Source organism: Lethenteron reissneri, chromosome 72 (genome assembly GCF_015708825.2).
Source record: "Lethenteron reissneri isolate LAM-NWPU_2019-01 chromosome 72, ASM1570882v1, whole genome shotgun sequence".
Lineage (NCBI taxonomy): Eukaryota > Metazoa > Chordata > Hyperoartia > Petromyzontiformes > Petromyzontidae > Lethenteron > Lethenteron reissneri.
In genome coordinates this window covers 4998650-5142828 of record NC_083850.1, presented here as the reverse complement: position 1 = coordinate 5142828, position 144179 = coordinate 4998650, and the positions used below count along the sequence as shown (strand labels likewise).

The window sequence follows — 144179 nt, the reverse complement described above, 5'->3', positions numbered from 1 at the left end:
AAACACACACAGCTACAAACATAGATATGTAACCTGACACAGACATAGATAACAGACACACACAAATAAACAATATCATTAACAACTAAATTATAAAAAGCCCTAATTACCACTGCCAGGATAGTTGCACACAGACAAATCCTTTACACAATTATAATTTACATGGAACTCAAATTCACACTTAGTACAACCACCTCACTTAAATATAACTACAGATCAATAACTATAATACAAACCTGAATTTAAAAGTAAATAAACCAATGGGATGGTGTTTATACGCTTGAAATGTAATGAATGAAATGCAAGTTAATAATTCCAATTAAACAAAAAATAACTACGAACAAATATGAAGCCTGAGGCCTAGGTATATGCCAGGCCTGATGGCCAGGCATCGCTTCAGTCCTCGCCGCAGTAACGGCGACATCAAAGAAAGCACAAAGCGAGGGGGCAAATGTTTAATGTTGAATCGAGGACTCTGCTGTTTCCGGTGACGCACACCACCCGCACTGCACCACGTGGTGCGCCCGCCAAGCGCGTGGGGGCGGAGCCTCGCTGTAGTGACGTCACCTCTGTTACGTCATAGCCACGCCTCCACCCGCAGTTGAGAGGAATGCGCACGAGTGAGCAGCAGCAGAAGAAGCCTTTGCAGAGCGAATCCTCAACGAGGTGAGCGTCCCTGTTGACGATGTGTGTTGTTTATTTTTATTGCACGTTTTGACTACAAACTAAAGCTTCATTATTTTTGAATATGTTGATATTTGGATTTTCTGCAACCAAATTATGACTATTAGTTTACTTGGCATGCTCTGATATGTTACTGTTACTGTCATTGTTTAGACTCAAAGCAAGTCAACATTTAAAACATTCATAACTAACCTGTTTAAATCTCATATAATATAATTAACATGTCTATAATTATTGTGTTCTGATTGCCTGCATAATTGTGCCCTGCATTACATGTATTGAATGTTTTCCAACACGGGGGAGGAGTCAGCCTTTTAGTTCAGACCCTAGCTGCTGCCATAGACGTCTCCTATCTGTGATGTCACAGCCACATGGGCGGTACCTCTGACATCACGTGACCTACGACGTCATTCTCGGGTTATAACAAATGATTTAAGTATGGTCATTTGACCCCAATGACCTACAAGACATAGGGGGGCCTTTATCAAGCAGTCGATTTATACAAATGGGCTGTGCATCAACATGCTTGTCTGGATTAGAGGTTAAACATCACGGTTATGTCTGGCGATTATGTTTAATGCAATAGGCAGTTGGAATAAACATGTTCGCGTGGGTGGACGAGTGAGTGATCTGACGCACGCGTGAGTGGGCAAACAAGCGAGTGAGTGGACTTGTAAAGCAAACGGCACGAAAGTGATATGATTGGTACAGCGAGTGGTCAAATTTGTGATAATTGAGAGGATGAGTGATTCGAAAGGTTGCTAAATCTGAGCATTTTTACAACCTCTCCAGCCCCTCCAACATCAAACAGAAACGACTCCTTCACCACAAAACATGGACAGACAACGCAAGTGGGCTGACATCTTGGAGGACTATGATGGTAAGTCCCAGTTACCTGCATCACGTGGCTTTTATGCAGAGGAGGCAGCTCCCTGATTAATTATTTTTCTTGGTGGTGATGGGAAGAGGTAAACGGTCAAGTGTGGCAGACAGCAAGGATTTAGAGCTGCGTTTCAGCCATATTGGGTTAAATTGGGGTCTCAACTTTATGAAATTGATGATCTCAACATGCTTACAAAAATATGACTTGTAATGTTTTACTGCCATGTGACTAATGTTTCTCAACAGTAGGTCATGTTATGTGTTAAGAGGTAATTACAAGAATCTCAGAATTAGTTGTGTGAATATCCACGTGCTTCGTTCTCTAATACATTACTCGTCCTTTGAATTAATTTTGTTTTCCGTAGCCAGGGAGTCATGGCGCCAGTCGACCACGTGGGGGGACATTATGGATGAAGTGGACCCTTTCCCAGGCCAAAGCTATGAAAATCGTTCCCCAAAGGTGTGTATGGGGTCTATGGGAGTCAAACACCACATTCTCTCCACACTCCCACACCATTGCACCAAAACATCACTACACCTCACATCACCACACAATCTCTTCACATCACCACCAACTCGATACAATATACTCTTAGTTTTTTCGGTAAAGTCACGTACGTGACTCTTTCTTAGGTTTTTTCGGTAAAGTCGCATACGTGAGTATGAATGCTTGCAGTCACGAAAGATTCAATTCGAGAATCAATACAATAGCATAGAGCCTCATAAAGCGCCAATACCATCACAAGGCACCGTCTCTCCAGAACATTCCACAATTTCACCTCTCCGTATCACAACACCATCTCCCAACACCATCACTCCATCCCTCCATCATCACCTCATGCCATGAGTTAATGTGCATGTTTGCATCCGTACATAGATGTGCCAGTATGCATTTTTGTTTGTCTATGTGCCCGTCTATGTTTGTGTGCCTGCGAGAATAGATTTTGTCCTGAGTGCGCATGTCTGAATGATCATGTGCTTATCGTCGCGTGAACAGAGGAGCATTGGGGAGGTGAAGAACGTCAGCGGAGTGAAGCGTCTCCAGGAGGACAAGCGCCTTGCGAAGGAGAAATGCCCAATGGAAGAGAAGCGCCCCAATGAGGTGAAGCGCCTCGCCAAGGTGAAGCACCAAACGGAGCAGAAGTGCCTTCGAAATAATATCCTCAAAGACGTGAAACGGGTCATGGAAAAGCGCCTCCTTGAAGAAACGCGCTTCAAGCGCCTTGGCGAGGTGAAGCGTCTCAAGGAGAAGCATCTGGAGGAAGAGAAGCGCCTCATAGATGTGAAGCGGGTCGAGGAAGAGAAGCGCCTCATGGAGGAGAAGCGGGTGGAAGAAGAGAAGCGCCTTGTCGAGGAGCAGCACCTCATTGAGGTGCAGCGAGTCGAGGAAGAGAATCGCCTCATGGAGGAGAATCGCCTCTTTGAGGTGAAGCGTCTCATAGAGCTGAAGCGTCTTGAGAAAAAAAATAAGCGACTTGAGGAGAGGCGCTTTCGCAAGGTGAAGCTCCTCGAGGAGAAACGTCTCATGCAGGAGAAGCGCCTCGTTGAGGTGAAGCGTCAAGAGGAGGAGGAGCACTTGATGGAGGAGAAGCGTCTTGTGGAGCAAAAGCGCCTCGAGGAAGAGCAGCGCCTCGACAAGATCGAGCGACAATGGCTCCAGACCGATACCACCAGCAGCAGCACCACTACCACTGACACCACCTCCACCACCGCCGCCATCGCCGCCGCCACGTCCTCCAATCCTGTGTGGGGCCCAATAGCTCCGAGCTTTGAAGAAGAGGGCTTCCAAGAAGATAAAGCAAACTCCGGAGTCGCTGAGCCACGGTAAACCACTCTGCGTGTGCGCCCTGTGTGTTTATTTTTGTTATTTATTGCCATGCTTCTCACGCAGCATCAGCCTTACTCGGTCTCAAGACTTTTTTTCAGGAGGATCCTGCCAAGTTTGCTCGCATTTTTCAAGAAAGTTGCTACTGTTTGCGATCCAAATTGAACAATTTGCATTGCTTGTGTGGGTTTAGTAACAGGGAGAAAGCTGCAGAACATTCCCAGAACAGGTGGCTGCACAATCCACACGGAGAATGTGGCCAAACGTGGAAATCAAACCCAGGTCAATGTTGCTGTGACGCACAGGTGCTCAAGCCCTGTCGCGCTCTCAAAATTCACAGACACTGCAAACTCCACGTGTACATTCCGCTATACTGTGGACAGATTTATTTTTCATAATTGGTTTCTGGGTTAGACCACATAACGAAGTGGGCATATCTTCACCATGTAACCCTCCATCCACCGTGAGATTTTCGCTGTTTATCGCCTGTTGACAGGCCAGCTGCCTAGTCGCTTTGTAATGTACAGCGACAGTTACCACTGAGAGGGGTGTCCAATTTAAAACGCGATGAGATGAGAGATGCGAGAGGCCCATCGCATGCAATGCACTCTGAGATGCCTTCGACGTCAAGGGAGGTGGCTTTCTCGACCACAAATCACTGACGGACACTTTTTTTAAATCGTGGATGTGTTGAAGCGACCAAATTTTCGTGCACTCATTCTTCACCATTACAGTTCAGATCTTGCATCCCGCCCTGGCTATTATTGCTGCTGCATTGACCACACAGATCCACACCCATTCCGTCACAGTGGACGTTCAGGATCTCTATCGATGCCATTTGAAATGCTTAGGACATTATGTGCAAGGGGTCAATTAGAATATACATATAGAATATGTTCAATCTAGATTTGAAGTTTTAGTGACTACAGGGATCCATATTCTTTGGTTATATCGGTAAATTCACGTAGGTATGAAATAAAATAAATTAAATTAAATCACGACGTTTCGATGGCCATGTCGTTATTGCAAGAACGTTTCTTGCTGTGGTTTTCCCACCTGATGATGATTGCTTGTGTTACAATCGAAACGTTGTGATTTAATTTATTTTATTTTATACCTACATGACTTTACCGAAAGAACCAAAAAAATGTCACTTCAAATAATTCAGCTAAATTTGCACAGCAACGCCACCCACTACTGTGAAACTACAGCAGTCTGTGTGAGACACAGCTGCATCTATCTCAAGGATAGCCTGGCGCCATGAGAATGACAGCACCAATACTAAGCACACTCACTAGCCATGTCGTTATTGCTGTTTCTATTCAGCTCGAATTAATCCGCCACACATTCCACCCACGGACGATGCCTTCATATCCGCCTGCCCGCCGTACCTTTCTTCATTATTGACAACTTGCAGCTCAGCACACGGCAGATGCCTGCGCAGCGCGACTCACGACCTCCTCTCGATACCAAGATCCAGGATGGTCATCGTGTCTATGCGCCGCTTCTCGGTGGCAGCCCCAACAGTCTGGAACGATATCCCTCTGCACATTCGCAGCATCACCTCAATCGCCTCCTTCAAGAGACACTTAAAAACTCACCTCTACCTTAATTATGGAGCTTTCGTGACTGCAGGAATTATTCTTTGGTTCTTTCGGTTAAGTCACGTCTAAAGATAAAATAATAAATTAAAATAAAAGCATATTACGACGTTTCGATTGCAACACAAGCAATCATCATCAGGCAAAAGCAAAAAAAAGAAATAGCAACAAAAAATCTAACTAGAAAACTATAGACAGACATACAAGCAGACAGACATCACACGGACACACAGAGAGAGGACACATATCTATTTGTGCCGATATGTGTCCTCTCTCTGTGTGTCCGTGTGATGTCTGTCTGCTTGTATGTCTGTCTATAGTTTTCTAGTTAGATTTTTTGTTGCTATTCTTTTTTTTTGCCTGATGATGATTGCTTGTGTTGCAATCGAAACGTCGAAATATGCTTTTATTTAAATTTATTATTTTATCTTTAGACGTGACTTAACCGAAAGAACCAAAGAATAACTCACCTCTACAATCATGCTTTTGAGCGACTCTGAGCTTGGCTCCGCGCCTCTGAGTTGCGGCCACTACGTCTGCAAATTTTCGCGCGTTACAAATTGAACTATTATTATTATTAGATGGCGATGTCTGCCGTAGCAACAAGGTGGAACGGTGTCGTGTTGTCTCTTCACAGATCTGTGCCAGTGCAGCCCTCCTCCTCACTCGTCCAGGCCTTTGAAGTGAAGACAGAGGTTGTGGAGAAAGAGACGAAGGAAGAGGTGAAGGAGATGATGGAGGATGAGGTAGAGACAGAGGAGGAGGAGAAATCGGAGGAAGAGAAGGCAAAGGAGGACGAGATTGTGATGGTGACAATGGAGGAGAACACGGAGGGAGAGGAGAAAGACAATACAGAGATGGAGGACAAGGAGACAACAAAGGATGAACAGATGGTCGTGGTGGAGGACATGGAGACGACGGTAAAAGGGGAAACAATGGTGGTAGAGGAGGAAGAGAAAACGGTGGTGGAGATGGTGGTGCCGGAAGTTGAGGAGGAGATGAAGGAGGAAGTGATGGTGCTAGCGGAGGAGAAGAAGATGGAGAAGATGGAGGTGGCACAGGAAGAGGAGGAGGTAGAGGAGAAGATGGTGGTGGAGGATGAAGAAGAGGGGATGGAGGAGGATGAGAAAGAGGAGAAAACGGAAGAGGTGCAGGTGGAGATGCACGAAAAGAAGAGGAAGCGAGGGGGCCTCGCTCGCGTGGCGACAGCGATCGCCTCACTCCTCCGCCGCGTGCTGCTTTGTGGTGGCAGGTCCACCGCCCAGTAGGGGTGGTGGCGGTGGTCGTGCATCGGTGCCGACCGTGACCACTATCACCACACTACCCGCCCACCCCGTGATACTCGCTACACACACCACACGGGTCCCCAGAGAGACGGTGCAACGTTCAGGTCCAGAATACCGAAGTATACCGGGAATCACCTGTACTTAAAAACACGTAAATTGATAACACTATAAACAATAACACTAAACATTAAACGACAAAAAAAGCTACCAACTGGTTTTATAATTTATACCACCATAAACGGAGGTACGGTATTTTAATTTCATTAGAAGTATTATAATGGAACTCTACACATGTTTGTTAATTGTCCGTTCAATCGAACCGACGGTCGGATATGTGAACTCTGGGGGTCGAGGGTAAGAATGGCATTCAAATTTTAGAATGACAATTTGGTCGTTTTAGCAAATTACTGTACTTGAATGTATGTTATCTGCAAATGCAAATTGTTAGTCGTAAATGCGAGGGAGGGGTTAAGAGGTGCACGTTTAATCCAGTGTTAACATTTATTTTAGCATCATATTTAAGGACACTGTTGTTGATAAGAATTCGTCTGGACATGTTATGTGCCTTGTTCTACTCGATCAACCAAAATTAGTACAATGTCGGTCATACAGGAGTGTGATTTCATTCATGAGTAGTATTCACAGAGCCCCGATGGTTAAAAAAGTAATCTTGAGTGACTTAATTCTGAGCTCAGACATGATCATCGCAATCATTTCCAAAGACGTGTGGGGTCCTGCGAGAGCAGGTCCCGACTACAAACAGCTGGGCAGCAGAATCGGAAGTAGCTGCGTTGCCCTCGAAATGTGATGTTGCTGCTGTTGTTGCTGCTGTAGTTGCTTCTGTTGCTGTAATAAACGCAGGGAGGTGGTGTTCCGTGATGGGATAACGCCTTTGATTAAAGCCTCTGTTCAAACTCACCCGATTGACGACCTTGATCGTCGCATTTGATCAACTCTGATATTGTAGACTCTCACATGTTAAGCTCTATCATAGTGAAACATAATATTATAACCTAAGAACTACAACCTATCCATTGTAACGCTGTAAAAGAATATTACCCATTGGGTTTCAATTCCTCGTCGAGAAGGCCGCTCTCCTCCTTTTCTAAAGTTACATGCTAATTTCTCTGCATTCACTTTAAATCGAGGACAAAGTTTTTATTCAAAATAAGCGCACAATTACACACTGAGATGCACTTACATATTCATGCATGAAGCACAATGGGCACATTACCCTTCGGTATGTTAATAGACATGCGGATTGTGCCTTCCAAAATTAACAATCGAATGCTAATATCCTGAAAGACAAAGGATTGGATCCAAGGGGGGGAGTTATAAGGCGGCTCAGAAGCAGAGCTCAATGCCATTTCGAGAGGGAACTTGATGAGGTTGGACGCTCGACTCGTCGCTCTGCTGATCGCCCTTCAACCGCGAGACAACGCAGCCTGGCGAGCACAATTGCTGTGTCGACGATTTTGCGTCGGGAGAGTTCGTGGCGACATCTTCAGACGGGTTCAAGACATCGATCTACCTTGAATCTCCAAGTAGGTGTCTATTTTCGCGGATAAACTCTTAAACGTGTTCGTCGTCAAATTAGCGGTATTTTTTTGCGTCTCGGTTAGACGCGAGTGTCGTTCTTGTTTTAGCAGTTTAAAAAATCCAAAACTCCTTTCGGCCGATAGCGTACTTTTGACTCAATAACACCGCTGCTGTTACTACGCTCACATGGAGCAGATACGCTCTCCACATCCCCACGCACACGGAGGCAAGAAGCCATTCAATTGCTCTGTGTGTGAGAAATCCTTTTCACGGCCATCACATCTTAAGAGACACCAGAGAACACACACGGGCGAGAAGCCGTTCCTGTGCTCTGTGTGCGGGAAGACATTTGCACACTCATCACATCTTCAGAGTCACCAAAGAACACACACGGGCGAGAAGCCATTCCCGTGCTCTGTGTGTGGGAAGGCATTTGCACGGTCATCACATCTTCAGAGTCATCAGAGAACACACACGGGCGAGAAGCCATTCCTGTGCTCTGTGTGTGGGAAGGCATTTGCAAACTCATCGCATCTTCAAATTCACCAGAGAACACACACGGGCGAGAAGCCGTTCCTGTGCCCTGTGTGTGGGAAGACATTTGCACACTCATCAACTCTTCAAATTCACCAGAGAAGACACACGGGCGAGAAGCCATTCCCGTGCTCTGTGTGTGGGAAGGCATTTGCACGGTCATCAACCATGAACAGGCATCAGAAGGTCCACAATGATAGGAAACTGAAATCAAAAGCTGAAATTCAAGGTGCTGCAATGAGTCCTGAAGAAGTTTCCACCTTCGATCCCATGCATTTGGATCCCGAGAGATGGCTGGATGTAATGGAGTGGCTCGAGAGTCAAACAGAGAGCTCGGGGTGACTGAAAAAATATGATGTCATGTGGCTATACCTATTAATCCGTATCGAGCACATTGGTGGTTTGTAATATTATCGGATGACTTGCCGAAGTGGTGTGATGAGCACTGGTTGTGAGAGGGTTGAATTGTAGTCGTTAGGTGTTCCTGTTGAGCTAAAGTTGGAATGCGTCTGTAGGTACATCTTTATTCAACATTTTAAACGTTTTTTTCAAGTATATAGCTTTTTTTGGTTGGTATTAATCAACTTTAGATTTCAGGATGTACTTTGATTGGTATTGTACTGGAAAAGTGTGAACATATGACATAATAAATATTCCCTTCGAGTTTTGACGTAAGAATTATTCCAAATGAATAAAAACGTATTTTAACAAATGCTTGTCCGTTTATTTATTTTACAATGTTCATATCAAAAACGTGTTTTAAGCGCGTTTCAGGTGGAGGATCTCCGTCACACAAGTGTGCCCTGAACTGGCAGCATCTTGGCTGTCTACGCGATTAAACACGTGTTCATCAACGTACCAGTCTCTTATCCCGAAGTATGTCGGGGATAAACTCTACTTTATAACATGTAAACTGTATTACTATAAACGATAACACTAAACATTAAACGATTATTAACTAGTGTTTGAATTTATAACCATATAAACGGAGGTAAGGTATTATAATATCATTAGAAGCATTAGAATCACAGTGTGATCGTATAAGAATCACGCACAAACCCATTATAAACTCATAAGATTATGAATCGTTACAATTATTATAACAATCACAAATTGTGACAAAGCGAAATTCCCACAAGCAAAACACCACGCTCACCTGACGAATTCTTAAACAAACTGCAACACTCAAGTGACAGAACTCAACAAAAAAACGCCGCAATAAAAAGAACTACATCAATGGACAAATCCTAAAAACAGACAACACACGCACGTTAGTAGCTGTTAGAAGAAGACAACACCTAGCACCTTCAACTATACACATTATACAGCCAACTCGTAAATGGGGCGGTATATGACAGTCTTCGCTGCTGTCGACGGGGCCAAGCAGCGAGTGTTTAACGCCATTGTTTCAGAATCCGTGTCATCACCCGGCCACAGCGCCTTAGCCAAACTACATCTCCCCAACAAGGCTGCCTTCCCTATTCTGTGTATTTTAGCAGTTTATTTTCGGACGCACTTGAAGATAACAATTCGTCTAGAAAAGGCAGGCGACTTGTTCTACCAACACGATTTCAAATTTCTATCCGAAAGAAGTATGAGTTAATTCATGAGTAGTATTCACTAAGCACCGATGGCACTAACCTACACACAGTTATGATTAAACAAAGTAACATTAGTCAAGAACAGGGCACGGCCACAAACTCTCAGATTGTAAAATAACACTACAAACTAGTGTTATAGTAAACTATAATGTTGCGAACTCTAACAATATAAGCTATGAGCTATACATTATAACGCTATAAAATAACAATAAACTATTGTTACAGATTAGAACACCGAACATTGAAGTGTGATATTCGAATTCTTAGCTTCACACCGTGGTCCTATAAGAATCACACTATGCTCGTGAGTATGTAACATGTCTGTATGTAATATGCATGAATGTAATATGTCTGTATGTAACATGTATGCATGTAACATGTATGTATGTAATATGGACGTGCGAACCAAGGGTGGGATATGTGAAACGGAAGGTGCAGAATCAGGATGGGATTAAAATTGTTTGAATAACACTTTCGTGGTATTAGGATCAAGCTGTCCACTGCTGGGTGAATGTTCTATCTCAATGGCATCAAATAGCAATATTCAGTATGTAAATATAGAATTATCTTACAAACCCAACATAAGCCCGTGCAATTATGATTCGTTACAATTGTAACGACTCGTTTGATAAGAGTATTTGATCAAAGTTTGTTATCCTATCACGGAACACCACTGAAACTTAAGCAGCAACAGTACCAGCAACAACAGTACCAGCAACAACAGCAGCAACTGCAGCAGCAGCAACTGCAGCAACTGCAGCAACTGCAACAGCAGCAACTACAGCAGCAGCAACTGCAGCAACTGCAGCAGCAGCAACAACAACATCACCTTCAGAAATGCTGCGTCCCGCGGCACCATCCAGGCGAGGAAATGAAGAGCAGAGCCCGAATCGACGGCCGCCACCCGAACATCAGCAGCTGTTGATAGCGTGATTCTAATAGGACCACGTTGTTATGAAACTCATTTTGATGCTATTCTAAACCGAGCACCTCCCAGTTTGCATTTACGACTCCCAATGCGCATCTACATATAACATTCACTCTAGCTCAGTGTAATTATAATACAACCATAGTGTTATTCTAATAATTTTCATCCGATTCCTAATCCTGCACGCCCCAGTTCGCATATCCGACCCCCGGTTCGCAAGTCCAAATGGCATGCATACACATTACATACATACGAGCACAGTTCACATGCCCGTACACTATTATACATATGTAGAGAAGTTCCCAGGACGCACTCGGAGACGAATGTGAGGTTTAAGGGCTGTCGCCGAGGGTTTATTAAAGTTATTGACATACACCAGGTGTACCAACTTCCCAGGGGTGAGGGGTGCCGGGCTCGGTCCCACTGGTGCCCCCGACACAGTCGGCTGCCCCGTGCTGCCTCCTCTGCGCCGGCCGTGGGCTCAGCCAACACGGCCGGCCGAGGAGCGCAGCCACCTCCAGCCCTGGCGCTGCGCTCTTTCCCATCCCGACTCCCTTGCCCCTGGCTCCCCGTTCCACCTGACTCCGAGCCCCGACTTCAGCACCGACACCGATTACGACACGGGCTCTACTTTCTGCAAGCCGCTAATGAAAAGAACACGGGGCGGTGGATACACGTGCTTCCATGGGCGGTCGGGGACAGGGCATGCTTGTTTGCCCACAGGTGCCACCGGGTATATCCCCAAGTTGCTCAGTCAATTGCATAGAGGAGAAATGGCTGCAGTTTATAACGAATGTATTTAGGAAGTCGCTGTTGGTTTATCCACCCATCCCGCCTCAAGACTTATGTCCGTCCCCACCCAGACAGCTCATCCCCATGTCCTGTACAGCCCAAGTCTGGTGTGTCCGACGTGGTGGGGCACTCGGCAATGGAAACCGTACGCCAAATGAAATGTGTTGTGGCGCCCATGTGGTGCCACAACGACGGGGCCGCTCTGCCGAACCAGGGAGCCGCCCGGCTTCCCCCACCGCACTGCCCCCCATCACCCGCCCCACATAAGCACACACCCGCACGCATCCCCCCCCCCCCATAGAGCTGGAAGGGAAGGTCACCTGATCGACCGGTTTTTATCCGAGAGACCCTTATCGGGATTAATTCTCACGGTTTCCGGCGATCAGGGAATTGGATGACCTCCCCGTGCTACGTGGCACCGCGGCGCTGCGAACGGCCTTAATATTGTGTGGTCGCGGCGTGGGGCATTCGGCCACCGCGGTTGAGGCGCATTTCCCCCCACACACACCCCCACGAGTCGACGGGGCAAGCAGGGGAGGCACGGGACAGCATGAATAGCGGGCTCACAGGGGCTGTTGCGCATAGTCATGGAGGGTTGGGATAATTGCGCTTGAGCGCGCAGGCCCCATTGTTAGGGAGGGTAAGGGATTAATTAGGATTTACGCCTTGCACGCAGCACACTGATTAGCATATCAACAGCGCCTGGGGACTGCCGTGCGCGGGCTCGGGGTGCACGAGCCCATTGTTCAGCGCAGCATCCCCTTTGGAGGTAGGGAGGATAAATAGAGGAGCGCAGAGGGGAAATCGCTCTCTTACTCCAGCGCCAGGCGACCAGACGCAGCTCGAGCCAGCGACCCGGACGTCCGTGCGACGCACCGAGGCACGCGGTTAACACAAGGATCAGCGGACCGCCGTGGACACTTAACAGTGAGTAAGAAGGTGAATTAGAATCATAGCCGATAAATAGGGAATAGGTACAGGTTTAGTGGAATAGGCCAGCCTCGTCGACTCACTGATTCAACATCAATTCGCAGGTGGCATATAATAAATCATTAATAGCGAAGCGTGGTCTCGCGTGATCTTGTCGTGCAGTGTGAGCGTGTGGGTGCGCTGTGTGCACAGTGGTTCGCCACGTGAGTGAGCGCTGCGCGGAGCTGAGCGCGCGGGTTGCGTGTGGGAACGCGTGTGGTACTGTGTGTGCGTAAGCTCGCGGCGTGCGTAATAGGCGTACCCCAGGTGCGCGATCATAACGCAAGCGGCCAGCAGACGGCGAGCGCTGCGCAGAGCGGCGCAAGAGTGGGTGTCGCGTGTGTTCACTCCGTGTGTGATACAGGTGCGCGATCATAACTTGCGTAGTTGGTGTGGAGTTGGAGTGCACGGAGCGGCGTGTGTGTGTGTGTGCATACGTTCGTTACATGTCGGATACGGATGCGCATTGGTAACGTGCCGCACAGGGCTATACTGCGAGCACGGCGTTTGATTGACGATGATGTGCGCACGTATGCTCGCAGCGTGGGAGCGCGGCGCGAGGCTGTAACAGTAGGGGCGTCGCATTCGAATGCCGGCGATAATAGGGAGGTGGGGTAACGTAAACGGAATAGGGGATGCAGGCGGGAGGGACCCCGGGGGCCAACGGCCCCCACATATTGGTGTCAGAAGGGGGACGATCCCCCGCACCCCCAAGGGAAAGAGGCCCCCCAACCCAGGTTAAAATCAAATGCACATTTACGGGCAAAGGAATTCCATCATGGAAATCGTTTGCCCGCAGCATCAGGGGGGCTAAAAAGGTTCATGGGTGGTCGGATGAGGAGGCGTTGCAGCAGTTAGAGATACATTTAGATGGACGGGCAGCTGACTTTGTGGAAGCTTTGCCCGCAAGCACACAAACTCAGTGGGAAAATTTAATGTGCGAACTCGAACGGCGCTTCGGCGCCTATGACGAGGAGGAGGCGCAGGCGGCCTTAGAGGCACGCCGCCGCCAGCCCGGCGAGGATCTGCGAGATTACGCCGAGGACGTACGCATGTTGACCCAGCTTGCGTACCCGGAGCACGAGGCGAAAGTAATTGAGAGCCTCGCCGCCGGGAAGGTCCAGCGATATTTGGCACGCACCCCGTGGTGGCAGCCAAATATAGACGGTGCACGCCTCTCCTTTAACACACTTGTCGAGCGCGCGCGTAAATGCGAGAAGCTCTCTGGTGAGCGCGCGCAGCCTCGAGGGAGGGGACGAGAGTGCGCCGTAGCGAGCCTACTCTCGGACGAGGAGGAGGAGCTCGCCATCGCAGTAAGGGGACGGGCAAGGGAGCCCCAGAGACCCAGCGAAACAACTCCGGGGTGGGTAGCTGGGTTACAGACCGGCATCGGAGATATGGATGGTAAGATAACCCACGTAGGTGAGAATATGACCAAGCTGAAATCCTCCGTTGAGACCATCCGATCCGAGATGGGGGAACTAGACTCCACGGTAGGAGGGCTAACTGGAAGGATAGCGCTTCTAGAAGCAGAGTATGAGCAGCAGCGCACTGGGGGAGGAGGGAGTGGGCAGAGAGCCCACCACGGAGCCGCCACCCCTCCCCGGGCGTGTTATGTGTGCGATCGGCGAGGGCATCTCAGGAGGGACTGTCCTCAGGTCGCCCGAGCTAGACAAGAGCTAAGGTCAAACACTAAGGCCCCCCTAGAGAGGGGACCGCCGGTGGGTGAAATCGACGTAGCCCCGACACAAACAAGCTGTGAGAATAATGGCGAGCGAGTGATCTCCACACAGGTTCCAGCAACAACGCCCACAGAAACGGCGACTCCTGGCGACTGGCTACGGGAGCTGGTGGCGGGGATCACGGGGGCCACGTCGCTGGTGGAAGGGGAGGTTAACGGAGTGCGTACCCGAATCCTGCTGGACACGGGGGCGGTGGCCTCGCTCGTGAGCGCACCGCACTGCAGCGCGATCGGGGTCGACGTGCGTCACCTGCAGGCACCGGACCGCGCGCTGCACACGGCGAGCGGAGCCGGAATGGGGCTGCTGGGGAGAGCCACCTTAGAGGTCCGCATAGGCAGCCAGGTGTGCACCCAGGAGTTCTACGTGTCGAGTGCGTTGTGTCACGAGTGTATCGCAGGTACCGGCATCTTAGAAGGGTTGGGACTCAACGTGCAACCCCGCCAGCGATGCGCCACCATGGAGAGCAACGGCGAGCGGATACCGTTCCTGGGACGAGAACCAACGCGCCCCCGCTTCGCACCTGTGGCCGCTATCCTGGCGACGGTAGTCACCATCGGGCCGCTCACCGAGATGCTGGTGCCGGTGGCAACATCCCCCACCAACCCCGCGCTCCGACCATCAGGGGAGGTAATGCTAACTCCTCACCCGGAGTTGGCAAAACGGTATGGGGTCGTGGGATCCGCCACGTTGGTAAACGCAGATGGGGACCGATTGTTTATGCGGATGTTTAACCCCCACAATACCCCAGCGATACTGCGACGGCGCACCCCGATAGCCACAGTACACCCCCTGCACGCACGCCACTCTAACGCCTCGGTGTTCGCACTCTGGACTGAGGACCCCGGTCGTCCTGAGGGTGAGCAGGACCTGGCCTGGCGAGTCGGCCCGACTCCCCGAGCCGAGGTCGTTCCCCTGCTCGACGCGTTACATGTACCATGGGCGGACTTACCTAAGGGAGAGGCCGATCGGCTGCGCGAGTTACTGCAAGAGTATGCCGACGTGTTCAGCGAACACGACTCGGACGTTGGTCTACACTATGGGGACCTCATTTGCCAGTAAAAATATGATAATTGGTTCTTTACCCTTCTATCTGGCAACAAAACTGACACCTTTTTGCAAGGAGTCATGTTTGCATAGACCGCAATACCTGCAAAAAGGTGTCAGTTTTGTTGCCAGATAGAAGGATAAAGAACCAATTATCATATTTTTACTGGCAAATGAGGTCCCCATAGTGTAGATGCTTGCCCCGAGCTCTCATACTCTGATGGTGCATTGTCCTTGAGTTGTGCGCCTTTTGGCGTCATCTGGTCCAACCCATATGAGACTAGGCTCGAAGGAAAGCTGTCTCGGGTGTGGACCAATCAACTTCAAGGACAGTGCACATTATCAGAGTTATGTCTTTTGTTTGTATTTATGACTGCAGGTATTGCGGTCTATGCAAACATGACTCCTTGCAAAAAGGTGTCAGTTTTGTTGCCAGATAGAAGGGTAAAGAACCAATTATCATATTTTTACTGGCAAATGAGGTCCCCATAGTGTAGATGCTTGCCCCGAGCTCTCATACGCTTATGGTGCATTGTCCTTGAGTTGTGCGCCTTTTGGCGTCATCTGGTCCAACCCATATGAGACTAGGCTCGAAGGAAAGCTGTCTCGGGTGTGGACCAATCAACTTCAAGGACAGTGCACATTATCAGAGTTATGTCTTTTGTTTGTATTTATGACTGCAGGTATTGCGGTCTATGCAAACATGACTCCTTGCAAAAAGGTGTCAGTTTTGTTGCCAGATAGAAGGGTAAAGAACCAATTATCATATTTTTACTGGCAAATGAGGTCCCCATAGTGTAGATGCTTGCCCCGAGCTCTCATACTCTGATGGTGCATTGTCCTTGAGTTGTGCGCCTTTTGGCGTCATCTGGTCCAACCCATATGAGACTAGGCTCGAAGGAAAGCTGTCTCGGTTGTGGACCAATCAACTTCAAGGACAGTGCACATTATCAGAGTTATGTCTTTTGTTTGTATTTATGACTGCAGGTATTGCGGTCTATGCAAACATGACTCCTTGCAAAAAGGTGTCAGTTTTGTTGCCAGATAGAAGGGTAAAGAACCAATTATCGGACCGACCTTGTTAAGCACCAAATTGACACCGGTGCAGCCCGACCCATCAAACTCCCTGCATACCGAGTGGGCGCACCCGAACGCACCCAGATCAAAGAGGCGGTTGGGGACATGCTTCGCGATAACATAATTCAGCCCTCGGCGAGCCCCTGGTCAGCCCCGGTGGTACTAGTAACGAAAAAGGATGGGTCAACCCGGTTCTGCGTCGATTACCGTAAACTGAACGCAGTCACGCTCGGCGACGCCTTCCCCATACCCCGCATCGACGACACTTTTGACAGCCTCGCCGGAGCGCGATATTTTTCCACCCTCGATCTCGCGTCCGGGTACTGGCAGGTGGAGATGGCGGAGGAGGATCGGCCGAAAACCGCATTCACCACCCCGATGGGACTATTCGAGTTTCGAGTACTCCCGTTCGGACTCACCAATGCACCCGCGACGTTCCAGCGGCTGATGGAGTTGGTGATGCGGGGTTTGCAATGGGAACAGTGCCTGATTTACTTGGACGATGTGATCGTGTTCAGTAGATTTTTGTCTGAGCATTGGTCCAGGCTATGAGAGGTGTTCCAGCGACTGCGAGCGGCTCATCTCAAGCTCAAGCCACGTAAGTGTTACATCGCACAACGCGAGGTGGGGTACCTCGGGCATCGCGTCAGCAAGGCAGGCGTGCGCACAGATCCGGAGAAGGTACGCGCCGTAGTGGAGTGGCCACGGCCAAGGAATCTGACGGAGATCAGATCATTTTTGGGGCTCGCCACCTATTATCGTCGATTTGTAAAGGGATTCAGCGAGATTGCACACCCCCTCACCCAACTCACCTCCCCTAAGCACCCCTATCAGTGGACGGGGGCCTGCCAGACGGCCTTCACCACTCTCAAAGACCACCTCACCCACGCCCCCACCCTCGCTTTCCCCGATTTTACCACCGATTTTATTTTGGACACCGACGCCTGCAGCAGCGGGCTGGGCGCGGTGTTGTCACAGGTACAGGATGGGACGGAATGAGTCATCGCGTACGCCAGCCGGACCCTGAGTGGGGCCGAGCTGAACTATTGCGTGACCCGCCAAGAGTTGTACGCTGTGATTTTCGCATGTAAACAGTTCCGGCCGTATTTGTACGGCCGGAGATGTCGCGTACGCACTGACCATTATGCTCTTCAGTTCCTTCTTACATTCAAGGAGCCGCGGGGGCAGATGGCCCGGTGGTTGGCGCAGATGCAGGAGTACCATTCATAATCTATAAATATATTCCGTCTTTTGTTATTCGATGACATCTAGCAGTGAAAATCGTGATTGTAATATGACCATGTTGTAATCGTAATAATTTATATCCGACCTTTGCATATGGTTATAAATTAAAACACTAGTTTATAATCGTTTAATGTTTAGTGTTATCGTTTATAGTATTACAGTTTACATGTTATAAAGTACAGTTTATCCCCGACATACTTCGGGATTAGTGACTGGTACGTTGATGAACGATTAACTACGGGGACCTTTCCCCTCAAGGAACACGTGTTAATTGGGTAGACAGCCAAGATGCTGCCGGTTAAGGGCACACTTGTGTGATGGAGATCCTCCACCTGAAATTATCTTAACATGTTTTTGCAATGAACATTATAAAATAAAGAACGGACAAACATTTGTTAAAAATACGTTTTTATTCATCTGCAATCATTTTTACGTCAAAACTCGAAGGGAATATTTATTATGTCCTATGTTCACACATTTCCAGTACCATGCAAACCATTTCCGTTCCAGGAATACCAAAGAGTTAAAGTATCATTCCCCATGATTTCCTTATTAGTTCACCACATTTGTTCACTGTGGGTCTATGTTGAAGTCAAGGCCATATATCCAACGAACGCGTCATCAATGTACATCCTGAAATCGGCTATCTAAAGTTGATTAATACCAATAAAAAAAAGCTTTATACTTGAAAAAAACGTTTAAAATGTTAAGTAAAGATGTACCTACAGACGCATTTCAACTTTAGCTCAATAGGAACACATAACGACTACAATTGAACCCTCTCACAGCCAGTGCTCATCACACCACTTCGGCAAGTAATCCGATAACATTACAAACCACCACTGGGCACGTCATTAAACTCTCACAAAAACTGTAGAACTAAAATGGTCAAAATTATACACAAAAGTACACGATACGGCTTAATAGATATAACCACATGACGTAAATATTTTTTCAGTCACCCCGAGCTCTCTGGTTGACTCTCGAGCCACTCCATTACATCCAGCCATCTCTCGGGATCCAACTGCATGGGATCGAGGGTGGAAAATTCTTCAGGACTCAATGCAGCACCTTGAACTTCAGCTTTTGATTTCAGTTTCCTATCATTGTGGACCTTCTGATGCCTGTTCATGTTTGATGAGCGTGCAAATGCCTTCCCACACACAGAACACAGGAATGGCTTCTGGCCCGTGTGTGTTCTCTGGTGACTCTGAAGATGTGATGAGTGTGCAAATGCCTTCCCACACACAGGGCACAGGAATGGCTTTTCGCCTGTGTGTGTTTTCTCATGAGCTTGAAGAGTTGACGATTGTGCAAATGCCTTCCCACACACAGAACACAGGAATGGCTTCTCGCCCGTGTGTGTTCTCTGGTGACTCTGAAGATGTGATGACTGTGCAAATGTCTTCCCACACACAGGGCACAGGAACGGCTTCTCGCCCGTGTGTGTTCTCTGGTGACTCTGAAGATGTGATGAATGTGCAAATGTCTTCCCACACACAGGGCACATGAACGGCTTCTCGCCCGTGTGTGTTCTCTGGTGTCTCTGAAGATGTGATGACCGTGAAAAGGACTTCCCACACACAGAGCAATTGAATGGCTTCTTGCCTCCGTGTGCGTGGGGCTGTGGAGAGCGTCTCTGCTCCATGTGAGCGTAGTAACAGCAGCGGTGTTATCGAGTCAAAAGTACGCTATCGGCCGCAAGGATGTTTAGCGTTGAGTTTTGGATTTTGTTAACTGCTATAACAAGAACGACACTCGCGTCTAACCGAGACGCAAAAAAAATCCCATAAATTTGACGACGAACACATTTAAGAGTTTATCCGCGAAAATAGACACCTACTTGGAGATTCACGGTATATCGATGTCTGTAACCCGTCTAAAGATGTCGCCACGAACTCTCCCGACGCAAAGTCGCCTAACTGTCGACACAGCAATTGTGCTCGCCAGGCTGCGTTGTCTCGCGGTTGAAGGGCGATCAGCAGAGCGACGAGTCGAGCGTCCAACCTCATCAAGGTCCCTCTCGAAATGGCATTGAGCTCTGCTTCTGAGCCGCCTTATAACTCCCCCCCTAGGATCCAATCCTTTGTCTTTCAGGATATTTGCATTCGATTGTTAATTTTGTAAGGTACAATCCGCATGTCTATTAACATACCGAAGAGTAATGTGTCCATTGTACTTCATGCATGAATATGTAAGTGCATCTCAGTGTGTAATTGTGCGCTTATTTTGAATAAATGGAAAAACACGTTCCCCATGCCCTCCATTGTCCTCGATTTAAAGTGAATGCAGCCCCGTGGCGTTGGTAAAAACCGCCGAGCTTCGCGAGTGAGCACGTACAGACGCGTAGTGACCACACTTGCAATACAATCACTCTATCATCAGTAACCAAAGTCCGATCTGGTACATGGTCTCCGCTTGGTCTGGTTTGTATCCGTCATAACTCCGGAGACAAGCAGCGAGGCATGGTTTGGCCAGCCACCACCTCGTTTGCCGCAAGCGACTTTAATAGCAGCTCTCAAACAACACTATCACCAATAGTGGTTTATGGGCTAGGCTGTTAAGCGGACAATCAGTCGTTTTGGGCAAGGCGTATGGGAAAATACACACCTCTGTTATCCCATAAACACACTACACAGCATCGGTAAGGCTGCCTTGTTGGGGAGATGTAGTTTGGGTAAGGTGCTGTCACTGGAGTTCAGCGATGTGACTGGGTGGTCACACGGATTCCGAAACACAGCGAAGACGATACAGTCTTATGCACTCCATCTCCCCACATGACCCTCGACATTCTGAGTTTTCAAATTTGCCAACAGAAGCAATTACAGTAGCAACAACAACAGCAGCATCGACAACAACAGCAGCAATATCACATTTCGAGGGCGACGCAGCTACTTCTGATATTGCTGCTTCTGCTGCCCGGCTGTTTGTGGCCGGGCCCTGCTCTCGCGGGACCCCACAATTATTTGTAAATGATGATCATGTCTGAGCTAAGAATTATGTGACTAAAGATTACTTTGTTTAACGATAATTTTACGTCGGTTAGTGTCATTGGGGTTCAGTAAATACTACTCATGAATGAAATCGCACTCCTGTATGACCGACATTGTACTAATTTTGGTTGATCGAGTAGAACAAGGCACGTGTCATGTCCAGACAAATTGTTATCAACAATATTGTCCTTAAATATGATGCTAAAACTAACGTTAACACTAGATTAAACATGCACCTCTTAACCCCTGCCTCGCATTTGCGACTAACAATTCGCATTTGCACATAACATACATTCAAGTACAGTAAAATGCTAATACGACCATATTGTTATTATAAGCATTTCAACGAGATTTAAACCCTGCACCCCCCCACAGTTCGCATATCCGACCCCCAGTTCGATTGAACGCACACTTTACATACATATGAGCAGAGTGCGATTAGAATACTTCTAATGACATTCTCATACCGTACCCCCGTTTATGGTGGCATAAATTATAAAGCTAGTTTCTAGTCGGTTGATGTTTCGTGTTATTGCTTATCGTGTTACGAGTTTACATGTAAACGAGTACAGGTGATCCCTGGTTTACTTCTGGATTCGGGACCGGAACGTTGCGAAACGATTCATAACGAGGACCTTTCCCCACCAGAGCGCAATCCGCTAATGAAAAGAACACGGGGCGGCGGGAACACGTGCTTCCATGGGCGGTCGGGGACAGGGCATTGTTATTTTTCCCACAGGTGCCACCGGGTTCGTCCCCCAAGTTGCTCCGTCCATGGCGGAGTCCGGATTGTCCCGTAGAAGTCATAGAAGTGAAACAGCCGCAGCGTGTACGAACATAGATGGGGCGTTGCCATTGGTTCGTCGACCCGTCCAGCCTCAGGACTGATATCCGTCCCCCCTCAGACAGCTCATCCTCATGTCCTGTACAGCCCAAGTCTGGTGTGTCCGACGTGGTGGGGCTCTCGGCAAGGGAAACCGTACGCCAAAAGGAAATGTGTTGTGGCGCCCACAGTTTCCGAGCCCCTGAGGCCCGGGGTGCCTCAAGGATCCGCCACGTGCGAGGAACCGGTGCCTGGAGCCTGGTCATATTCTTCAAAAGAAGCCAGGGACCTGCCTAATCCTTCAAGGCTGTGGTGCGAACCCTTGACGCCCCGAAATGGACAAGATTCTACCATGGGCGAGGGACGGGCGTCGAGAACCAGGTCAAAATGCGCAAGGTTGCGCTTGAAGGCTCCACGCCCAATATCAATACTGTATATTATTAATTATGACCTTACTCCCTCCCTTTGATGCTGCTAATCCTGCATAATGCATGGGCATAATGACTTTAAACCCCTCGCCAAACCTCCTACGCAATTCACAAGTAGGGCTAATAGCATATCTGCATTTCCCATAAATAAGCTAAATTCCTATTGATAGGAAAATTATTTTGTCAAGACGCTCTTCGATCCTCCATCCCAGCATAAAGAGTCGCTCCAAGCCTCGAGCGTGACATACAGACTACGTCTACTTGACGGACCTGTTCTCCACCTGAGGACGGCTGCTTGCGTTGTGGCCGAAACGTCGTGAGAATTATTTTAGTATGTTTTCTTTTTATTCTTTTATTACTTCCCTTCTACGTGACTTTACCGAAAGAACCAAGAAGATGTATATTGCTATTCGGTGCCATTGCGATGTAACATTCTACCAGCAGTGGGCAGCTTGATTCTAATACGACCATGGTGCGATTTTAATAATTTTGATGCGATTCTAATTCTGGCACCACCCAGGCCGCATTTACGACTCCCGATGTGCATCTACATTTAACATACATTCTAGCTCAGTGTAATTCTAATACTACCAAAGTGATATTCTAATCATTTTAATCCGATCATAATCCTGCACCCCCCAATTCGCATATTCGACCACCGGTTCGCATGTCCAAAGGCCATAGATGCATATTACATACGTACATACGAGCACAGTTCGCTTGCACGTACACTATTATACACGAAATTCTCAGTTTTTTTAAATGAACGTAGTTTTTTCATATCATATGAAATGTAATTATGTTATAATATGTGATTGTTATATACTTTATCTGTTTACATACCGTATATAGCTGTTCGATTCAATTAACATGACATTCATCCAACAGTGGACAGTTTTATTCTAATACGACTACAGTGGGATTTTAATAATTGTAATGAGATTCAAATCTTGCATATCCTACCCCCGGTTCGCATTCACTTACATGCATATGGCCACAGTGTGATTCTAAGATTATCACAGTGCGATTATAATTACGAACCTCCATTTATGTTGTTCAAAACTAATAATACCGTACCTCTGTTTTTGGTGTTATAAATGATGAAACTAGTTAATAGATTATAGTATTTTAATTATTTTGTTATCGTTGATAGTGTTACAGTTCACATGTCATACTTGATGATTAGGGACCGTAACGTTGCGAATAGATTTGTAATGGAGACCTTTCCCCTCCAGGGACACATGTTAGTGGAGAGACAGCCAAGATGCTGCCGGTTAAGGGCAGATTTGTGTGACGAAGATCCTCCACCTGAAACTCGCTTAAAACACGTTTTTGCTATGAACATTGTAAAATAAATAAACGGACAAGCATTTGTTAAAATACGTTTTTATTAATCTGCAATCACTTTTACGTCAAAACTCGAATGGAATATTCATTACGTCATATGTTCAAACAGTTACAGTACAATGCAAACCATATCCGTTCCAGGAATACCACAGCGTTAAAGTATCATTCTCCATGATTATTAGTTCACCAAGTCAAGGCCATATATGTTATCGAGTCAAAAGTACGCTATCGGCCGCAAGGATGTTTAGCGTGTTGAGTTTTGGATTTTGTTAACTGCTAAAACAAGAACGACACTCGCGTCTAACCCGAGAGGCAAAAATTCCCGTAAATGTGACGACAAACACGTTTAAGAGTTTATCCGCGAAAATAGACACTTACTGTGAGATTCACGGGATATGAAGATGTCGCCACAAACTCTGCCGACGCAAAGTCGCCTAACTGTCAACACAGCAATTGTGCTCGCCAGGCTGCGTTGTCTCGCTGTTGAAGAGCGATCAGCAGAGCGACGAGTCGAGCGTCCAACCTCATCAAGTTCCCTCTCGAAATGGCATTGAGCTCTGCTTCTGAGCCGCCTTATAACTCCCCCCCTAGGATCCAATCCTTTGTCTTTCAGGATATTTGCATTCGATTGTTAATTTATGAAGGCACAATCCGCATGTCTTTTAACATACCGAAAGGTAATGTGCCCATTGTGCTTCATGCATGAATATGTAAGTGCATCTCAGTGTGTAATTGTGCGCTATTTTGAATAAATGGAAAAATGTTATCCTCGATTTAAAGTGAATGCAGAGAAATTAGCATGTAACTTTAGAAAAGGAAGAAAGCGGCATTCTCGACGAGGGAGTGAAACACAATAGGTAATATTATTTTACAGCGTTACAATGGATAGGTTGTAGTTCATAGGTTATAATATAATGTTTCACTATGATAGAGCTTAACATGTGAGAGTCTACAATATCAGAGTTGATTAAATTCGACGATCAAGGGCGTCAATCGGGTGAGTTTGATCAAAGGCTTTAATCAAAGGCGTCATCCCATCACGGAACACCACTTCCATGCGTATATCACAACAACAGAAGCAACTACAGCAGCAACAACAGTAGCGACAACAACAGCAGCAACATCACATTTCGAGGGCGACGCAGTTACTTCCGATTCTGCTGCCCAGCTGTTTGTAGTCGGGACCTGATCTCGCAGGACCCCACACGTCTTTGGAAATGATTGCGATGATCATGTCTGAGCTGAGAATTAAGTCACTCAAGATTACTTTGTTTAACCATAACTTTAGGTAGGTTAGTGTCATCGGGGCTCTGTGAATACTACTCATGAATGAAATCACACTTCTGTATGACCGAAATTGTACTAATTTTGGTTGATCGAGTAGAACAAGGCACGTGCCATGTCTAGACGAATTTTTATCAACAACAGTGTCCTTAAATATGATGCTAAAATAAATGTCAACACTGGATTAAACGTGCACCTCTTAACCCCTCCCTCGCATTTACGGCTAACGATTTGCATTTGTACATAGCACACATTCAAGTACAGTAATTTGCTAATACGACCAAATTGTCATTATAAAATTTGAATGCCATTCTTACCCTCGACCCCCCACAGTTCACATATCCGACCGTCGGTTCGATTAAACGGACAATTAACAAACATGTGTAGAATTCCATTATAATACTTCTAATGAAATTAAAATACCGTACCTCCGTTTATGGTGGTATAAATTATTAAACCAGTTGATAGTTTATAGACGTTTAATGTTCAGTGTTATTGTTTGTAGTGTTATCAATTTACATGTTTTAAGTACAGGTGATTCCCGGTATACTTCGGTATTCTGGACCTGAACGTTGCGAAACGATTCATAACGAGGACCTTTCCCCACCAGAGCGCAAGCCGCTAATGAAAAGAACTCGGGGCGGCGGGAACACGTGCTTCCATGGGCAGTGGGGTTGTATTGCCTACAGGTGCCACCGGGTATGTCCCCCAAGTTGCTCCGCCCATGGCGGGGTCAGGTAGAGGTCATAGAGGTGGGTGATGTAAAGACAGTGCGTCAACTAAGGGACAAGTGGTGACAACAAGATAGAGAGAGTTCGAGAAGGGAAGGCGGGACCAAGTGTGGGCGGAGGTTCACGCCGAGAATGAGAGAGGGGGAGGAACGAGGTTTGGGGCTGTGTTGGCTGGTTGCTGTCTCGTCGTCGTCGTTGCGACATCGTGACGCCTGGGGTCTGAAACCGCGTAAAAGGCTAAATAAAATAAACCTCTGCAGTCTGAGTCCGGAGTCATTACAATTGTAACGATTCATTATTTCACGGGCTAATTTTGCGTTTTTGCGATTATTTTACATACTCATACTGAATATTGCTATTTGATGCCATTGAGATGGAACATTCATCCAATAGTAGACAGCTTGATCCTAATACTACCAAAGTGTTATTCAAATAATTTTAATCCCATCCTGATCCTGCACCTTCCGTTTCACATATCCCACCATTGGTTCGCACGTCCATATTACATACATACATTTTACATGCATACATACTACATACAGATATATATCATGCATACATATTACATAGACACGAGCATAGTGTGATTCTTAGAGAACCAAGGTGTGAAGCTAAGAATTCGAAAGAGATTCGAATATCACACTTCAATGTACGGTGTTCTAATCTGTAACACTAGTTTATGATGTTATTTTAAAGCGTTATAATGTATCGCTCATAGCTTATATTGTTATAGTTCAAAACATTATAGTTTACTAGAACACTAGTTTGTAGTGTTATTTTGAAGCGTTACAATGTATAGCTCATAGTTTAAAGGTTATATTGTTAGAGTTTATAATGTTAGAGTATGCTCTGTGAGTTTACAATTTGAAAGTTTGTGAACGTGCCCTATTCTCGTGGGACCCGACACGAATTTGGAAATAATTGCTATGATCATGTCTGAGCTGGGATGAGCGACTAATGTTTACTTTGTTTAATCATAGCTGTGTGTAGGTTAGTGCCATCGGTGCTTAGTGAATACTACTCATGAATGAACTCATACTTCTTTCGGATATAAATTGAAATCATGTTGGTAGAACAAGTCGCCTGCCTTTTCTAGACGAATTGTTATCTTCAAGTGCGTCCGTAAATAAACTGCTAAAATACACAGCATAGGGAAGGCTGCCTTGTTGGGGAGATGTAGTTTGGCTAAGGCGCTGTGGCCGGGTGATGACACGGAATCTGAAACAATGGAGTTAAACACTCGCTGCTTGGCCCCGTCGACAGCAGCAAAGGCTGTCATATACTGCCCCATTTACGAGTTGGCTGTATCTATATATATAAAATCGTTCATGTCTGTGTGTCTGTGTGTGTGTGTGTGGACTGCACTTTCATTGGACGGCGGTTGCCCCTGGCAACGGCTAGCCACGCCTTCGCCGCTTTCATTGGACGGCGGTTGCCCCTGGCAACGAGTAGCAACTTTTCTCCGCGGGGTGGACGCCATTTTTAATAGCGCGGGGGGGGGGGGGACCGGCACCCGTACCCAGCGTTCGCCGGGTGGGAAAATCAGGCAAGGCGGGAGGCTCTGCACGGTGCTAGGCCTCGACACCCAACACGCCACTCTGAGGTAAATTCATACAAATTTCACGTCCTCTACAGAGTGGCGAGGGAGGCAGAGTGGCGAGGGAGGCAGAGTGGCGAGGGAGGGACTCAGCCTCAAAACGAGTAACTGGTGTGGCGTATTAACATCGCCACTGGGGAGACAAAGGCGGCCGGGCGTGGTGGATACAAGTCCCGGGCAAAGCCGGGTCATGACTATGTGTGTATGTGTTTATGTGTATGTCTCTGTGTCTGTATGTATGTGTGTATGTATGTGTCTGTATGTGTTTGTGTGTATGTATGTGTGTGTCTGTATGTATGTGTGTGTGTATTGTGTATGTGTTTGTGTGTATGTATGTGTGTGTTTGTATGTATGTGTATGTTTGTGTGTATGCATGTGTGTGTATGTGTTTGTGTGTATGTGCGGTTATGTATGTGTGTGTATGTGTGTGTCTGCAGCAAGCGCGTGTATGTGTACCTATGGACGCGCGCGCGTGTGTTGTGTAGGGGGAACGGTAGTGTAGTGCTTAGCGTACTGCCTGTGTCTATGTGTGTGTGTGTGTGTCTGTGTGTGTGTGTCTGTGTGTGTGTCTGTGTGTGTGTGTCTGTGTGTGTGTGTCTGTGTGTGTGTGTCTGTGTGTGTGTGTCTGTGTGTGTGTGTCTGTGTGTGTGCGTGTGTGGTGTGTAGGAGGAACGGTAGTGTAGTGCTTAGCGTGCTGCCTGTGTGTGTCTGTGTGTGTGTGTGTCTGTGTGTGTGTGTCTGTGTGTGTGTGTCTGTGTGTGTGTCTGTGTGTGTGTCTGTGTGTGTGTCTGTGTGTGTGCGTGTGTGGTGTGTGGGGAGCGGTAGTGTAGTGGTTAGCGTGCTGTCTGTGTGTCTGTGTGTGTGTGTCTGTCTGTGTGTGTGTTCTGTGTGTGTGTCTGCGTGTGTGGTGTGTGGGGAGCGGTAGTGTAGTGGTTAGCGTGCTGTCTTTGTGTCTGTCTGTGTCTGTCTGTGTGTTTCTGCGTGTGTCTGTGTGTGTGTGCGTCTGTGTGTGTGAGGAGCGGTGGGTGTAGTGGTTAACGCTACGCTGCGCTACCAACCCGGCGAACCGAGTTAGATTCCCGCTCATGGCCACCACCGATCAAGATTATTTGAACCTCACATAGGTCGACTCAGCCTCAAACGAGTAACTGGTGTGGCGTATTAACATCGCCACTGGGGAGACAAAGGCGGCCGGCCGTGGTGGATACAAGTCCCAGGCGAAGCCGGGTAGTACAGCTAGTCTATATATATAAAATCGTTCATGTCTGTGTGTCTGTGTGTGTGTGTGTGGCCTTTGGCCCATACGCACTTTCATTGGACGGCGGTTGCCCCTGGCAACGGCTAGCCACGCCTTCGCCGCTTTCATTGGACCTGGCAACGGCTAGCCACGCCTTCGCCAAGGGCTGCAGTTTCATTGGACGGCGGTTGCCCCTGCCAACGGCTAGCCACGCCTTCGCCACTTTCATAAGCTCCGTATTTAATTAAATAATAGCCATTACACAGTATTGTTGGAGCGCTAGGGGGGGGGGGGGAAGGAACGCCACCCGTACCCTGCCTCTTCCAAGCCGACAATTTTAGGCGAGGCCGCAGGCTTTGCACGCTACTAGGCCTCGACACCCACCACGCCACTCTGAGGTAAATTCATCCAAGTTTTTCCTACTCTTCACTACACCCCCACCACAATGTGTGCTATTAATATTACTTTTAAACCCAACGCGCCAACAATCGATTACTTTAATGTTCACTGTACAAATACTCATTAAGCTGGGTGAGCATACTGCCAGTCTATCATGTACACTGTAGCCTGCTTATTAAGCTCGGTGAGCGTACTGCCACTCTATCATGTACACTCTAGCCTGCTTATGAAGCTGAGTGCGTGTACTGGCAGTCTATAATGTGGACTCTTGCCTGGTTATTATAATCGATTCTTTATATGTTCTTTGTACAAACAGTCATTAAGCTGCTTGAGCTACCCCAGTTCGATTCCAACTCACGCCCACCACCGCTGACGATTATTTGAAACGGACCTGGCCCTCCCCTAGGTCCACTCAGCCTCAAAAGCGTAACTGCTGTCGTGTGTGAACATCGTCACTGGGGAGACAAAGGCGGCGGGGCATCGTGGATCCAAGTCCCTGGCGAAGCCGGGTCATGTGTGTGTGTGTTTGTGTTTATGTGTATGTCTGTGTGTCTCTATGTATGTGTGTATGTATGTGTATGTATGTGTTTGTGTGTATGTGTGTGTGTATGTATGTGGGTTTTTTTTATGTCTTTATGTGTATGTCTGCGTGTCTCTATGTATGTGTGTATGTACGTGTGTGCATGTGTTTGTGTGTATGTATGTGTGTGTCTATGTATGTGTGTGTATGTGTTTCTGTGTATGTATGTGTGTGTATGTATGTGCGTTATGTGTCTGTCTGTGTCTGCATGTATGTGTGTGTGTATTGTGTATGTGTTTGTGTGCATGTATGTGTGTGTTTGTGTGTATGTGTATGTCTGTGTGTATGTGTTTGTGTGTATGTGTGTGTATGTATGTGTGTGTATGTGTTTGTATGTGTTTGTGTGTTTACGCTCGCATTACACAAATGTGTTGCTGGTCTAAGGCGTTCCTCGCACAGCATTGCCGCTTTATAGTTTCAGTCGTTTACTGCCTTACGCACCCTGAAAGTCGTGTGTATCTGCAGCAAGCGCGTGTATGTGTACCTATGGACGCGCGCGCGTGTGTTGTGTAGGGGGAACGGTAGTGTAGTGCTTAGCGTGCTGTCTGTGTATGTGTGTGTGTCTGTCTGTGTCTGTCTGTGTGTGTCTGCGTGTGTCTGTGTGTGTGTCTGTGTGTGTGCGTGTGTGGTGTGTGGGGAGCGGTAGTGTAGTGCTTAGCGTGCTGTCTGTGTGTCTGTGTGTGTGTGTGTCTGTCTGTGTCTGTCTGTGTGTGTCTGCGTGTGTCTGTGTGTGTGTCTGTGCGTGTGTGGTGTGTGAGGAGCGGTGGGTGTAGTGCTTAACGCTACGCTGCGCTACCAACCCGGCGAACCCAGTTCCATTCCCGCTCACGGCCACCACCGGTGACGATTATTTGAACCTCCCCTAGGTCCACTCAGCCTCAAACGAGTAACTGGTGTGGCGTATTAACATCGGCACTTGGGAGACAAAGGCGGCTGGGCGTGGTAGATCCAAGTCCCGGGCGAAGCCGGGTCATGTGTATGTGTTTATGTGTATGTCTGTGTGTCTGTATGCATGTGTGTATGTATGTGTGTGTATGTGTTTGTGTGTATGTCTGTGTGTGTATGTATGTCGGTTTTGCCGCCGTGGTGGATCCAAGTCCCGGGCGAAGCCGGGTCATGTGTATGTGTTTATGTGTATGTCTGTGTGTCTGTATGCATGTGTGTATGTATGTGTGTGTATGTGTTTGTGTGTATGTCTGTGTGTGTATGTATGTCGGTTTTGCCGCCGTGGTGGATCCAAGTCCCGGGCGAAGCCGGGTCATGTGTATGTGTGTATGTGTTTATGTGTATGTCTGTGTGTCTGTATGCATGTGTGTATGTATGTGTGTGCATGTGTTTGTGTGTATGTATGTGTGTGTGTATGTATGTGGGTTTTTTTGTATGTGTTTATGTGTATGTCTGCGTGCCTGTATGTATGTGTGTATGTACGTCTGTGGATGTGTGTGTGTGTCTATGTATGTGTGTGTATGTGTTTCTGTGTTTGTATGTGTGTGTATGTATGTGTGTTATGTGTCTGTCTGTGTGTCTGCATGTATGTGTGTGTGTATTGTGTATGTGTTTGTGTGTGTTTGTGTGTTTACGCTCGCATTACACAAATGTATAATGCGGGTCTAAGGCGTTCCTTACACAGCATTGCCGCTTTATTATTTCAGTCGTTTACTGCCGTATGCACCCTGAAAGTCGTGTGTGTCTGCAGCAAGCGCGTGTATGTGTACCTATGGACGCGCGCGCGTGTGTTGTGTAGGGGGAACGGTAGTGTAGTGCTTAGCGTGCTGCCTGTGTCTGTGTGTGTGTGTCTGTGTGTGTGTGTCTGTGTGTGTGTCTGTGTGTGTGTCTGTGTGTGTGCGTGTGTGGTGTGTGGGGAGCGGTAGTGTAGTGGTTAGCGTGCTGTCTGTGTGTGTGTTTCTGTCTGTGTGTGTCTGCGTGTGTCTGTGTGTGTGTCTGTGTGTGTGTCTGTGCGTGTGTGGTGTGTGAGGAGCGGTGGGTGTAGTGCTTAACGCTACGCTGCGCTACCAACCCGGCAAACCCAGGTCGATTCCCGCTCACGGCCACCACCGGTGACGATTATTTGAACCTCCCCTAGGTCGACTCTGCCTCAAACGAGTAACTTAACTACTGTAGCGTATTAACATCGCCACTGGGGAGACAAAGGCGGCCGGCCGTGGTAGATACAAGTCCCGGGCGAAGCCGGGTAGTACAGCTAGTAATGTGTATAGTTGAAGGTGCTAGGTGTTGTCTTCTTCTAACAGCTACTAACGTGCGTGTGTTGTCTGTTTTTAGGATTTGTCCATTGATGTTGTTCTTTTTATTGCGGCGTTTTTTTGTTGAGTTCTGTCACTTGAGTGTTGCAGTTTGTTTAAGAATTCGTCACGTGAGCGTGGTGTTTTGCTTGTGGGAATTTCGCTTTGTCACAATTTGTGATTGTTATAATAATTGTAACGATTCATAATCTCATGAGTTTATAATGGGTTTGTGCGTGTATTTATATAAATATATTCCGTCTTTTGTTATTCGATGACATCTTGCATTAAAAATCGTGATATTCATATGACCATGTTGTAATTGTAATAATTTTTATCCGATCCTTGCACGTGTACAGTTTATCCCCGACATACTTCGGGATGAGGGACTGGTACGTTAATGAACGATTAACTACGGGGACCTTTCCCCTCAAGGAACACGTGTTAATCGGGTAGACAGACAAGATGCTGCTGGTTAAGGGCACACTTGTGTGACGGAGATCCTCCACCTGAAACTCGCTTACCATGTTTTTGCTAGGAACATTATAAAATAAAGACCGGACAAACATTTGTTAAAAATACGTTTTTATTCTTCTGCAATCATTTTTACGTCAAAACTCGAATGGAATATTTATTATGTCCAAGTTCACACATTTCCAGTAGAATGCAAACCATTTCCGTTCCAGGAATACAAAAGGGTTAAAGTATCATTTCCATGATTTCACCACATTTGTTCACTGTGCGTCTATGTTGAAGTCAAGGCCATATATCCAACGAACGCGTGAATGTACATCCTGGAATCGGCTATCTAAAGTCGATTAATACCAATCAAAAAAAGCTATATACTTGAAAAAAAACGTTTAAAATGTTGAGTAAAGATGTACCTACAGAGGCATTTCAACTTTAGCTCAACAGGGACACTTAACGACTACAATTGAACCCTCTCACAGCCAGTGATCTTCACACCAATTCGGCAAGTAATCCGATAACATTACAAACCACCATTGTGCACGTAATTAAACTCTCACAAAAACTGTAAAACTAAAATGGTCAAAATTACACACAAAAGTACTCGAAACGGCTTAATAGGTATAACCACATAATGTAATATTTTTTCAGTCACCCCGAGCTCTCTGGTTGACTCTCGAGCCACTCCATTACATCCAGCCATCTCTCGGGATCCAACTGCAAGGTGGAAACTTCTTCAGGACTCATTGCAGCACCTTGAATTTCAGCTTTTGATTTCAGTTTCCTATCATTGTGGACCTTCTGATGCCTATTCCTGGTTGATGAGTGTGCAAATTTCTTCCCACACACAGAGCACAGGAATGGCTTCTCGCCCGTGTGTGTTCTCTTATGATCTTTAAGAGTTGATGAGTGTGCAAATGCCTTCCCACACACAGGGCACAGGAATGGCTTCTCGCCCGTGTGTGTTCTCTGATGAGTTTGAAGAGTTGATGAGTCTGCAAATGTCTTCCCACACACAGGGCACAGGAATGGCTTCTCGCCCGTGTGCGTTCTCTGATGAGTTTGAAGAGTTGTCGATTGTGCAAATGTCTTCCCGCACACAGGGCACAGGAATGGCTTCTCGCCCGTGTGTGTTCTCTGGTGTCTCTGAAGATCTGATGGCCATGAAAAGGACTTCCCACACACAGAGCAATTGAATGGCTTCTTGTCTCCGTGTGCGTGTGGCTGTGGAGAGCGTCTCTGCTCCATGTGAGCGTAGTAACAGCAGCGGTGTTATCGAGTTAAAAGTACGCTATCGGCCGCAAGGATGTTTAGCGTTGAGTTTTGGATTTTGTTAACTGCTATAACAAGAACGACACTCGCGTCTAACCGAGACGCAAAAAAAATCCCATAAATTTGACGACGAACACGTTTAAGAGTTTATCCGCGAAAATAGACACTTACTTGGAGATTCACGGTAGATCGATGTCTTGAACCCGTCTGAAGATGTCGCCACGAACTTTCCCGACGCAAAGTCGCCTAACTGTCGACACAGCAATTGTGCTCGCCAGGCTGCGTTGTCTCGCGGTTGAAGGGCGTTCAGCAGAGCGACGAGTCGAGCGTCCAATCTCATCAAGTTCCCTCTCGAAATGGCATTGAGCTCTGCTTCTGAGCCGCCTTATAACTCCCCCCCTAGGATCAAATCCTTTGTCTTTCAGGATATTTGCATTCGATTGTTAATTTTGGAAGGTACAATCCGCATGTCTATTAACAAACCGAAGGGTAATGTGCCCATTGTGCTTCATGCATGAATATGTAAGTGCATCTCAGTGTGTAATTGTGCGCTTATTTTGAATAAATGGAAAAACTTTTTCCTCGATTTAAAGTGAATGCAGAGAAATTAGCATGTAACTTTAGAAAAGGAAGAGAGCGGCCTTCTCGACGAGGGAGTGAAACCCAATAGGTAATATTCTTTTACAGCGTTACAATGGATAGGTTGTAGTTCATAGGTTATAATATTATGTTTCACTATGATAGAGCTTAACATGTGAGAGTATACAATATCAGAGTTGATCAAATGCGACGATCAAGGGCGTCAATCAGGGTGAGTTTGATCAGAGGCTTTAATCAAAGGCGTCATCCCATCACGGAACACCACCTCCCTGCGTTTATTACAGCAACAGAAGCAACTACAGCAGCAACAACAGCAGCGACAACAACAGTAGCAACATCACATTTCGAGGGCGACGCAGCTACTTCCGATTCTGCTGCCCAGCTTTTTGTAGTCGGGACCTGCTCTCGCAGGACCCCACACGTCTTTGGAAATGATTGCGATGATCATGTCTGAGCTGATAATTAAGTCACTCAAGATTACTTTGTTTAACCATAACTTTAGGTAGGTTAGTGTCATAAGGGCTCTGTGAATACTACTCATGAATGAAATCACACTCCTGTATGACCGACATTGTAATAATTTTGGTTGATCGAGTAGAACAAGTCACATGACATGTCCAGACGAATTATTATCAACAACAATGTCCTTAAATATGATGCTAAAATAAATGTTAACACTGGATTAAACGTGTACCTCTTAACCCCTCCCTCGCATTTACGACTGACGATTTGCATTTGCACGTAACATACATTCAAGCACAGTGAAATGCTAATACGACAATATTGTTATTCTAAAATGTGAATGCGATTCTTGCCCTGTACCCCCCACAGTTCACATATCCGACCCCCGGTTCGATTTAACAGATAATTTACATACATATGTGTAGAGTGCGATTGTAATACTTCTAATGAGATTTAAATACCGTACCTCCGTTTATGGTGCTATAAATTATAAAAACAGTTGATATTTTTATTGTCGTTTAATGTTGAGTGTTATTGTTTATAGTGTTATCAGTTTACGTGTTTTTAAGTACAGGTGATTCCCGGTATACTTCGGTATTCTGGACCTGAACGTCGCGAAACGATTCATAACGAGGACCTTTCCCCACCAGAGCGCAAGCCGCTAATGAAAAGAACTCGGGCCGGCGGGAACACGTGCTTCCATGGTTGGTCGGGGACAGGGCATGGTTGTATTGCCTACAGATGCCACCGGGAAAATCCAAGTTGCTCCGCCCATGGCGGGGTCAGGTAGAGGTCATAGAGGTGGGTGATGTAAAGACAGTGCATCAACTAAGGGACAAGTGGTGACAACAAGATAAAGAGAGTTCGAGAAGGGAAGGCGAGACCAAGTGTGGGCGGAGGTTCACGCCGAGAATGAGAGAGGGGGAGGAACGAGGTTTGGGGCTGTGTTGGCTGGTTGCTGTCTCGTCGTCGTCGTTGCTATATCGTGACGCCTGGGGTCTGAAACCGCGTTAAAGGCTAAATAAAAGAACCCTCTGCAGTCTGAGTCCGGAGTCATTACAATTGTAACGATTCATTATTTCACGGGCTAATATTGCGTTTGTGCGATTATTTTACATACTCATACTGAATATTGCTATTTGATGCCATTGAGATGGAACATTCATCCAATAGTAGACAGCTTGATCCTAATACTACCAAAGTGTTATTCAAATAATTTTAATCCCATCCTGATCCTGCACCTTCCGTTTCACATATCCTACCATTGGTTCGCACGTCCATATTACATACATACATTTTACATGCATACATACTACATACAGATATATATCATGCATACATATTACATAGACACGAGCATAGTGTGAGTCTTAGAGAACCACGGTGTGAAGCTAAGAATTCGAAAGAGATTCGAATATCACACTTCAATGTACGGTGTTCTAATCTGTAACACTAGTTTATGATGTTATTTTATAGCATTATAATGTATCGCTCATAGCTTATATTGTTAGAGTTCACAACATTATAGGTTACTATAACACTAGTTTGTAATGTTATTTTAAAGCGTTACAATGTATAGCTCATAGTTTAAAGGTTATATTGTTAGAGTTTATAATGTTGAGTATACAATGTGAGTTTACAATTTGAGAGTTTGGGGACGTGCCCTGTTCTCGTGGGACCTGACTGCATAAAGCACGGATAAAACCTGACTTAAAACCCCCCGCCAAACCTCCTACGCATTTCACAAATAGTACTAGTCGATAACAACCGCTGCTGTTACTACGCTCACATGGAGCAGAGACGCTCTCCACAGCCCCACGCACACGAAGGCAAGAAGCAATTCAATTGCTCTGTGCGTGGGAATGCATTTGCAAGCTCATCACATCTTCAGAGTCACCAGAGAACACACACGGGCGAGAAGCCATTCCTGTGCCTTGTGTGTGGGAAGACATTTGCACACTCGTCACAACTTCAGAGTCACCAGAGAACACACACTGGTGAGAAGCCATTCCTGTGCCCTGTGTGTGGGAAGAAATTTGCAAACTCATCACATCTTCAGAGTCATCAGAAAACACACACGGGCGAGAAGCCATTCCTGTGCCCTGTGTGTGGGAAGACATTTGCACATTCATCACATCTTCAGAGTCACCAGAAAACACACACGGGCGAGAAGCCATTCCTGTGTTCTGTGTGTGGGAAGGCATTTGCACAATCGTTAACTCTTCAAACTCATCAGAGAACACACACGAGCGAGAAGCCATTCCTGTGCCCTGTGTGTGGGAAGACATTTGCACAGTCGTCAACTCTTCAAACTCATAAGAAAACACACACGGGCGAGAAGCCATTCCTGTGCACTGTGTGTGGGAAGTCATTTTCACAGTCATCAATAAGGAAATCATGGGGAATTATATTTTAACGCTTTGGTATTCCTAGAACGGAAATGGTTTGCATTGTACTGGAAATGTGTGAACATAGAACATAATACATATTCCCTTCGAGTTTTGACGTAAAAATGATTGCAGATGAATAAAAATGTATTTTAACAAATGTTTGTACGGTCTTTATTTTATAATGTTCCTAGCAATAACATGTTAAGATAATTTCAGGTGTAGGATCTCCGTCACACAAGTGTGCCCTTAACCGGCAGCATCTTGGCTGTCTACCCGATTAACACGTGTTCCTTGAGGGGAAAGGTCACCGTAGTTAATAGTTCATCAACGTACCAGTCGATAATCCCTAAGTATGTCGGGGATACACTGTACTCTATAACATGTAAACTGTAATACTATTATCGATAACACTAAACATTAAACGATTATAAACTAGTGTTTAATTTATAACCATTTAAACGGAGGTAAGGTATTATAATATCATTAGAAGCATTAGAATCACAGTGTGATCGTATAAGAATCACGCACAAACCCATTCTTAACTCATGAGATTATGAATCTTTACAATTTTATAACAATCACAAATTGTAACAAAGCGAAATTCCCACAAGCAAAACACCACGCTCACGTGACGAATTCTTAAACAAATTGCTACACTCAAGTGACAGAACTCAACAAAAAAACGCCGCAATAAAAAGAACAACATCAATAGACAAATCGTAAAAACAGACAACACACGCACGTTAGTAGCGGTTGGAAGACAACACCTAGCACCTTCAACTATACACATTATACAGCGAACTCGTAAATGGGGCGGTATATGACAGCCTTCGCTGCTGTCGACGGGGCCAAGCAGCGAGTGTTTAACGCCATTGTTTCAGAATCCGTGTCATCACCCGGTCACAGCGCCTTAGCCAAACTGCATCTCCCCAACAAGGCAGCCTTCCCTATGCTGTGTATTTTAGCAATATATTTACGGACGCACTTGAAGATAACAATTCGTCTAGAAAAGGCAGGCGACTTGTTGGCTGTTAGAAGAAGACAAACCCTAGCACCTTCAACTACACACATTGTACAGCCCCAAAGAACCAACTCGTAAATGTGGCGGTATTTGACAGCCTTCGAACTTCTTACTTTCGTTCTCGATTAATTAAGACATTCTTGGCAAGTACTATCGCTTTCGCTCGTAATTTGCCTCCTAATTATTGGCCTCAATTTTCGAGAACCAACAAAATAAATGCGAAGTCCTCAATTTTTCCAAGCTGCACAATTCACGGTTGCAGACTGCTTTGAACAGCCAAATGTTATCACAGTAAACAATTCGGACCACAGCAGGACACTCAATCTCGAGCATCTGCGAAGCAACGATATGAGAGGACTAAGACCTGCACGTTTATTCGAGTGTTGACGTTATTTTAGCAATATAGTTAAGTACATGTATATGATAAGAATTCGTAGACATGGCAGGTGTCTTGTTCTCCTTAATCAACCAAAATTATACCAAATTACGTCGTAAATATGTGAGCTAATTCTTCGGTGGTATTCGCTAAACACCGATGGCAATAACCTACACTAAGTTATGTTTAAACAAAGTAAACTTTAGTCGCTCAAATCTCAGCTCAGATAGGATCATCTCAATTATTTCCATAGACGTGTGGGGTCCCACGAGAGCAGAGTCGGCGTGCAAACAGCCGGGCGGCAGTTGGAGCAGAAGCAGAAGTCGCTGCTTTGTCATCGAACGGTTTCGTAGCTGCTGTAGTTGCTTCTGTTACTGTTATATAGGCAGCATGGTGGTGTCCCGTGATAGGATAGCGCCTTTGATGAAAAACTCTGATCCAACAAGTCACCTTCGTTGTCTAGACACATTCTAAACAAAACACTGTCCTTTAATATGTTGCTAAAATAACGTCTACACCCTATTCAACATGAAGCCATGAGCAACCCACATCACGCCCAGAGGCAGGAGACCACGAGGGAGACGGCCTCAACTTGAAGAGAAAGTTGACAAACTCACGGATGCCATCACCCAGCTGCTGCAACGCCAGTCGGATGAGACGCTGCGTCCCGCGGCACCAACCAGGCGAGTAAAAGAAGAGCTGAGCCAGAATCGGAAGCCGCCACCCGAACATCAACAGCAGTAGATAGCGTGATTCTAATAGGACCACGTTGTTATTATCATAATTTTAATGCGATTCTAAAATGCGCAACTCCCAGGTTGCATTTACGACTCCCGATGTGCATCTACATATAACATACATTCTAGCTCAGTGTAATTCTAATACGACCATAGTGTTATTCTAATCATTTTAATCCGATCCTAATCCCCCAGTTCGCATATCTGACCCCCGGTTCGCATGTCCAACGGACATACATATCACATACGAACGACCATAGTATGTATGTATGTAATATGCATACATATGTGCAGATTCTATTACGATCACATTGCGATTATAAAACTTCTAATGATATTCTAATATTGATTTTAAGCTTTTGTGACTGCAGGAATTAATACTCGTTGGTTCTTTCGGTAAAGTCACGTAGGTAGAAATAAAACAAAGTAAATCACGTATCGGACGAAACACAAGCGCCCGTTTTCAGGTGACAATCGCGATATCCGCGATGTCTGCTGCGAGCAGCACGATGTCTGCTGCAGACATCGTTTCGGGCGCTTGTGTTGCGTCCGAAACGTCGTGATTTATTTTGTTTCATTTCTTCCTACGTGACTTTACCGAAAGAACCAAAGAGTATAGATATTATAATAATGTCCCTCCGTTTACGGTCTTATAAATTATATAAAAAAAACTAGTTTATATTCGTTTAATGTTTAATGTTATCTTTAAAGCGTTACAGTTTACATGTTTTAGAGTACAAGTGATCTCCAGTATACTTCGGAATTAGGGAAAGGAACGTTGCTAAACTATTTATAACGGGGACCTCTCCCCTCTAGGAACACATGTTGATGGTGGAGACAGCCAAGACGTTGCCGGTTAAGGTCAGACTTGTGTTGCTGCAGTTGCTGCTGCTGCAGTTGCTGCTGCTGCAGTTGCTGCTGTTGCAGTTGCTGCTGCTGCAGTTGCTGCTGCTGCAGTTGCTGCTGCTGCAGTTGCTGCTGCTGCAGTTGCTGCTGCTGCTGTTGCTGCTGCTGCTGTTGCAGTTGCTTCTGTGTGGTAATGGATTTTAATAGCTATTCACAGTATATACACACATTTAAAGAGTATAACAATCACACAGTATAACAAATATACAATACACATGATTTAAAAACGTATTTTAACATTTCAATTCATTATCTTTTAAACTGAGAATGTCGTCGTTCATGTGGGGAGATGGAGCGCAGTGGATCGTATTGTCTAAGCTGCTTTTCGGAATCCGCGTGATAACCCAGTCACATCGCCTAACTCCAGTGACAGCACCTTACCCAAACTACATCTCCCCAACAAGGCAGCCTTACCGATTCTGTGCATTATGTTTATATAGTGTTATTCTAATAATTTGCATCAGATTCCTAATCCTGCACGCCCCAGTTCGCATATCCGACCCCCGGTTCGCAAGTCCAAATGGCATGCATACACATTACATACATACGAGCACAGTTCACATGCCCGTCCACTATTATACAAATGTAGAGAAGTTCCTAGGACGCACTCGGAGACGAATGTGAGGTTTAAGGGCTGTCGCCGAGGGTTTATTAAAGTTATTGACATACACCAGGTGTACCAACTTGCCAGGGGTGAGGGGTGCCGGGCTCGGTCCCACTGGTCCCCCCGACACAGTCGGCTGCCCCGTGCTGCCTCCTCTGCGCCGGCCGTGGGCTCAGCCAACACGGCCGGCCGAGGAGCGCAGCCACCTCCAGCCCTGGCGCTGCGCTCTTTCCTATCCCGACTCCCTTGCCCCTGGCACCCCGTTCCACCTGACTCCGAGCCCCGACTTCAGCACAGACCCCGATTACGACACGGGCTCTACTTTCTGCAAACCGCTAATGAAAAGAACACAAGGCGGTGTAAATACGTGCTTCCATTGGCGGTCGGGGACAGGGCATGCTTGTTTGCCCACAGGTGCCACCGGGTATATCCCGTTGTTGCTCAGTCAATGCAAGGTACGGTAAAAGTCATAGAGGAGAAATGGCTGCAGTGTGTAACGAATGTATTTAGGAAGTCGCCGTTGGTTCATCCACCCATTCCGCCTCAAGACTTATGTCCGTCCCCACCCAGACAGCTCATCCCCATGTCCTGTACAGCCCAAGTCTGGTGTGTCCGACGTGGTGGGGCGCTCGGCAACGGAAACCGTACGCCAAAAGGAAATGTGTTGTGGCGCCCACAGTTTCCGAGCCCCAGAGGCCCAGGGTGCCTCTAGGATCTGCCACATGCGAGGAACCGGTGCCTGGAGCCTGGTCATATTCTCCAAAAAAAGCCAGGGACCTGCCTAATCCTTCAAGGCTGTGGTGCGAACCCTTGACGCCCCGACCATGGGCGTGGGACCGGCGGCGAGAACCAGTTCAAAATGCGCAAGGTTGGGCTTTTAGGCTCCACGCCCAATATCAATGCTGTATATTGCTATTCGGTGCCATTGCGATGGAACATTCTACCAGCAGTGGGCAGCTTGATTCTAATACGACCATGGTGCGATTTTAATAATTTTGATGCGATTCTAAATCTGGTACCACCCAGGCCGCATTAACGACTCCCGATGTGCATCTACATTTAAAATACATTCTAGCTCAGTGTAATTCTAATACTACCAAAGTGATATTCTAATAATTTTAATCCGATCATAATCCTGCACCCCCCATTTCGCATATCCGACCACCGGTTCGCATGTCCAAAGGCCATAGATGCATATTACATACGTACATACGAGCACAGTTCACTTGCACGTACGCTATACATACATATGCGCAGAGTGTGATTTTAATACGATCACGTTGAAATTCTACTGCTTGTAATGAGATTATAATACCGTACCTCTGTTTTTGGTGTTATAAATGATTAAACTAGTTTATAGTATTTTAATGTGTTATCGTTCATAGTGTTACAGTTCACATGTCATAGCGTACAGGATTCCCTGTATACTTGATGGTTAGGGACCGTAACGTTGTGAATCGATTAATAATGGGGACCCCTCCCCTCCAGGAACACATGTTAGTGGGGAGACAGCCAAGATGCTGCCGGTTAAGGGCAGATTTGTGTGACGAAGATCCTCCACCTGAAACTCGCTTAAAACACGTTGTTGATATGAATAAATGAACGGACACACATTTGTTAAAAAAAACGTTTTTATTCATCTGCAATCAAGTCAAAACTCGAACCGAATGTATTATGTCCTATGTTCAAACAGTTACAATACAATGCAAACCATATCCGTTCCAGGAATACCAACGCGTTAAAGTATCATTCCCCATTATTTCCTTATTAGTTCACCACATTTGTTCACTGTGCGTCTATGTTGAAGTCAAGGCCATATATCCAACGAACGCGTCATCAATGTACATCCTGAAATCGGCTATCTTAAGTCGATTAATACCAACCAAAAAAATCTATATGCTTGAAAAAACCCGTTTAAAATGTTGAGAAAAGATCTAACTAAAGATGCATTCCAACTTTAGCTCAACAGGAAGACTTAAACACTACAATATTGTCCGGAATTGAATTATATCACAACCACTGCTCATCACGCCACTTCGGCAAGTAATCCGATAACATTACAAACCACCATTGTGCACGTCATTAAACTCTCACAAAAACTGTAAGTCATCCCTGACTCTCGGTTTGATCGTCGAGCCACTCCATTACATCCAGCCATCTCTCGGGATCCAACTGCATGGGATCGAGGGTGGAAAATTCTTCAGGACTCAATGCAGCACCTTGAACTTCAGCTTTTGATTTCAGTTTCCAATCATTGTGGACCTTCTGATGCGTGCTAAGATTTGACGACTGTGAAAATGCCTTCCCACACACAGGGCACAGGAATGGCTTCTCGCCCGTGTGTGTTCTCTGATGGTTTTGAAGAGTTGATGATTGTGCAAATGCCTTCCCACACACAGGGCACAGGAATGGCTTCTCGCCCGTGTGCGTTCTCTGATGAGTTTGAAGAGTTGATGACCGTGCAAATGCCTTCCCACACACAGGGCACAGGAATGGCTTCTCGCCCGTGTGCGTTCTCTGATGAGTTTGAAGAGTTGACGATTGTGCAAATGCCTTCCCACACACAGGGCACAGGAACGGCTTCTTGCCCGTGTGTGTTCTCTGGTGTCTCTGAAGATCTGATGGCCATGAAAATGACTTCCCACACACAGAGCAATTGAATGGCTTCTTGTCTCCGTGTGCGTGGGGGTGTGGAGAGCGTCTCTGCTCCATGTGAGCGTAGTAACAGTAGCGGTGTTATCGAGTCAAAAGTACGCTATCGGCCGCAAGGATGTTTAGCGTTGAGTTTTGGATTTTGTTAACTGCTAAAACAAGAACGACACTCGCGTCTAACCGAGACGCAAAAAAAATCCCATAAATTTGACGACGAACACGTTTAAGAGTTTATCCGCGAAAATAGACACTTACTTGGAGATTCACGGTATATCGATGTCTTGAACCCGTCTGAAGATATCGCCACGAACTCTCCCGACGCAAAGTCGCCTAACTGTCGACACAGCAATTGTGCTCGCCAGGCTGCGTTGTCTCGCGGTTGAAGGGCGATCAGCAGAGCGACGAGTCGAGCGTCCAACCTCAACAAGTTCCCTCTCGAAATGGCATTGAGCTCTGCTTCTGAGCCGCCTCATAACTCCCCCCTCGGATCCAATCCTTTGTCTTTCAGGATATTGCATTCGATTGTTAATTTTGGAAAGTACAATCCGCATGTCTATTAACATACCGAAGGGTAATGTGCCAATTGTGCTTCATGCATGAATATGTAAGTGCATCTCAGTGTGTAATTGTGCGCTTATTTTGAATAAATGGGATTAGCGCTGGAAAAAAACGTTCCCCATGCCCTCCATTGTCCTCGATTTAAAGTGAATGCAGCCCCGTGGCGTTGCCAAAAACCGCCGAGCTTCGGGAGTGAGCACGTACAGACGCGTAGTGACCACACTTGCAATACAACCACTCTAACATCAGTAACCAAAATCCGATCTGGTACATGGTCTCCGCTTGGTCTGGTTTGTATCCGTCATAACTCCGGAGACAAACAGCGAGGCATGGTTTGGCCAGCCACCAACTCGTTTGCTGCAGCGACTTTAATAGCTGCTCTCAAACAACACTATCACCAATGGTGGTTTATAGGCTAGGCTGTTAAGTGGATAATCAGTCTTTTTGGGCAAGGTGTATGGGATAATACACACCTCTGTTATCCCATAAACACAATACACAGCATCGGGAAGGCTGCCTTGTTGGGGAGATGTAGTTTGGGTAAGGTGCTGCAACTGGAGTTAGGCGATGTGACTGGGTTATCACACGGATTCCTAAAAGCAGCTTAGACGATACGATCCACTGCGCTCCATCTCCCCACATGGACAACAACATTCTCAGTTTAAAAAAAATGAATAGAAATGTTTAAATACGTTTTTTAAATCATGTGTATTGTATAATGTTATAATGTGTGATTGTATACTCTTTAAATGTGTGTATATACTGAAAATAGCTAATCAATTCCATTGATACCACACATTCATCCAACAGTGGACAGTGTGATTCTAATACGACGAGTGGGATTCGAATAATTGTAATTCGATTCTAATCCTGCATATCCTACCCCCAGTTGTCATATTAACTTACCATACGTACAACCACAGTGTGATTCTAATTAGCTCAGTGCGAGTCTAATGATTAGTATGCGATTATAATCCCACACCTCCAATTATGTGGTTCTGCACTGTAACAGTTAATCGTATTTTAAAGCGTAACAATGGATAGGTTGTAGTTCATAGGTTATAATATTATATTTCACTATGTTAGAGTTTAACATGTGTAGTAAGTATATGGAGGCTTGACGACAGGATCGGAGGCACACTTATTTATTACACCAACACAGTTATTTACAGGTCACTGGGCTACAGGGATTTCTCGACAGCTAACCCCTCTAACCTATACCAATTCCTCCACTACGGGACTAGGGGAGGCTATCTGTCCCAGCTTGGTTAAGCTGGGATCCCGGCTCCCTGAGTCACCAGACCAGCTTCGTCTGGGCTCTCGGGGCCACGCCACCGGCTTGCCCTGGTCGGCCCTTATAAGGACAGCGAGCCAGGGGAGCTCTGGGGCCTACACTAGCTGGTCTTCCGTCTTCTCTGGTTATAGCTGAGTCCCCACTCCCGAGCCTTTCGGCTCATCACCTTTTATAGGACTTGCCCCCAAGGGGGGGGCCCGTGGGGGATACACATGCGGACGTCGGTGCGAGCGCCACCCTTGTGTACGGCCGTAACCCCGCCAAGGCATCGAGCGACTCATCCATTCGAGGAAGCGGGTACGCATCTGCCACAGAGATTTTGTTCAGACGCCGAAAGTCGACACAAAACCGCAGTGAGCCGTCGTGTTTTTTCACCAAAACGATCGGCGCGCCCCACGGGCTATTGGAAGGGGAAATGATATCGGCGGCTAGCATGTCATCAACAGACGATTTGACATGATCCTTTTCGGCGGGACTCAACCGAAAGGGATTTTGGCGGATTGGCGCGCTGTCACCCGTGTCAATATGGTGTCGCAGCAATTTAGTACAACCAATATCAAATTTGTGTTGACTAAAAACGTCAGCAAATTCGCTCAGAAGAACTCGCAGCTGCGCGCGCTGCGAGTCGGACAGGTCCACTGAACCCGCGCAAAGCGCATCCAGCCAACCGTCATCACAGTCCGAATGCGGTCGCGACGGAGGATCGGTGGATACCTGACCCACGAGTGGTTCCTCATAGGGTACCGGCGTTGCGTGTGCAAGCACGGTCCCTTGAGGAACCACGGCCGTTCGCGATCCCACATTAAGGACTGCAATGAAGGGGTCCCCATCCCCTCTCACCATGGTCTGAGCCGCGAGCAAATCTGGTCCATTTACCCCGGCCCGAGATGGTCCCAACAAGACCCCCCGATCCGCAACCCCTTCATTAAACGGCCGACGCAATCTAAGAGGGACGAGCATCTGAGCCCCCGGAGGCACGCGCACAGTTTTTGTGACGAGCGCCTGCACGGTGGCAAACGCCCGACGCTCCGTGGTGGGGGAAGACAGAAATGTAACGCGTCGGCCCGATGGGAGCTCAATGCACCCTTGGTCAATAAGGATGCGGATGGGCATTTTGGCCAGAAAATCCGTCCCCAACAGGCACGGAACCGCGAGTGAGGAGGAAACCAAAACAGGCCCGGATAATTTAATGTCCCCAATGCAGATAGTGGCGCGGATTTGGCCAATAATGCCCAGAGAGCCCCCGTTAGCGGCATAGCACGGCACGTCAACAGGGAGCAAGGGACGACTTTGAACGGGAAGGATGTTATAAATTAAATCAGATATAATGGTCGCCGATGCCCCTGTGTCAATTAAAATCCGCACCTCTACCCCATCAATGTGACCGACCACGACCGATGATCCCGCCGACGCAGCAACGACACGATGGGCGAGCTCCGACCACTGACCCGGTTGGAGCGCCCGCCGCATTACCGAACGATCGCGCGCGACGGATGGGGAATTTGGAGCCCTGTTTAGTTGGGCGCGTGAGTGTGTGTCGGATGTGTGCGTGGGCCAAACGTGTGAGGTGCCGCGACTCGCCGTATTTCTCTGCTGGAGCTTGGGAGGAGACGGCGTGGCGTCCTGACGAGGTGTCGCCCCGCGCTGACGGGGAGCCCGGCATCCTGACGCAACGTGGCCTTGCAGGCCACAGTTGTAGCAGCGTGTGAGCGCCCCCGATGTCCTGGGCTGCTCCTGGCGGCTCGGTCCATTCCGAGCCTGTGGTACTGCCGCTCTCCATTCCCCTCGCCGCTCCACCCCGCAGACCTCCTCCAATGGGAGGGCGTTAGCCGCCATGGCATGGCTGGCCGCCCCCTTTGCCGCCTTTCGACGAAGGGACCGCAAGCCCCCGTGGATGTGGCGCGCGACCAGCAGGGACGACATCTCTGAGTCGTCTTGAGCCAGGACGTTGACGTCCAGCTCATCAGCGAGTAGCAGCAGCTTCTCAGCCACCATGGCATCCACTCCTTCCTCGTCCATCCTTGGGAAAGCAGCCTTCGCTAGAGCCAGGAGAGCAGTCCGGAAGGCCAGAGGTGATTCGTTGGTGCCCCGACGCCGATCGTGGAAAAGCTGCCTGCAGTCCGAAGGCGGCCCATAGACGGCTGACAGCAGCTGCAACGCCAGGTGTAGGGTGGCGCGCTTTTCCCTCGGCGCCGAGGTGAGGGTAGCCAGGGCGTCGTTGTCCAGCATCGCTGGCAGCGCGCGTAGAGCCTCGGCGTCCGTCCAGTTCGCCATCTCCTGATGAGCGATGAACCGTCTCTTGAAGCCGCCCCAGTCTCCGTCTGCGCCTACGAATTCTTTCAGAGGTGGCAGACGCTGCTGCAAGGCGACGTCCGTGGCTGTAGATCGCTCTCCGTCGCTCCCCGCCGATGATACAGTGTGGGCGGGCTGTGCACATGGCATCGCCGGTCGCTCCGATGTTGACGCGCCGGCCGGTGTTGATGATGTCACGGCTTGTGCTTGGCGCTCAGCAGTCACGTGACGCGGGCCGGCCCCGCCGTCCGCTCGCACTGTAGAGATGGCGGGAAATTTAACCACCAGCCGCGTCGGGGTGGCGGGAAACGTTGCCGCGCGCCGGCTGCTGTCGTCGACCCGCGCTGCCCCTCCAGCCCCCAGCCGCGTGATCTCCTCCAACGCAGCGGCGGCGGCGTAGAGCAGTTCCGCCAGGCGGGAGTGGGCCAGCCGGAGTCCTTCAGCCGACGCATCCGTCTTCTCTTGTCGTAGCGGCACGGGCGTACTTGGCCCCGGCTGCTCCGATCCGACCCCGGCCATCTCTGGTGTTGAATCGGCCGCGGCGTCTTCCATCTCCGACTCCTTGGTACGTGTCGTCCCTCGTGTGTCCATCGTTTGGACGTTTTACTTCTGACACCAGATGTAGTAAGTATATGGAGGCTTGACGACAGGATCGGAGGCACACTTATTTATTACACCAACACAGTTATTTACAGGTCACTGGGCTACAGGGATTTCTCGACAGCTAACCCCTCTAACCTATACCAATTCCTCCACTACGGGACTAGGGGAGGCTATCTGTCCCAGCTTGGTTAAGCTGGGATCCCGGCTCCCTGAGTCACCAGACCAGCTTCGTCTGGGCTCTCGGGGCCACGCCACCGGCTTGCCCTGTCGGCCCTTATAAGGACAGCGAGCCAGGGGAGCTCTGGGGCCTACACTAGCTGGTCTTCCGTCTTCTCTGGTTATAGCTGAGTCCCCACTCCCGAGCCTTTCGGCTCATCACCTTTTATAGGACTTGCCCCCAAGGGGGGGGCCCGTGGGGGATACACATGCGGACGTCGGTGCGAGCGCCACCCTTGTGTACGGCCGTAACCCCGCCCCTTGTGTTTGTTGGCCATCCGTGGCCATGCATAATCACACCTCAACATTCGTAGACATGCGCAATTACACCTCTACACATGTGAGAGTTTACAATGTCAGAGTTGATCAAGAGCGTCAATCTTGATCGACGCAGAAGCAAATGCAGCAGCAGCAACATCACATTTCTAGGGCGACGCAGCTACTTCTGATTCTGCTGCTTCCGCTGCTCAGATATTTGTTGCCAGGCCCTGCTCTCGCGGGACCCCACACGTCTTTGTAAATGATTGAGATGATGTCTGAGCTGATAATTAATTTAATAAAGAATACTTTGTTTGGGTGTAGGTCTGTGTCATCGGGGATCAGCGAACACTGCTTATGAATGAACTCGCACACCTTTATGACCGACATTGTACTAATGTTGGTTGATCGAGACGAACAAGGCACGTGCCATGTCCAGACGAATTGATATTAACAATATTGTCCTTAAATATAATGCTAACACTGGATTAACGTTAACACTGGATTAAACATGCACATTTTAAACCCTGCCTAGCATTTATGACTAACTATTCGCATTTGCACATAACATATATTCAAGCACAGTAAAATGCGCATACGAACATATTGTTACTAGAATAAATGTAATGCGATTCTAACCCTGCAAACCCTCACAGTTCGCATATCCGTGCCCCGATTCGATTGAACCTACACTTTACATACATATGAGCGATAAAAATGCTTCTAATGACATTCTCATACCGTAACTCCGTTTATGGTGGAATCTATTATAAAAAAAAATTAAAGTCGTTGAATGTTTAGTGTTATTGTTCATAGTGTTATCAGTTTACATGTTGTAGAGTACAGGTGATCCCCCGTATACTTCGGGTTTCGGGACCAGAACGTTGTGAAACGATTTACAACGAGGAACTTTCACCGCCAGAGCGCAAGCCGCTAATGAAAAGAACACGGGGCGGCGGGAACACGTGCTTCCATGGGCGGTCGTAGACAGGTTGTATTGCCCAAAGGTGACACCGGGTACGTCCACCAAGTTGCTCCGCCCACGGCGGCGACAGGTAGAAGTCATAGAGGTGAAATGGCCGCAGTGTGTACGCATGTAGTTATGTCCGTCCACACCCAGACAGCTCATCCCCATGTCCTGTACAGCCCAAGTCTGGTGTGTCCGACGTGGTGGGGCACTCGGCAAGGGGAACCGTACTCTAAATGAAATGTGTTGTGGCGCCCACAGTTTCCGAGCCCCTGAGGCCCGGGGTGCCTCAAGGATCCGCCACGTGCGAGGAACCGGTGCCTGGAGCCTGGTCAAATTCTTCAAAAGAAGCCAGGGACCTGCCTAATCCTTCAAGGCTGTGGTGCGAACCCTTGACGCCCCGACATGCACAACATTCTACCATGGGCGCGGGACGGGCGTCGAGAACCAGGTCAAAATGCGCAAGGTTGCGCTTGTAGGCTCCACGCCCAATATCAATGCTGTATATTGCTATTCGGTGCCATTGAGATGGAACATTCTACCAGCAGTGGGCAGCTTGAATACGACCATGGTGCGATTTTAATAATTTTGATGCGATTCTAAATCTGGCACCACCCAGGTCGCATTTACGACTCCCGATGTGCATCTACATATAACATACATTCTAGCTCAGTGTAATTCTAATACTACCAAAGTGATATTCTAATCATTTTAATCCGATCATAATCCTGCACCCCCCAAATCGCATATTCGACCACCGGTTCGCATGTCCAAAGGCCATAGATGCATATTCATTGGTTCATACGAGCACAGTTCGCTTGCACGTACACTATACATACATATGCGCAGAGTGTGATTCTAATACGATCACATTGTAATTCTAATTCTTGAAATGAGATTATGATACCGTACCTCTGTTTTTGGTGTTATAAATGATGAAACTAGTTTATAGTATTTAAATGTTTCGTGTTATCGTTTATAGTGTTACAGTTCACATGTCTTAGCGTACAGGATTCCCTGTGTACTTGATGATTAGGGACCGTAACGTTGTGAATCGATAAATAATGGGGCCCTTTCCCCTCCAGGAACACATGTTAATGGTGAGACTGCCGGTTAAGGGCAGATTTGTGTGACGAAGATCCTCCACCTGAAACTCGCTTAAAACACGTTGTTGATATGAATAAATAAACGGACACACATTTGTTAAAAAAAACTTTTTTATTCATCTGCAATCATTTTTAAGTCAAAACTCGAACCGAATGTATTATGTCCAATGTTCAAACAGTTACAATACAATGCAAACCATATCCGTTCCAGGAATACCAACGCGTTAAAGTATCATTCCCCATGATTTCCTTATTAGTTCACCACATTTGTTCACTGTGCGTCTATGTTGAAGTCAAGGCCATATATCCAACGAACGCGTCATCAATGTACATCCTTAAATCGGTTATCTAAAGTCGATTAATACCAACCAAAAAAGCTATATGCTTGAAAAAACCCGTTTAAAATGTTGATAAAAGATCTAACTAAAAATGCATTCCAACTTTAGCTCAACAGGAAGACTTAAACACTACAATATTGTCCGGAATTGAATCATATCACAACCACTGCTCATCACGCCACTTCGGCAAGTAATCCGATAACATTACAAACCACCATTGTACACGTCATTAAACTCTCACAAAAACTGTAATGTTTAGTGTTATCGTGTATAGTATTACAGTTTACATGTTATAGAGTACAGTTTATCCCCGACATACTTCGGGATTTGGGACTGGTACGTTGATGAACGATTAACTACGGGGACCTTTCCCCTGAAGGAACACGTGTTAATCGGGTAGACAGCCAAGATGCTGCCGGTTAAGGGCACACTTGTGTGATGGAGATCCTCCACCTGAAATTCTCTGAACATGTTTTTGCTAGGAACATTATACAATAAAGAACTGACAAACATTTGTTAAAATACGTTTTTATTCATCTGCAATAATTTTACGTCAAAACTCGAAGGCAATATTTATTACGTCCTATGTTCACACATTTCCAGTAGAATGCAAACCATTTCCGTACAGGAATACCAAAGCGTTAAAGTTTCATTCCCCATGATTTCCTTATTAGTTCACCACATTTGTTCACTCTGCGTCTATGTTGAAGTCAAGGCCATATATACAACGAACGCGTCATCAATGTACATCCTGAAATCGACTATCTAAAGTCGATTATTACCAACCAAAAAAAACTTTATACTTGAAAAAAAACCTTTTAAAATGTTGAGTAAAGATCTAACTACAGACGCATTCCAACTTTAGCTCAACAGGAACACTTAACGACTACAATTGAACCCTCTCACAACCAGTGCTCATCACACCACTTCGGCAAGTAATCCGATAACATTACAAACCACCACTGGGCACGCCAATAAACTCTCACAAAAACTGTAAAACTAAAATGGTCAAAATTACACACAAAAGTACTCGATACGGCTTAATAGATATAACCACATGACGTAATATTTGTTCAGTCACCCCGAGCTCTCTGGTTGACTCTCGAGCCACTCCATTACATCCAGCCATCTCTCGGGATCCAACTGCATGGGATCGAAGGTGGAAACTTCTTCAGGACTCATTGCAGCACCTTGAATTTCAGCTTTTGATTTCAGTTTCCTATCATTGTGGACCTGCTGATGCCTGCTCATGGTTGATGACCGTGCAAATGCCTCCCCACACACAGGGCACAGGAATGGCTTCTCGCCCGTGTGTGTTCTCTGATGACTCTGAAGATGTGATGACTGTGCAAATGTCTTCCCACACACAGGGCACAGGAATGGCTTGTCGCCCGTGTGTGTTTTCTGATGACTCTGAAGATGTGATGACCTTGCAAATTTCTTACCACACACAGGGCACAGGAATGGCTTCTCGCCCGTGTGTGTTCTCTGATGATTCTGAAGATGTGATGAGTTTGCAAATTTCTTCCCACACACAGGGCACAGGAATGGCTTCTCGCCCGTGTGTGTTCTCTGATGACTCTGAAGATGTGATGACTGTGCAAATGTCTTCCCACACACAGGGCACAGGAATGGCTTCTCGCCCGTGTGTGTTCTCTGATGACTCTGAAGATTTGATGAGTTTGCAAATTTCTTCCCACACACAGGGCACAGGAATGGCTTCTGGCCCGTGTGTGTTCTCTGATGACTCTGAAGATGTGATGAGTTTGCAAATTTCTTCCCACACACAGGGCACAGGAATGGCTTTTCGCCCGTGTGTTTTCTTTGATGAATATGAAGATGTGATGACTGAGCAAATGTCTTCCCACACACAGAGCACAGGAACGGCTTCTCGCCAGTGTGTGTCCTCTTGTGTATTTTAAGACGTGATGGCCGTGAAAATGTCTTCCTACACACAGAGCAATTAAATGACTCCTTGCGCCCGTGTGCATGAGGCTGTGGAGTGCGTATCTTGTCCATGTGAGTGTAGTAACAGTAGTGGTGTTGTCAAAAGTACGCTATCGGCCGCAACGATGTTTAGCGTTGACTTTTGGATTTTGTTAACTACTAAAACAAGAACGACACGTGTTTAACCGATGAACATCAAAATCACGTCAATTTGACGACGAACAGGTTTAAGAGTTCATCCGCGAAAATAGACACTTACTTGGAGATTCACGGTATATCGATGTCTGGAACCCGTCTGAAGATGTCGCCACAAACTCTGCCGACGCAAAGTCGCCTAACTGTCGACACAGCAATTGTGCTCGCCAGGCTGCGTTGTCTCGCGGTTGAAGGGCGATCAGCAGAGCGACGAGTCGAGCGTCCAACCTCATCAAGTTCCCTCTCGAAATGGCATTGAGCTCTGCTTCTGAGCCGCCTTATAACTCCCCCGCTAGGATCCAATCCTTTGTTTTTCAGGATATTTGCATTCGATTGTTAATTTTGGAAGGTACAATCCGCATGTCTATTAACATACCGAAGGGTAATGTGCCCATTGTGCTTCATGCATGAATATGTAAGTGCATCTCAGTGTGTAATTGTGCGCTTATTTTGAATAAATGGAAAAACGTTGTCTTCGATTTAAAGTGAATGCAGAGAAATTAGCATGTAACTTTAGAAAAGGAAGAGAGCGGCCTTCTCGACGAGGGAGTGAAACCCAATAGGTAATATTCTTTTACAGCGTTACAATGGTTGTAGTTCATAGGTTATAATATTACGTTTCACTATGTTAGAGCTTAACATGTGAGAGTTTAGAATATCAGATCAAATACGACGATCAAGGGCATCAATCGGGTGAGTTTGATCAGAGGCTTTAATCAAAGGCGTCATCCCATCACGGAACATCACCTCCCTGCGTATATCACAGCAACAGAAGCAACTACAGCAGCAACAACAGCAGCGACAACAACAGCAGCAACATCACATGTCGAGGGCGACGCAGCTACTTCCGATTCTGCTGCCCAGCTGTTTGTAGTCGGGACCTGCTCTCGCAGGACCCCACACGTCTTTGGAAATGATTGCGATGATCATGTCTGAGCTGAGAATTAAGTCACTCAAAATTACTTTGTTTAACCATAACTTTAGGTAGGTTAGTGTCATCGGGGCTCTGTGAATACTAATCATGAATGAAATCACACTCCTTTATGACCGACATTGTACTAATTTTGGTTGATCGAGTAGAACAAGGCACGTGCCACGTCCAGACGAATTCTTATCAACCACAGTGTCCTTAAATATGATGCTAAAATAAATGGTAACACTGGATTAAACGTGCACATCTTAACCCCTCCCTCGCATTTACGACTAACGATTTGCATTTTCACATAACATACATTTAAGCACAGTAAAATGCTAATACGACAATATTGTTATTCTAAAATTTAAATGCGATTCTTGCCCTGTACCCCCCACAGTTCACATATCCGACACCCGGTTCGATTGAACAGATAATTTACATAAATATGTGTAGAGTGCGATTTTAATACTTCTAATGAGATTTAAATACCGTACCTGCGTTTATGGTGGTATAAATAATAAAACCAGTTGGTAGGTTTTTTTGTCGTTTAATGTTTAGTGTTATTGTTTATAGTGTTATCAGTTTACATGTTTTTTTTTTGTACAGGTGATTCCCGGTGTACTTCGGTATTCTGGACCTGAACGTTGCGAAACGATTCATAACGAGGACCTTTCCCCACCAGAGCGCAATCCGCTAATGAAAATAACTCGGGGCAGCGTGAACACGTGCTTCCATGGGCAGTGGGGGACAGGGCATGGTTGTATTGCCTACAGGTGCCACCGGGAAAATCCAAGTTGCTCCGCCCATGGCGGGGACAGGTAGAGGTCATAGAGGTGGGTGATGTAAAGACAATGCGTCAACTAAGGGACAAGTGGTGACAACAAGATAGAGAGAGTTCGAGAAGGGAAGGCGGGACCAAGTGTGGGCGGAGGTTCACGCCGAGAATGAGAGAGGGGGAGGAACGAGGTTTGGGGCTGTGTTGGCTGGTTGCTGTCTCGTCGTCGTCGTTGCTATATCGTGACGCCTGGGGTCTAAAACCGCGTTAAAGGCTCATGGTGGAATCTTGTGCCTTTCGGGGCGTCAAGGGTTCGCACCACAGCCTTGAAGGGTTAGGCAGGTCCCTGGCTTCTTTTGAGAAACATGACTGGGCTCCAGGCACCGATTCCTCACACGCGGGAGATCATTGAAGCACCCCGGGCCTCAGGGGCTAGGAAACTGTGAGCGCCACAACACATTTCCTTTGGAGTACGGTTTCCGTTGCCGAGAGCCCCACCACGTCGGACACACCAGACTTGGGCTGTACAGGACATGGGGATGAGCTGTCTGGGTGGGGACGGACATAAGTCTTGAGGCGCGATGGGTGGACGAACCAACGGCGACGCCCTATCTACATTCGTTACACACTGCAGCCATTTCACCTCTATGACTTCTACTTTACCTTGCAATTGACTGAGCAACTTGGGGATATACCCGGTGGCACCTGTGGGCAAACAACCATGCCCTGTCCCCGACCGCCCATGGAAGCACGTGTATCCACCGCCCCGTGTTATTTTCATTAGCGGCTTACAGAAAGTAGAGCCCGTGTCGTCATCGGGGTCTGTGCTGAAGTCGGGGCTCGGAGTCAGGTTGCACGGGGAGCCAGGGGCAAGGGAGTCGGGATAGGAAAGAGCGCAGCGCCAGGGCTGGAGGTGGCTGCGCTCCTCGGCCGGCCGTGTTGGCTGAGCCCACGGCCGGCGCAGAGGAGGCAGCACGGAGCAGCCGACTGTGTCGGGGGGACCAGTAGGACCGAGCCCGGGACCCCTCACCCCTGGAAAGTTGGTACACCTGGTGTATGTCAATAACTTTAATAAACTCTCGGCGAAAGCCCTTACACCTCACATTCGTCTCCGAGTGCGTCCTGGGAACTTCTCTACATATGTATAATAGTGTACGGGCATGTGAACTGTGCTCGTATGTATGTAATGTGTATGCATGCCATTTGTACTTGCGAACCGGGGGGGTCGGATATGCTAACTGGGGCGTGCAGGATTAGGAATCGGATTAAAATTACTAGAATAACACTATGGTAGTATTAGAATTACACTGAGCTAGAGTGTATGTTATATGCAAATGCGCATTGGGAGTCGAAAATGCAAACTGGGAGGTGCTCGGTTGTTTAGAATATCAAAATGAGTATAATCGATTCGGGCTCTGCTCTTCCTTTCTTCGCCTGGATGGTGCCGCGGGATGCAGCATCTCTGCAGGTGATGCTGCTGCAGTCGCTGCTGCTGCTGTTGTTGCAGCAACTGCAGCAGCAGCTGCAGCAACATCGTGATTGCATATGACCATGTTGTAATTGTAATAATTTTTATCCGATCCTTGCACGTACACTATACATACATATTAGCGATTCTTATACGACCACACTGTGATTCTAATGCTTCTAATGATATTATAATACCTTACCTCCGTTTATATGGTTTTAAATTAAAACACTAGTTTATAATCGTTTAATGTTTAGTGTTATCGTTTATAGTATTACAGTTTACATGTTATAAAGTACAGTTTATCCCCGACATACTTCGGGATTAGGGACTGGTACCTTGATGAACGATTAACTACGGGGACCTTTCCCCTCAAGGAACGCGTGTTAATCGGGTAGACAGCCAAGATGCTGCCGGTTAAGGGCATACTTGTGTGACGGAGATCCTCCATCCTGAAATTATCTTAACATGTTTTTGCTAGGAACATTATAAAATAAAGACTGTACAAACATTTGTTAAAAATACATTTTTATTCATCTGCAATCATTTTTACGTCAAAACTCGAAGGGAATATTTATTACGTCCTATGTTCACACATTTCCAGTACCATGCAAACCATTTCCGTTCCAGGAATACCAAAGCGTTAAAGTATAATTTCCCATGATTTCCTTATTAGTTCACCACATTTGTTCACTGTGCGTCTATGTTGAAGTCATGGCCATATATCCAACAAACGCGTCATCAATGTACATCCTGAAATCGGCTATCTAAAATCGATTAATACCAATAAAAAAAGCTATACACTTGACAAAAAAATCTTTAAAATGTTGAGTAAAGATGTACCTATAGACGCATTCCAACTTTAGCTCAACAGGAACACCTAACGACTACAATTGAACCCTCTCACAACCAGTGCTCATCACACCACTTCGGCAAGTAATCCGATAACATTACAAACCACCACTGGGCACGTCATTAAACTCACAAAAACTGTAAAACTAAAATGGTAAAAATTACACACAAAGTACTCGATACGGATTAAAAGGTATAACCACATGGCATAATATTTTTTCAGTCACCCCGAGCTCTCGGTTTGATCCTCGAGCCACTCCATTACATCCAGCCATCTCTCGGGATCCAACTGCATGGGATCGAAGGTGGAATTATCTTCAGGAATCATTGCAGCACCTTGAATTTCAGCTTTTGATTTCAGCTTCCTATCATCGTGGACCTTCTGATGCCTGTTCCGTTTTGACGACTGTGCAAATGCCTTCCCACACACAGGGCACAGGAATGGCTTCTCGCCAGTGTGTGTTCTCTGATGACTCTGAAGATGTGATGACTGTGCAAATTTCTTCCCACACACAGGACACAAGAATGGCTTCTCGCCCGTGTGTGTTTTCTGATGGTCTTGAAGATGTGATGACTTTGCAAAAGTCTTCCCACACACATGGCACAGGAAGGGCTTCTCGCCCGTGTGTGTTCTCTGGTGTCTCTTAAGATTTGATTGCCGTGAAAATTCCTTCCCACACACAGAGCAATTGAATGGCTTCTTGCCTCCGTGTGCGTGGGGCTGTGGAGAGCGTCTCTGCTCCATGTGAGCGTAGTAAGAGCAGCGGTGTTATCGAGTCAAAAGTACGCTATCGGCCGCAAGGATGTTTAGCGTTGAGTTTTAGATTTTGTTAACTGCTAAAACAAGAACGACACTCGCGTCTAACCGAGACGCCAAAAAATCCCACTAATTTAACGACGAAAACGTTTAAGAGTTTATCTGCGACAATACACACTTACTTGGAGATTCACGGTATATCGATGTCTGTAACCCGTCTGAAGATGCCGCCACAAACTCTCCCAACACAAAGTCGCCTAACTGTCGACACAGCAATTGTGCTCGCCAGGCTGCGTTGTCTCGCGGTAGAAGGGCGATCAGCAGAGCGACGAGTCGAGCGTCCAACCTCATCAAGTTCCCTCTCGAAATGGCATTGAGCTCTGCTTCTGAGCTGCCTTATAACTCCCCCCCTAGGATCCAATCCTTTGTCGTTCAGGATATTTGCATTCGATTGTTAATTTTGGAAGGTACAATCCGCATGTCTATTAACATACCGAAGGGTAATGTGCCCATTGTGCTTCATGCATGAATATGTAAGTGCATCTCAGTGTGTAATTGTGCGCTTATTTTGAATTAATGGAAAAACTTTGTCCTCGATTTAAAGTGAATGCAGAGAAATTAGCATCTAACTTTAGAAAAGGAAGAGAGCGGCCTTCTCGACGAGGGAGTGAAACCCAATAGGTAATATTCTTTTACAGCGTTACAATGGATAGGTTGTAGTTCATAGGTTATAATATTATGTTTCACTATGATAGAGCTTAACATGTGAGAGTATACAATATCAGAGTTGATCAAATGCGACGATCAAGGGCGTCAATCGGGTGAGTTTGATCAGAGGCTTTAATCAAAGGCGTCATCCCATCACGGAACACCACCACCCTGCCTATATCACAGCAACAGAAGCAATTACAGCAGCAACAACAGCAGCGACAACAACAGCAGCAACATCACATTTCGAGGGCGACGCAGCTACTTCCGATTCTGCTGCCCAGCTGTTTGTAGTCGGGACCTGCTCTCGCAGGACCCCACACGTCTTTGGAAATAATTGCGATGATCATGTCTGAGCTGAGAATTAAGTCACTCAAGATTACTTTGTTTAACCATAACTTTAGGTAGGTTAGTGTCATAGGGGCTCTGTGAATACTACTCATGAATGAAATCACACTCCTGTATGACCGACATTGTACTAAATTTGGTTGATCGAGTAGAACAAGGCACGTGCCACGTCCAGACGAATTCTTATCAACAACAGTGTCATTAAATATGATGCTAAAATAAATGTTAACACTGGATTAAACGTGCACCTCTTAACCCCTCCCTCGCATTTACGACTAATGATGTGCATTTGCACATAACATACATTCAAGCACAATAAAATGCTAATACGACCATGTCCTGGAAACCATGGCAAGGTCATCCCATGAGGACTGCCTGGATGAAAACCAGCATGGAAGGGGCCCAGTGTGGGGCCGGCTATGCTAAAGGCATAGTCCCGTGTGTGTGTGATGTGAGGTCTCCTGGCAGCAGTCATTCTCCGCTGTAGTCCTGGCATCTGCTGCTCAGCTTCATTCCCCAGCTGTGGTCCAAGTGGCACCGTCTCTCTGGGGACCCGTGTGGTGTGTGTAGCGAGTATCAAGGGGTGGACGGGTAGTGTGGTGATAGCGGTCACGGTCGGCACCGATGCACGACCACCGCCACCACCCCTACTGGGCGGTGGACCTGCCACCACAAAGCAGCACGCGGCGGAGGAGTGAGGCGATCGCTCTCGCCACGCGAGCGAGGCCCCCTCGCTTCCTCTTCTTTTCGTGCATCTCCACCTGCACCTCTTCCATGTTCTCCTCCGTCTCATCCTCCTCCATCCCCTCTTCTTCATCCTCCGCTAGCACCATCTTCTCCTCTACCTCCTCCTCTTCTTCCTGTGCCACCTCCATCGTCTCCATCTTCTTCTCCTCCGCTAGCACCATCTCTTCCTCCTTCATCTCCTCCTCAACTTCCGGCACCACCATCTCCACCACCGTCTTCTCTTCCTCCTCCACCACCATTGTTTCCCCTTTGTCCGTCGTCTTCACGTCCTCCACCACGACCATCTGTTCATCCTTTGTTGTCTCCTTGTCCTCCATCTCTGTATTGTCTTTCTCCTCTCCCTCCGTGTTCTCCTCCATTGTCACCATCACAATCTCGTCCTCCTTTGCCTTCTCTTCCTCCGATTTCTCCTCCTCTGTCTCTACCTCATCCTCCATCATCTCCTTCACCTCTTTCTTCGTCTACTTCTCCACAACCTCTGTCTTCACTTCAAAGGCCTGGACGAGTGAGGAGGAGGGCTGAGCTGGCTCAGATCTGTGAAGAGACAACACGACACCGTTCTAGATTTGAAGATTTCGTGACTGCAATGATTCATATTCTTAGGTTTTTTCGGTAAAGTCACGTAGGTAAAAAACATTAAAAAGTAAAATAAAATAACATACAAAATTAAAATCACGACGTTTCGGAGGCAACACAAGCTTCCGTCTTCAGGTGGTACCGTCACAGCCACGACAGTTGTATCAAGTAAATGAGAGATTTCAGAAGCTACCACTCCGTTTATATACTGGTTGGAGAAGGCGGTGGGGCAAGGGCTGAATACGTTTATTAATATGGTAAGGTGAGGCTTAAGACTAAGAATAGACTGCATATTCTTAGTCTTGACTCAACCTGTAACAGAGAGAACACCACTAGACATGGTAAAACTGTGATGGTTGTCTGTCAAACACGACACCGTTCCACCTTGCTGCTACGGCAGACATCGCCATCTAATAATAATAATAGTTCAATTTGTAACGCGCGCAAATTTGCAGACGTAGTGGCCGCAACTCTGAGGCGCGGAGCCAAGCTCAGAGTCGCTCAGAAGCACGTGATTGTAGAGGTGAGTTTTTAAGTGTCTCTTGAAGGAGGCGATTGAGGTGATGCTGCGAATGTGCAGAGGGATATCGTTCCAGACTGTTGGGGCTGCCACCGAGAAACGGCGCATAGACACGATGACCATCCTGGATCTTGGTATCGAGAGGAGATCGTGAGTCGCGCTGCGCAGGCATCTGCCGTGTGCTGAGCTGCAAGTTGTCAATAATGAAGAAAGGTACGGTGGGCAGGCGGATATGAAGGCATCGTCCGTGGGTGGAATGTGTGGCGGATTAATTCGAGCTTAATAGAAACAGCAATAACGACATGGCCAGTGAGTGTGCTTAGTATTGGTGCTGTCATTCTCATGGCGCCAGGCTATCCTTGAAATAGGTGCAGCTGTGTCTCACACAGACTGCTGTAGTTTCACAGTAGTGGGTGGCGTTGCTGTGCAAATTTAGCTGAATAATTTGGTTCTTTCGGTAAGTCACGTAGGTATAAAATAAAATAAATTAAATCACAACGTTTAGATTGTAACACAAGCAATCATCATAAGGTGGGAAAACCACAGCAATACATTTTCTTGCAATAAAGACATGGCCATCGAAATGTCGTGATTTAATTAAATTTATTTTATTTCATACCTACGTGAATTTACCGATATAACAAAAGAGTATGGATCCCTGTCGTCACGAAAACTTTAAATCTAGATTGACATTTTTATATATGTATATTCTAATTGACCCCTTGTACATAATGTCCTAAGCATTTCAAATGGCATCGATAGAGATCCTGCACGTCCACTGTGACGGAATGGGTGTGTATCTGTGTGGTCAATGCAGCAGCAATAATAGCCAGGGCGGGAAGCAAGGTCTGAACTGTAATGGTGAAGAATGAGTGCACGACCATTTGGCCGCTTCAACACATCCACGATTTCAAAAAAGTGTCCGTCTGTGATTTGTGGTCGAGAGAGCCACCTCCCTTGACGTCGAAGGCATCTCAGAGTGCATTGCATGCGATGAGCCTCTCGCATCTCTCATCTCATCGCGTTTTTAATTGGACACCCCTCTCAGTGGTAGCTGTCGCTGTGCATTAGAAGGCGACTTGGCAGCTGGCCTGGAAACAGGCGATAGACAGCGAAAATCTCACGGTGGATGGAGGGTTACATGGTGAAGATATGCCCACTTCGTTATGTCGTCTAACTCAGAAACCAGTTACGAAAAATAAATCTGTCCTCAGTATAGCGGAATGTACACGTGGAGTTTGTAGTGTCTGTGAATTTTGAGAGCGCGACAGGGCTTGAGCACCTGTGCATCACAGCAACATTGACCTGGGTTTGAGTTCCACGTTTGGCCACATTCTCCGTGTGGATTGTGCAGCCAGCTGTTCTGGGAAGGTTCTGCAGCTTTCTCCCTGTTACTGAACCCACACAAGCAATGCAAATCGTTCAATTTGGATCGCAAACAGTAGCAACTTTCTTGCAAAATGCGAGCAAACTTGGCAGAATCCTCCTGAAAAAAAGTCTTGAGACCGAGTAAGGCTGATGCTGCGTAAGAAGCATGGCAATAAATAACAAAAATAAACACACAGGACGCACACGCAGAGTGGTTTACCGTGGCTCAGCGACTCCGGAGTTTGCTTTATCTTCTTGGAAGCCCTCTTCTCCAAAGCTCGGAGCTATTGGGCCCCACACAGGATTGGAGGACGTGGCGGCGGCGATGGCGGCGGTGGTGGAGGTGGTGTCAGTAGTAGTGGTGCTGCTGCTGGTGGTAGCGGTCTGGAGCCATTGTCGCTCGATCTTGGCGAGGCGCTGCTCTTCCTCGAGGCGCTTTTGCTCCACAAGACGCTTCTCCTCCATCAAGTGCGCCTCCTCCTCTTGACGCTTCACCTCAACGAGGCGCTTCTCCTGAATGAGACGTTTCTCCTCGAGGAGCTTCACCTTGCGAAAGCGTCTCTCCTCAAGTCGCTTATTTTTTTTCTCAAGACGCTTCAGCTCTATGAGACGCTTCACCTCAAAGAGGCGATTCTCCTCCATGAGGCGCTTCTCATCCTCGACTCGCTGCACCTCAATGAGGCGCTGCTCCTCGACAAGGCGCTTCTCTTCTTCCACCCGCTTCTCCTCCATGAGGCGCTTCTCTTCCTCGACCCGCTTCACATCTATGAGGCGCTTCTCTTCCTCCAGATGCTTCTCCTTGAGACGCTTCACCTCGCGAAGGCGCTTCTCCTCCATGAAGCGCGTTTCTTCAAGGAGGCGCTTTTCCATGACCCGTTTCACGTCTTTGAGGATATTATTTCGAAGGCACTTCTGCTCCGTTTGGTGCTTCACCTTGGCGAGGCGCTTCACCTCATTGGGGCGCTTCTCTTCCATTGGGCATTTCTCCTTCGCAAGGCGCTTGTCCTCCTGGAGACGCTTCACTCCTCTGAAGTTCTTCACCTCCCCAATGCTGCTCTGTTCACGCGAAGATAAGCACATGACCATTCAAACATGCACACTCAGGACAATATCCATTCTCGCAGGCACACAAACATGAACGGGCACATATACAACCAAAAATGCATATTCGCACATCCATGTACGGATGCAAACATGCACATTAACTCATGCAAACATGCTAGCACACGTATGAATATACACCATCACCTAATGTTATCAAAATACATGTTACATCCTCATATTCTCACAAATTCAATACACGCACTTAATGCAGTGATAGTCTACAACGATTTCATGGCGATTGTTGGCAACAATCATCACGGGCAATAGTTTCCACAGAATGTTCTATTGTAAAGATCTGGATGCCCATAATCTGGACACATTTTATTGCAGCACCCATAATGGGTAACTGGAATGGCATCTTCCAATCAGCTCACAGACATAATTCATGAGATTGCCTGATATCATTCTGTCTTCATTGGTAATGAATGGCGACTTCATTTGCCTGCACGAGTGGGATATGGCATGACGTGATGGTGGAGAGATGGAGTGATGGTGTTGGGAGATGGTGTTGTGATACGGAGAGGTGAAATTGTGGAATGTTCTGGAGTGACGGTGCCTTGTGATGGTATTGACGCTTTATGAGGCTCTATGATATTGTATTGATTCTCGATTTGAAGCTTTCGTGACTGCAAGCATTCATACTCACGTATGTGACTTTACCGAAAAAACCTAAGAAAGAGTCACATACGTGACTTTACCGAAAAAACCTAAGAGTATATTGTATTGAGTTGGTGGTGGTGTGGTGTGATGAGAAAGGTGATGTGAAGAGATGGTGTGGTGATGTGAGGTGTAGCAATGTTTTGGTGCAATGGTGTGGGAGTGTGGAGAGAATGTGGTGTTTGACTCCCATAGACCCCATACACACCTTTGGGGAACGATTTTCATAGCTTTGGCCTGGGAAAGGGTCCACTTCATCCATAATGTCCCCCCACGTGGTCGACTGGCGCCATGACTCCCGGGCTACGGAAAACAAAATTAATTCAAAGGACGAGTCATGTATTAGAGAACGAAGCACGTGGATATTCACACAACTAATTCTGAGATTCTTGTAATTACCTCTTAACACATAACATGACCTGCTGTTGAGAAACATTAGTCACATGGCAGTAAAACATTACAAGTAATATTTTTGTAAGCATGTTGAGATCATCAATTTCATAAAGTTGAGACCCCAAATTAAACCAATATGGCTGAAACGCAGCTCTAAATCCATGTTGTCTGCCACCCTTGACCGTTTACCTCTTCCCATCACCACCAAGCCACGTCCACTAAAAATAATTAATCAGGGAGCTGCCTCCTCTGCATAAAAACCACGTGCTGCAGGTATTTGGGATAATTGTTTTTTTACCCTTCTATCTGGCAACACAACTGACACCTTTTTACAAGGAGTCATGTTTGCATAGACCACAATACCTTCAGTCATAATACAAACAAAAGACATAAATCTGATAATGTGCACTGTCCTTGAAGTTGATTGGTCCACACCCGAGACAGCTTTCCTTAGAGCCTAGTCTCACATGGGTTGGACCAGATGACGCCAAAAGGCGCACAACTCAAAGACAATGCACCATCAGAGTATGAGAGCATAAGGTATTTGGGACTTACCATCATAGTCCTCCAAGATCTCAGCCCACTTGCGTTGTCTGTCCATGTTGTTGGGAAGGAATAGTTTCTGTTTGATGTTGGAGGGCCTGGGGAGGTTGTAAAAACGCTCAGATTTATCAGCCTTTTGAATCACTCATCCTCTCAATTATTACAAATTTGATCACTCGCTGTACTAATCAAATCACTTTCGTGCCGTTTGTTTTACAAGTCCACTCACTCGCTTGTTTGCCCACTCACGCGTGCGTCAGATCACTCACTCATCCACCCACGCGAACATGTGTATTCCAACTGCCTATTGCATTAAACATAATCGCCAGACAAAACCGTGATGTTTAACCTCTAATCCAGACAAGCATGTTGATGCACAGCCCATTTGTATTAATCGACTGTTTGATAAAGGCCCCCCTATGTCTTGTAGGTCATTGGGGTCAAATGACCATACTTAAATCATTTGTTATAACCCGAGAATGACGTCGTAGGTCACTTGATGTCAGAGGTACCGCCCATGTGGCTGTGACATCACAGATAGGAGACGTCTATGGCAGCAGCTCGGGTCTGAACTAAAAGGCAGACTCCTCCCCCGTGTTGGATAAAATTCAATACATGCAATGCAGGGCACAATTATGCAGGCAATCAGAACACAATAATTATAGACATGTTAATCATATTACATGAGATTTAAACAGGTTAGTTATGAACGTTTTAAATGTTAACTTGCTTTGGGTCTAAACAATGACAGTAACAGCAACATATCAGAGCATGCCAAGTAATCTAACTAATAGTCCTAATTTGGTTGCAGAAAATCCAAATAGCAACATACACAAAAATAATGAAGCTTTAGTTTGTAGTCAAAACGTGCAATAAAAATAAACAACACACATCGTCAACAGGGACGCTCACCTCGTTGACGATTCGCTCTGCAAAGGCTTCTTCTGCTGCTGCTCACTCGTGTGCATTCCTCTCGACTGCGGGTGGAGGCGTGGCTATGACGTAACAGAGGTGACGTCACTACAGCGAGGCTCCGCCCCCACGCGCTTGGCGGGCGCACCACGTGGTGCAGTGCGGGTGGTGTGCGTCACCGGAAACAGCAGAGCCCTCGGTTCGACATTAAACATTTGCCCCCTCGCTTTGTGCTGTCTTTGATGTCGCCGTTACTGCGGCGAGGACTGAAGCGATGCCTGGCCATCAGGCCTGGCATATACCTAGGCCTCAGGCTTCATACTGTTTCGTAGTTATTTTTTGTTTAATAGGAATTATTAACTTGCATTTCATTAATTACATTTCAAGCGTATAAACACCATCCCATTGGTTTATTTACTTTTAAATTCAGGTTTTTTATTAAGAGTTTTTGGTCTGTAGTTATATTTAAGTGAGTGAGGTGGTTGTACTAAGTGTGAATTTGAGTTCCATGTAAATTATTATTGTGTAAAGGATTTGTCTGTGTGCACCTATCCTGGCAGTGGTAATATGGGCTTTTTATGATGAAGTTGTTAATGAGATTGTTTATTTGTGTGTGTCTGTTATCTATGTCTGTGTCAGGTTACATATCTATGTTTGTAGCTGTGTGTATTTGTTAATTTATGATGGGTGGTGATGATGCTGTTTCTTGATAATGGATGGTGGTGATGATGATGGGTGGTGATTATGAAGGGTGGTAATGATGATGGTTGGTGATGATAATGTGTAGTGATTATGATGGGTGGTAGTAATGATCATGGGTGGTGGTAATGATTGGTGAGGTTATGATAATGGGTGGTGATGATGATGGGTTGTTGTGATTATGGGTGTTGATGATGATGGATGATTGGTGGTGGTTATGATGAATGTTGGTTGTGATGGTTGGGTGGTGGTGGTGGTGACGATGGTTGGTGATGGTGAGTTGATAGTGATAATGATGATTGGTGATGATAATGGGTGTTGATGCTGATGATTATGGGTGGTGATGAGTAAATGAGCCACCACCCAATATATAACAGCAACAGAAGTAACTACAGCAGCAACAATAACAGCAGCAGCAACAACACATTTTGAGGGCGACGCAACTACTTCTGATTCTGCTGTTTCTGCTGCTCGACTATTTGTAGCCAGGCCCTGCTCTCGCGGGACCCCACAAATCTTTGGAAATGATTGCGATGATCATGTCTGAGCTGAGAATTAAGTGACTAAACGTTACTTTGTTTAACCATGACTGTGTGTAGGTTAGTATCTGGGGGCTCAGCGAATACTATTCATGAAAGAACTCGTACTCCTTTATGACCGACATTGTACTAATTTTGGTTGATCGAGACGAACAAGGCACGTGCAGACGAACTTTTATTTCCAATATTGTCCTTAAATTTGATGCTAAAATAAACGTTAACACTGGATTAAACATGCACCTCTTAACCTCTGCCTCGCATTTACGACTAACAATTTGCATTTACACTTAACATACAGTCAAGCACAGTAAAATGCTAATACGACAATATTGTTATTCTAGGAATTTGAATTCGATTCTAACCCTGCACCCCACCCCAGTTTGCATATCCAACCCCCGGTTCGATGGAACGTTCGCTTTACATACATATGAGCAGAGTGCGATTATAATACTTCTAATGAGATTTGAATACCGTACCTCCGTTTATGGTGTAATGAATTAGAAAACCAGTTTATAGTCATTTAATGTTGAGTGATATTGTTTATAATGATACAGCTGAAGTCATAGAGGTGAAACGGCTGCAGTGTGTATGAATACAGATAGGGCGTCGCCGTTGGTTCGTCCACCCATCCCGCCTCAAGACTTATGTCCGTCCCCACCCAGACAGCTCATCCCCATGTCCTGTACAGCCCAAGTCTGGTGTGTCCGACGTGGTGGGGCGCTCGGCAACGGAAACCGTATTTCCAAAGGAAATGTGTTGTGGCGCCCACAGTTTCTGAGCCCCTGATGCCCGGGGTGCCTCACGGATCCGCCACGTTCGAGGTACCGGTGCCTGGAGCCTGGTCATATTCTTCAAAAGAAGTCAGGGACCTGCCTAATCCTTCAAGGCTGTGGTGCGAGCCCTTGACGCCCCGAAATGCACAAGATTTCACCATGGGCGCGGGACGGGCGTCGAGAACCAGGTCAAAATGCGCAAGGTTGCGCTTGTAGGCTCCACGCCCAATATCAATGCTGTATATTATTAATTCTGACCTTACTCCCTCCCTTTGATGCTGCTAATCCTGCATAATGCACGGGCATAATGACTTTAAACCCCTCGCCAAACCTCCTACGCATTTCACAAGTAGTGCTAATCGCATATCTGCATTTCCCATAAATATGCTAAACTCCTCTTGATATGCAAATTATTTTGTCAAGACGCTCTTCGCCCCTCCATCGCAGCAGCATAAATAGTAGCTCCAAGCCTGGAGCGTGACATTCAGACTCTGTCTACTTGACGGACCTGTTCTCCACCTGAGGACGGCTGCTTGCGTTGTGGCCGAAACGTCGTGAGAATTATTTTATTATGTTTTATTTTTATTATTTTATTACTTCCCTTCTACGTGACTTTACCAAAAGAACCAAGAAGATGTATATTGCTATTCGGTTCCATTGAGATGGAACATTCTACCAGCAGTGGGCAGCTTGATTCTAATACGACCATGGTGCGATTTTAATAATTTTGATGCGATTCTAAATCTGGCACCACCCAGGCCGCATTTACGACTCCCGATGTGCATCAACATATAACATACATTCTAGCTCAGTGTAATTCTAATACTATTATAGTGTTATTCTAATCATTTTTATCCGATCATAATCCTGCACCCCCCAATTCGCATATCCGACCACCGGTTCGCATGTCCAAAGGCCATAGATGCATATTACATGTGTAATGGGTTCAATTTAGGCGCACACACTTCTTGGGAGGCAACACTCATTTATTAATTAACACAACGTTTACTCAACAGTTACTCTTACTCTACACATAGGGTGGTGACCACCGACCTACACTAGCTAACACACAATTGTATTTTAGTCTCTCTCCAGCGTGACCCAGCCAGGTGGCTGCTGGCAGTCCGCTCACTGTAGGTCTTCTCTTCTGGCATCTTCACGAGGTGTCTTCATTCTTCTCAGGAACAGCCCTGCTCTGCCTTCACACCACCCTTATATCTCGTCTCTCTGGCGTGGCCGGCTCCGCCCAGGCCACGCCTCCCTTCCCAGGCCACGCCTCACTTCCCAGGCCACGCCTCACTTCCCCCACCTCTGGGAAGGTCCGGATCCCTCCAGCACGTGACCCCCCAGGCACCCCCTTGGGGCCCCCAGCCCTCGTACGGGCCAACACAGTAGTGACCGTTCTGTCACTACATCACCCCCTCCTGTATAAACACACAGCCGTCCCCGGCTGTAACACAACTGTGAACATCGAAAAGGTGTGCCTCCGAACCAGCAACATCAATAAATGACCGGCGACCGATAAGAAATACAATCACGTAATATATACAGAATCGACGAGGGTTAAAGGGAACCGCATAGAAAACGGGGAATTAACAACAAATATACATGAAAACTGGCTAACCCACTTACGCTACAGCACAGCCCCCCCACCGTTAGAATCACGCATGCAATGACAGTCACCCGTTAGCACCCCCCCGCCTTTCCGACGTGGCGTCACAACCAGTAGCACGCGTCGGCCATATCGGGGGGGGAATTTCCATGTTACCACCCCACCGCCTTTCCGACGTGGCGTCACAACCAGTAGCACGCGTCGGCCATATCGGGGGGGGGATTTCCATGTTACCCCCCCACCGCCTTTCCGACGCGGCGTCACAACCAGTAGCACACGTCGGCCATATCGGTGGGATTTTAACCCAGTCTCTCTCCAAGACTCGCATCGCAGCATATAGCTGTACCGACCGAGCTGAGATGACCCAGTCTCTCTCCCAGGCTCGCATCGCAGCATATAGCTGTACCGACCGAGCTGAGACGACCCATCGTTCACTCACTGCACAACATGCACCCTAACAACTGAGGGAAACAGTCTCAACGTAACAGGCCAACTCCACCCGAACCTTACGAATCTCCAGCCCACTGTTTCAACGCGCCTCAGAGGGTCTCAACCTCCGAGCCGTCAGGTCAAGCTGTCAGCCATAGCATGACGGGACCACCCTCCCTGAGCCATGTGAGCGCACAGCCCACAAGGCTAGACAAGCCACAGAGTGTCTCGCTCTCCGGGCTGTCAGGTCAAGCCGTCAGCCATTGCATGACGGGACCACACACTCCGAGCCATGTGAGCACACAGCCCACTAGGCTAGACATACCACGGAGTGTTTCGCTCTCCGGGCTGTCAGGTCAAGCCGTCAGGCACAGCATGACGGGACCACACTCTCCGAGCCATGTGAGCGCACAGCCCACTAGGCTAGACATACCACGGAGTGTTTCAAGCTCCGGGCTGTCAGGTCAAGCCGTCAGCCATAGCATGACGGGACCACACTCTCCGAGCCATGTGAGCGCACAGCCCACTAGGCTAGACATACCACGGAGTGTTTCAAGCTCCGGGCTGTCAGGTCAAGCCGTCAGCCATAGCATGACGGGACCACACTCTCCGAGCCATGTGAGCGCACAGCCCACTAGGCTAGACATACCACGGAGTGTTTCAATCTCCGGGCTGTCAGGTCAAGCCGTCAGCCATAGCATGACGGGACCACAACGTTCATGTTAGACACGCAACACTCACTGGGCCATCCTGGTCAGGACCTGCGCCCCAAGATAGTGACAGCCAGCAGCACAATTCCAAATCCCTGGCAGCATGTCACCATCGCAATTTAACACCATCACAACACATACAATTTGAATTATGATCCCCCACAGAACTAATCCAATGCCGAACAGGTACGCACAATTTTTTTTTTTTTTTTGACGATCCCGAATATTCAATGGTCACAACAATACACCTCACATCCCGTATCCGTACACATCATCTCCGAGACTCGCATTGCAGCAATGCAGCTGTACCAACCGAGTGGAGAGAGCAATGCAATTTGACGGCAATTAACGGAAACGCACCCCCGATCCATGTAGAACACAAGGAGCATTCCCACACAAAAGACATCATCTGTGCAACAACGGACAGGAACCAACCAGTGAGTTTGAAACAAACCGAACCTGTCACTTCAAAATCCCCTTCAACATTAACCATGGGACTCAGGGCATTCGAATTTTGAGAGAAAAAAACTGTACACAAACCCCAAGAATCGCCGAATTGATTAATACAGTATATGCAGTATACGAAGTTCGTACAGTCAATCATTTGGCACAATGCACCATCCAGTCCCCACATGGCAACACACACAATCAATACTCCAGACAATCCGTACATAGTAAATAATCACAAGCAAGTACCCAACATTCCATACACTGTTAACAATGACGATCAAAGTTTCTGACAGTTGCAAGTGACAATCACGAGCGAAACTCCATACAGTATACACAATAACAATGGCGATTTCGCAACACAACGATGTAACAACACGAGTCATTAACACGGCAACATACAGGATATCAACGGAGCTCGGGACACCAACAACGAATTAATCATTAACTACCCCCAGAAGATACCGATCTCGACGCCGTAATTAACAACAAACACTGGTCGCCGCGTCAATTTCTCACGCACACAACCGGACGAACACGTTCCGCAACCCAGCGAGTAAAAAAAAACCGCGATCGCAACCCGGCACACGCAAGATGGGTGAAGTTATTATTATTTTTATTGGGGCCGGGTGCTTGTCAAGTCACAACTCGCCTGGCAAACTGTGAATAGCGGAGGGCGGCAAGGTGGAGCACTGGAATGGCCTGAAGAATCTTTGATGGTGAACACGGCCTGCTCTTGCGAACCCATCCACCTCTCGCGCTCGAGCAGAAGGCTGGAACTCCCCCTCTGCAGGCGTTGATGTCGGCGGGAGCGGCATTTCGGCAGCAGGAGCGGTGTTTTGGCGGGAACAGCGCCCCGACCAGCCGCCGAAATGGCGGGAACGGCGTTTTGGCGGGAACAGCGCCCCGACCAGCCGCCGAAATGGCGGGAACGGCGTTTTGGCGGGAACAGCGCCCCGACCAGCCGCCGAAATGGCGGGAACACCGCGTGGCCCGCATGCCCAGGCCTCCCCCGCCAGCCACCGCAGCGACGATGGTGTCCTCTCGCCGCGACTCCGTCGCTCCGTTCCCGATGGCGGCGAAGCAGCAGTGCGATGCAAGTCCCACCGCTCCGCGTGCAGCGCCATCTCTCTCTCTGTCACCGGGGCTGCCATCCCCGGGGCTGTCCGAAGGACGGTCGTCACACCATCCCCGTCGTACGAAGACGTCCAGATGAGTTTTGTATTTGTTTTTCGTGTGCCCATTTTACTTCCCTAGGATAACACCTAGCAATATTTATTTTTCCACAACTGATGCCAAATGTAATGGGTTCAATTTAGGCGCACACACTTCTTGGGAGGCAACACTCATTTATTAATTAACACAACGTTTACTCAACAGTTACTCTTACTCTACACATAGGGTGGTGACCACCGACCTACACTAGCTAACACACAATTGTATTTTAGTCTCTCTCCAGCGTGACCCAGCCAGGTGGCTGCTGGCAGTCCGCTCACTGTAGGTCTTCTCTTCTGGCATCTTCACGAGGTGTCTTCATTCTTCTCAGGAACAGCCCTGCTCTGCCTTCACACCACCCTTATATCTCGTCTCTCTGGCGTGGCCGGCTCCGCCCAGGCCACGCCTCCCTTCCCAGGCCACGCCTCACTTCCCAGGCCACGCCTCACTTCCCCCACCTCTGGGAAGGTCCGGATCCCTCCAGCACGTGACCCCCCAGGCACCCCCTTGGGGCCCCCAGCCCTCGTACGGGCCAACACAGTAGTGACCGTTCTGTCACTACACATGCATACGAGCACAGTTCGCTTGCACGTACACTATTATACACGAAATTCTCAGTTTTTTTAAATGAACGTAGTTTTTTCACATCATATGAAATGCAATTATGTTATAATATGTGATTGTTATACACTTTATCTGTTTACATACCGTATATAGCTATTCGATTCAATTAACATGACATTCATCCAACAGTGGACAGTTTTATTCTAATACGACTAACGTGGGATTTTAATAATTGTAATGAGATTCAAATCTTGCATATCCTACCCCCGGTTCGCATTCACTTAACATGCATATGGTCACAGTATGATTCTAAGATTATCACAGTGCGATTATAATTATTATTATGCGATTATAATTACGAACCTCCGTTTATTTTGTTCAAAACTAATAATACCGTACCTCTGTTTTTGGTGTTATAAATGATGAAACTAGTTAATAGATTATTTATTTTAACTATTTTTGTTATCGTTGATAGTGTTACAGTTCACACGTCATACTTGATGATTAGGGGCCGTAACGTTGCGAATAGATTTATAATGGGGACCTTTCCCCTCCAGGGACACATGTTAATGGAGAGACAGCCAAGATGCTGCCGGTTAAGGGCAGATTTGTGTGACGACGATCCTCCACCTAAAACTCGCTTAAAACACGTTTTTGCTATAAACATTATAAAATAAATAAACGGACACACATTTGTTAAAATACGTTTTTATTCATTTGCAATCACTTTTACGTCAAAACTCGAATGGAATATTTATTATGTCATATGCTCAAACAGTTACAGTACAATGCAAACCATTTCCGTTCCAGGAATACCAAAGCGTTAAAGTATAATTCCCCATGATTTCCTTATTAGTTCACCACGTTTGTTCACTGTTCGTCTATGTTGAAGTCCAACGAACGCGTCATCAATGTACATCCTAAAGTCGATTATTACCAACCAAAAAAAGCTTTATACTTGAAAAAAAAACGTAAAAAAAAATGTTTAGTAAAGATCTAACTACAAATGCATTCCAACTTTAGCTCAACAGGAAGACTTAAACACAACAATATTGTCTGGAATTGAACCATCTCACAACCACTGCTCATCACACCACTTCACCAAGTAATCACTACCTGCACGTCAATAAACTCTCAAACGAACTGCAAAACCAAAGGGTCAGAATTACACACAAAAGTACTCAAGACAGCTTAATAGGTATAACCGCATGCAACATTATATTTCAGTCACCGCTAGCTCTCGGTTCGATCCTCGAGCCACTCCATTACATCCAGCCATCCCTCGGGATCCAACTGCATGGGATCGAAGGTGGAATTATCTTCAGGACTCATTGCAGCACCTTGAATTTCAGCTTTTGATTTCAGCTTCCTATCATCGTGGACCTTCTGATGCCTCTTCCGTTTTGATGAGTGTGCAAATGTCTTCCCACACACAGAGCACAGGAACGGCTTGTCGCCCGTGTGTGTTCTCTGATGGTCTTGAAGAGTTGACGATTGTGCAAATGCCTTCCCACACGCAGGGCACAGGAATGGCTTCTCGCCCGTGTGTGTTCTCTGATGGTCTTGAAGAGTTACCGAGTGTGCAAATGCCTTCCCACACACAGGGCACAGGAATGGCTTGTCGCCCGTGTGTGTTCTCCGATGGTTTTGAAGAGTTGATGCCTGTGCAAATGCCTCCCCACACACAGAGCACAGGAATGGCTTCTCGCCCGTGTGTGTTCTCTGATGGTCTTGAAGAGTTACCGAGTGTGCAAATGCCTTCCCACACACAGGGCACAGGAATGGCTTCTCGCCCGTGTGTGTTCTTTGATGGTCTTGAAGAGTTGACGATTGTGCAAATGCCTTCCCACACACAGGGCACAGGAATGGCTTCTCGCCCGTGTGTGTTCTCTGATGGTCTTGAAGAGTTGACGAGTGTGCAAATGCCTCCACACACACAGAGCACTGGAATGACTTCTCGCCCGTGTGTGTTCTCTGATGAGTTTGAAGAGTTGACAATTGTGCAAATGCCTTCCCACACGCTGAGCACAGGAATGGCTTCTCGCCCGTGTGTGTTCTCTGGTGTCTCTGAAGATGTGATGGCCGTGAAAAGGACTTCCCACACACAGAGCAATTGAATGGCTTCTTGCCTCCGTGTGCGTGGGGCTGTGGAGAGCGTCTCTGCTCCATGTGAGCGTAGTAACAGCACCGGTGTTATCGAGTCAAATGTACGCTATCGGCCGCAATGATGTTTAGCGTTGAGTTGTGGATTTTGTTAACTGCTAAAACAAGAACGACACTCGCGTCTAACCGAGACGCAAAAAAATACCGCAAATTTGACGACGAACACGTTTAAGAGTTTATCCGCGAAAATAGACACTTACTTGGAGATTCACGGTATATCGATGTCTGGAACCCGTCTGAAGATGTCGCCACGAACTCTCCCGACGCAAAGTCGCCTAACTGTCGACACAGCAATTGTGCTCGCCAGGCTGCGTTGTCTCGCGGTTGAAGGGCGATCAGCAGAGCGACGAGTCGAGCGTCCAACCTCATCAAGTTCCCTCTCGAAATGGCATTGAGCTCTGCTTCTGAGCCGCCTTATAACTCCCCCCCCTAGGATCCAATCCTTTGTCTTTCAGGATATTTGCATTCGATTGTTAATTTTGGAAGGTACAATCCGCATGTCTATTAACATACCGAAGGGTAATGTGCCCATTGTGCTTCATGCGTGAATATGTAAGTGCATCTCGGTGTGTAATTGTGCGCTTATTTTGAATAAATGGAAAAACTTTGTCCTCGATTTAAAGTGAATGCAGAGAAATTACATTTAACTTTAGAAAAGGAAGAGAGCTGCCTTCTCGACGAGGGAGTGAAACCCAATAGGTAATATTCTTTTACAGCGTTACAATGGATAGGTTGTAGTTCATAGGTTATAATATTATGTTTCACTATGATAAAGCTTATCATGTGAGAGTGTACAATATCAGAGTTGATCAAATGCGACGATCAAGGGCGTCAATCGGGTGAGTTTGATCAGAGGCTTTAATCAAAGGCGTCATCCCATCACGGAACACCACCTCCCTGCGTTTATTACAGCAACAGAAGCAACAACAGCAGCGACAACAACAGCAGCAACATCACATTTCGAGGGCGACGCAGCTACTTCCGATTCTGCTGCCCAGCTGTTTGGAGTCAGGACCTGCTCTCGCAGGAGCCCACACGTCTTTGGAAATGATTGCGATGATCATGTCTGAGCTGAGAATTAAGTCACTCAAGATTTCTTTGTTTAACCATAACTTTAGGTAGGTTAGTGTCATCGGGGCTCTGTGAATACTACTCATGAATGAAATCACACTCCTGTATGACCGACATTGTACTAATTTTGGTTGATCGAGTAGAACAAGTCACATGACATGTCCAGACGAATTCTTATCAACAACAGTGTCCTTAAATATGATGCTAAAATAAATGTTAACACTGGATTAAACGTGCACCTCTTAACCCCTCCCTCGCATTTACGACTAACGATTTGCATTTTCACATGTGCATGATTCTTATACGACCACACTGTGATTCTAATGATATTATAATACCTTACCTCCGTGTATATGGTTATAAGTTTATAATCGTTTAATGATTAGTGTTATCGTTCATAGTATTACAGTTTACATGTTATAAAGTACAGTTTATCCCCGACATACTTCGGGATTAGGGACTGGTACGTTGATGAACGATTAACTACGGGGACCTTTCCACTCAAGGAACACGTGTTAATCGGGTAGACAGCCAAGATGCTGCCGGTTAAGGGCACACTTGTGTGACGGAGATCCTCCACCTGAAATTCTCTTAACATGTTTTTTCTGGGAACATTATAAAATAAAGACCGGACAAACATTTGTAAAAAATACGTTTTTATTCATCTGCAATCATTTTTACGTCAAAACTCGAAGGGAATATGTATTATGTTCTATGTTCACACATTTCCAGTATAATGCAAACCATTTTCCGTTCTAGGAATACCAAAGCGTTAACATATAATTCCCCATGATTTCCTTATTAGTTCACCACATTTGTTCACTGTGCGTCTATGTTGAAGTCAAGGCCATATATCCAACGAACGCGTCATCAATGTACATCCTGAAACTCCGGAGTTTGCTTTATCTTCTTGGAAGCCCTCTTCTCCAAAGCTCGGAGCTATTGGGCCCCACACAGGATTGGAGGACGTGGCGGCGGCGATGGCGGCGGTGGTGGAGGTGGTGTCAGTGGTAGTGGTGGTGGCAGTGGTAGTGGTGCTGCTGCTGGTGGTAGCGGTCTGGAGCCATTGTCGCTCGATCTTGGCGAGGCGCTGCTCTTCCTCGAGGCACTTTTGCTCCACAAGACGCTTCTCCTCCATCAAGTGCTCCTCCTCCTCTTGACGCTTCACCTCAACGAGGCGCTTCTCCTGCATGAGACGTTTCTCCTCGAGGAGCTTCACCTTGCGAAAGCGCCTCTCCTCAAGACGCTTCTTCTTCTTCTCGAGACGCTTCAGCTCTATGAGACGCTTCACCTCAAAGAGGCGATTCTCCTCCATGAGGTGCTTCTCTTCCTCGACCCGCTGCACCTCAAGGAGGCGCTTCTCTTCTTCCACCCGCTTCTCCTCCATGAGGCGCTTCTCTTCCTTGACCCGCTTCACATCTATGAGGCGCTTCTCTTCCTCCAGATGCTTCTCCTTGAGACGCTTCACCTCGCGAAGGCGCTTTTCCTCTATGAAGCGCGTTTCTTCAAGGAGGCGCTTTTCCATGACGCGTTTTACGTCGTTGAGGATTTTGTTTCGAAGGCACTTCTGCTCCGTTTGGTGCTTCACCTTGGCGAGGCGCTTCACCTCATTGGGGCGCTTCTCTTCCATTGTGCATTTCTCCTTTGCAAGGCGCTTGTCCTCCTGGAGACGCTTCACTCCGCTGAAATTATTCACCTCCCCAATGCTCCTCTGTTCACGCGAAGATAAGCACATGACCAATCAGACGTGCACTCAGGACAAAATCCATTCTCGCAGGCACACAAACATGGACGGGCACATAGACAAACAAAAATGCATACTGGCACATCTATGTACGGATGCAAGAATGCACATTAACTCATGCAAACATGCTAGCAAACGTACGAATATACACCATCACCTAATGTTATCAAAATACATGTTACATCCTCATATTCTCACAAATTCAATACACGCACTTAATGCAGTGATAGTCTACAACGATTTCATGGCGATTGTTGGCAACAATCATCACGGGCAATAGTTTCCACAGAATGTTCTATTGTAAAGATCTGGATGCCCATAATCTGGACACATTTTATTGCAGCACCCATAATGGGTAACTGGAATGGCAACTTCCAATCAGCTCACAGACATAATTCATGAGATTGCCTGATATCATTCTGTCTTCATTGGTAATGAATGGCGACTTCATTTGCCTGCACGAGTGGGATATGGCATGACGTGATGGTGGAGAGATGGAGTGATGGTGTTGGGAGATGGTGTTGTGATACGGAGAGGTGAAATTGTGGAATGTTCTGGAGAGACGGTGCCTTGTGATGGTATTGACGCTTTATGAGGCTCTATGCTATTGTATTGATTCTCGAATTGAAGCTTTCGTGACTGCAAGGATTCATACTCACGTCTGTGACTTTACCGAAAAAACCTAAGAAAGAGTCACATACGTGACTTTACCGAAAAACCTGAGAGTATATTGTATTGAGTTGGTGGTGGTGTGGTGTGATGAGAAAGGTGATGTGAAGAGATGGTGTGGTGATGTGAGGTGTAGTGATGTGTTGGTGCAATGGTGTGGGAGTGTGGAGAGAATGTGGTGTTTGACTCCCATAGACCCCATACACACCTTTGGGGAACGATTTTCATAGCTTTGGCCTGGGAAAGGGTCCACTTCATCCATAATGTCCCCCCACGTGGTCGACTGGCGCCATGACTCCCGGGCTACGGAAAACAAAATTAATTCAAAGGACGAGTCATGTATTAGAGAACGAAGCACGTGGATATTCACACAACTAATTCTGAGATTCTTGTAATTACCTCTTAACACATAACATGACCTGCTGTTGAGAAACATTAGTCACATGGCAGTAAAACATTACAAGTAATATTTTTGTAAGCATGTTGAGATCATCAATTTCATAAAGTTGAGACCCCAAATTAAACCAATATGGCTGAAACGCAGCTCTAAATCCATGTTGTCTGCCACCCTTGACCGTTTACCTCTTCCCATCACCACCAAGCCACGTCCACTAAAAATAATTAATCAGGGAGCTGCCTCCTCTGCATAAAAACCACGTGCTGCAGGTATTTGGGATAATTGTTTTTTTACCCTTCTATCTGGCAACACAACTGACACCTTTTTACAAGGAGTCATGTTTGCATAGACCACAATACCTGCAGTCATAATACAAACAAAAGACATAACTCTGATAATGTGCACTGTCCTTGAAGTTGATTGGTCCACACCCGAGACAGCTTTCCTTAGAGCCTAGTCTCACATGGGTTGGACCAGATGACGCCAAAAGGCGCACAACTCAAAGACAATGCACCATCAGAGTATGAGAGCATAAGGTATTTGGGACTTACCATCATAGTCCTCCAAGATCTCAGCCCACTTGCGTTGTCTGTCCATGTTGTTGGGAAGGAATAGTTTCGGTTTGATGTTGGAGGGCCTGGGGAGGTTGTAAAAACGCTCAGATTTATCAGCCTTTTGAATCACTCATCCTCTCAATTATTACATATTTGACCACTCGCTGTACCAATCAAATCACTTTCGTGCCGTTTGTTTTACAAGTCCACTCACTCGCTTGTTTGCCCACTCACGCGTGCATCAGGTCACTCACTCATCCACCCACGCGAACATGTTTATTCCAACTGCCTATTGCATTAAACATAATCGCCAGACATAACCGTGATGTTTAACCTCTAATCCAGACAAGCATGTTGATGCACAGCCCATTTGTATTAATCGACTGTTTGATAAAGGCCCCCCTATGTCTTGTAGGTCATTGGGGTCAAATGACCATACTTAAATCATTTGTTATAACCCGAGAATGACGTCGTAGGTCACTTGATGTCAGAGATACCGCCCATGTGGCTGTGACATCACAGATAGGAGACGTCTATGGCAGCAGCTTGGGTCTGAACTAAAAGGCAGACTCCTCCCCCGTGTTGGATAACATTCAATACATGTAATGCAGGGCACAATTATGCAGGCAATCAGAACACAATAATTATAGACATGTTAATCATATTACATGAGATTTAAACAGGTTAATTATGAACGTTTTAAATGTTAACTTGCTTTGGGTCTAAACAATGACAGTAACAGCAACATATCAGAGCATGCCAAGTAATCTAACTAATAGTCCTAATTTGGTTGCAGAAAATCCAAATAGCAACATACACAAAAATAATGAAGCTTTAGTTTGTAGTCAAAACGTGCAATAAAAATAAACAACACACATCGTCAACAGGGGCGCTCACGATAATTGTTTTTTTACCCTTCTATCTGGCAACAAAACTGACACCTTTTTACAAGGAGTCATGTTTGCATAGACCGCAATACTTGCAGTCATAATACAAACAAAAGAACATAACTCTGATAATGTGCACTGTCCTTGAAGTTGATTGGTCCACACCCGAGACAGCTTTCCTTAGAGCCTAGTCTCACATGGGTTGGACCTGATGACGCCAAAAGGCGCACTGTAAAAAGGTGTCAGTTTTGTTGCCAGATAGAAGGGTAAAAAACAATTATCATATTTTTACTGACAAATGAGGTTCCCACAGGGACGCTCACCTCGTTGACGATTCGCTCTGCAAAGGCTTCTTCTTCTGCTGCTCACTCGTGCGCATTCCTCTCGACTGCGGGTGGAGGCGTGGCTATGACGTAACAGAGGTGACGTCACTACAGCGAAGCTCCGCCCCCACGCGCTTGGCGGGCGCACCACGTGGTGCAGTGCTGGTGGTGTGCGTCACCGGAAACAGCAGAGCCCTCGGTTCGACATTCAACATTTGCCCCCTCGCTTTGTGCTGTCTTTGATGTCGCCGTTACTGCGGCGAGGACTGAAGCGATGCCTGGCCATCAGGCCTGGCATATACCTAGGCCTCAGGCTTCATATTTGTTCGTAGTTATTTTTTGTTTAATTGGAATTATTAACTTGCATTTCATTAATTACATTTCAAGCGTATAGACACAATCCCATTGGTTTATTTACTTTTAAATTCAGGTTTTATTAGGGTTTTTGATCTGTAGTTATATTTAAGTAAGTGAGGTGGTTGTACTAAGTGTGAATTTGAGTTCCATGTGAATTATTATTGTGTAAAGGATGTGTCTGTGTGCACCTATCCTGGCAGTGGTAATTAGGGATTTTTATAATTTAGTTGTTAATGAGATTGTTTATTTGTGTGTGTCTGTTATCTATGTCTGTGTCAGGTTACATATCTATGTTTGGAGCTGTTTGTGTTTGTTTATTTATGATGGGTGGTGATGATGTTTCTTGATAATGGATGGTGGTGATGATGGTGGGTGGTGATTATGAAGGGTGGTAATGATGATGGTTGGTGATGATAACGTGTAGTGATTATGATGGGTGGTAATGATCATGGGTGGTGGTAATGATTGGTGAGTTTATGATGATGGGTGGTGATGGTTATGGGTGGTGATGATGATGGATGATTGGTGGTGGTTATGATGAATGTTGGTTGTGATGGTTGGTGATGGTGAGTTGATAGTGATAATGATGATTGGTGATGATTATGGGTGGTGATGAGTAAATGAGCCACCACCCAATACATAACAGCAACAGAAGTAACTACAGCAGCACCAATAACAGCAGCAACAACAGCAGCAGCAGCAACACGTTTTGAGGGCGACGCAACTACTTCTGATTCTGCTGTTTCTGCTGCTCGACTATTTGTAGCCAGGCCCTGCTCTCGCGGGACCCCACACATCTTTGGAAATGAATGCGATGATCATGTCTGAGCTGAGAATTAAGTGACTAAACGTTGCTTTGTTTAACAATAACTGTGTGTAGGTTAGTATCTGGGGGCTCAGCGAATACTATTCATGAAAGAACTCGCACTCCTTTATGACCGACTTTGTACTAATTTTGGTTGATCGAGACGAACACTGGATTAAACATGCACCTCTTAACCCCTGCCTCGCATTTACGACTAATAATTTGCATTTACACATAACATACAGTCAAGCACAGTAAAATGCTAATACGACAATATTGTTATTCTAGGAATTTGAATTCGATTCTAACCCTGCACCCCCACAGTTAGCATATCCAACTCCCAGGTCGATTGAACGTAAGCTTTCTTTTATATGAGCAGATTGCGATTTTAATACTTCTAATGGAATTCGAATACCGTATCCATAAATCGCCTAAATATGAAAATGTGTCGTTAAACCCGCCACCACCCACACACCCAATTAGTAAGGTTTGTCACGTGAACAGGACATGCTAATTCGTTACTAGTTCAGCACAATGGTGTGTTGGAGAGCCAAACCACAACATATACAATCTGAGTACGACGTTTCGCCAGTAATTACAACTATCTTCATTAGGCGACGGCCAGTTTTGTGGAGAAGTGCTCCTGTTTCGTTCCGTAAATAGAGAGGTAGATGTGATGACAAAACGTGTGTGCTCTTCTTGCGCGAAGTGGGGGAGGGGGGTGTTAATGGATATATATATATATGACTATGGGTACCCATTGCAGTTTGGGTTATTTATACGGTAATCAACGTACATTATACATGCGAATTAAGTGAACCCATTGACCTTGTACTTCTTGTCGATTTTGTGTACTAAAATAGCCTGCCAACGGTAATCCCAATTGAAGAATAGTGACCGGAATAGACATGCTTTAGTAACGAATTGTCATGTTCTGTTTAAGTGACAATCCTTACTATTTTCATGTGGCGGGTTTAACAAAATATATTTTTTACTTACGCAATTTTACCAGAAACCTGTTCGAGTGAACATATATTATACATATTTATTAGCAGAGTGCTATTCTAATACTTATAATGAGATTTTAATACCGTACCTCCGTTTATGGTTTAATAAATTATTAAACCAGTTTATAGTAGTTTAATGTTTAGTGCTATCGTTTATAATGTTACAGTTGACATGTTATAGAGTACAGGTGATCTCCAGTATACTTCGGGATTAGGGACCAGAATGCTGCGAAACGATTTATAACGGGGCCATTCGCCTCTAGGAACATGTTTATGGAGAGACAGCCAAGATACTGCTGGTTAAGGGCACACTTGTGTGACGGTGATTAGCGAATACTACTGAAGAATTAGCTCACACTCATTTATGATAGAATGTGTCATAATTTTGGTTGATTACGGAGAACAAGACACCTGCTATGTTGACGAATTCTTAGTACATATAGTGTACTTACCTATTATGCTAAAATATCGTTAACACTAGAATAAACTTGAAGTTCTTAGCCATCTCATCACGTTGCTTCAAATATGCTCTAGGTTGAGTGTCCTGATGTGGTCTGAAGCATTTACTGTGATTAAATTGAAGCATTCAAAGCGGTCCACAACCCTGAATTGTGCAGCTTGGAATAATGGAGGAATTCGAAATAAATTTTTTTTGAACCTGAGGCCATAATTAGGAGGTACATCACAAGCGAAAGCGATAGTATTTTCCAATAATATCTTCATTAATCGAGAACGAAAGTAGGAAGTTCAAATGGTGTCATATACCGCCTAATTTTCGAGTTGGATCTTTGGGGATGTATAATGTGTAAAGTTGAAGGTGCTAGGTGTTGTCTTCTTCTAACAGCTACTAACGTGCGTGTGGTCTGTTTTTAGGATTTGTCCATTGTTGTTGTTCGCTTTGTCGTGAGCATTTCTTGTTGAGTTCTGTCACTTTAGTGTTGCAGTTTGTTAAAGACTTCTCCACGTGAGCGTGATGTTTTGCTTAGTGGGAATTTCGCTTTGTTACAATTTGTGATTGTTTAAATAATTGTAACGATTCATAAGCTCATGAGCTTATAATGTGTTTGTGCGTTTGTTTATTAATAGAAAACTGTCTATTGCTCTTCGATACCATTGAGATGTAACATTCATCCAGCAGTGAAAATCGTGATTCTATAACGACCGTAGTGTAATTGTAATTATTTTAATCCGATCCTTGCACGTAGACTATACATACATATGAGCAAAGTGCTATTCTAATAAGACCACACTGTGATTCTACTGCTTAAAATGAGATTCTAATACCTTACCTCCGTTTATATGGTTCTAAATTAAAACACTAGTTTATAATCAATTAATGTTTAGTGTTATCGTTTATAGTATTACAGTTTACATGTTATAGAGTACAGTTTATCCCCGACATACTTCGGGATTAGGGACTGGTACGTTGATGAAAGATTAACAACAGGGACCTTTCCCCTCAAGGAACACGTGTTAATCGTGTAGACAGCTAAGATGCTGCCGGTTAAGGGCACACTTGTGTGACGGAGATCCTCCACCTGAAACTCGCTTAACATGTTTTTGCTAGGAACATTATAAAATAAAGACCGTACAAACATTTGTTAAAAATACATTTTTATTCATCTGCAATCATTTTTACGTCAAAACTCGAAGGGAATATGTATTATGTTCTATGTTCACACATTTCCAGTAAAATGCAAACCATTTTCGTTCTAGGAATACCAAAGCGTTAAAGTATCATTACCCATGATTTCCTTATTAGTTCACCACATTTGTTCACTGTGCGTCTATGTTGAAGTCAAGGCCATATATCCAACGAACGCGTCATCAATGTACATCCTGAAATCAGCTATGTAAAACCAATCAAAAAAGCCATGTTGAGTAAAGATGTATCTACAGACGCATTCCAACTTTAGCTCAACAGGAACACTTAACGACTACAATTGAACCCTCTCACAACCAGAGCTCATCACACCACTTCGGCAAGTTATCCGATAACATTACAAACCACCACTGTGCACGTCATTAAACTCACAAATACTGTAAAACTAAAATGGTCAAAATTACACACCAAAGTACTCGATACGGCTTAATAGGTATAACCACATGACATAATATTTTTTCAGTCACCCCGAGCTCTCTGGTTGACTCTCGAGCCACTCCATTACATCCAGCCATCTCTCGGGATCCAACTGCATGGGGTCGAAGGTGGAAACTTCTTCAGGACTCATTGCAGCACCTTGAATTTCAGCTTTTGATTTCAGTTTCCTATCATTGTGGACCTTCTGATGCCTGTTCCTGGTTGATGAGTGTGCAAATTTCTTCCCACACACAGAGCACGGGAATGGCTTCTCACCCGTGTGTGTTCTCTGATGAGTTTGAAGAGTTGATGACTGTGCAAATGTATTCCCACACACAGGGCATAGGAATGGCTTCTCGCCCGTGTGTGTTCTCTGATGAATCTGAAGATGTGATGACCTTGCAAATGTCTTCCCACACACAGGGCACAGGAATGGCTTCTCGCCCGTGTGTGTTCTCTGATGGGTTTGAAGAGTTGACGAGTGTGCAAATGTCTTCCCACACACAGAACACAGGAATAGCTTCTCGCCCGTGTGTGTTCTCTGGTGACTCTGAAGATGTGATGAGTGTGCAAATGCCTTCCCACACACAGGGCACAAGAATGGCTTCTCACCCGTGTGTGTTTTCTGGTGACTCTGAAGATGTGATGAGTGTGCAAATGTCTTCCCACACACAGAGCACAGGAACGACTTCTCGCCCGTGTGTGTTCTCCGGTGTCTCTGAAGATCTGATGGCCGTGAAAAGGACTTCCCACACACAGAGCAATTGAATGGCTTCTTGCCTCCGTGTACGTGGGGCTGTGGAGAGCGTCTCTGCTCCATGTGAGCGTAGTAACAGCAGCGGTGTTATCGAGTCAAAAGAACGCTATCGGCCGCAAGGATGTTTAGCGTCGAGTTTTGGATTTTGTTAACTGCTAAAACAAGAACGACACTCGCGTCTAACCGAGACGCAAAATAATCCCGCAAATTTGACGAACACGTTTAAGAGTTTATCCGCGAAAATAGACACTTACTTGGAGATTCACGGTATATCGATGTCTGGAACCCGTCTGAAGATGTCGCCACAAACTCTCCCGACCCAAAGTCGCCTAACTGTCGACACAGCAATTGTGCTCGCCAGGTTGCGTTGTCTCGCGGTTGAAGGGCGATCAGCAGAGCGACGAGTCGAGCGTCCAACCTCATCAAGTTCCCTCTCGAAATGGCATTGAGCTCTGCTTCTGAGCCGCCTTATAACTCCCCCCCTAGGATCCAATCCTTTGTCTTTCAGGATATTTGCATTCGATTGTTAATTTTGGAAGGCACAATCCGCATGTCTATTAACATACCGAAGGGTAATGTGCCCATTGTGCTTCATGCATGAATATGTAAGTGCATCTCAGTGTGTAATTGTGCGCTTATTTTGAATAAAAACTTTGTCCTCGATTTAAAGTGAATGCAGAGAAATTAGCACGTAACTTTAGAAAAGGAAGAGAGCGGCCTTCTCGACGAGGGAGTGAAACCCAATAGGTAATCTTCTTCCTAGCGTTGTTCCCGCTGTGGCGCAGGGTCCGCTTTTTGGCATTGTCTTCTCTATTTGGCTCGGTCCAGGGCATCTTCAGGGGATGCGTTGACCGTCTTTATGTCTTCCTTTATTCGATCCATCCATCGCTTCTTCGGACGTCCGCGTGGACGGCGGCCCTCTGGCTCAATACGCACGGCAGTCTTGGCCACTGATGACTCTTCACTTCGCATCACATGGCCGTACCACCGAAGCCTTGCCTCAAGCATCTTGTCCGCAATGGGGGCCACACCAAGTCGATTCCGAACGTCTTCGTTCATGACACGATCCCATCGAGTGAGTTCGAGGCTCCATCTGAGCATCCTCATCTCCATGGTGTGGAGAGCTTGTTCGTGAACAGTTGTAGCTGGCCAGCACTCGGATCCATAGAGTGCCACCGGTCGGACGATGGTCTTGTAAATTTATTCCCTTCAGCCTATCCTTGGTATCTGCTGGGCAGCCAGGCTGCGGCGCATACCACCAAAGTGTTATTCAAATAATTGTAATCCCATCCTGATCCTGCACCTTCATGTTTCACATATCCCACCATTGGTTCGCACGTCCATATTACATACATACATGTTACATGCATACATATTACATACAGACATATCTCATGCATACATATTACATACAGACATGTTACATACTGACGAGCAAATTGTGATTCCTAGAGGACCACGGTGTGAAGCTAAGAATTCGAATTCAAATATCACACTTCAATGTACGGTGTTCTAATCTTTAACACCAGTTTATTGTTATTTTATAGCGTTATAATGTATAGCTAATAGCTTATATTGTTAGAGTTCACAACATTATAGTTTACTATAACACTAGTTTGTAGTGTTATTTTTAAGCGGTACAATGTATAGCTCATAGTTTGAAGGTTATATTGTTAGAGTTTATAATGTTAGAGTATACAATGTGAGTTTACAATTTGAGAGTTTGTTGAAGTGACCTGTTCTCGTGGGACCCGACACGGATTTGGAAATTATTGCTAAGATCATGTCTGAGCTGAGATGAGCGACTAATGTTTACTTTGTTTAATCATAACTGTGTGTAGGTTAGTGTCATCGGGGCTTAGTGAATACTACTCATGAATGAACTCATACTTCTTTCCGATATAAATTGAAATCATGTTGGTAGAACAAGTCGCCTGCCTTTTCTAGACGAATTGTTATCTTCAAGTGCGTCCGAAAATAAACTGCTAATATACACTGCATAGGGAAGGCTGCCTTGTTGGGGAGATGTAGTTTGGCTCAGGCGCTGTGGCCGGGTGATGACACGGATTCTGAAACAATGGAGTTAAACACTCGCTGCTTGGCCCCGTCGACAGCAGCGAAGGCTGTCATATACCGCCCCATTTACGAGTTGGCTCTTTGGGGCTGTTTGTGAATAGTTGAAGGTGCTCGGTGTTGTTTTCTTCTAACAGCTACTAACGTGCGCGTGTTGTCTGTTTTTAGGATTTGTCCATAGATGTTGTTCTTTTTATTGCGGCATTTTTTTGTTAAGTTCTGTCACTTGAGTGTAGCAGTTTGTTTAAAAATTCGTCACGTGAGCGTGGTGTTTTGCTTGTGGGAATTTCGCTTTGTCACAATTTGTGATTGTTATAATAATTGTAACGATTCATAATCTCATGAGTTTATAATGGGTTTGTGCGTGTATTTATATAAATATATTCCGTCTTTTGTTATTCGATGACATCTAGCATTAAAAATCGTGATTGTCATATGACCATGTTGTAATTGTAATAATTTTTATCCGATCTTTGCACGTACACTATACAAACATATGAGCATAGTGCGATTCTTATACGACCACACTGCTTTTAATGATTCTAATGATATTATAATACCTTACCTCCGTTTATATGGTTATAAATTAAAACACTAGTTTATAATCGTTCAATGTTTAGTGTTATCGTTTATAGTATTACAGTTTACATGTTATAGAGTACAGTTTATCCCCGACATACTTCGGGATTAGTGACTGGTACGTTGATGAACGATTAACTACGGGGACCTTTCCACCTCAAGGAACACGTGTTAATCGCGTAGACAGCCAAGATGCTGCCGGTTATGGGCACACTTGTGTGACGGTGATCCTCCACCTGAAATTAGCTTAACATGTTTTTGCTAGGAACATTATAAAATAAAGAACGGACAAACATTTGTAAAAAAAACGTTTTTATTAATCTGCAATCACTTTTACGTCAAAACTCGAAGGGAATATTTATTATGTCCTATGTTCACACATTTCCAGTACAATGCAAACCATTTCCGTTCTAGGAATACCAAAGCGTTAAAGTATCATTCCCCATGATTTCCTTATTAGTTCATCACGTTTGTTCACTGTGCGTATATGTTGAAGTCAAGGCCATATATCCAACGAACGCGTCATCAATGTACATCCTGAAATCAGCTATCTAAAATCGATTAATACCAATCAAAAAAAGCCATACACTTGACAAAAAATCTTTAAAATGTTGAGTAAAGATGTACCTACAGACGCATTCCAACTTTAGCTCAACAGGAACATATAACGACTACAATTGAACCCTCTCACAACCAGTGCTCATCACACCACTTCGGCAAGTAATCCGATAACATTACAAACCACCACCGGGCACGTCATTAAACTCTCACAAACTGTAAAACTAAAATGGCTAAAATTACACACAAAAGTACTCGATACGGCTTAAAAGGTATAACCACGTAACATAATATTTTTTTTCAGTCACCCCGAGCTCTCTGGTTGACTCTCGAGCCACTCCATTACATCCAGCCATCTCTCGGGATCCAACTGCATGGGATCGAAGGTGGAAACTTCTTCAGGACTCATTGCAGCACCTTGAATTTCAGCTTTTGATTTCAGTTTCCTATCATTGTGGACCTTCTGATGCCTGTTCATGGTTGATGACCGTACAAATGCCTTCCCACACACAGGGCACAGGAATGGCTTCTCGCCCGTGTGTGTTCTCTGATGACTCTGAAGATGTGATGACTGTGCAAATGTCTTCCCACACACAGAACACACGAACGGCTTCTCACCCGTGTGTGTTCTCTGATGACTCTGAAGATGTGATGACTTTGCAAATGTCTTCCCACACACAGGGCACAGGAATGGCTTGTCGCCCGTGTGTGTTTTCTGATGACTCTGAAGATGTGATGACCTTGCAAATTTCTTACCACACACAGGGCACAGGAATGGCTTCTCGCCCGTGTGTGTTCTCTGATGACTCTGAAGATGTGATGAGTTTGCAAATGCCTTCCCACACACAGGGCACAGGAATGGCTTCTCGCCCGTGTGTGTTCTCTGATGACTCTGAAGATGTGATGACTGTGCAAATGTCTTCCCACACACAGGGCACAGGAATGGCTTCTCGCCCGTGTGTGTTCTCTGATGACTCTGAAGATTTGATGAGTTTGCAAATTTCTTCCCACACACAGGGCACAGGAATGGCTTCTGGCCCGTGTGTGTTCTCTGATGACTCTGAAGATGTGATGAGTTTGCAAATTTCTTCCCACACACAGGGCACAGGAATGGCTTTTCGCCCGTGTGTGTTCTTTGATGAATATGAAGATGTGATGACTGAGCAAATGTCTTCCCACACACAGAGCACAGGAACGGCTTCTCGCCAGTGTGTGTCCTTTTGTGTATTTTAAGACGTGATGGCCGTGAAAATGCCTTCCTACACACAGAGCAATTAAATGACTCCTTGCGCCCGTGTGCATGAGGCTGTGGAGAGCGTATCTTGTCCATGTGAGTGTAGTAACAGTAGTGGTGTTATCGAGTCAAAAGTACGCTATCGGCCGCAACGATGTTTAGCGTTGAGTTTTGGATTTTGTTAACTACTAAAACAAGAACGACACTCGTGTTTAACCGATGAACATCAAAATCACGTCAATTTGACGACGAACAGGTTTAAGAGTTCATCCGCGAAAATAGACAATTACTTGGAGATTCACGATATATATCGGTGTCTGAAACCCGTCTGAAGATGTCGCCACGAACTCTCCCGACGCAAAGTCGCCTAACTGTCGACACAGCAATTGTGCTCGCCAGGCTGCGTTGTCTCGCGGTTGAAGGGCGATCAGCAGAGCGACGAGTCGAGCGTCCAACCTCATCAGGTTCTCTCTCGAAATGGCATTGAGCTCTGCTTCTGAGCCGCCTTATAACTCCCCCCCTAGGATCCAATCTTTTGTGTTTCAGGATATTTGCATTCGATTGTTAATTTTGAAGGTACAATCCGCATGTCTATTAACATACCGAAAGGGTAATGTGCCCATTGTGATTCATGCATGAATATGTAAGTGCATCTCAGTGTGTAATTGTGCGCTTATTTTGAATAAATGGGATTAGCGCTGGAAAAACACGTTCCCCATGCCCTCCATTGTCCTCGATTTAAAGTGAATGCAGCCCTGTGGCGTTGCCAAAAATCGCCGAGCTTCGGGAGTGAGCACGTACAGACGCGTAGTTACCACACTTGCAACACAATCACTCTAACATCAGTAACCAAAATCCGATCTGGTACATGGTCTCCGCTTGGTCTGGTTTGTATCCGTCATCACCCCGGAGACCAACAGCGAGGCATGGTTTGGCCAGCCACCACCTCGTTTGCTGCAGCGACTTTAATTGCTGCTCTCAAACAACACTATCACCAATAGTGGTTTATGGGCTAGGCTGTTAAGCGGACAATCAGTCTTTTTGGGCAAGGCGTATGGGAAAATACACACCTCTGTTATCCCATGAACACAATAAACAGCATCGGTAAGGCTGCCTTGATGGGGAGATGTAGTTTGGGTAAGGTGCTGTCACTGGAGTTCGGCGATGTGACTGGGGTATCACGCGGATTCCGAAAAACAGCTTAGACGAAACGACCCACTGCGCTCCATCTCCCCACATGGACAACGACATTTTAAAAAAATTGAAAACATATTTTAAAATACCTATTTGAAATAATGTGGTGTATATATGTTACCATGTGTGGTTGTTATGATTTTTGTATGTGTATATATATACTGTATATAGCATTTCGATTGTAACGATTCATAAGCTCATTATATTATAATGGGTTTGTGCGTGTATTTATATATAAATATGCCGTCTTTTGCTATTCGATGACATTGAGATGAGACCTTCATCTTGCAGTGTAATACGACCGTGTTGTAAATTTTATCATTTTTATCCGATCCTTGCACGGAGACTATATATACATATGAGCAGAGTGTGAGTCTAATACGACCACACTGTGATTCTAATGCTTCTAATGAGATTATAATACCTTACCTCCGTTTATATGGTTCTAAATTTAAACACTAGTTCATAGTCTTCTTGGTTCTTTCCGTAAAGTCACGTAGAAGAGACGTAATAAAATAAATCTCATTAGAAGTATTAAAATCGCACTCTATAGATATGTATGTAAATTATCTGTTCAATCGATCCGGGGGTCGGATATGTGAACTGTGGGGGTACAGGACATGAATCGCATTCAAATTTTAGAATAACAATATGGTCGTAATTGGTTCTTTACCCTTCTATCTGGCCACAAAACTGACACCTTTTTGCAAGGAGTCATGTTTGCATAGACCGCAATACCTGCAGTCATAAATACAAACAAAAGACATAACTCTGATAATGTGCACTGTCCTTATGTCTTTTGTTTGTATTTATGACTGCAGGTATTGCGGTCTATGCAAACATGACTCCTTGCAAAAAGGTGTCAGTTTTGTTGCCAGATAGAAGGGTAAAGAACTAATTATCATATTTTTACTGGCAAATGAGGTCCCCATAGTGTAGAATATGGTCGTATTAGCATTTTACTGTGCTTGAATGTATGTTATGTGCAAATGCAAATCGTTAGTCGTAAATGCGAGGGAGGGGTTAAGAGGTGCACGTTTAATCCAGTGTTAACATTTATTTTAGCATCATATTTAAGGACAATATTGTTGATAAGAATTCGTCTGGACATGGCACGTGCCTTGTTCTACTCGATCAACCAAAATTAGTACAATGTCGGTCATACAGGAGTGTGATTTCATTCATGAGTAGTATTCACAGAGCCCCGATGACACTAACCTACCTAAAGTTATGGTTAAACAAAGTAATCTTGAGTGACTTAAATATCAGCTCAGACATGATCATTGCAATCATTTCCAAAGACGTGTGGGATCCTGCGAGAGCAAGTCCCGACTACAAACAGCTGGGCAGCAGAATCCTAAGTAGCTGCGTCGCCCTCGAAATGTGATGTTGCTGCTGCTGTTGTCGCTACTGTTGTTGCTGCTGTAGTTGCTTCTGTTGCTGTGATATACGCAGGGAGGTGGTGTTCCGTGATGGGATGACGCTTTTGATTAAAGCCTCTGATCAAACTCACCCGATTGATGCCCTTGATCGTCGCATTTGATCAACTCTGATATTGTAGACTCTCACATGTTAAGCTCTAACATAGTGAAACATAATATTATAACCTATGAACTACAACCTATCCATTGTAACGCTGTAAAAGAATATTACCCATTGGGTTTCACTCCCTCGTCGAGAAGGCCGCTCTCATCCTTTTCTAAAGTTACATGCTAATTTCTCTGCATTCACTTTAAATCGAGGACAAAGTTTTTCCATTTATTCAAAATAAGCGCACAATTACACACTGAGATGCACTTACATATTCATGCATGAAGCACAATGGGCACATTACCCTTCGGTATGTTAATAGACATGCGGATTGTAACTTCCAAAATTAACAATCGAATGCAAATATCCTGAAAGACAAAGGATTGGATCCTTGGGGGGGAGCTATAAGGCGGCTCAGAAGCAGAGCTCAATGCCATTTCGAGAGGGAACTTGATGAGATTGGACGCTCGACTCGTCGCTCTGCTGATCGCCCTTCAACCGCGAGACAACGCAGTCTGGCGAGCACAATTGCTGCGTCGACAGTTAGGCGACTTTGCGTCGGGAGAGTTCGTGGCGACATCTTCAGACGGGTTCTAGACATCGATATACCGTGAATCTCCAAGTAGGTGTCTATTTTCGCGGATAAACTCTTAAACGTGTTCGTCGTCAAATTAGCGGGATTTTTTGCGTCTCGGTTAGACGCGAGTGTCGTTCTTGTTTTAGCTGTTAACAAAATCCAAAACTCAACGCTAAACATCCTTGCGGCCGATAGCGTACTTTTGACTCGATAACAGCGCTGCGCTCACATGGAGCAGAGACGCTCTCCACAGACCCACGTACACGGAGGCAAGAAGCCATCCAATTGCTCTGTGTGTGGGAAGGAATTTTCACGGCAATCAAATCTCAAGAGACACCAGAGAACACACACGGGTGAGAAGCAATTCCTGTGTTCTGTATGTGGGAAAACATTTGCACAGGCATCAAATCTTCAAACTCACCAGAGAACACACACCGGCGAGAAGCCATTCTTGTGCCCTGTGTGTGGGAAGACATTTGCAGACTCATCAACTCTTCAAACTCATCAGAGAACACACACAGGCGAGAAGCCATTCCTGTGCCCTGTGTGTGGGAAGACATTTGCACAGGCATCAACTCTTCAGCGTCACCAGAAAACACACACGGGCGAGAAGCCATTCCTGTGCTCTGTGTGTGGGAAGTCATTTGCACGGTCATCAACTCTTAACAGGCATCAGAAGGTCCACAATGATAGGAAGCTGAAATCAAAAGGTGAAATTCAAGGTGCTGCAATGAATTCTGAAGAAGATTCCACCTTCGATCCCATGCAGTTGGATCCCGAGAGATGGCTGGATGTAATGGAGTGGCTCGAGGATCAAACCGAGAGCTCGGGGTGACTGAAATGTGGCCGAAACGTCGTGAGAATTGTTTTATTATGTTTTATTTTTATTATTTTATTACTTCCCTTCTACGTGACTTTACCGAAAGAACCAAGAAGATGCTGGTAGAATGTTCCATCTGAATGGCACCGAATAGCAATATACAGTATTGATATTTTGCGTGGAGCCTACAAGCGCAACCTTGCGCATTTTGACCTGGTTCTCGACGCCCGTCCGGCGCCCATGGTAGAATCTTGTGCATTTCGGGGCGTCAAGGGTTCGCACCACAGCCTTGAAGGATTAGGCAGGTCCCTGGCTTCTTTTGAAGAATTTGACCAGGCTCCAGGCACCGGTTCCTCGCACGTGGCGGATCCTTGAGGCACCACGGGCCTTAAACTATACATTATAACGCTATACAATAACATTATTAACTAGTGTTATAGATTAGAACAACCTACAATGAAGTGTGATATTCTAATCGCATTCGAATTTTTCGAATCACTCCGTAATCCTCCTAAAATCACATTACAGTCGTAAGTATGTAACATGTCTGTAGTAAGTATATGTGCATGTATGTATGTAACGTGTATGTATGTAATATTGGGTTTGTGTGATTACTTTATATATACATACTGAATATTGCTATTTGATGCCATTGAGATTAACATTCATCCAGCAGTGGATAGCTTGGTCCAATACCACCAAAGTGTTATTCAAATAATTTTAATCCCATCCTGATTCTGCACGTTCCGTTTCACATATCCCACCATTGGTTCGCACGTCCATATTACATACATGCACTAGCAGTCGCCGCCCGCTTCGCAGTCGGTGTGCATATGCTTGGTTGGTGCGGAGTTGAAAGTGGCTGGACACAATATACATGTTTTGGTGATTGTTCAATGTTTATTTTTGTGAGGTTATATTTATTTTTATGAGACGCTCAATCGACAATATTAAAGAATGCAACTTATTCAAATATAGAATGCAACCTATTGAAATATCTGGCGATACACGATATTCTTCGTGTACACTCAGTCTTCCTCCTCGTCGTCAGGTCCCTCAATAAGCGCCTTGATGTTGGATCTTGCCGTGACTCGCGATAGTGCCACGTACAGTTGGCCGTGCGAGAAGCATGGCGTTGGTAGATATAATCCCAGGTTGTGAACAGTTTGCCCTTGCGCCTTGTTGATGGTCATCGCGAAGGCTGGGACAATGGGGAACTGTTTGCGCCGAAGTCAGAATGGGAAGTCCTTCGTGTTGTCGTCGCTGATGAAGATGATCCGAGGGATCAACACCTCCTTACCGTTATGGGTTCCTGTCATGATAGTCGCGCGAATGACGGGTGGCTTCATTTGCACGATGCGAAGCCGTGTTCGGTTGCACAGGCCAGCGTCCGGGTTCAAGTTGCGCAATATCATCACTGGGATGCCTTTGTTGAGGATCAACTTGTGTGGGGGAACCCCGTTGATGTTCACCGAGTTGAGGACCTCTGTCTCAAAGAATGCTGACCCTGCTCTCTCGTCGTCCTCAACCGAATCTGTAGACAGGTACACTTGTGGAGTTTCTCTGAGACGATCCACGACACCCTCATTCACTCGCTGCACAGCGGCGTTGGTCGGTGTCAGAATAGTGCGGCGAGCGAAGTAGTCGTTCGTTGCCACCGTAGGGTAATTCAATTCATCTGCACTGTACATGGCATCGACAATCCTCTTCAACCCGAGTGGAACGGGCAGATGACTGCCGTCCTCATCTCCGTCGATGTCTGGGTCGTATTCAGGATTGTCGATCACCATGGCACGCGGAGTCTTCATGCAATCTGGACCGAGGTCTGGATCAACTTCATGCCTACCCTCTCCGACTTCCAAAATAAATTTTGAAAAGGCAGCAAGTTCTGCGGCGGATTCTTGGTTCTCTGCACACTGGACTCTCATGTTCACAGTCAGATGAACTTGCTTAAAGTGGGACCACAGGTCGGACGACTTGAAATACGCATCCACAGTATCAGCTGGTGTTCCTTTCTTGACAACTGGAAGAATCTGTCGAAAGTCAACGGACAGGACAACCACTTTGCCTCCAAACGGTTCATGCAGATTGTCCAAAATATCGCGAAGTGTGCGATCCACTGCTTCAAACGCAAACCTGGGCGTCATTGGGGCTTCATCCCAAACGATAAGACTTGCCTCCTTGATAAATGTTTTGAGCTTGGACTGTTTGCGAATGAAGCATGTGGATATGTTCGTCGGTTTCAACGGGATCTTGAACATGGAATGCGCGGTACGGCCGCCTGGAAGCAGCAGCGAGGCAATGCCGCTGGAATCAACAGCAATCGCAATCTTGCCTTGAAGACGTATCTTCGCCAGCACATGGTTGAGCAGCGTGGACTTCCCCGTGCCGCACGGACCATCGATGAAGAACAGCTTTTGATCGGGTTGACTGTCTTCGACTGAGCCAACAATTTCGTCGTAGATTTCTGTCTGGTTCGTGTTGAGTCTGTCAGCATCTTCTACGATGTCTTGTAGCTCGTTTCTATCAGATCCTTCCAATTCGCGGCGGATATGGATCTTCGCAAGCTGCGAGTCCAAGACCAAGTGTGGGTACTCGGAAAGCTGCGGGAGGTCGTCAAAGTCCGACAGAGCCATCCCACCTGCCGTGAGGAACTCGTGGAGGCTGTGAAGGGTCTTGAACTTTACCATTTGTTCTTTGTTGGTCAGCTGGCGGTACTGGTACTCGTAATCGCGAGCCAATTCGTCGTAGAATTTATCCCAGAGATCCTTCGTATCTGCTGGCTTGGAATACAGCAGAATCGTAGCGAAAAGTTGACGAAGCTGGTACGGCATCTGAAAGAGCGAGGCTTCTTCCAGACACGCAACCCATTCGCAATCGCTCTCAAGGTAGCCTGCTCGCATTTGATCAACTCTGATATTGTATACTCTCACATGTTAAGCTCTGTCATAGTGAAACATAATAGTATAACCTATGAACTACAACCTATCCATTGTAACGTTGTAAAAGAAGATTACCCATTGGGTTTCACTCCCTCGTCGAGAAGGCCGCTCTCTTCCTTTTATAAAGTTACATGCTAATTTCTCTGCATTCACTTTAAATCGAGGACGAAACTTTTCCATTTATTCAAAATAAGCGCACACTTACACACTGAGATGCACTTACATATTCATGCATGAAGCACAATGGGCACATTACTCTTCGGTATGTTAATAGACATGCGGATTGTGCCTTCCAAAATTAACAATCGAATGCAAATATCCTGAAAGACAAAGGATTGGATCCTAGGGGGGGAGTTATAAGGCGGCTCAGAAGGGGACCTTTCCCCTCAAGGAACACGTGTTAATCGTGTAGACAGCTAAGATGCTGCCGGTTAAGGGCACACTTGTGTGACGGAGATCCTCCACCTGAAACTCGCTTAACATGTTTTTGCTAGGAACATTATAAAATAAAGACCGTACAAACATTTGTTAAAAATACATTTTTATTCATCTGCAATCATTTTTACGTCAAAACTCGAAGGGAATATGTATTATGTTCTATGTTCACACATTTCCAGTAAAATGCAAACCATTTTCGTTCTAGGAATACCAAAGCGTTAAAGTATCATTACCCATGATTTCCTTATTAGTTCACCACATTTGTTCACTGTGCGTCTATGTTGAAGTCAAGGCCATATATCCAACGAACGCGTCATCAATGTACATCCTGAAATCAGCTATGTAAAACCAATCAAAAAAGCCATGTTGAGTAAAGATGTATCTACAGACGCATTCCAACTTTAGCTCAACAGGAACACTTAACGACTACAATTGAACCCTCTCACAACCAGAGCTCATCACACCACTTCGGCAAGTTATCCGATAACATTACAAACCACCACTGTGCACGTCATTAAACTCACAAATACTGTAAAACTAAAATGGTCAAAATTACACACCAAAGTACTCGATACGGCTTAATAGGTATAACCACATGACATAATATTTTTTCAGTCACCCCGAGCTCTCTGGTTGACTCTCGAGCCACTCCATTACATCCAGCCATCTCTCGGGATCCAACTGCATGGGGTCGAAGGTGGAAACTTCTTCAGGACTCATTGCAGCACCTTGAATTTCAGCTTTTGATTTCAGTTTCCTATCATTGTGGACCTTCTGATGCCTGTTCCTGGTTGATGAGTGTGCAAATTTCTTCCCACACACAGAGCACGGGAATGGCTTCTCACCCGTGTGTGTTCTCTGATGAGTTTGAAGAGTTGATGACTGTGCAAATGTATTCCCACACACAGGGCATAGGAATGGCTTCTCGCCCGTGTGTGTTCTCTGATGAATCTGAAGATGTGATGACCTTGCAAATGTCTTCCCACACACAGGGCACAGGAATGGCTTCTCGCCCGTGTGTGTTCTCTGATGGGTTTGAAGAGTTGACGAGTGTGCAAATGTCTTCCCACACACAGAACACAGGAATAGCTTCTCGCCCGTGTGTGTTCTCTGGTGACTCTGAAGATGTGATGAGTGTGCAAATGCCTTCCCACACACAGGGCACAAGAATGGCTTCTCACCCGTGTGTGTTTTCTGGTGACTCTGAAGATGTGATGAGTGTGCAAATGTCTTCCCACACACAGAGCACAGGAACGACTTCTCGCCCGTGTGTGTTCTCCGGTGTCTCTGAAGATCTGATGGCCGTGAAAAGGACTTCCCACACACAGAGCAATTGAATGGCTTCTTGCCTCCGTGTACGTGGGGCTGTGGAGAGCGTCTCTGCTCCATGTGAGCGTAGTAACAGCAGCGGTGTTATCGAGTCAAAAGAACGCTATCGGCCGCAAGGATGTTTAGCGTCGAGTTTTGGATTTTGTTAACTGCTAAAACAAGAACGACACTCGCGTCTAACCGAGACGCAAAATAATCCCGCAAATTTGACGAACACGTTTAAGAGTTTATCCGCGAAAATAGACACTTACTTGGAGATTCACGGTATATCGATGTCTGGAACCCGTCTGAAGATGTCGCCACAAACTCTCCCGACCCAAAGTCGCCTAACTGTCGACACAGCAATTGTGCTCGCCAGGTTGCGTTGTCTCGCGGTTGAAGGGCGATCAGCAGAGCGACGAGTCGAGCGTCCAACCTCATCAAGTTCCCTCTCGAAATGGCATTGAGCTCTGCTTCTGAGCCGCCTTATAACTCCCCCCCTAGGATCCAATCCTTTGTCTTTCAGGATATTTGCATTCGATTGTTAATTTTGGAAGGCACAATCCGCATGTCTATTAACATACCGAAGGGTAATGTGCCCATTGTGCTTCATGCATGAATATGTAAGTGCATCTCAGTGTGTAATTGTGCGCTTATTTTGAATAAAAACTTTGTCCTCGATTTAAAGTGAATGCAGAGAAATTAGCACGTAACTTTAGAAAAGGAAGAGAGCGGCCTTCTCGACGAGGGAGTGAAACCCAATAGGTAATCTTCTTCCTAGCGTTGTTCCCGCTGTGGCGCAGGGTCCGCTTTTTGGCATTGTCTTCTCTATTTGGCTCGGTCCAGGGCATCTTCAGGGGATGCGTTGACCGTCTTTATGTCTTCCTTTATTCGATCCATCCATCGCTTCTTCGGACGTCCGCGTGGACGGCGGCCCTCTGGCTCAATACGCACGGCAGTCTTGGCCACTGATGACTCTTCACTTCGCATCACATGGCCGTACCACCGAAGCCTTGCCTCAAGCATCTTGTCCGCAATGGGGGCCACACCAAGTCGATTCCGAACGTCTTCGTTCATGACACGATCCCATCGAGTGAGTTCGAGGCTCCATCTGAGCATCCTCATCTCCATGGTGTGGAGAGCTTGTTCGTGAACAGTTGTAGCTGGCCAGCACTCGGATCCATAGAGTGCCACCGGTCGGACGATGGTCTTGTAAATTTATTCCCTTCAGCCTATCCTTGGTATCTGCTGGGCAGCCAGGCTGCGGCGCATACCACCAAAGTGTTATTCAAATAATTGTAATCCCATCCTGATCCTGCACCTTCATGTTTCACATATCCCACCATTGGTTCGCACGTCCATATTACATACATACATGTTACATGCATACATATTACATACAGACATATCTCATGCATACATATTACATACAGACATGTTACATACTGACGAGCAAATTGTGATTCCTAGAGGACCACGGTGTGAAGCTAAGAATTCGAATTCAAATATCACACTTCAATGTACGGTGTTCTAATCTTTAACACCAGTTTATTGTTATTTTATAGCGTTATAATGTATAGCTAATAGCTTATATTGTTAGAGTTCACAACATTATAGTTTACTATAACACTAGTTTGTAGTGTTATTTTTAAGCGGTACAATGTATAGCTCATAGTTTGAAGGTTATATTGTTAGAGTTTATAATGTTAGAGTATACAATGTGAGTTTACAATTTGAGAGTTTGTTGAAGTGACCTGTTCTCGTGGGACCCGACACGGATTTGGAAATTATTGCTAAGATCATGTCTGAGCTGAGATGAGCGACTAATGTTTACTTTGTTTAATCATAACTGTGTGTAGGTTAGTGTCATCGGGGCTTAGTGAATACTACTCATGAATGAACTCATACTTCTTTCCGATATAAATTGAAATCATGTTGGTAGAACAAGTCGCCTGCCTTTTCTAGACGAATTGTTATCTTCAAGTGCGTCCGAAAATAAACTGCTAATATACACTGCATAGGGAAGGCTGCCTTGTTGGGGAGATGTAGTTTGGCTCAGGCGCTGTGGCCGGGTGATGACACGGATTCTGAAACAATGGAGTTAAACACTCGCTGCTTGGCCCCGTCGACAGCAGCGAAGGCTGTCATATACCGCCCCATTTACGAGTTGGCTCTTTGGGGCTGTTTGTGAATAGTTGAAGGTGCTCGGTGTTGTTTTCTTCTAACAGCTACTAACGTGCGCGTGTTGTCTGTTTTTAGGATTTGTCCATAGATGTTGTTCTTTTTATTGCGGCATTTTTTTGTTAAGTTCTGTCACTTGAGTGTAGCAGTTTGTTTAAAAATTCGTCACGTGAGCGTGGTGTTTTGCTTGTGGGAATTTCGCTTTGTCACAATTTGTGATTGTTATAATAATTGTAACGATTCATAATCTCATGAGTTTATAATGGGTTTGTGCGTGTATTTATATAAATATATTCCGTCTTTTGTTATTCGATGACATCTAGCATTAAAAATCGTGATTGTCATATGACCATGTTGTAATTGTAATAATTTTTATCCGATCTTTGCACGTACACTATACAAACATATGAGCATAGTGCGATTCTTATACGACCACACTGCTTTTAATGATTCTAATGATATTATAATACCTTACCTCCGTTTATATGGTTATAAATTAAAACACTAGTTTATAATCGTTCAATGTTTAGTGTTATCGTTTATAGTATTACAGTTTACATGTTATAGAGTACAGTTTATCCCCGACATACTTCGGGATTAGTGACTGGTACGTTGATGAACGATTAACTACGGGGACCTTTCCACCTCAAGGAACACGTGTTAATCGCGTAGACAGCCAAGATGCTGCCGGTTATGGGCACACTTGTGTGACGGTGATCCTCCACCTGAAATTAGCTTAACATGTTTTTGCTAGGAACATTATAAAATAAAGAACGGACAAACATTTGTAAAAAAAACGTTTTTATTAATCTGCAATCACTTTTACGTCAAAACTCGAAGGGAATATTTATTATGTCCTATGTTCACACATTTCCAGTACAATGCAAACCATTTCCGTTCTAGGAATACCAAAGCGTTAAAGTATCATTCCCCATGATTTCCTTATTAGTTCATCACGTTTGTTCACTGTGCGTATATGTTGAAGTCAAGGCCATATATCCAACGAACGCGTCATCAATGTACATCCTGAAATCAGCTATCTAAAATCGATTAATACCAATCAAAAAAAGCCATACACTTGACAAAAAATCTTTAAAATGTTGAGTAAAGATGTACCTACAGACGCATTCCAACTTTAGCTCAACAGGAACATATAACGACTACAATTGAACCCTCTCACAACCAGTGCTCATCACACCACTTCGGCAAGTAATCCGATAACATTACAAACCACCACCGGGCACGTCATTAAACTCTCACAAACTGTAAAACTAAAATGGCTAAAATTACACACAAAAGTACTCGATACGGCTTAAAAGGTATAACCACGTAACATAATATTTTTTTTCAGTCACCCCGAGCTCTCTGGTTGACTCTCGAGCCACTCCATTACATCCAGCCATCTCTCGGGATCCAACTGCATGGGATCGAAGGTGGAAACTTCTTCAGGACTCATTGCAGCACCTTGAATTTCAGCTTTTGATTTCAGTTTCCTATCATTGTGGACCTTCTGATGCCTGTTCATGGTTGATGACCGTACAAATGCCTTCCCACACACAGGGCACAGGAATGGCTTCTCGCCCGTGTGTGTTCTCTGATGACTCTGAAGATGTGATGACTGTGCAAATGTCTTCCCACACACAGAACACACGAACGGCTTCTCACCCGTGTGTGTTCTCTGATGACTCTGAAGATGTGATGACTTTGCAAATGTCTTCCCACACACAGGGCACAGGAATGGCTTGTCGCCCGTGTGTGTTTTCTGATGACTCTGAAGATGTGATGACCTTGCAAATTTCTTACCACACACAGGGCACAGGAATGGCTTCTCGCCCGTGTGTGTTCTCTGATGACTCTGAAGATGTGATGAGTTTGCAAATGCCTTCCCACACACAGGGCACAGGAATGGCTTCTCGCCCGTGTGTGTTCTCTGATGACTCTGAAGATGTGATGACTGTGCAAATGTCTTCCCACACACAGGGCACAGGAATGGCTTCTCGCCCGTGTGTGTTCTCTGATGACTCTGAAGATTTGATGAGTTTGCAAATTTCTTCCCACACACAGGGCACAGGAATGGCTTCTGGCCCGTGTGTGTTCTCTGATGACTCTGAAGATGTGATGAGTTTGCAAATTTCTTCCCACACACAGGGCACAGGAATGGCTTTTCGCCCGTGTGTGTTCTTTGATGAATATGAAGATGTGATGACTGAGCAAATGTCTTCCCACACACAGAGCACAGGAACGGCTTCTCGCCAGTGTGTGTCCTTTTGTGTATTTTAAGACGTGATGGCCGTGAAAATGCCTTCCTACACACAGAGCAATTAAATGACTCCTTGCGCCCGTGTGCATGAGGCTGTGGAGAGCGTATCTTGTCCATGTGAGTGTAGTAACAGTAGTGGTGTTATCGAGTCAAAAGTACGCTATCGGCCGCAACGATGTTTAGCGTTGAGTTTTGGATTTTGTTAACTACTAAAACAAGAACGACACTCGTGTTTAACCGATGAACATCAAAATCACGTCAATTTGACGACGAACAGGTTTAAGAGTTCATCCGCGAAAATAGACAATTACTTGGAGATTCACGATATATATCGGTGTCTGAAACCCGTCTGAAGATGTCGCCACGAACTCTCCCGACGCAAAGTCGCCTAACTGTCGACACAGCAATTGTGCTCGCCAGGCTGCGTTGTCTCGCGGTTGAAGGGCGATCAGCAGAGCGACGAGTCGAGCGTCCAACCTCATCAGGTTCTCTCTCGAAATGGCATTGAGCTCTGCTTCTGAGCCGCCTTATAACTCCCCCCCTAGGATCCAATCTTTTGTGTTTCAGGATATTTGCATTCGATTGTTAATTTTGAAGGTACAATCCGCATGTCTATTAACATACCGAAAGGGTAATGTGCCCATTGTGATTCATGCATGAATATGTAAGTGCATCTCAGTGTGTAATTGTGCGCTTATTTTGAATAAATGGGATTAGCGCTGGAAAAACACGTTCCCCATGCCCTCCATTGTCCTCGATTTAAAGTGAATGCAGCCCTGTGGCGTTGCCAAAAATCGCCGAGCTTCGGGAGTGAGCACGTACAGACGCGTAGTTACCACACTTGCAACACAATCACTCTAACATCAGTAACCAAAATCCGATCTGGTACATGGTCTCCGCTTGGTCTGGTTTGTATCCGTCATCACCCCGGAGACCAACAGCGAGGCATGGTTTGGCCAGCCACCACCTCGTTTGCTGCAGCGACTTTAATTGCTGCTCTCAAACAACACTATCACCAATAGTGGTTTATGGGCTAGGCTGTTAAGCGGACAATCAGTCTTTTTGGGCAAGGCGTATGGGAAAATACACACCTCTGTTATCCCATAAACACAATAAACAGCATCGGTAAGGCTGCCTTGATGGGGAGATGTAGTTTGGGTAAGGTGCTGTCACTGGAGTTCGGCGATGTGACTGGGGTATCACGCGGATTCCGAAAAACAGCTTAGACGAAACGACCCACTGCGCTCCATCTCCCCACATGGACAACGACATTTTAAAAAAATTGAAAACATATTTTAAAATACCTATTTGAAATAATGTGGTGTATATATGTTACCATGTGTGGTTGTTATGATTTTTGTATGTGTATATATATACTGTATATAGCATTTCGATTGTAACGATTCATAAGCTCATTATATTATAATGGGTTTGTGCGTGTATTTATATATAAATATGCCGTCTTTTGCTATTCGATGACATTGAGATGAGACCTTCATCTTGCAGTGTAATACGACCGTGTTGTAAATTTTATCATTTTTATCCGATCCTTGCACGGAGACTATATATACATATGAGCAGAGTGTGAGTCTAATACGACCACACTGTGATTCTAATGCTTCTAATGAGATTATAATACCTTACCTCCGTTTATATGGTTCTAAATTTAAACACTAGTTCATAGTCTTCTTGGTTCTTTCCGTAAAGTCACGTAGAAGAGACGTAATAAAATAAATCTCATTAGAAGTATTAAAATCGCACTCTATAGATATGTATGTAAATTATCTGTTCAATCGATCCGGGGGTCGGATATGTGAACTGTGGGGGTACAGGACATGAATCGCATTCAAATTTTAGAATAACAATATGGTCGTAATTGGTTCTTTACCCTTCTATCTGGCCACAAAACTGACACCTTTTTGCAAGGAGTCATGTTTGCATAGACCGCAATACCTGCAGTCATAAATACAAACAAAAGACATAACTCTGATAATGTGCACTGTCCTTATGTCTTTTGTTTGTATTTATGACTGCAGGTATTGCGGTCTATGCAAACATGACTCCTTGCAAAAAGGTGTCAGTTTTGTTGCCAGATAGAAGGGTAAAGAACTAATTATCATATTTTTACTGGCAAATGAGGTCCCCATAGTGTAGAATATGGTCGTATTAGCATTTTACTGTGCTTGAATGTATGTTATGTGCAAATGCAAATCGTTAGTCGTAAATGCGAGGGAGGGGTTAAGAGGTGCACGTTTAATCCAGTGTTAACATTTATTTTAGCATCATATTTAAGGACAATATTGTTGATAAGAATTCGTCTGGACATGGCACGTGCCTTGTTCTACTCGATCAACCAAAATTAGTACAATGTCGGTCATACAGGAGTGTGATTTCATTCATGAGTAGTATTCACAGAGCCCCGATGACACTAACCTACCTAAAGTTATGGTTAAACAAAGTAATCTTGAGTGACTTAAATATCAGCTCAGACATGATCATTGCAATCATTTCCAAAGACGTGTGGGATCCTGCGAGAGCAAGTCCCGACTACAAACAGCTGGGCAGCAGAATCCTAAGTAGCTGCGTCGCCCTCGAAATGTGATGTTGCTGCTGCTGTTGTCGCTACTGTTGTTGCTGCTGTAGTTGCTTCTGTTGCTGTGATATACGCAGGGAGGTGGTGTTCCGTGATGGGATGACGCTTTTGATTAAAGCCTCTGATCAAACTCACCCGATTGATGCCCTTGATCGTCGCATTTGATCAACTCTGATATTGTAGACTCTCACATGTTAAGCTCTAACATAGTGAAACATAATATTATAACCTATGAACTACAACCTATCCATTGTAACGCTGTAAAAGAATATTACCCATTGGGTTTCACTCCCTCGTCGAGAAGGCCGCTCTCATCCTTTTCTAAAGTTACATGCTAATTTCTCTGCATTCACTTTAAATCGAGGACAAAGTTTTTCCATTTATTCAAAATAAGCGCACAATTACACACTGAGATGCACTTACATATTCATGCATGAAGCACAATGGGCACATTACCCTTCGGTATGTTAATAGACATGCGGATTGTAACTTCCAAAATTAACAATCGAATGCAAATATCCTGAAAGACAAAGGATTGGATCCTTGGGGGGGAGCTATAAGGCGGCTCAGAAGCAGAGCTCAATGCCATTTCGAGAGGGAACTTGATGAGATTGGACGCTCGACTCGTCGCTCTGCTGATCGCCCTTCAACCGCGAGACAACGCAGTCTGGCGAGCACAATTGCTGCGTCGACAGTTAGGCGACTTTGCGTCGGGAGAGTTCGTGGCGACATCTTCAGACGGGTTCTAGACATCGATATACCGTGAATCTCCAAGTAGGTGTCTATTTTCGCGGATAAACTCTTAAACGTGTTCGTCGTCAAATTAGCGGGATTTTTTGCGTCTCGGTTAGACGCGAGTGTCGTTCTTGTTTTAGCTGTTAACAAAATCCAAAACTCAACGCTAAACATCCTTGCGGCCGATAGCGTACTTTTGACTCGATAACAGCGCTGCGCTCACATGGAGCAGAGACGCTCTCCACAGACCCACGTACACGGAGGCAAGAAGCCATCCAATTGCTCTGTGTGTGGGAAGGAATTTTCACGGCAATCAAATCTCAAGAGACACCAGAGAACACACACGGGTGAGAAGCAATTCCTGTGTTCTGTATGTGGGAAAACATTTGCACAGGCATCAAATCTTCAAACTCACCAGAGAACACACACCGGCGAGAAGCCATTCTTGTGCCCTGTGTGTGGGAAGACATTTGCAGACTCATCAACTCTTCAAACTCATCAGAGAACACACACAGGCGAGAAGCCATTCCTGTGCCCTGTGTGTGGGAAGACATTTGCACAGGCATCAACTCTTCAGCGTCACCAGAAAACACACACGGGCGAGAAGCCATTCCTGTGCTCTGTGTGTGGGAAGTCATTTGCACGGTCATCAACTCTTAACAGGCATCAGAAGGTCCACAATGATAGGAAGCTGAAATCAAAAGGTGAAATTCAAGGTGCTGCAATGAATTCTGAAGAAGATTCCACCTTCGATCCCATGCAGTTGGATCCCGAGAGATGGCTGGATGTAATGGAGTGGCTCGAGGATCAAACCGAGAGCTCGGGGTGACTGAAATGTGGCCGAAACGTCGTGAGAATTGTTTTATTATGTTTTATTTTTATTATTTTATTACTTCCCTTCTACGTGACTTTACCGAAAGAACCAAGAAGATGCTGGTAGAATGTTCCATCTGAATGGCACCGAATAGCAATATACAGTATTGATATTTTGCGTGGAGCCTACAAGCGCAACCTTGCGCATTTTGACCTGGTTCTCGACGCCCGTCCGGCGCCCATGGTAGAATCTTGTGCATTTCGGGGCGTCAAGGGTTCGCACCACAGCCTTGAAGGATTAGGCAGGTCCCTGGCTTCTTTTGAAGAATTTGACCAGGCTCCAGGCACCGGTTCCTCGCACGTGGCGGATCCTTGAGGCACCACGGGCCTTAAACTATACATTATAACGCTATACAATAACATTATTAACTAGTGTTATAGATTAGAACAACCTACAATGAAGTGTGATATTCTAATCGCATTCGAATTTTTCGAATCACTCCGTAATCCTCCTAAAATCACATTACAGTCGTAAGTATGTAACATGTCTGTAGTAAGTATATGTGCATGTATGTATGTAACGTGTATGTATGTAATATTGGGTTTGTGTGATTACTTTATATATACATACTGAATATTGCTATTTGATGCCATTGAGATTAACATTCATCCAGCAGTGGATAGCTTGGTCCAATACCACCAAAGTGTTATTCAAATAATTTTAATCCCATCCTGATTCTGCACGTTCCGTTTCACATATCCCACCATTGGTTCGCACGTCCATATTACATACATGCACTAGCAGTCGCCGCCCGCTTCGCAGTCGGTGTGCATATGCTTGGTTGGTGCGGAGTTGAAAGTGGCTGGACACAATATACATGTTTTGGTGATTGTTCAATGTTTATTTTTGTGAGGTTATATTTATTTTTATGAGACGCTCAATCGACAATATTAAAGAATGCAACTTATTCAAATATAGAATGCAACCTATTGAAATATCTGGCGATACACGATATTCTTCGTGTACACTCAGTCTTCCTCCTCGTCGTCAGGTCCCTCAATAAGCGCCTTGATGTTGGATCTTGCCGTGACTCGCGATAGTGCCACGTACAGTTGGCCGTGCGAGAAGCATGGCGTTGGTAGATATAATCCCAGGTTGTGAACAGTTTGCCCTTGCGCCTTGTTGATGGTCATCGCGAAGGCTGGGACAATGGGGAACTGTTTGCGCCGAAGTCAGAATGGGAAGTCCTTCGTGTTGTCGTCGCTGATGAAGATGATCCGAGGGATCAACACCTCCTTACCGTTATGGGTTCCTGTCATGATAGTCGCGCGAATGACGGGTGGCTTCATTTGCACGATGCGAAGCCGTGTTCGGTTGCACAGGCCAGCGTCCGGGTTCAAGTTGCGCAATATCATCACTGGGATGCCTTTGTTGAGGATCAACTTGTGTGGGGGAACCCCGTTGATGTTCACCGAGTTGAGGACCTCTGTCTCAAAGAATGCTGACCCTGCTCTCTCGTCGTCCTCAACCGAATCTGTAGACAGGTACACTTGTGGAGTTTCTCTGAGACGATCCACGACACCCTCATTCACTCGCTGCACAGCGGCGTTGGTCGGTGTCAGAATAGTGCGGCGAGCGAAGTAGTCGTTCGTTGCCACCGTAGGGTAATTCAATTCATCTGCACTGTACATGGCATCAACAATCCTCTTCAACCCGAGTGGAACGGGCAGATGACTGCCGTCCTCATCTCCGTCGATGTCTGGGTCGTATTCAGGATTGTCGATCACCATGGCACGCGGAGTCTTCATGCAATCTGGACCGAGGTCTGGATCAACTTCATGCCTACCCTCTCCGACTTCCAAAATAAATTTTGAAAAGGCAGCAAGTTCTGCGGCGGATTCTTGGTTCTCTGCACACTGGACTCTCATGTTCACAGTCAGATGAACTTGCTTGAAGTGGGACCACAGGTCGGACGACTTGAAATACGCATCCACAGTATCAGCTGGTGTTCCTTTCTTGACAACTGGAAGAATCTGTCGAAAGTCAACGGACAGGACAACCACTTTGCCTCCAAACGGTTCATGCAGATTGTCCAAAATATCGCGAAGTGTGCGATCCACTGCTTCAAACGCAAACCTGGGCGTCATTGGGGCTTCATCCCAAACGATAAGACTTGCCTCCTTGATAAATGTTTTGAGCTTGGACTGTTTGCGAATGAAGCATGTGGATATGTTCGTCGGTTTCAACGGGATCTTGAACATGGAATGCGCGGTACGGCCGCCTGGAAGCAGCAGCGAGGCAATGCCGCTGGAATCAACAGCAATCGCAATCTTGCCTTGAAGACGTATCTTCGCCAGCACATGGTTGAGCAGCGTGGACTTCCCCGTGCCGCACGGACCATCGATGAAGAACAGCTTTTGATCGGGTTGACTGTCTTCGACTGAGCCAACAATTTCGTCGTAGATTTCTGTCTGGTTCGTGTTGAGTCTGTCAGCATCTTCTACGATGTCTTGTAGCTCGTTTCTATCAGATCCTTCCAATTCGCGGCGGATATGGATCTTCGCAAGCTGCGAGTCCAAGACCAAGTGTGGGTACTCGGAAAGCTGCGGGAGGTCGTCAAAGTCCGACAGAGCCATCCCACCTGCCGTGAGGAACTCGTGGAGGCTGTGAAGGGTCTTGAACTTTACCATTTGTTCTTTGTTGGTCAGCTGGCGGTACTGGTACTCGTAATCGCGAGCCAATTCGTCGTAGAATTTATCCCAGAGATCCTTCGTATCTGCTGGCTTGGAATACAGCAGAATCGTAGCGAAAAGTTGACGAAGCTGGTACGGCATCTGAAAGAGCGAGGCTTCTTCCAGACACGCAACCCATTCGCAATCGCTCTCAAGGTAGCCTGCTCGCATTTGATCAACTCTGATATTGTATACTCTCACATGTTAAGCTCTGTCATAGTGAAACATAATAGTATAACCTATGAACTACAACCTATCCATTGTAACGTTGTAAAAGAAGATTACCCATTGGGTTTCACTCCCTCGTCGAGAAGGCCGCTCTCTTCCTTTTATAAAGTTACATGCTAATTTCTCTGCATTCACTTTAAATCGAGGACGAAACTTTTCCATTTATTCAAAATAAGCGCACACTTACACACTGAGATGCACTTACATATTCATGCATGAAGCACAATGGGCACATTACTCTTCGGTATGTTAATAGACATGCGGATTGTGCCTTCCAAAATTAACAATCGAATGCAAATATCCTGAAAGACAAAGGATTGGATCCTAGGGGGGGAGTTATAAGGCGGCTCAGAAGCAGAGCTCAATGCCATTTCGAGAGGGAACTTGATGAGGTTGGACGCTCGACTCGTCGCTCTGCTGATCGCACTTCAACCGCGAGACAACGCAGCCTGGCGAGCACAATTGCTGTGTCGACAGTTAGGCGACTTTGTGTCGGGAGAGTTCGTGGCGACATCTTCAGACGGGTTACAGACATCGATATACCGTGAATCTCCAAGTAAGTGTCTATTTTCGCGGAAAAACTCTTAAACGTTTTCGTCCTCAAATTTACGGGATTTTTTTGGGTCTCGGTTAGACGCGAGTGTCGTTCTTGTTTTAGCAGTTAACAAAATCCAAAACTCGACGCTAAACATCCTTGCGGCCGATAGCGTACTTTTGACTCGATAACACCGCTACTGTTACTACGCTCACATGGAGCAGAGACGCTCTCCACAGCTCCACGCACACGGGGGCAAGGAACAATTCAATTGCTCTGTGTGTGGGAAGGCATTTGCACAGGCATCAAATCTTCAAACTCACCAGAGAACACACACGGGCGAGAAGCCATTCCTGTGCCCTGTGTGTGGGAAGACATTTGCAAACTCATCACATCTTCAGAGTCATCAGAGAACACACACGGGCGAGAAGCCATTCCTGTGCCCTGTGTGTGGGAAAACATTTGCACACTCATCACATATTCAGCGTCACCAGAGAACACACACGGGCGAGACGCCATTCTTGTGCCCTGTGTGTGGGGAGGCATTTGCACACTCATCAAACATGAACAGGCATCAGAAGGTCCACAATAATAGGAAACTGAAATCAAAAGCTGAAATTCAAGGTGCTGCAATTGGTCCTGAAGAAGTTTCCACCTTCGATCCCATGCAGTTGGATCCCGAGAGATGGCTGGATGTAATGGAGTGGCTCGAGAGTCAACCAGAGAGCTCGGGGTGACTGAAAAAATATTACGTCATGTGGTTATACCTTTTAATCCATATCGAGTACTTTTGTGTATAATTTTGACCATTTTTGTTTTACAGTTTTTGTGAGAGTTTAATGACGTGCACAGTGGTAGTTTGTAATGTTATCGGATTACTTGCCGATTTGGTGTGATGAGCACTGGTTGTGAGAGGGTTCAATTGTAGTCGTTAAGTGTTCCTGTTGAGCTAAAGTTGGAATGCGTATGATGGTACATCTTTACTCAACATTTTAAACGGGTTCTTTTTCAAGTATATAGCTTTTTTTGATTGTTATTAATCGACTTTAGATAGCCGGTTTTCAGGATGTACATTGATGACGCGTTCGTTGGATATATGGCCTTGACTTCAACATAGACCCACAGTGAACACATGTGGTGAACTAATAAGGAAATCATGGGGAATGAAACTTTTACGCTTTGGTATTCCTGGAACGGAAATGGTTTGCATTCTACTGGAAATGTGTGAACATAGGACGTTATAAATATTGCCTTCGACTTTTGACGTAAAATTATTGCAGATGAATAAAAACGTATTTTTAACAAATGTTTGTCAGTTCTTTATTTTATAATGTTCCTAGCAAAAACATGTTCAGAGAATTTCAGGTGGAGGATCTCCGTCACACAAGTGTGCCCTTAACCGGCAGCATCTTGGCTGTCTACCCGATTAACACGTGTTCCTTGAGGAGAAAGTTCCCCGTAGTTAATCTTTCATCAACGTACCGGGGATAAACTCTACTTTATAACATGTAAACTGTAATACTATAAACTATAACACTAAACATTAAACGATTATTAACTAGTGTTTTAATTTATAAACATATAAACGGAGGTAAGGTATTATAATATCATTAGAAGCATTAGAATCACAGTGTGATCGTATAAGAATCACGCACAAACCCATTCTTAACTCATGAGATTATGAATCTTTACAATTATTATAACAATCACAAATTGTGACAAAGCGAAATTCCCACAAGCAAAACACCACGCTCACGTGACGAATTCTTAAACAAACTGCAACACTCAAGTGACAGAACTCAACAAAAAAACGCCGCAATAAAAAGAACAACATTAATGGACAAATCCTAAAAACAGACAACACACGCACGTTAGTAGCTGTTAGAAGAAGACAACACCTAGCACCTTCAACTATACACATCATACAGCCAACTCGTAAATGGGGCGGTATATGACAGCCTTCGCTGCTGTCGACGGGGCCAAGCAGCGAGTGTTTAACTCCATTGTTTCAGAATCCGTGTCATCACCCGGCCACAGCGCCTTACCCAAACTACATCTCTCCAACAAAACAGCCTTCCCTATGCTGTGTATTTTAGCAGTTTATTTACGGACGCACTTGAAGATAACAATTCGTCTAGAAAAGGCAGGCGACTTGTTCTACCATCATGATTTCAATTTATATCCGAAAGAAGAATGAGTTCATTCATGAGTAGTATTCACTATGCCCCGATGGCACTAACCTACACACAGTTATGATTAAACAAAGTAAACATTAGTCGCTCATCCCAGCTCAGACATGATCCTAGCAATTATTTCCAAATCCGTGTCGGGTCCCACGAGAACAGGGCACGTCCACAAACTCTAAAATTGTAAACTCACATTGTATACTCTAACATTATAAACTCTTAACAATATAACCGTTCAACTATGAGCTATACATTGTAACGCTTTAAAATAACACTACAAACTAGTGTTATAGTAAACTATAATGTTGTGATACATTATAACGCTATAAAATAACATAATAAACTAGTGTTACAGATTAGAACAACGTACATTGAAGTGCGATATTCGAATCTCATTCGAATTCTTAGCTTCACACCGTGGTCCCCTAAGAATCACACTATGCTCGTGAGTATGTAACATGTCTGTATGTAATATGTATGTATGTAACATGTCTGTATGTAATATGCATGAATGTAATATGTCTGTATGTAACATGTATGCATGTAAAATGTATGTATGTAATATGGACGTGCGAACCAATGGTGGGATATGTGAAGCGGAAGGTGCACGATCAGGATGGGATTAAAATTATTTGAATAACACTTTGGTGGTATAAGGATCAAGCTGTCCACTATTGGATGAATGTTCAATCTCAATGGCATCAAATAGCAATATTCAGTATGAATATGTAAAATAATCGCACAAACCCAATATTAGCCCGTGAAATAATGAATCGTTACAATTGTAATGACTCCGGACTCACACTGCAGAGGGTTCTTTTATTTAGCCTTTAACGCGGTTTCAGACCCCAGGCGTCACGGTATAGCAACGACGACGAGACAGCAACCAGCCAACACAGCCCCAAACCTCGTTCCTCCCCCTCTCTCATTCTCGGCGTGAACCTCCGCCCACACTTGGTCCCGCCTTCCCTTCTCGAACTCTCTCTATCTTGTTGTCACCACTTGTCCCTTAGTTGACGCATTGTCTTTACATCACCCACCTCTATGACCTCTACCTGACCCCGCCATGGGCGGAGCAACTTGGGGGATTGTCCCGGTGGCACCTGTAGGCAATACAACCATGCCCTGTCCCCACTGCCCATGGAAGCACGTGCTCCCGCCGCCCCGAGTTCTTTTCATTAGCGTATTGCGCTCTGGCGGGGAAAGTTCCTCGTTATGAATCGTTTCGCAACGTTCAGGTTCAGAATACCGAAGTATACCGGGAATCATCTGTACTTAAAAACATGTAAACTGATAACACTATAAACAATAACACTAAACATTAAACGACAAAAGAAATATCAACTGGTTTCATAATTTATAGCACCATAAACGGAGGTACGGTATTTAAATCTCATTAGAAGTATTATAATGGCACTCGACACATATGTATGTAAATTGTCCGTTCAATCGGACTGGCGGTAGGATATGTGAATTGTGGGGGTAGAGGGTAGGAATCTTATTCAAATTTTAGAATAACAATATGGTCGTATTAGCAAATTACTGTACTTGAATGTGTGTTATGTGCAAATGCAAATCGTTAGTCGTAAATGCGAGGGAGGGGTTAAGAGGTCCATGTTTAATCCAGTTTTAACATTTACTTTAGCATACTATTTAATGACACTATTGTTGATAAGAATTCGTCTGGACGTGGCACGTGCCTTGTTCTACTCGATCAACAAAAATTAGTACAATGTCGGTTATTCAAGCTACATCTCCCCAACAAGGCAGCCTTACCGATGCTGTGTATTATGTTTAAGAGATAACAGAGGTGTCAATTTTCCCATACGCCTTGCCCAAAACGACTGATTGCCCACTTAACAGCCTCGCCTGTAAACCACCATTGGTGATAGTGTTGTTTGAGAGCAGCTATTAAAGTCGCTGCGGCAAACGAGGTGGTGGCTGGCCAAACCATGCCTCGCTGTTTGTCTCCGGAGTGATGACGGATACAAACCAGACCAAGCAGAGACCATGTACCAGATCGGATGTTGGTAACTGATGTTAGAGTGATTGTGTTGCAAGTGTGGTCACTACGCGTCTGTACGTGCTCACTCTCGAATCTGGACGACTTTTGGCAACGCCACAGGGCTGCATTCACTTTAAATCGAGGACAATGGAGGGCATGGGGAACGTGTTTTTCCATTTATTCAAAATAAGCGCATAATTACACACTGAGATGCACTTACATATTCATGCATGAAGCAGAAAGGGCACATTACCCTTCGGTATGTTAATAGACATGCGGATTGTACCTTCCAAAATTAACAATCGAATGCAAATATCCTGAAAGACAAAGGATTGGATCCTAGAGGGGGAGTTATAAGGCCGCTCAGAATCAGAGCTCAATGCCATTTCGAGAGGGAACTTGATGAGGTTGGACGCTCGACTCGTCGCTCTGCTGATCGCCCTTCAACCGCGAGACAACGCAGCCTGGCGAGCACAATTGCTGAGTTTACAATGTAACAGTATATCAAAAGGCGTCTATCGATGGCTTCGATCTGGTAGGTTGCATCAGAGTTTTTCATCAAAGGCGTTATCCCATCACGGGACACCAACATGCTGCGTATATAACAGTAACAGAAGCAACTACAGCAGCTACGAAACCGTTCGATGACAAAGCAGCGACTTCTGCTTCTGCTCCAACTGCCGCCGGGCTGTTTGCACGCCGACTCTGCTCTCGTGGGACCCCACACGTCTATGGAAACAATTGCGATGATCCTAATTAAGCTGACATTTGAGCGACTAAAGTTGACTTCGTTTAAACATAAATTAGTGTAGGTTAGTGCAATCGGTGTGTAGCGAATACTACCGAAGAAATAGCTCACACTCATTTATGACGTAATTTGTCATAATTTTGGTTGATTAAGGAGAACAAGACACAGGCCATGTCTACGAATTCTTATCATACATAGTGTACTTAACAATATTGCTAAAATAACGTCAACACTCGAATAAACTTGCAGGTTTTAGCCCTCTCATATCGTTGCTTCGCAGATGCTCGAGATTGAGTGTCCTGCTGTGGTCTGAATTGTTTACTGTGATAACATTTGGCTGTTCAAAGCAGACTACGCCTGTCGGATGAGACGCTGCGTCCCGCGGCACCAACCAGGCGAGTAAAGGAAGAGCTGAGCCCGAATCGGAAGCCGCCACCCGAACATCAGCAGCAGTCGATAGCGCGATTCTTATAGGACCACGTTGTTATTATCATAATTTTAATGCGATCAAAACCGCGCACCTCCCATTTTGCATTTACGACTCCCGATATGCATCTACATATAACATACATTCTAGCTCAGTGTAATTCTAATACCACCATAGTGTTATTCTAATCATTTTAATCCGATTCTAATCCCCCAGTTCGCATATCCGACCCCCGGTTCGCATGTCCAACGGACATACATATTACATACATACATACATACGACCATAGTATGTATGTATGTAATATGCATACATATGTGCAGTGTGATTCTAATACGATCACATTGCGATTATAATACTTCTAATGATATTCTAATATTGATTTGAAGCTTTCGTTGGTTCTTTCGGTAAAGTCACGTAGGTAGAAATAAAAGAAAGTAAATCACGTTTCGGACGAAACACAAGCGCACGTCTTCAGGTGAAAATCGCGATATCCGCGATGTCTGCTGCACAGTAAAATGCTAATACGACCATATTGTTACGTAAAATTTGAATGCGATTCTTGCCCTGTACCCCCCAAGGTTCACATATCCGACCCCCGGTTCGATTGAACAGATAATTTACATACATATGTGTAGAGTGCGATTGTAATACTTCTAATGAGATTTAAATACCGTACCTCCGTTTATGGTGCTATAAATTATAAAACCAGTTGATAATTTTTTGTCGTTTAATGTTTAGTGTTATTGTTTATAGTGTTATCAGTTTACATGTTTTTAAGTACAGGTGATTCCCGGTATACTTCGGTATTCTGGACCTGAACGTTGCGAAACGATTCATAACGAGGACCTTTCCCCACCAGAGCGCAATCCGCTAATGAAAAGATCACGGGGCGGCGGGAACACGTGCTTCCATGGGCGGTGGGGGTCAGGGCATGGTTGTATTGCCTACAGGTGCCACCGGGTATGTCCCCCAAGTTGCTTTTGCCCATGGCGGGGTCAGGTAGAGGTTATAGAGGTGGGTGATGTAAAGACAGTGCGTCAACTAAGGGGCAAGTGGTGACAACAAGATAGAGAGAGTTCGAGAAGGGAAGGCGAGACCAAGTGTGGGCGGAGGTTCACGCCGAGAATGAGAGAGGGGGAGGAACGAGGTTTGGGGCTGTGTTGGCTGGTTGCTGTCTCGTCGTCGTCGTTGCTATATCGTGACGCCTGGGGTCTGAAACCGCGTTAAAGGCTAAATAAAAGAACCCTCTGCAGTCTGAGTCTGGAGTCATTACAATTGTAACGATTCATTATTTCACTGGCTAATATTGCGTTTGTGCGATTATTTTACATACTCATACTGAATATTGCTATTTGATGCCATTGAGATGGAACATTCATCCAATAGTAGACAGCTTGATCCTAATACTACCAAAGTGTTATTCAAATAATTTTAATCCCATCCTGATCCTGCACCTTCCGTTTCACATATCCCACCATTGGTTCGCACGTCTATCTACAGCTGCCGATGTTCGGGTGGCGGCCGTCGATTCGGGCTCTGCTCTTCCTTTCCTCGCCAGGATGGTGCCGCGGGACGCAGCATCTCCGAAGGTGATGCTGCTGCTGTTGCTGCTGCTGTTGCTGCTGCTGTTGCTGCTGCTGCAGTTGCTGTTGTTGCTTAATATTCTTCAGTTCCAGTGGTGTTCCGTGATGGGATAACAAACTTTGATCAAATACTTTTATGAAACGAGTCATTACAATTGTAACGATTCATTATTGCACGGGCTTATGTTGAGTTTGTACGATTATTTTATATATACATACTGAATATTGCTATGTGATGCCATTGAGATGGAACATTCATCCAATAGTGGACAGCTTGATCCTAATACCACCAAAGTGTTATTCAAATAATTTTAATCCCATCCTGATCCTGCACCTTCCGTTTTACATATTCCACCCTTGGTTCGCACGTCTATATTACATACATGTTACATACATACATACATGTTACATGCATGCATGTACCATGTTACATACATACATGCATGTTACATACATACATGTTACATGCACATATACTTACTACAAACAGATATGTTACATACATACATGTTACATGCACATATACTTACTACAAACAGATATGTTACATACATACATGTTACATACTTACGACCGTAGTGTGATTCGAAGAGGACCACGGAGTGATTCGAATAATTCGAATGCGATTTCGAATATCACACTTCAAGGTAGGTTGTTCTAATCTATAGCACTAGTTAATAATGTTATTGTATAGCGTTATAATGTATAGCTCATAGGTTATATTGTTAGAGTTCATATACTAGTTTACAATAATTTGTAGATTCTTCAAATGTATATGTGAATGTTTTTAAATTACCATTGTTGAAGTTCATAATGTTAAAGTTCACAGTGTGAGAATTTACAATGTCAGAGTTTACAATGTGAGAGTATATCCAAGACGTCGATCGATGGCGTTGGTCTGGTAGGTTCGATCATAGTTTTTGATCAAAGACGTTATCCCATAACGGGACACCAACATGCTGCCGATATAACAGTAACAGAAGCAACTACAGCAGCTACGAAACCATTCGATGGCAAAGCAGCGACTTCTTCAATGTGAGAGTTTGTGGCCGTGCCCTGTTCTCGTGGGACCCGACACGGATTTGGAAATAATTGCTATGATCATGTCTGAGCTGAGATGAGCGACTAATGTTTACTTTGTTTAATCATAACTGTGCGTAGGTTAGTGCCATCGGTGCTTAGTGAATACTACTCATGAATGAACTCATTCTTCTTTCGGATAGAAATTTGAAATCGTTTTGGTAGAACAATTCGCTTTCCTTTTCGAGACGAATTGTTATCTTCAAGTGCGCCCGTAAATATACTGCTGAAATACACAGCATAGGGAAGGCAGCCTTGTTCGGGAGATGTAGTTTGGCTAAGTCGCTGTGGCCGGGTGATGACACGGATTCTGAAACAATGGAGTTAAACACTCGCTGCTTGGCCCCGTCGACAGCAGCGAAGGCTGTCATATACCGCCCCATTTACGAGTTGGCTGTACGATGTGTATAGTTGAAGGTGTTAAGTGTTGTCTTCTTCTAACAGCTACTAACGTGCGTGTGTTGTCTGTATTTATGATTTGCCCATTGATGTAGTTCTTTTTATTGCGGCGTTTTTTTGTTGAGTTCTGTCACTTGAGTGTTGCAGTTTGTTTAAGAATTCGTCACGTGAGCGTGGTGTTTTGCTTGTGGGAATTTCGCTTTGTCACAAATTGCGATTGTTATAATAATTGTAACGATTCATAATCTCATCAGTTAAGAATGGGTTTGTGCGTGATTCTTATACGATCACACTGTGATTCTAATGCTTCTAATGATATTATAATACCTTACCTCTGTTTATATGGTTATAAATTAAAACACTAGTTAATAATCGTTCAATGTTTAGTGTTATAGTTTATAGTATTACAGTTTACATGTTATAGAGTACAGTTTATCCCCGACATACTTAGGGATTAGGGACTGGTACGTTGATGAAGGATTAACTACGGGGACCTTTCCCCTCAAGGAACACGTGTTAATCGGGTAGACAGCCAAGATGCTGCCGGTTAAGGGCACACTTGTGTGACGGAGATCCTACACCTGAAATTATCTTAACATGTTTTTGCTAGGAACATGATAAAATCAAGAATGGACAAACATTTGTTAAAAATACGTTTTTATTCATCTGCAATAATTTTACATCAAAACTCGAAGGGAATATTTATTACGTCCTATGTTCACACATTTCCAGTACCATGCAAACCATTTCCGTTCCAGGAATACCAAAACGTTAAAGTATCATTGATTTCCTTATTAATTCACCACATTTGTTCACTGTGCGTCCATGTTGAAGTCAAGGCCATATATCCAACGATCGCGTCATCAATGTACATCCTGAAATCAGCTATCTAAAGTCGATTAATACCAATCGAAAACCGCTATATACTTGAAAAAAAATAGTTTAAAATGTTGAGTAAAGATGTACCTACAGACGCATTCCAACTTTAGCTCAACAGGGACACTTAACGACTACAATTGAACCCTCTCACAACCAGTGCTCATCACACCACTTCGGCAAGTAACCCGATAACATTACAAACCACCACTGTGCACGTCATTAAACTCTTAAAAAAACTATAAAACTAAAATGGTCAAAATTACACACAAAAGTACTCGATACGGCTTAATAGGTATAACCACATGACGTAATATTTTTTCAGTCACCCCGAGCTCTCGGTTTGATCCTCGAGCCACTCCATTACATCCAGCCATCTCTCGGGATCCAACTGCATGGGATCGAAGGTGGAAACTTCTTGAGGACTCATTGCAGCACCTTGAATTTCAGCTTTTGATTTCAGTTTCCTATCATTGTGGACCTTCTGATGCCTGTTAAGAGTTGACGACTGTGAAAATGCCTTCCCACACGCAGGGCACAGGAATGGCTTATCGCCCGTGTGTGTTCTCTGATGGTTTTGAAGAGTTGACGACTGTGCAAATGCCTTCCCACACACAGGGCACAGGAATGGCTTCTCGCCCGTGTGTGTTATCTGATGACTCTGAAGATGTGATGAGTGTGCAAATGTTTTCCCACACACAGAGCACAGGATTGGCTTCTCACCCGTGTGTGTTTTCTGGTGTCTCTTAAGACTTGATGACCATGAAAATGCCTTCCCACACACAGAGCAATTGAATGGCTTCTTGTCTCCGTGTGCGTGGGGCTGTGGAGAGCGTCTCTGCTCCATTTGAGCGTAGTAACAGCAGCGGTGTTATCGAATCAAAAATACGCTATCGGCCGAAAGGATGTTTAGCGTTTAGTTTTGGATTTCGTTAACTGCTAAAACAAGAACGACACTCGCGTCTAACCGAGACGCAAAAAAATCCCGTAAATATGACGACAAAACACGTTTAAGAGTTTATCCGCGATAATAGACACTTACTTGGAGATTCACGGTATATGGATGTCTAGAACTCGTCTGAAGATGTCGCCACGATCTCTCCCGACGCAAAGTCGCCTAACTGTCGACACAGCAATTGTGCTCGCCAGGCTGCGTTGTCTCGCGGTTGAAGGGCGATCAGCAGAGCGACGAGTCGAGCGTCCAACCTCATCAAGTTCCCTCTCGAAATGGCATTGAGCTCTGCTTCTGAGCTTCCTTATAACTCCCCCCCTAGGATCCAATCCTTTGTCTTTCAGGATATTTGCATTCGATTGCTAATTTTGGAAGGTACAATCCGCATGTCTATTAACATACCGAAGAGTAATGTGCCCATTGTGCTTCATGCATGAATATGTAAGTGCATCTCAGTGTGTAATTGTGCGCTTATTTTGAATTAATGGAAAAACATTGTCCTCGATTCAAAGTGAATGCAGAGAAATTAGCATATAACTTTAGAAAAGGAAGAGAGCGGCCTTCTCGACGAGGAAGTGAAATCCAATAGCGTTACAATGGATAGGTTGTAGTTCATAGGTTATAATATTATGTTTCACTATGATAGAGCTTAAGATGCGAGAGTATACAATATCAGAGTTGATCAAATGCGACGATCAAGGGCGTCAATCGGGTGAGTTTGATCAGAGGCTTTAATCAAAGGCGTCATCCCATCACGGAACACCTCCTCCCTGCGTTTATCACAGGAACAGAAGCAACTACAGCAGCAACAACAGCAGCAGCGACAACAACAGCAGCAACATCACATTTCGAGGGCGACGCAGCTACTTCCGATTCTGCTGCCCAGCTGTTTGTAGTCGGGACCTGCTCTCGCAGGACCCCACACGTCTTTGGAAATGATTGCGATGATCATGTCTGAGCTGAGAATTAAGTCACTCAAGATTACTTTGTTTAACCATAACTTTAGGTAGGTTAGTGTCCTCGGGGCTCTGTGATTACTACTCATAAATGAAATCACACTCCTGTATGACCGACATTGTACTAATTTTGGTTGATCGAGTAGAACAAGGCACGTTCCACGTCCAGATGAATTCTTATCAACAACAGTGTCCTTAAATATGATGCTAAAATAAATGTTAACACTGGATTAAACGTGCACCTCTTAACCCCTACCTCGCATTTACGACTAACGATTTGCATTTGCACATAACATACATTCAAACACAGTAAATGCTAATACGACATATTGTTATTCTAAAATTTGATTCTTGCCCTGTACCCCCCACAGTTCACATATCCGACCCCCAGTTCGATTGAACAGATAATTTACATACATATGTATAGATTGCGATTTTAATACTTCTAATGAGATTTAAATACCGTACCTCCGTTTATGGTGCTATAAATTATAAAACCAGTTGATAATTTTTTTGTCGTTTAATGTTTAGTGTTATTGTTTATAGTGTTATCAATTTACGTGTTTTTTAAGTACAGGTGATTCCCGGTATACTTCGGTATTCTGGACCTGAACGTTGCGAAACGATTCATAACGAGGACCTTTCCCCACCAGAGCGCAATCCGCTAATTAAAAGAACTCGGGGCAGCGGGAACACGTGCTTCCATGGGCAGTGGGGGACAGGGCATGGTTGTATTGCCCACAGGTGCCACCGGGTATGTCCCCCAAGTTGCTCCGCCCATGGCGGGGTCAGGTAGAGGTCATAGAGGTGGGTGATGTAAAGACAGTGCATCAACTAAGGGACAAGTGGTGACAACAAGATAGAGAGAGTTCGAGAAGGGAAGGCGAGACCAAGTGTGGGCGGAGGTTCACGCCGAGAATGAGAGAGGGGGAGGAACGAGGTTTGGGGCTGTGTTGGCTGGTTGCTGTCTCGTCGTCGTCGTTGCTATATCGTGACGCCTGGGATCTGAAACCGCGTTAATGGCGAAATAAAAGAACCCTCTGCAGTCTGAGTCCGGGGTCATTACAATTGTAACGATTCATTATTTCACGGGCTAATATTGGGTTTGTGCGATTATTTTACATATTCATACTGAATATTGCTATCTGATGCCATTGAGATGTAACATTCATCCAATAGTAGACAGCTTGATCCTAATACCTCCAAAGTGTTATTCAAATAATTTTAATCCCATCCTGATCCTGCACCTTCCGCTTCACATATCCCACCCTTGGTTCGCACGTCCATATTACATACATACATGTTACATGTTACATACAGACATGTTACATACTCACGAGCAAAGTGTGATTCTTAGAGGACCACGGTGTGAAGCTACGAATTCGAATGAGAATCGAATATCACACTTCAATGTACGGTGTTCTAATCTGTAACACTAGTTTATGATGTTATTTTATAGCGTTATAATGTATCGCTCATAGCTTATATTGTTAGAGTTTACAAGATTATAGTTTACTATAACACTAGTTTGTAGTGTTATTTTAAAGAGTTACAATGTATAGCTCATAGTTTGAAGGTTATATTGTTAGAGTTTATAATGTTAGAGTATGCAATGTGAGTTTACACTTTGAGAGTTTGGGGACGTGACCTGTTCTCGTGGGACCCGACACGGATTTGGAAATAATTGCTATGATCATGTCTGAGCTGAGATGAGCGACTAATGTTTACTTTGTTTAATCATAACTGTGTGTAGGTTAGTGCTATCGGGGCTTAGTGAATACTACTCATGAATGAACTCATACTTCTTTCGGATAGAAATTTGAAATCGTGTTGGTAGAACAAGTCGCCTGCCTTTTCTAGACGAATTGTTATCTTCAAGTGCGTCCGAAAATAAACTGCTAAAATACACAGCATAGAGAAGGCTGCCTGGTTCGGGAGATGTAGTTTGGCTAAGGCGCTGTGGCCGGGTGATGACACGGATTCTGAAACAATGGAGTTAAACACTCGCTGCTTGGCCCCGTCGACAGCAGCGAAGGCTGTCATATACCGCCCCATTTACGAGTTGGCTGTATGATGTGTATAGTTGAAGGTGCTAGGTGTTGTCTTCTTCTAACAGCTACTAACGTGTGTGTATTGACTGTTTTTTGGATTTGTCCATTGATGTTTTTCTTTTTATTGCGGCCTTTTTTTGTTGAATTTTGTCACTTGAGTGTTGCAGTTTGTTTAAGAATTCGTCACGTGAGCGTGGTGTTTTGCTTGTGGGAATTTCGCTTTGTTACAATTTGTGATTGTTATAAAATTGTAAAGATTCATAATCTCATGAGTTAAGAATGGGTTTGTGCGTGATTCTAATACGATCACACTGTGATTCTAATGATATTATAATACCTTACCTCAGTTAAAATGGTTATACATTAAAACACTAGTTTATAATCGTTTAATGTTCAGTGTTATCGTTTATAGTATTACAGTTTACATGTTATAAGAGTTTATCCCCGACATACTTCGGAATTAGGGACTGGTACGTCGATGAAAGATTAACTACGGGGACCTTTCTCCTCAAGGAACACGTGTTAATCGGGTAGACAGCCAAGATGCTGCCAGTTAAGAGCACACATTTTTTTGCTAGGAACATTACAAAATAAAGAACTGACAAACATTTGTTATTCATCTTCAATAATTTTACGTCAAAACTCGAAGGGAATATTTATTATGTCCTATGTTCACACATTTCCAGTACAATGCAAACCATTTCTGTTCCAGGAATACTAAAGCGTTAAAGTTTCATTCCCCATGATTTCCTTATTAATTTACCACATTTGTTCGCTGTGAGTCCATGTTGAAGTCAAGGTCATATATCCAACAATCGCGTTATCAATGTACATCCTGATATCGGCTATCTATAGTCGATTAATACCAATCAAAAAAAGCTATATACTTGACAAAAATCGTTTAAAATGTTGAGTAAAGATGTACCTACAGACGCATTCCAACTTTAGCTCAAAAGGAACATATAACGACTACAATTGAACAGTCTCACAACCAGTGCTCATCACACCACTTCGGCAAGTAATCCGATAACATTACAAACCACCACTGGGCACGTCATTAAACTCTCAAAAACTGTAAAACTAAAATAGTCAAAATTATACATAAAAGTACTCGATACGGCTTAATAGGTATAACCACATGACATAATATTTTTTTCAGTCACCCCGAGCTCTCTGGTTGACTCTCGAGCCACTCCATTACATCCAGCTATCTCTCGGGATCCAACTGCATGGGATCGAAGGTGGAAACTTCTTCAGGACTCATTGCAGCACCTTGAATTTCAGCTTTTGATTTCAGTTTCCTATCATTGTGGACCTTCTGATGCCTGTTCATGGTTGATGACTGTGCAAATGTCTTCCCACACACAGAGCAAAGGAATGGCTTCTCGCCCGTGTGTGTTCTCTGATGACTCTGAAGATTTGATGAGTTTCCAAATGTCTTCCCACACACAGAGCATGGGAATGGCTTCTCACCAGTGTGTGTTCTCTGTTGACTCTGAAGATGTGACGAGTGTGCAAATGTCTTCCCACACACAGGGCACAGGAATGGCTTCTCGCCCGTGTGTGTTCTCTGGTGTCTCTTAAGATGTGATGGTCGTGAAAATGCCTTCCCATACACAGAGCAATTGAATGGCTTCTTGCCTCCGTGTGCGTGGGGCTGTGGAGAGCGTCTCTGCTCCATGTGAGCGTCGTAACAGCAGCGGTGTTATCGAGTCAAAAGTATGCTATCGGCCGAAAGGATGTTTAGCGTTGAATTTTGGATTTTGTTAACTGCTAAAACAAGAACGACACTCGCGTCTAACCGAGACGCAAAAAAATCCCGCTAATTTAACGACGAACACGTTTAAGAGTTTATCCGCGAAAATAGACACTTACTTGGAGATTCACGGTATATCGATGTCTGGAACCCGTCTGAAGATGTCGCCACGAACTTTCCCGACGCAAAGTCGCCTAACTGTCGACGCAGCAATTGTGCTCGCCAGGCTGCGTTGTCTCGCGGTTGAAGGGCGATCAGCAGAGCGACGAGTCGAGCGTCCAACCTCATCAAGTTCTCTCTCGAAATGGCATTGAGCTCTGCTTCTGAGCAGCCTTATAACTACCCCCCCTAGGATCCAATCCTTTGTCTTTCAGGATATTTACAATCGATTGTAAATTTTGGAAGGTACAATCCGCATGTCTATTAACATACCGAAAGGTAATGTGCCCATTGTGCTTCATGCATGAATATGTAAGTGCATCTCAGTGTGTAATTGTGCGCTTATTTTGAATAAATGGAAAAACATTGTCCTCGATTTAAAATGAATGCAGAGAAATTAGCATATAACTTTAGAAAAGGAAGAGAGCGGCCTTCTCGACGAGGGAGTGAAACCCAATAGCGTTACAATGGATAAGTTGTAGTTCATAGGTTATAATATTACGTTTCACTATGATAGAGCTTAACATGTGAGAGTCTACAATATCAGAGTTGATCAAACGCGACGATCAAGGGCGTCAATCGGGTGAGTTTGATCAGAGGCTTTAATCAAAGGCGTCATCCCATCACGGAACACCACCTCCCTGCGTTTATCACAGCAACAGAAGCAACTACAGCAGCAACAACAGCAGCGACAACAACAGCAGCAACATCACATTTCGAGGGCGACGCAGCTACTTCCGATTCTGCTGCCCAGCTGTTTGGAGTCAGGACCTGCTCTCGCAGGACCCCACACGTCTTTGGAAATGATTGCGATGATCATGTCTGAGCTGAGAATTAAGTCACTCAAGATTACTTTGTTTAACCATAACTTTAGGCAGGTTAGTGTCATCGGGGCTCTGTAAATACTACTCATGAATGAACTCGCACTGCTGTATGACTGACATTGTACTAATTTTGGTTGATCGAGAACAAGGCACGTTCCATGTCCAGACGAATTCTTATCAACAACAGTGTCCTCAAATATGATGCTAAAATAAATGTTAACACTGGATTAAACGTGCACCTCTTAACCCCTCCCTCGCATTTACGACTAACGATTTACATTTGCACGTAACATACATTAAAACCCATTAAAATGCTAATACGACCATATTGTTAATGTAAAATTTGAATGCGATTCTTGCCTTGTACCCCCCCCCCCCACCCCCCACAGTTCACATATCCGACCCCCGGTTCGATTGAACAGATAATTTACATACATATGTGTAGAGTGCGATTTTAATACTTCTAATGAGATTTAAATACTCTACCTCCGTTTATGGTGCTATAAATTATAAAACCAGTTGATATCTTTTTTTGTCGTTTAATGTTTAGTGTTATTGTTTATAGTGTTATCAGTTTACATGTTTTTAAGTGCAGGTGATTCCCGGTATACTTCGGTATTCTGGACCTGAACGTTGCGAAACGATTCATAACGAGGACCTTTCCCCACCAGAGCGCAATCCGCTAATGAAAATAACTCGGGGCAGCGGGAACACGTGCTTCCATGGGCAGTGGGGGACAGGGCATGGTTGTATTGCCCACAGGTGCCACCGGGAAAATCCAAGCTGCTCCGCCCATGGCTCCGGATGAATGGAACATTCATCCAATAGTGGACAGCGCCTTACCCAAACTACATCTCCCCAACAAGGCAGCCTTCCCTATGCTGTGTATATAAGCAAAGGCAGGCGACTTGTTCATGAGTAGTATTCACTAAGCCCCGATGGCACTAACATACACACAGTTATGATTAAACAAAGTAAACATTAGTCGCTCATCTCAGCTCAGACATGATCATAGCAATTATTTCCAAATCCGTGTCGGGTCCCACGAGAACAGGGCACGGCCACAAACTCTCAGATTGAAGAAGAAGTCGCTGCTTTGCCATCGAATGGTTTCGTAGCTGCTGTAGTTGCTTTTGTTACTGTTATATCGGCAGCATGTTGGTGTCCCGTGACACCAACCTATCAGACCAACGCCATCGATCGACGTCTTGGATATACTCTCACATTGTAAATTCTCACACTGTGAACTTTAACATTATGAACTTCAACAATGGTAACTTAAAAACATTCACATATACATTTGAAGAATCTACAAATTACTGTAAACTTGTATTATAGTAAACTCCGTGTGGGGTCCCACGAGGACAGGGCATGGCCAAAAACTCTCACATTATAAACTCACACTGTAAGCTCTAACATTATAAACTCTAACATTATAACTGTTATAGCTATACATTGTAACGCTATACCAATAACACTGTAAACTACTTTTATAGTAAAATCTAATGTTGTGAACTCTAACAATATAACCTATGAGCTATACATTATAACGCTATACAATAACATTATTAACTAGGGCTATAGATTAGAACAACCTACCTTGAAGTGTGATATTCGAATCGCATTCGAATTATTCGAGTCACTCCGTGGTCCTCTTCGAATCCCACTACGGTCGTAAGTATGTAACATGTATGTATGTAACATGTCTGTTTGTAGTCAGTATATGTGCATGTAACATGTATGCATGTAACATGTATGTATGTAACATGTTACATGCATGCATGTAACATGTATATATGTAATATGGACGTGCGAACCAAGGGTGTGATATGTGAAACGGAAGGTGCAGGATCAGGATGGGATTAAAATTATTTGAATAACACTTTGGTGCTATTAGGATCAAGCTGTCCACTATTGGATGAATGTTCCATCTCAATGGCATCACATAGCAATATTCAGTATCTATATATACTAGCAGTCGCCGCCCGCTTCGCGGGCGGTGTGTGTATGCTTGGTTGGTGGGGAGTTGAAAGTGGCTGGACACAATAGACATGTTTTGGTGATTGTTCAATGTTTATTTTTGTGAGATTATATGTATTTTTATGAGACGCTCAATCGACAATATTCAAGAATGCAAGTTATTGAAATATAGAATGCAACTTATTCAAATATCTGGCGATACACGATATTCTTCGTGTACACTCCGTCTTCCTCCTCGTCGTCAGGTCCCTCAATAGGTGCCTTGATGTTGGATCTTGCCGTGACTCGCGATAGTGCCACGTACAGTTGGCCGTGCAAGAAGCATGGCGTTGGTAGATATAATCCCAGGTTGTGAACAGTTTGCCCTTGCGCCTTGTTGATAGTCATCGCGAAGGCTGGGACAATGGGGAACTGCTTGCGCCGAAGTCGAAATGGGAAGTCCTTCGTGTCGTCGTCGCTGATGAAGATGATCCGAGGGATCACCACCTTCTTACCGTTATGGGTTCCTGTCATGATAGTCGCGTGAATGACGGGTGGCTTCATTTCCACGATGCAAAGCCGTGTTCCGTTGCACAGGCCAGCGTCCGGGTTCAAGTTGCGCATCATCATCACTGGGATGCCTTTGTTGAGGATCAACTTGTGTGGCGGAACCCCGTTGATGTTCACCGAGTTGAGGAGCTCTGTCTCAAAGAATGCTGACCCTGCTCTCTCGTCGTCCTCAACCGAATCTGTAGACAGGTACACTTGTGGAGCTTCTCTGAGGCGATCCGCGACAGCCTCATTCACTCGCTGCACAGCGGCGTTGGTCGGCGTCAGAATAGTGCGGCGAGCGAAGTAGTCGTTCGTTGCCACCGTAGGGTAATTCACTTCATCTGCACTGTACATGGCATCGACAATCTTCTTCAACCCGAGTGGAACGGGCAGATGATTGCCGTCCTCATCTCCGTGGATGTCTGGGTCGTATTGAGGATTGTCGATCACCATGACACGCGGAATCTTGATGCAATCCGGACCGAGGTCAGGATCAACTTCATGCCTACCCTCTCCGACTTCCAAAATAAATTCTGAAAAGGCAGCCAGTTCTGCGGCGGATTCTTGGTTCTCTGCACACTGGACTCTCATGTTCACAGTCAGATGAACTTGCTTGAAGTGGGACCACAGGTCGGACGACTTGAAACACGCATCCACAATATCAGCTGGTGTTCCTTTCTTCACAACTGGCAGAATCTGTCGAAAGTCACCGGACAGGACAACCACTTTGCCTCCAAACGGTTCATGCAGATTGTCCAAAATATCGCGAAGCGTGCGATCCACCGCTTCAAACGCAAACCGGTTCGTCATTGGGGCTTCATCCCAAACGATAAGACTTGCCTCCTTGATAAATGTTTTGAGCTTGGACTGTTTGCGAATAAAGCATGTGGAGATGTTCGTCGGTTTTAACGGGATTTTGAACGTGGAATGTGCGGTACGGCCGCCTGGAAGCAGCAGCGAGGCAATGCCGCTGGAAGCAACAGCAATCGCAATCTTGCCTTGAAGACGTATCTTCGGCAGCACATGTTTGAGCAGCGTGGACTTCCCCGTGCCGCCCGGACCATCGATGAAGAACAGCTTTTGATCGGGTTGACTGTCTTCGACTGAGCCAACAATTTCGTCGTAGATTTCTCTCTGGTTCGTGTTGAGTCTGTCAGCACGTTCTACGATGTCTTGTAGCCCGTTTCTATCATATCCTTCCAATTCGCGGCAGATATGGTTGTTCTCAAGCAGCGAGTCCAAGACCAAGTGTGGGTACTCGGAAAGCTGCGGGAGGTCGTAAAAGTCCGACAGAGCCATCCCACCTGCCGCGAGGAACTCGTGGAGGCTGTGAAGGGTCTTGAACTTTACCATTTTTTTTTTCTTTGATGCTGCTAATCCTGCATAATGTACGGGTATAAGTAGTACTAATCACATACCTGCATTTCCCATACATATGCAAAATTCCTCTTGATATGCAAATTATTTTGTCAAGGCGCCCTTTCCCCCCCTTCCAACCCAGCTTATATATATGCTCCAAGCACGTGTGCTGTTTCATTCAGAAGCTGTCGCCTGGACAGACCTGGTTTTGACCTGAGGACGGCTGCTTGAGTTGTGGCCGAAACGTCGTGAGAATTATTTTATTATGTTTTATTTTTATATTTGATTACCTCCCTTCTACGTGACTTTACCGAAAGAACCAATAAGATTTAGCATTTCTTCTTTGTTGGTCAGCTGGCGGTACTGGTACTCGTAATCGCGAGCCAATTCGTCGTAGAATTTATCCCAGAGAGCCTTCGTATCTGCAGGCATGGAATACAGCAGAATGGTAGCGAAGAGTTGACGAAGCTGGTACGGCATCTGAAAGAGCGAGGCTTCTTCCAGACACGCAACCCATTCGCGATCGCTCTCAAGGTAGCCTGCTCGCATTTGATCAACTCTGATATTGTATACTCTCACATGTTAAGCTCTATCATAGTGAAACATAATAGTATAACCTATGAACCATTGTAACGCTGTAAAATAATATTACCTATTGGGTTTCACTCCCTCGTCGAGAAGGCCGCTCTCTTCCTTTTCTAAAGTTACATGCTAATTTCTCTGCATTCACTTTAAATCGAGGACAAAGTTTTTCCATTTATTCAAAATAAGCGCACAATTACACACTGAGATGCACTTACATATTCATGCATGAAGCACAATGGGCACATTACCCTTCGGTATGTTAATAGACATGCGGATTGTACCTTCCAAAATTAACAATCGAATGCAAATATCCTGAAAGACAAAGGATTGGATCCTAGGGGGGGAGTTATAAGGCGGCTCAGAAGCAGAGCTCAATGCCATTTCGAGAGGGAACTTGATGAGGTTGGACGCTCGACTCGTCGCTCTGCTGATCGCCCTTCAACCGCGAGACAACGCAGCCTGGCGAGCACAATTGCTGTGTCGACAGTTAGGCGACTTTGCGTCGGGAGAGTTCGTGGCGACATCTTCAGACGGGTTACAGACATCGATATACCGTGAATCTCCAAGTAAGTGTCTATTGTCGCGGATAAACGTGTTCGTCGTCAAATTAGCGGGATTTTTTTGCGTCTCGGTTAGAGTGTCGTTCTTGTTTTAGCAGTTAACAAAATCCAAAACTCAACGCTAAACATCCTTGCGGCCGATAGCGTACTTTTGACTCAATAACACCGCTGCTGTTATTACACTCACATGGAGCAGAGACGCTCTCCACAGTCCCACGTCCACGGAGGCAAGAAGTCCTTCAATTGCTCTGTGTGTGAGAAGTCCTTTTCACGGCCATCACATCTTAAGAGACACCAGAGAACACACACGGGCGAGAAGCCGTTCCTGTATTCTGTGTGTGGGAAGACATTTGCACAGTCATCACATCTTCAGAGTCATCATAGAACACACACGGACGAGAAGCCATTCCTGTGCTCTGTGTGTGGGGAGGCATTTGCACACTCGTCAACTCTTCAAAACCATCAGAGAACACACACGGATGAGAAGACGTTCTTGTGCCCTGTGTGTGGGAAGACATTTGCACACTCATCAACTCTTCAAACTCACCAGAGAACACACACCGGTGAGAATCCGTTCTTGTGCCCTGTGTGTGGGAAGACATTTGCACAATCATCAAATCTTCAAGCTCATGAGAAAACACACACGGGCGAGAAGCCATTCCTGTGCTCTGTGTGTGGGAAGACATTTTCACACCCATCAAATCTTCAAGCTCATGAGAAAACACACACGGGCCAGAAGCCATTCCCGTGCTCTGTGTGTGGGAAGGCATTTGCACGGTCATCAACCATGAACAAGCATCAGAAGGTCCACAATGATAGGAAACTGAAATCAAAAGCTGAAGTTCAAGGTGCTGCAATGAGTCCTGAAGATAATTCCACCTTCGATCCCATGCAGTTGGATCCCGAGAGATGGCTGGATGTAATGGAGTGGCTCGAGAGTCAACCAGAGAGCTCGGGGTGACTGAAAAAAATATTACGTCATGTGGTTATACCTATTAAGCCGTATCGAGTACTTTTGTGTGTAATTTTGACCATTTTAGTTTTACAGTTTTTGTGAGAGTTGAATGACGTGCACAGTGGTGGTTTGTAATGTTATCGGATTACTTGCCGAAGTGGTGTGATGAGCTCTGGTTGTGAGAGGGTTCAATTGTAGTCGTTAAGTGTTCCTGTTGAGCTAAAGTTGGAATGCGTCTGTAGATACATCTTTACTCAACATGGCTTTTTTGATTGGTTTTAGATAGCTGATTTCAGGATGTACATTGATGACGCGTTCGTTGGATATATGGCCTTGACTTCAACATAGACGCACAGTGAACAAATGTGGTGAACTAATAAGGAAATCATGGGGAATGAAACTTTAACGCTTTGGTATTCCTAGAACGGAAATGGTTTGCATTGTACTGGAAATGTGTGAACATAGAACATAATACATATTCCCTTCGAGTTTTGACGTAAAAATGATTGCAGATGAATAAAAATGTATTTTTAACAAATGTTTGTACGGTCTTTATTTTATAATGTTCCTAGCAAAAACATGTTAAGCGAGTTTCAGGTGGAGGATCTCCGTCACACAAGTGTGGCAGCATCTTGGCTGTCTACCCGATTAACACGTGTTCCTTGAGGGGAAAGGTCCCCGTGGTTAATCGTTCATCAACGTACCAGTCCCTAATCCCGAAGTATGTCGGGGATAAACTGTACTCTATAACATGTAAACTGTAACACTATAAACGATAACACTAAACATTAAATGATTATAAACTAGTGTTTTAATTTATAACCATATAAACGGAGGTAAGGTATTAGAATCTCATTATAAGCAGTAGAATCACAGTGTGGTCTTATTAGAATAGCACTTTGCTCATATGTATGTATAGTGTACGTGCAAGGATCGGATTAAAACAATTACAATTACACTACGGTCGTTATAGAATCACGATTTTCACTGCTGGATGAATGTTCCATCTCAATAGTATCGAAGAGCAATAGACAGTTTTCCATTAATAAATAAACGCACAAACACATTATAAGCTCATGAGCTTATGAATCGTTACAATTATTATAACAATCACAAATTGTAACAAAGCGAAATTCCCACTAAGCAAAACACCACGCTCACGTGGCGAATTCTTTAACAAACTGCAACACTAAAGTGACAGAACTCAACAAGAAATGCGCACGACAAAGCTAACAACAACAATGGACAAATCCTAAAAACAGACAACACACGCACGTTAGTAGCTGTTCGAAGAAGACAACACCTAGCACCTTCAACTTTACACATTATACAGCCCCAAAGATCCAACTCGAAAATTAGGCGGTATATGACACCATTTGAACTTCCTACTTTCGTTCTCGATTAATGAAGATATTCTTGGCAAATACTATCGCTTTCGCTTGTGATGTACCTCCTAATTATGGCCTCAGGTTAAAAAAAACCCCAAAAAAATGCGAATTCCTCCATTATTCCGAGCTGCACAATTGAGGGTTGTGGACCGCTTTGAATGCTTCGATTTAATCACAGTAAATGCTTCAGACCACATCAGGACACTCAACCTAGAGCATATTTGAAGCAACGTGATGAGATGGCTAAGAACTGCAAGCTTATTCTAGTGTTAACGATATTTTAGCAATATAGGTAAGTACACTATATGTACTAAGAATTCGTCAACATAGCAGGTGTCTTGTTCTCCGTAATCAACCAAAATTATGACAAATTCTATCATAAATGAGTGTGAGCTAATTCTTCAGTAGTAGTCGCTAATCTCCGTCACACAAGTCTGCCCTTAACGAGCAGCATCTTGGCTGTCTCCCCATTAACATGTTCCCAGAGGCGAATGGCCCCGTTATAAATCGTTTCGCAGCATTCTGGTCCCTAATCCCGAAGTATACTGGAGATCACCTGTACTCTATAACATGTCAACTGTAACATAATAAACGATAGCACAAAACATTAAACTACTATTATTTTAAAGCGTCGCAATGTATAGTTTCCGTTTGCCGAGCGCCCCACCACGTCGGACACACCAGACTTGGGCTGTACAGGACATGGGGATGAGCTGTCTGGGTGGGGACGGACATAAGTCTTGAGGCGCGATGGGTGGACGAACCAACTATCTACATTCGTACACACTTAGGCCGTTTCACCTCATTATAAACGATATCACTCAACATTAATTCATTACACCATAAACGGAGGTACGGTATTCAAATCTCATTAGAAGTATTATAACCACACTGCTCATATGTATGTAAAGCGAACGTTCCATCGAACCGGGGGTTGGATATGCAAACTGTGGGGGGTGCAGGGTTAGAATCGAATTCAAATTCCTAGAATAACAATATTAAATTCCTAGAATAACAATATTGTCGTATTAGCATTTTACTGTGCTTGACTGCATGTTACGTGTAAAATGCAAATTGTTAGTCGTAAATGCGAGGCAGCGGTTAAGAGGTGCAGGTTTAATCCAGTGTTAATGTTTATTTTAGCATCATATTTAAGGACAATATTGGTAATAAAAATTATTCTGGACATGGCACGTGCCTTGTTCGTCTCGATCAACCAAAATTAGTAGAATGTCGGTCATAAAGGAGTGCGAGTTCATTCATGAGTAGTATTCGCTAAGCCCCCAGACACTAACCTACACACAGTTATGGTTAAACAAAGTAACGTTTAGTCACTTAATTCTCAGCTCAGACATGATCGCAATCATTTCCAAAGACGTGTGGGGTCCCGCGAGAGCAGGTCCTGTCTACAAATAGTCGAGCAGCAGAAACAGCAGAATCGGAAGTAGTTGCGTCGCCCTCAAAATGTGTTGTTGCTGCTGCTGTTGTCGCTGCTGTTATTGGTGCTGATTTAGTTACTTCTGTTGCTGTTATGTTTCTGGTGGTTGCTCATTTACTCATCACCACCCATAATCATCAACACAAATCATCAGTATCAACACCCATTATCATCATTATCACTATCAACTCACCATCACCAACCATCGTCTCCACCACCACCACCACCCAACCATCACAACCAACATTCATCATAACCATCACCAATCATCCATAATCACAACAACCCATCATCATCACCACCCATAACCATCACCACCCATCATCATAAACTCCCCAATCATTACCACCACCCATCATCATCACTACCACCCATCATAATCACTACACATTATCATCACCACCATCCATTATCAAGAAACATCATCATTACCACCCATCATAAATTAACAAACACACAGAGCTACAAACATAGATATGTAACCTTACACAGACATCGATAACAGACACACACAAATAAACAATCTCATTAACAACTTAATTATAAAAAGCCCTAATTACCACTGCCAGGATAGGTGCACACAGACAAATCCTTTACACAATAATAATTTACATGGAACTCAAATTCACACTTAGTACAACCACCTCACTCACTTAAATATAACTACAGATCAATAACTATACTACAAACCTGAATTTAAAAGTAAATAAACCAATGTTATGGTGTTTATACGCTTGAAATGTAATTAATGAAATGCAAGTTAATAATTCCAATTAAACAAAAAATAACTAAGAACAAATATGAAGCCTGAGGCCTAGGTATATGCCAGGCCTGATGGCCAGGCATCGCTTCAGTCCTCGCCGCAGTAACGGCGACATCAAAGACAGCACAAAGCGAGGGGGCAAATGTTTAATGTCGAACCGAGGGCTCTGCTGTTTCCGGTGACGCAACCACCCGCACTGCACCACGTGGTGCGCCCGCCAAGCGCGTGGGGGCGGAGCCTCGCTGTAGTGACGTCACCTCTGTTACGTCATAGCCACGCCTCCACCCGCAGTCGAGAGGAATGCGCACGAGTGAGCAGCAGCAGAAGCCTTTGCAGAGCGAATCGTCAACGAGGTGAGCGTCCCTATGGGAACCTCATTTGCCAGTAAAAATATGATAATTGTTTTTTACCCTTCTATCTGGCAACAAAACTGACACCTTTTTACAGTGCGCCTTTTGGCGTCATCAGGTCCAACCCATGTGAGACTAGGCTCTAAGGAAAGCTGTCTCGGGTGTGGACCAATCAACTTCAAGGACAGTGCACATTATCAGAGTTATGTTCTTTTGTTTGTATTATGACTGCAGGTATTGCGGTCTATGCAAACATGACTCCTTGTAAAAAGGTGTCAGTTTTGTTGCCAGATAGAAGGGTAAAAAAACAATTATCGTGAGCGTCCCTGTTGACGATGTGTGTTGTTTATTTTTATTGCACGTTTTGACTACAAACTAAAGCTTCATTATTTTTGTGTATGTTGCTATTTGGATTTTCTGCAACCAAATTAGGACTATTAGTTAGATTACTTGGCATTCTCTGATATGTTGCTGTTACTGTCATTGTTTAGACCCAAAGCAAGTTAACATTTAAAACGTTCATAACTAACCTGTTTAAATCTCATATAATATGATTAACATGTCTATAATTATTGTGTTCTGATTGCCTGCATAATTGTGCCCTGCATTACATGTATTGAATGTTATCCAACACGGGGGAGGAGTCTACCTTTTAGTTCAGACCCGAGCTGCTGCCATAGATGTCTCCTATCTGTGATGTCACAGCCACATGGGCGGTACCTCTGACATCACGTGACCTACGACGTCATTCTCGGGTTATAACAAATGATTTAAGTATGGTCATTTGACCCCAATGACCTACAAGACATAGGGGGGCCTTTATCAAGCAGTAGATTAATACAAATGGGCTGTGCATCAACATGCTTGTCTGGATTAGAGGTTAAACATCAAGGTTATGTCTGGCGATTATGTTTAATGCAATAGGCAGTTGGAATAAACATGTTCGCGTGGGTGGATGAGTGAGCGATCTGACGCACGCGTGAGTGGGCAAACAAGCGAGTGAGTGGACTTGTAAAACAAACGGCACGAAAGTGATTTGATTGGTACAGCGAGTGGTCAAATATGTAATAATTGAGAGGATGAGTGTTTCAAAAGGTTGCTAAATCTGAGCGTTTTTACAACCTCCCCAGGCCCTCCAACATCAAACAGAAACTACTCCTTCCCAACAACATGGACAGACAACGCAAGTGGGCTGACATCTTGGAGGACTATGATGGTAAGTCACAGTTACCTGCATCACGTGGCTTTTATGCAGAGGAGGCAGCTCCCTGATTAATTATTTTTTTTGGTGGTGATGGGAAGAGGTAAACGGTCAAGTGTGGCAGACAGCATGGATTTAGAGCTGCGTTTCAGCCATTTTGGGTTAAATTGTGGTCTCAACTTTATGAAATTGATGATCTCAACATGCTTACAAAAATATGACTTGTAATGTTTTACTGCCATGTGACTAATGTTTCTCAACAGTAGGTCATGTTACGTGTTAAGAGGTAATTACAAGAATCTCAGAATTAGTTGTGTGAATATCCACGTGCTTCGTTCTCTAATACATTACTCGTCTTTTGAATTAATTTTGTTTTCCGTAGCCAGGGAGTCATGGCGCCAATCGACCACGTGGGGGGACATTATGGATGAAGTGGACCCTTTCCCAGGCCAAAGCTATGAAAATCGTTCCCCAAAGGTGTGTATGGGGTCTATGGGAGTCAAACACCACATTCTCTCCACACTCCCACACCATTGCACCAAAACATCACTACACCTCACATCACAACACAATCTCTTCACATCACCACCAACTCGATACAATATACTCTTAGTTTTTTCGGTAAAGTCACGTACGTGACTCTTTCTTAGGTTTTTTCGGTAAAGTCACATACGTGAGTATGAATGCTTGCAGTCACGAAAGATTCAATTCGAGAATCAATACAATAGCATAGAGCCTCATAAAGCGTCAATACCATCACAAGGCACCGTCTCTCCAGAACATTCCACAATTTCTCCTCTCCGTATCACAACACCATCTCCCAACACCATCACTCCATCCCTCCATCATCACGTCATGCCATGAGTTAATGTGCATGTTTGCATCCTTACATAGATGTGCCAGTATGCATTTTGTTTGTCTATGTGCCCGTCCATGTTTGTGTGCCTGCGAGAATGGATTTTGTCCTGAGTGTGCATGTCTGAATAATCATGTGCTTATCTTCGCGTGAACAGAGGAGCATTGGGGAGGTGAAGAACTTCAGCGGAGTGAAGCGTCTCCAGGAGGACAAGCGCCTTGCGAAGGAAAAATGCACAATGGAAGAGAAGCGCCCCAATGAGGTGAAGCGCCTCGCCAAGGTGAAGCACCAAACGGAGCAGAAGTGCCTTCGAAATAATATCCTCAAAGACGTGAAACGGGTCATGGAAAAGCGCCTCCTTGAAGAAACGCGCTTCATGGAGGAGAAGCGCCTTCGCGAGGTGAAGCGTCTCAAGGAGAAGCATCTGGAGGAAGAGAAGCGCCTCATAGATGTGAAGCGGGTCGAGGAAGAGAAGCGCCTCATGGAGGAGAAGCGGGTGGAAGAAGAGAAGCGCCTTGTCGAGGAGCAGCACCTCATTGAGGTGCAGCGAGTCGAGGAAGAGAAGCGCCTCATGGAGGAGAATCGCCTCTTTGAGGTGAAGCGTCTCATAGAGCTGAAGCGTCTTGAGAAAAAAAATAAGCGACTTGAGGAGAGGCGCTTTCGCAAGGTGAAGCTCCTCGAGGAGAAACGTCTCATTCAGGAGAAGCGCCTCGTTGAGGTGAAGCGTCAAGAGGAGGAGGAGCACTTGATGGAGGAGAAGCGTCTTGTGGAGCAAAAGCGCCTCGAGGAAGAGCAGCGCTTTGCCAAGATCGAGCGACAATGGCTCCAGACCGCTACCACCAGCAGCAGCACCACTACTACTGACACCACCTCCGCCACCACCACCACGTCCTCCAATCCTGTGTGGGGCCCAATAGCTCCGAGCTTTGGAGAAGAGGGCTTCCAAGAAGATAAAGCAAACTCCGGAGTCGCTGAGCCACGGTAAACCACTCTGCGTGTGCGCCCTGTGTGTTTATTTTTGTTATTTATTGCCATGCTTCTCACGCAGCATCAGCCTTACTCGGTCTCAAAACTTTTTTTCAGGAGGATCCTGCCAAGTTTGCTCGCATTTTGCAAGAAAGTTGCTACTGTTTGCGATCCAAATTGAACAATTTGCATTGCTTGTGTGGGTTTAGTAACAGGGAGAAAGCTGCAGAACATTCCCAGAACAGGTGGCTGCACAATCCACACGGAGAATGTGGCCAAACGTGGAAATCAAACCCAGGTCAATGTTGCTGTGATGCACAGGTGCTCAAGCTCTGTCGCGCTCTCAAAATTCACAGACACTGCAAACCCCACGTGTACATTCTACTATACTGTGGACAGATTTATTTTTCATAACTGGTTTCTTGGTTAGACCACATAACAAAGTGGGCATATCTTCACCATGTAACCCTCCATCCACCGTGAGATTTTCGCTGTCTATCGCCTGTTGCCAGGCCAGCTGCCAATTCGCCTTGTAATGCACAGCGACAGCTACCACTGAGAGGGGTGTCCAATTTAAAACGCGATGAGATGAGAGATGCGAGAGGCTCATCGCATGCAATGCACTCTGATATGCCTTCGACGTCCAGGGAGGTGGCTCTCTCGACCACAAATCACTGACGGACACTTTTTTGAAATCGTGGATGTGTTGACGCGACCAAATGGTCGTGCACTCATTCTTCACCATTACAGTTCAGATCTTGCTTCCCGCCTTGGCTATTATTGCTGCTGCATTGACCACACAGATCCACACCCATTCCGTCAAAGTGGACGTTCAGGATCTCTATCGATGCCATTTGAAATGCGAAGGACATTATGTGCAAGGGGTCAATTCGAATATACATATAGAAAAATGTCAATCTAGATTTGAAGTTGTCGTGACTACAGGGATCCATACTCTTTGGTTATATCGGTAAATTCACGTAGGTATGAAATCAAATAAATTAAATCACGACGTTTCGATGGCCATGTCGTTATTGCAAGAACGTTTCTTGCTGTGGTTTTCCCACCTGATGATGATTGCTTGTGTTGCAATCGAAACGTTGTGATTTTATTTATTTTATACCTACGTGACTTTACCGAAAGAACCAAAAAAATGTCACTTCAAATTATTCAGCTAAATTTGCACAGCAACGCCACCCACTACTGTGAAACTACAGCAGTCTGTGTGAGACACAGCTGCACCTATCTCAAGGATAGCCTGGCGCCATGAGAATGACAGCACCAATACTAAGCACACTCACTAGCCATGTCGTTATTGCGGTTTCTATTCAGCTCGAATTAATCCGCCACACATTCTACCCACGGACGATGCCTTCATATCCGCCTGCCCGCCGTACCTTTCTTCATTATTGACAACTTGCAGCTCAGCACACGGCAGATGCCTGCGCAGCGCGACTCACGACCTCCTCTTGATACCAAGATCCAGGATGGTCACCGTGTCTATGCGCCGCTTCTCGGTGGCAGCCCCAACAGTCTGGAACGATATCTCTCTGCACATTCGCAGCATCACCTCAATCGCCTCCTTCAAGAGACACTTAAAAACTCACCTCTACAATCATGCTTTTGAGCGACTCTGAGCTTGGCTCCGCGCATCTGAGTTGCGGCCACTACGTCTGCAAATTTGCGCGCGTTACAAATTGAACTATTATTATTATTAGATGGCGATGTCTGCCGTAGCAGGAAGGTGGAACGGTGTCATGTTTGACAGACAACCATCACAGTTTTACCATGTCTAGTGGTGGTCTCCCTGTTACAGGTTGAGTCAAGACTAAGAATATGCAGTCTATTCTTAGTCTTAAGCCTCACCTTGCCCCACCACTTTCTCCAACCATTATTAAAACGGAGTGGTAGCTTCTGCAATCTCTCATTTACTTGATACAGCTGTCGTGGCTGTGACGGTAACACCTGAAGACGGAAGCTTGTGTTGCCTCCGAAACGTCGTGATTTTTATTTTTTATTTTATTTTACTTTTTAATGTTTTTTACCTACGTGACTTTACCGAAAAAACCTAAGAATATGAATCATTGCAGTCACGAAAGCTTCAAATCTAGAACGGTGTCGTGTTGTCTCTTCACAGATCTGTGCCAGCTCAGCCCTCCTCCTCACTCGTCCAGGCCTTTGAAGCGAAGACAGAGGTTGTGGAGAAGGAGACGAAGAAAGAGGTGAAGGAGGAGATGATGGAGGATGAGGTAGAGACAGAGGAGGAGAAATCGGAGGAAGAGAAGGCAAAGGAGGACGAGATTGTGATGGTGACAATGGAGGAGAACACGGAGGGAGAGGAGAAAGACAATACGGAGATGGAGGACAAGGAGACAACAAAGGATGAACAGATGGTCGTGGTGGAGGACGTGGAGACGACGGACAAAGGGGAAACTATCGTGGTGGAGGAGGAAGAGAAGACGGTGGTGGAGATGGTGGTGCCGGAAGTTGAGGAGGAGATGAAGGAGGAAGAGATGGTGCTAGCGGAGGAGAAGAAGATGGAGAAGATGGAGGTGGCACAGGAAGAGGAGGAGGAGGTGGAGGAGAAGATGGTGGTGGGGGATGAAGAAGAGGGGATGGAGGAGGACGAGACGGAGGAGAAGATGGAAGAGGTGCAGGTGGAGATGCACGAAAAGAAGAGGAAGCGAGGGGGCCTCGCTCGCGTGGCGAGAGCGATCGCCTCACTCCTCCGCCGCGTACTGCTTTGTGGTGGCAGGTCCACCGCCCAGTAGGGGTGGTGGTGGTGGTCGTGCATCGGTGCCGACCGTGACCACTATCACCACACTACCCGCCCACCCCGTGATACTCGCTACACACACCACACGGTTCCCCAGAGAGACGGTGCAACGTTCAGGTCCAGAATACCGAAGTATACCGGGAATCACCTGTACTTAAAAACACGTAAATTGATAACACTATAAACAATAACACTAAACATTAAACGACAAAAAAGCTACCAACTGGTTTTATAATTTATACCACCATAAACGGAGGTACGGTATTTTAATTTCATTAGAAGTATTATAATGGAACTCTACACATGTTTGTTAATTGTCCGTTCAATCGAACCGACGGTCGGATATGTGAACTGTGGGGGTCGAGGGTAAGAATGGCATTCAAATTTTAGAATGACAATTTGGTCGTTTTAGCAAATTACTGTACTTGAATGTATGTTATGTGCAAATGCAAATTGTTAGTCGTAAATGCGAGGGAGGGGTTAAGAGGTGCACGTTTAATCCAGTGTTAACATTTATTTTAGCATCATATTTAAGGACACTGTTGTTGATAAGAATTCGTCTGGACATGTCATGTGACTTGTTCTACTCGATCAACCAAAATTAGTCATACAAGAGTGTGATTTCATTCATGAGTAGTATTCACACAGCCCCGATGACACTAACCTACCTAAAGTTATGGTTAAAAAAGTAATCTTGAGTGACTTAATTCTGAGCTCAGACATGATCATCGCAATCATTTCCAAAGACGTGTGGGGTCCTGCGAGAGCAGGTCCCGACTACAAACAGTTGGGCAGTAGAATCGGAAGTAGCTGCGTTGCCCTCGAAATGTGATGTTTGCTGCTGTTGTTGCTGCTGTAGTTGCTTCTGTTGCTGTAATAATCGCAGAGAGGTGGTGTTCCGTGATGGGATGACGCCTTTGATTAAAGCCTCTGTTCAAACTCACCCGATTGACGCCCTTGATCGTCGCATTTTATCAACTCTGATATTGTAGACTCTCACATGTTAAGCTCTATCATAGTGAAACATAATATTATAACCTATGAACTACAACCTATCCATTGTAACGCTGTAAAAGAATATTACCTATTGGGTTTCACTCCCTCGTCGAGAAGGCCGCTCTCTTCCTTTTCTAAAGTTACATCCTAATTTCTCTGCATTCACTTTAAATCGAGGACAAAGTTTTTCCATTTATTCAAAATAAGCGCACAATTACACACTGAGATGCACTTACATATTCATGCATGAAGCACAAAGGGCACATTACCCTTCGGTATGTTAATAGACATGCGGATTGTACCTTCCAAAATTAACAATCGAATGCAAATATCCTGAAAGACAAAGGATTGGATCCTAGAGGGGGAGTTATAAGGCGGCTCAGAAGCAGAGCTCAATGCCATTTCGAGAGGGAACTTGATGAGGTTAGACGCTCGACTCGTCGCTCTGCTGATCACCCTTCAACCGCGAGACAACGCAGCCTGGCGAGCACAATTGCTGTGTCGACTGTTAGGCGACTTTGCATCGGGAGAGTTCGTGGCGACATCTTCAGACGGGTTCCAGACATCGATATACCGTGAATCTCCAAGTAAGTGTCTATTTTCGCGGATAAACTCTTAAACGTTTTCGTCGTTGAATTAGCGGGATTTTTTTGCGTCTTGGTTAGACGCGAGTGTCGTTCTTGTTATAGCAGTTAACAAAATCCAAAACTCAACGCTAAACATCCTTGCGGCCGATAGCGTACTTTTGACTCGATAACACCGCTGCTGTTACTACGCTCACATGGAGCAGAGACGCTCTCCACAGCCCCACGCACACGGAGGCAAGAAGCCATTCCTGTGCTCTGTGTGTGGGAAGGCATTTGCACAGTCATCACATCTTCAGAGTCACCAGAGAACACACACGGGCGAGAAGCCGTTTCTGTGCTCTGTGTGTGGGAAGACATTTGCACACTCATCACATCTTCAAAGTCACCAGAGAACACACACGGGAGAGAAGCCATTCTTGTGCTCTGTGTGTGGGAA

At 45.3% G+C, this 144179-nt stretch overlaps 3 protein-coding genes across 3 annotated transcripts in view; 1 reads left to right on the top strand and 2 right to left on the bottom strand.

The window, feature by feature from the left end:
* Nucleotides 1-11462, top strand: part of LOC133361341 (gastrula zinc finger protein XlCGF71.1-like) — a 32208-nt gene extending 20746 nt beyond the window's left edge. The window contains exons 3-4 of the mRNA XM_061580273.1: nucleotides 8076-8537; nucleotides 11322-11462. Coding sequence (XP_061436257.1) covers nucleotides 8076-8537; nucleotides 11322-11462 — 603 coding nt within the window. The remainder of the gene's footprint in view (nucleotides 1-8075; nucleotides 8538-11321) is intronic.
* Nucleotides 11463-32710: 21248 nt separating this feature from the next.
* LOC133361340 (oocyte zinc finger protein XlCOF6-like) lies at nucleotides 32711-67486 on the bottom strand (the record flags this gene model as incomplete). The annotated part of the gene is made up of 7 exons (XM_061580272.1): nucleotides 67356-67486; nucleotides 64415-64500; nucleotides 55099-55348; nucleotides 51762-52476; nucleotides 42504-42947; nucleotides 38547-38696; nucleotides 32711-33106 (listed from the first exon to the last, which is right to left on the bottom strand). Coding segments are annotated over exons 1-7 (2172 nt in total), but the record flags the coding sequence as incomplete, so codon positions are not given.
* A 6271-nt stretch (nucleotides 67487-73757) lies between these two features.
* LOC133361339 (zinc finger protein 585A-like) lies at nucleotides 73758-129773 on the bottom strand (the record flags this gene model as incomplete). Its single annotated transcript, XM_061580271.1, has 7 exons — nucleotides 128916-129773; nucleotides 120236-120532; nucleotides 102091-102903; nucleotides 97866-98291; nucleotides 88826-89581; nucleotides 84607-85104; nucleotides 73758-74423 (listed from the first exon to the last, which is right to left on the bottom strand). Coding segments are annotated over exons 1-7 (4314 nt in total), but the record flags the coding sequence as incomplete, so codon positions are not given.
* Between the last annotated feature and the right edge of the window lie 14406 nt (nucleotides 129774-144179).